This window comes from Tympanuchus pallidicinctus, unplaced genomic scaffold (genome assembly GCF_026119805.1).
Source record: "Tympanuchus pallidicinctus isolate F22 unplaced genomic scaffold, pur_lepc_1.0 scaffold16, whole genome shotgun sequence".
Classification (NCBI taxonomy): Eukaryota; Metazoa; Chordata; class Aves; order Galliformes; family Phasianidae; genus Tympanuchus; species Tympanuchus pallidicinctus.
This window is the reverse complement of record NW_026294679.1, coordinates 14,903,011-15,019,764: the sequence shown is the minus strand read 5'-3', so window position 1 is coordinate 15,019,764 and position 116,754 is coordinate 14,903,011. Positions and strand designations below refer to the sequence as shown.

Here is a 116,754-nt window from a genome sequence, read left to right as displayed (position 1 = left end):
AAGGTGGAGGCAACTGGCTCTCCTGCTGTGAGAAGATGGGGTGGTTTTCCTTCCCTTTGTCCTCGCCACATATGTGCACACCCCTACCCCCACAGTGAGAGCTCTGCCTTTTGAGTTAGGTCAGAACAGAGCCGCTTTTGATCCTAGAGATGCTTGGCTAAAGATAAGGGTCAAAGACCACTGGAGCCCATGGATGTTATGCAAGGGGCTATTGTGAATGGGGCCCAGACTGCAGCCTTCATCAACCTGCCTCCCTGCTCCCCCTCCAACGCTGGCTTTGTTCCTCAGGGGGTTGCGAAAGCCTCAGGACTACATAAAGCATTCCCTGTCCGAACGTCCTGGCCACTGCCACCAAGACAGAGCTCTCCTGAGGCTTCAGGTAGGGGTGCTGTCTGTAAGGGATCTGCTGGAGTGGGCTGGGGGCAACTGGGGACCTTTCCTGCAGGTGCATCAGGAAAGCTGCACAATGTCCTGGGGACTTGTTGGGGCAGCTCTCCTCTCTTCCCTGAGAGTTGATGGAGGCCATTTCTGATTGTTTGGTTGTTTGCCTCTTTGCTGTTGCTGCAGGGACAGAATGGCCTACACAAGGAGATCTCTGCTGCTGCTGGCGCTGGCCTTCCTGGGCAGCAGCATGGCAGAGAGGGACTGCCGTGTGAGCAACTTCAAAGTCAAGGAGAACTTTGACAAGAACAGGGTAAATCTTTCTCTTCAGAGTCTTTGATATCTTGCCTAGTAGTCCTTCCTGGGCTACGAAATCTGGCATCATGTGTTTATGTTTTCACTCTGACTGCAATCTCTAAAAGAGTGGAAGTGCGTATTGATGCCTGTACCTTCACAGTACTGGATCCTGATACAACTGATACAGGAATACTGCAAAAACTGAGGTTAGCAGACTGCTCTCAACTTTTGTGATGTAAATAGAAAAGGAGTGGAGTAACTCAATTTTTTTTCTGCAAAAAATGCATGATATTTTCAGAATGATTATAAAGGAAGACATATTTATATGTAGATCTGTCAAGATCTGCCAGTAGCTATCCTCTTTCCATCAATTTTTTTCTCAGTACAAGAAAACTACAAACAGAAAAAAGATGCCAGAAAACAGTCAGTTCTTTCTTCTGTTTGCCCTAGGACATACTGGTGGTCTTACGCTGTTGGTACAACTAGATTTATTTTACAGATAAACTTCAAGGCACGGTGTCAAAGATCTATGTTTCATCCCCTCTGTCATCCTACCCCAGTTTGCAGTGTCTGTTTCTAGTATTTTCCATGCTTGTAGGTCTAACTGCAGGCTTTTTCTTTTCCTTGCAGTACAGTGGCACCTGGTACGCCATGGCAAAAAAAGATCCTGAGGGGCTGTTTCTGCAGGACAATGTGGTTGCCCAGTTCACTGTAGATGAGAATGGACAGATGAGTGCCACTGCAAAGGGCAGAGTCAGACTCTTCAAGTAAGCTATTTGCAATCATTCTATTGCAAATAGAATATTCTATTTCACTACCCTTCTGCTTTGCTTGATCTTAATCAAATCCAGCCTGCTCTCCTTGTGCTAGTCACAGTCTCACGAAGTCTGCTGTCAGGTTTTAACATGATATTTTCTTTCTCCCTGACTGCAGTAACTGGGATGTCTGTGCTGATATGATTGGCTCTTTCACTGACACAGAGGATCCTGCCAAGTTCAAGATGAAGTACTGGGGTGTCGCCTCTTTTCTGCAGAAAGGAAGTGAGTAATTAACTCTAGAAAATGTGGAGCTAATTGGGAGCCTGATTATGTTGAATATTGATGCTGGGAAAAAGTGCAGCATTGGATTTCTTGAACACTTAAACCGTGCAATGACAATAAAATAGCAAAGTCTTAATGAGAACAAGGTGATCACTATTTTTTTATGAGACATCTGGCTGGTTCTCTTTAAGCAAGAGAAGACCAGGCCTTTGTATATCTTTGTATTTATTTTGATTGCTACCCACTTATATAATCTAAAGTGACTATTCCGAAGAAATAAAAGGTAAATGTAGTATTTTTGTAGTATATTATGCCTTATTTTATTTCAGAATTCATTTACTGGATGCTCCTGCTCTCTATGAAAAGCCTAATGTCAGACTTGGTCTAGTAGGGAAGAGGATTTTACGACTATTCTTTTGCATAAGCTAATATCAGCAAATGCAGAGATTTATCTCTTTTTACAAATATCATACAGTAAATATATATTCATATTTTCCTGTCATCTTTCACACTCTATGCAAAATTAGTTTCTTGATGAAGTAGACATTCAGTTACTTGCAGCTCAAGACATTTATATGGATTGTTTCCAAGAGCAGCAGATGGAATTTGGAAGTGATTGAAGCTCCATTCTCTCCAAAAACTCAGTTAAAAAGAATGCTTTTGTTGCCAATTGCTCTTGAATTGTTGCTGAATTACCTCAAAGTGTGCTGATGAATCGTATTTTCATGGATACTTCAGATTGCTGACTGACCTTGGACTCTATCTTCTTAAAAACTGTGGTCCCCACCCACAGGAGAAATGGGAAAAAGAACTACATTCAAATGGCAATTGTATTAATCTTTCACCTTAAATATATAACTTAAGTTGTATATTTATATAGGAGGGAATATTTATGACTATTTTGAAGCACAACTAGTATAACAAAGAGCACTTTTTTCTTCTTTTTATTAACTATTTTGATCATACCTTTTTTTGGGGGGGGGGATAAGGGGGTTAAAATAACTTTAATATTCATGGTAGTTCATACATGGTTCTGTTTTTTTGTGTTTGGTGCCTTATTTTATAATAATTTTCAGGCATAGATTTACAGGATGTTTACTACCTTTTTCTCGTGCCACTCTTGTTGTGTACCAATGTTAGAGGAGAAGCAGTAGTGCCAATCCTTCCTTCTCCCCTTCATCATAGCCCCTAACATATGCTTATTTTTAAGATGAACAAACAAACTTTCTCTCCGAACATAGAATCAAATACTGGACATAGATATAAACTAACAGCTAATTTGCTATCATTCATACCAGTACTCATTGAAATTTCTTTTGTTATTGTATTAAAGTTATGGAATTATGACAGCGATCTACATTTTATTTGTGTCTCTGTAACGCCCATGCTTTGCTATGATTTCTTCCAGATGATGATCACTGGGTAGTGGACACAGATTACGATACATATGCTCTTCATTATTCCTGCCGTGAGCTAAATGAAGATGGCACTTGCGCTGATAGCTATTCCTTTGTGTTCTCCCGGGACCCCAAGGGATTGCCTCCAGAGGCACAGAAAATTGTTAGACAAAGGCAGATAGACCTCTGCTTGGACAGAAAATACAGAGTTATCGTTCATAATGGTAAGAATTATTTTTTTTTAATAATTTTATTTCAGAACTTAGTATTGGGAATCCCTTTGAATAGCAAATGCATTAAGTTTTATACTTAGTGGCTTTAATATTGTCATTTGAAAACTGGAGCTTTTAATAAGTGCATTTCAACTTTTACTTCCCTTATCAGAAGGAGAGCCAAAGTGTATAGCTTTTTATGTGGCATGTCATATCAGCTGAAGCAATAATTAAAGGAAGCTGTAAAACAATTAAATCAGTGTAGTATGATTAAACATAGTAACTTCTTAGTTGCTGTAAAAACAAATTTTATCTCTTTAATCAGAACTTTTACCTTCCTTGAAAGTAGTTGATGGAGGAAATACAATAGTGAAGAATGAAGAAAAAAGATCAGAGTATTTAGGGCAAAGAAAATAGCATTGTTCCTCCATTCCTACCTTTGCATTCTGGAAGACAGGGTATCTTCAGAAGATTTACTGGTGAGTCAGCTGGATTCCCAACATAGTGCCATGGACAAAAGAGTTAATGGGATTCTTGAATGCATAAGTCATGGATGTTTACAGACTCATATGAGGCATAGATACTTGGCATGGGTCTGCTTGATATGTCATGTTTAATGATGTTGATAACTAGGAAGGATATGAGAATGAATTAGAAATTTCAAAGAAGAGCAAAGAAAGTGGTTGAAAGTTTGTTAAATGTGTCCAGCAGTGAGTGTTTGAAAGAGCTTCATCTTTTTCTCATCAGAGTTTAAAGACTGACCTGAGCAGTCTGTCCTTACCCACACAAGCAATAAGAACCAACTAGTAAAGGGCTTGCAAGCACAGGAATAATAAAATAAAATGGATGGAACTTTAAACTGGATACATTTAGGGCAGAAATAAATAGCTATTTGTTTAACTCCAAAGTTCATTAACCTTTGGAACTGTTTACCAAGAGGCACTGTATGGTCATCACCACTGAAATCTGAAAATCAAGATAAAAGGCTTGTCTAAATAATGTGTTGGAATAAACTGAGATTGACTGAAGGAACTTTTGTGTATTAGGAAGAAAGTCAGAACAGGTGAACACAGTCAAGTCTTGTCTCTGTTACCTGCTCATCTGATCTACAAACAGTAATATATCGCCATGTAGTAAAGTGTCCTGATAAAAAGGTGCATGAAAGATCTACTGAGCTTGGTGGTGTTCAGTATCCTCATTAGTGACCCAGAAAAATCATAGAATCATAGAACATTTTGGGTTGGAAGAGACCTTTAAAATTATGTAGTTCCAACCCCTCTGCTATAGGCAGGGACAAGGACACCTCCCACCAGAAAAGTGCCTGACAACAAGAAAAATGAAATTTTTGTCTTGATGAGAATTTGGAAGCAACATAAAAGTATTTAAGACTGTCAGATTTAAGAGAAATCAAAGATGCAGATTAAACAAGATTTTGATACCTACTTGATAATGAAGCTTCACAGGAAAAATATAACCACTCAGATGCTCTTGAATTCTGACCTGTATGTTCAGGAAAGACGTCTGTATGATGCATCAGACAACATAATTAAAATGCTGCTACATTTGCTGCAGCAACCAGAAAGCTAATGATGTGTTTTATTGTATAAAGTGTAGGATACTTTCTTGTTTTTTCTGTGCCCTGCAAATGACACGTGTCAAGAGCTAAAATTTCTGAAGATTAAAAAAAAAAAAAAAAAAAAAACTAATGAGATTCTTAGGGGTGTAAAGGATGTTTTTGCATTAATCAAAAATAAAGTGTACCTATTCAGCTGCTATGCTGTGACTTTGAAAGATGTGTGTTACAGAGGCTCCTTGCATATCTGTCAAACTCAAAAAAGTGCTACTCCACTGTAAAGTCAGTATGTTAGGCTAGTCCGAGTACTGGTCTGGTTGAGGATTGTTTGATGGAAATTTGTGTTTTGCCTAATGTGGATGAAAAACAATTCATTCTATTTTATTTATTTATTTTTGTGTGTGTGTTTCAGGATTTTGCTCTTAAGGACATCCATAAGTATGGAAGGAAACCATGTAATAGCACCATGGATGTAGAGTTAATACATTGATCAGGTGCTCTTTTAAAAAGATTTTTGATGGCTTCATTTAGATTTAAAATATATTTATCTGAACTGCATAGCTCATTTTGTTAATAAACCAATAAAACATTTCAATAAACTTGGATTACAGGGGATGCAAATTGTCTGTATGCACATCTGTACATATTTAGGCATTGGTTTTATTAATAAATTGTTGCTATAATGCACTATTTTAAATTGCTGACAGTTGACAATAAATTAAGAATTTATTCTTTTTTGTTACTGGGTTCAATTTCTAACTAACAGTGTTTTAATTAAAAATCAAAATATTTGTATTTGCTTCTAAAACTTTTACTTTCTTTTGAAGTAGAATGCCTTTTTTCTTTTCCCCAGTAAATACTGAAAATCTTTCCCAATTGCATTTTAGAAGTGAGAAAAGAATTACAATAACAGTATATATCACTGCTTACTTTTTTGACTACAGAAGTCATAAAAAATGCATCTTTTTAAAATAACTATTTTTCACATGACAAGTAAACATTTATTTATTCTTTATTTATAAATTAGTAGGCATTATATCTACTTAATTCAAGGTGGAACTAAAACAATAATTCACATGCTGATAATAAAGCTTTATAATCTCATCTGCTGAAACCCTTTTGTATGTAGACAGTTATCTAACTATAAAATCAGGGGCTTTTTTTTTTCTTGTAGTCTGCAAGAGCAGAAAACTTCTGAAGATGTACATTTTCACTGTAAAGTTGTCTCAGTAAAAACAAAGAGTAAAGACAGTACAGATCTGCTCTTGATATAGATTCACTATGACTTTATTAAAATTAACAACATTTTTGCCAACTGGAAATGTACTCCCATAAAATTTAATTCTACTAAGTACTTACTTTGACTATTTTACATTCACCAAGTTTGCTGCCATATTTCATTTTCTTCCAGTACAAGCAAAGAGTTCAATCCATTGGATTAAATTGTGCAGATCTTACTGAGGCAAAGCAGTGAGGTCAAGATGATTTGACTTTCTGGAATGCTTTTTTTTTTTTTTTTCTTTTGGCCTCCTCTGGCATATAACGCTATAGCATGCTAACCTAGTCAAACTGGGATAGTATAGACACTGATATCCAAAACGAGTCACTGTTCAGACTTCAAATAATTATCTGGTAATGACAGATAAATGAGATTTTTCACGTTTACTTCTTGCAGAGGTTTCCGAACCAGCCCTAGTACTTACAGGGTTCCCTGTACAACAGAGGAGAATTTCCTGACATTTATGTCTGAAATGGGCAACATTATATAAAACTGGGTTGACAGCAGAGTTGGCAAATGTGAATAGGACTATCCAGAAGAAAACTGATGGCAAAATATTTAAATCTTGTTTGCAGTTCTGGACTAAAATAAAAAAAATAATTACGATAATTGGGCTCCACATGATGAAGAAGGAGATCATCAAAACAATGAGGGCTCGAAATAGTTTGTAGTCTTGCTGGGAAACACGAATCTGATGGTTTTCTGAGTAGGCCAATCCAGCATTTAAACTTCTTCTTGATGCTTTTGTAATCTGCAGTAAAACAGAAGAAAGTAACATTTACTGACACCTATAGAAAAATTCTTAATACATTTTACAGGTGCCAAAATAGATCTTGGTACATGATGTTTCTATTTTTAAAAGTGACCACAAAAAAGGCATTGCAGAATTCCATGTTTACTTTTGTTAATGGTTCCATTTCAACATTTTTACTTTACTAGCAAGGTTTTCTTCCTCACAGCTGTGAATTCACATCAGTATTATTGAAGCCGGGAGTTCTCTGCCTGGCTCTTCACAAGCCATAAAATTTCAGCATAAAATAGAGCCTTAATTACTCATGAAATCCCATTAACTTCAATTTATGACTTCATTTGCTCTATCTAAATAAATCCATTGATCTTTCCATAAATGCAAACTGGAACATAGCTAGCAATCCTGTTGATGCACAAGAACGGACAAAATCTAATTGTATGATTGCTATGCTGGTATTATAAGGTAGGTATTAGAAGCAGCATGAATCATAAATCGTAGTATATTTTAAATTTGAATGGGATTTTAAGTTTTGTCAAAACTCTTAGTTTTTCAGTCATTAATCAGAATTGCATTCTGTGAATTACTCTGAATTCCTACAGCTTCTTTCATCACTATGAAAGTCTCTCTGTGTCTTGTAAACTTATTGACTGATGTAATAGACCAGCGTATGGCTAGTTTGGGGACTATACTATTCATGGGTGCATCTCATCTGTCATTAGAATGTTGAATCTTGAGGGCTTGCAGAAAACTTTAAATCCAGAACTCCGATCTCAGTGTCTTCACTGATGTTTGCACAGCAGATTTAAAGTCTGATGGATCTGTGTATCTGTTGCAAACTAAATAAAATTGAAATATTTTGAAAAATATACTAAATAACTGAGGTGCCCTTTTACATTCTGCATGGGTAAAGAAGGGGTGTTTTCAAAAAGTTGGATTAATTTGGTGTTTAAGTAGGAATTCAAAAGCACGAGAACCTTGTTTCTGATTGTATGTGTGATATATGCCATTACCAGTAACTTAAATGCTAATACTAACACTTAATAGTTTCCTTGTTTAGTTAAAGATGATAATGGACTTTGAGAAAACTGTTAGTCTTACTGCAGTTTTCTGACATTCTCACAGAGATTGATGGCCTACAATAAGTATTTAAGATTCTAGACTTCTGGCAAAATTATCAACAGAATGTAGGTGTATAGATCAAAACGTGTGATAGAAAAATGGGCTTCTCAGTAGTTGTTAGTCCTGAGAAGGAGAGGTCTCATGAGGTACTCCTGTAGGCAGAGGATTCTGATGTTTTAAATATGTAAAACTATTGCAGCTTGATCATATCCTGCAGTATCTACTTGAAATCCAGAAATCAGGCTAGCTCTGAAGGATTCAGTACAAGACTTATGAGCAAACACTGTCTGCCTTCGTAAGGACATGCTTTGTGTAAAATACTACTAACTGATACTCACTTTGACTATAAGAGTGCAGACTTTTAGACATTTATCCAAAAAGTGGAAAGAAACAAGTTGAATGCCCTCCTTGACTTCCAGTTTTCAAAACAACTAAAGAATCTCTTCAACCAGCAGGCCTTGTATCTGTCCTATGAAAATATCCCTCGTATTTCCTGATGGAGCTGCACAGGCTAGAACTAAGAATGCAAGAATGACTAGGACTGCATTTTAATGAAATGTTCAATTGAAGTGGGGTGATAGTGATAAGTTTTGGATCCCTCTCTGGTGTGCTTAGCATAATGAATCTTGATAACTACAGTGGGCACCTGGACCATGCTCTGAAGACCAGAAACTTAAAGGTCATGTATATACAAATAATGTCCTCCCAGCACTAATTTCTTTATTGGTTCTTGCCTCTTCTCTAAATCCACATGGGTTGAGTCTTGCCTGAGAGAGGAAACACTGCAAAAACAATTCAGTTAACAAATTGTGCCTTCTAATCTGTCATTTGTGGAAGTATTGCAAAAAATTAATGTTCAGATTCCGATTAACTTTAGGTACCTTTGGAGAGTACATTTCTCATCAAATTAGAGGTCTTATCTTTGTAGTCAATCATCATCATTGGTGCTGTCTTATCTGAATACAAAAATGCTTTGAAGTGCTTGCAGTAACTCAGCATCATACTGTGTGTAGTTATCATAGAGTGTTCTCACAAAGTTAGAGTGAATCTGTTCTTGGGAATGACTCAGGGATTAAGATATTCTCCAGCTGAGTTCTGGTTGCTTCCTGAATAGCTGTGTGAGAGAGAAGATCCAATTATAACATATGGGAACCTGCTATAGGCCTCATTCCTTTTTCAGTTCAGGAGGAATGGTAACACAATTTAGCATCTGTGTTATCAAGTTGGAAAAGAAGTGCAAGCATAGCAGCATGGGACTGATTTGTAATCCAGTATCTGGATTTCTAAATCTACCAGCTTAATCTGAAGTCTGCAAGAACACCGTTCTTGTCCTGGTCTCTGACCAGGGACTGTGGCATTTCATGGTATGCAGGTTTTTTTGCAATTCTTTCAACAGACTCAGAATCTCCACTGAGTTACTGTATGCTCTTCCCCTACAGCTAGCATGAGGTTACACAAGGCAAGTACTTTGCTTCATTAGAATATGTTTGCCTGATGCATTTACCTCAAGATTGTTATGAGGTCAGAGCATAGGGAAACGAAGAGATTATGATTTTGACTATGAGCCCGATCAATAACAATACATGCAGAGCCTGGAGCGTAGGTCATAGGTTCATGGTAACATCTACATCTAGCTCTGCCTCGTTTACTCACAGCCCCTGGTGCTCACCATTTCACCAATTAATTCCTTGCTCAATAATCTATGTATTCTACAGTTTCTTTCAAAAACCTAAAATGTTCCTTATAAATAATACGTTTAGTTGCATAATAGAGGAACCAGTAATATTGTTGTTACTAAAAAAAAAACAGGCATTCCAGCACTTAGTTTCAAGTTTTCTAATTCTTTTCCCACTTAGCTATTTGAAGAGGAAGGGGTATGAAAAACGTTTTTTTTTAAGGAATTTGGGTATCTAGAATATACACTGTGATGCCTGGTGTCTTGGCCTTATCTTTCAACACCTACTCAGAAAGAGCATGGAAGCAGAGTACTTAGTTTACAGTCTTCGTCTGCAAAGTCAGAAGCTGTGGAGATGTAAGAGTACTCTAATAAAACCTGTGAGCTACAGACATATGCAGAAAGCAGAAAATCAGTAGATCTAAAATGGGAAGAATTTTTATTTCTAGTCCTGCTTTTCTTTGCTTTCCTACAACTCTCTTGTGAGTCCCTATGGTTTAAGCTTAAGGAATGCAAGATCCATTTTTATATTATTTCTGACACTAAAGTCTTTTAGCATTTAAAAGTTTGACAGTCTTTAAATATGAATAACACATAAATGGATACGAGTATTAAATACTATATATAAATGAAGGACAAACTTTATATTGGTCTTCTGGTAATGTGATTTTCAAGTATGTGCCTAGTTGAAAAGTACAGACTGTTACTTACAGGTTGAAATGCCTTTTTTTTAATCACATGCTCTTCTACTTGAGCAAATAATGCACATACTCTTTAGGTGTATTTATATACAGTGATGATACATTGATGCCTAATGAATTACTATTTGTTCCATAGCAAAATTTAAAAAATACCTGTAAGATTTTGGAATAACTGATGATAATGATTAATCCTGGTATTAAAAAAACAACAACAGCATAGGTCACATCCCAGACTATTTCTCCTGCATGGCTGGGCCAATCCAAGGTACAAATATGAATCTCCTGTTTGCAAAGGAAAAAGAAGAAAATGAACATTCTACAGTTGTTTTTCCTATTATGTTCTATTTATCTCTCTGTGTGACCAAGGAAAAATTGACTGCAACCTAAATAGAACCTGTGAAAACTTCCCGTTCAAGCAAAGCTGTCGATTACTGTATTACTTTATATTTTTAAAAGCCCACATGTGTACAGATAGATAAGTTAGATGAATTGTCCACAATCTTACTACTACCGTAAATTCCATATCATATGCTAACAGCAACTTTAAGATAGAAACATATGGACTTAATAATGTATTTGAGTGTCACGTTGGATATACTTTTACATGCATTTCAAAATACCAGAATGAAAAACCTATGCATGGCCACTTTGTACAGAGGCAAGCACGTGTGCTGGATGGCCGTCCAGCTTTCACCCTTACCTCACCAGTGACACTGGGCAGCTGCACCACAGTGAAGAAGCAGCAGAGCGGCAGTGTGACAATAGCGGCAAAGCCCCAGATGAAGAGGGTAGCAGCCAGCAGCTTGCGGCGGCGGAAGGCAGTGTGGTGCAGCCGAGCAATGCTGATGACCCTCTCCAGGCTGACGGCTGAGAGAGAGACAATGACAACAGTGCCACTGAGGGTCATCGCATAGAAGAGCATGTGGCAGATGACATCGCCCAGCACCCAGGTCTCGGTCCAGCGCACGATGCCAATGAACGGGATGGCGGAGATGAAGAGCAGGTCGGCACAGAAGAGGTTGAGGACGAGGTAATTGGCAGCACACAGCCGTTGCTGCCGCCACACCAGCAGGCAGATGCCCCAGATGTTGCCCACTAAGGCCAGCAGGAAGACGGAGCCCAGCGCAACCGACTCGCCGACACGCAGGGCCGTCACGTTGCCACCCCTGAAGTCTGAGAAGAATGGGAAGTAAGTCTTGTTCTCCCCTGGTGTGCACTCAGCCCCGACCATGAGGGTGGCTGGGGAGCATCAGAGTGCTGCTGCAGGCAGCGGCACCATCCCTTGGGGAAAGGCTGCACTGCCAACCAACACGGTGGCACGTGGGGTGCTCTGACACAGGGCCGAGGGGCTGGCTGCCATCCCCCTCCTCTTCTTCCTTCTATCTCTGCTGCTGAGGGCTCGGCTGTGCCAGCCGTACAGTTTATGGCCCTCATAGTGCAGTGCGACAAGGAAGTGGGAGGGTAAACACAGCACAACTCACACAAAGGTGAGGCTGCGTGCATGAGGAGGCAGTGACGGGCTGGGTGTGAGTGGGGCCTCCTGACACCTCCCCAGGGAGGGCATGGGGCTGAGCGGTGGCACCTCCATGTCAAAGGAACCTGGGCCTGACCACTTTCCTCATGACAGCTCTGCTTTCAGACAGGCCCTTTAGGTGCCAAGTGGGCTGGGGAGGCCTTGCAGGCTGCTCCAAGATGCTCCCTTCTGCTAAAAGACATGCACAAAAACACAGGGTGAAACAGAAGCCCCGGGAGGGGCTTTCAAGGAGGAATGGCTGTGCAAGCTTGTCTTGGGAGGCAGGAAAACAAGCTCTGTCCTAAGGTAAAAGAAGAGGGATCTATTGATTTCCTCATGTCTTGGCAGGGACCTTTGAAATGTGGTCTTGTGTACTGCTTGTATAAACTGTAGTCCCACGTGGAGGGGAGATGTCACCATAGTGGTTTTTGGAATTCTTACACTAGGTTGACTAGAGTCCTACCTGTTCTCCATGTTATGAGTTCTGGCAAAGAAACCTTGTTAATCTAGACATAAGTAGAAAATACAATCTTTTCTCGGGATATTAACTTCTGAGAGCAGTTGCTCAAATGCTAGAGGTGGCCTTCCTGCTTACACTCTGGGCTGGGACTGAAGCATATAAATGGTCAAAATCAAGCAGATAATGCCTCGTAAAAGAAGATAAAATGTTTTAAGGAACTGTGTAAACAGTTGTATAACTTCAGACAGCTCTAGATGAGTGTTTTATTCACTGCCAATGTAAGTGCTTAATGTGTCTGTTACAGGCTTTGGCATATGGAGCTATACCTTTTGATTTTCCTATCAACTGTTATTCTAAGTGAAAGTTGTTCCAAGCCGATGTATCAGCACAGCTCTGTAAGGAGACATTGCTTTTGCAGTGTTCTGGATGTGATCTCTGCAATGAACCCGTTACTTAATGGCATTAGTGGGGATTCCAGAACCCTGGCCACAATTTATATTGGTTCTGCCATGGGCTGATCCTGTAAAATATGTAGCAAATCTTTAAAAACAGCAGATACCTTCCTGGTGTCCTACCAGGCCTGGGGCTTTATACAAGCTGACAAGCTAGTCCCAAAATTGTGGGTGAATAGCAATAGCAGTGATGTGGCCAGTTCTGAATAGGAGCTGGGATGCAGGAAAGAGCCATTGTTTAGAAGCTTGTGCCTGTGCAAAAACTTGGAAGGCATTAAAGGAATATGTAGTGAGCAGCTGACAAATAGTAGCACAGATTAATGAAAATCATGAGTAAAATCTTCAGCCCCTTTGGTATCAATGAAAAATTAAATCAGAACCTGATCTTATCAATTCAGGGTAAAGTGAACACATTTGAAACAGAATGGGGGAAAGAAAATAGGGAGCAAAACATCCAAAGCAGCATTATTGAAGAAGTTAAGATGTACTCCATCAGAAAGGAAAAGAATGCAATAAATGAACCAAACGTTTGAAAATGGATGATACTGAGAATTATCAGGACATATCCTTGATCTTTAGCAAGGGTTACCTTTAGCTTTGGTCCTTAGATGTGAACAAGAGCTCTCTTTGGTATAAACCAGTTGTTACTCAGGAGTACCAAAGCAAAATGTTACTTTCAGAATGCCATCAGTGAATGAGTTTCACACTGCTGTCTGCAGAAAATACTGTACAAGGTACAAGGGGACTGCAGAGGTGTTTAAAAAAAACCCAGCATATTATAATGGGATGTTATCAAATGAATTGGAGTTCCTTGTACAAAAAAAAAAAAAAAAAAGATTGATTATTTGATTATTCATGTCTAATGGATCCATTTACCTAAAATAATACGTTTCCCTCCATGAATTACAAAAGCTATGTTTGCAATTGAATAGCTACAATCATAGCAACCATCACAACGTGAAATCTGAGGAAGGGAGGAATTGTAACCTCAATATACCTACTCTTGCAGTACTGTAATAGGTGGGTGCTGTGTGCAGTATATAGTCCATGCATGCTTATGAACAGGAAGTGATTAGCAAAATGCTTGGAAACCTGTTACCATGTATCATTTTTTCAACTTAATTTACATTCAGAAGCAATGAAACACAGAGACAACTCCAATCTCACAGTTCTAGACTGAATGAAAGTAGTTGGGATCTCTGAGGAGCTAGTTAGCTAGCCTCAGGAGTTAAATCTCATGTTTCTTTTTTTTAATTTATTGTTCTGGTCCTGATTAACAGCTCTAGTCTTTCCTTCTCTGTGGCAAGTAAGTGCTATGTTACCTGATATCATAAGCCAAGCTCGGTTTTTCAGATTGTTCCCCTGACAACCATGAACTGTCATGACAGATGGGGGTAGTTCAGCTTATTTATTTCTTGTGCATAAGAAATACTCCCATGGAGAGGGACATTCTGAGCTAGGCAATGTTGGAGATGGGGTTTTTTTTTTTCATTTGGACGTGACCATGGAAAGATTTTTGCCTTAATAATTTCTTAATAATCTCTCGCATGTAAATTGTTGTTTAGGTCTTTGGGCAGTATTTCCATGCACCCATGTCACAAGTAAATAACATTCACTTTTGTAATGGGTGTGTTGTATATTTACTGTTTGCTGAGTGATATAAGTTTGTTGCGTTAGAAATATTGACTCTTTGTCTTCACAACAGAAGTTTCAAGCTGGCAGGTGACTCAAGCTATGTCTATATAATAAGAGTTTCAGCGTTAGGTTTCAACGCAGATTAGCTTTCTATTTTCAATTTTTTCTTTCATATACGGTTCTTGTAGCTCTTCTGCTTGTAGACTTGAGTTGTTCTGTTTCTGTGCTTGGAAGAAGCTATGCCACTGTAGTATTTGTTTCAGATACAAACCTGCTTTTAGCTATTCTGCTTTTTAGAGAGTTTTCTAGCTGCTCACTCACAGTATGCTTTCACATCAGTGAGCTGAAGCATTTACACCAGTGTCCAAGTGACTATTCTAAATTTGTAGTGCAAATATGAACGCCTGTGTTTGTATTCATGTAGTAGAAAGCTCACCCACTCCAGAGTTCATGGGAAATAGCAGATGTTTTACGAATCTGTGTGACTGTATCAAATACTGACTCTTTAGTTTCTTTTGGGAAGCCTTATTTTCCTGTGGTCACTGTCCCTCAGAAAAAGGCTGGGAGCTGGATCAGGTTTTTTGTCAACAGCACCACCAGAAATTTTTGTCAAGTTATCTTATGGCATGTAGTAAAGGAGGCATTTCTCTGTAAGCTAAGTGCGTATGTAAGTATGGAATCCACATAAGGGTGAGTTCTTCACACAGTCGTAATCTCTGTTATGCTACACTCTACGCAGAGCTTCACAAGGGTGACTCAGCTCCAGCTGGGCTCTCCTGACTAAATGTAGTTTCCTGTAAGTTTAAGATACTGTATTACATTTACACATCTTGAACCTGGATTTCAGGAGTTCCTTGCCCTTACCAAGGAACTGAGACCAGAGCTAGATGTATATAGAGTACTGTAGTCTGATATTGAAGCGCCACTGAACTTAGCAGCACTGCTCTTCTCCTGCCAGCCCTGCCCCAGCTCTCTGATATTAATTTTCAGTTATGCTTAAAGTTACTTACATTCCTGCTGATGAGATTTAATGGAGATCCACCAAAGAATAGACTATATTGTTCCTCTAGAGAACTTATAAACAAAAATTGTCATCAACCTGTCTTCTTCATGAGATGTATTCAGATCTTCTTTGAATACATCTGTGCACTGGATTGCATACAATCATGTCATAATTTTCTCTCATATTCCATAGACAGTAACTAGAGAATGCTCTTATTTACAGACTGGCTTGCTTTCTTTCCATTATATCTTAGAAATGACTTGATAAGCAGAGATTCTTCAGGTCATAATCAGGATAAAAGCTTTCATTTCTGAAATTTCTGGCATTTCTGAAATAATAGGCTACAGAGTAACTCCCGGCAACCAAAAAGTGCTGTCTTTCTTGAAGAGGTTTGTGCTCAGCTAGCACAGATGAGAGAAACAGAAAAGCCATTCTTGCACCACCAGTGAGAGAAAGTACAGATAACTCCTTTAAGTCATGATGTAAAACCCACTGACTTCCCAAGTGTAATGCTAAATCATATTAATTATTTCCCCCACTGCTCTCATGTTTTTTGTTATCTGTGGCTGGTTGGGGTCTGATTACATTAGAATTTAAAATGAGATAATTAAAGAGAAGCAGCATACAGCCTCTCGTAAGCCATGTCCAGACACATGGACACTTAAATTAGGCTGTATAGTTTTCCATCTAATTGAATGAGATAATACTGACCAGATCATACTTGTTACGTTAATAAAACTTGAACTTTCGCTAATGCAGTGTGCTTGCTCACTACTTTGGAGAAGATCAGAGAAATTAAACCTGGCTGCACTTCTGTCAGGAAGCAAGCTGGTACTACTGATAAAGTCCCAGACTTCTTTATTTGAAGGATGTTCTGAGGCACTTCGTCTCGCTCTCTCATTTTGAGACTTCTCACTCAGCTTGAAATACTTAGGCTACCATTTGGCTAGAAGGGCAGCAGAAATGAACTCAGGTCTTTGGAATGGATGGATGGATTAGACAGTTTTATGTCACTGTCCCTGTGGAGATTTTACAGCCTCAGTGAGTAGTGTTTCACTGCTTATGTATCCCAACCACCAGAACGATTTTCCTTATGTCAGTTTCTTGAAGTACAGTACTTGAAATTAGATGTGGTATTCCAGCTAAAACACTCATCATTATCACGTAGAAATATGTGTGATACATATAACAGTCTGTTTATTCATTATGTAAAACTGTACAATCTTGCAAGTAGGATAATGTATCACACTCCATTTCTGCAACTTTCCTGAGAATTTGATAAACTGTCATACCACTGATTTTGCTTTTAGATAGTTGATTATTTGTACTTGTAATAGCTACTGTATTCATCCTGTTTCAGCTCATTAGTCTTGAGAAACTGAAAATTAATGATGTTCTCTGAAGAGCTCTTAGTTCCTACCTTGGATTATCTCAGACTTCCTGCATACAGTGCTGCAGCATTATGCGCTTCATTTTTGAAAATCCATAGTTTTGGAATCAAGTAGATTAGCCTGGAATTGCCTAATACATCCCTTATTTAATCATTTCATGTTTTCACAGGAGTTCAAGGGAAACCTAGGAGAGAAATCCAGAGAGCTACAAACATATGGGAACTGTGTCTGGCTCTTAAAGCCTGAGATTTTCAGGTCTCAGAGATGAGATACATCACCTATCCTTATACTCAACATCCACTTGATGCTGTTTGCCAGAGATACTGTAAGTTCCAATCATGTAAGTTAGAGCAGAGATCCACCTTTAGCTGCATTTATGTTCTAGTAGCTATGAATTATTGATACTTAAATATTATAGCTTTTCAACTACTTGTGCTACCTGTGGTATAGGCTAGAGGAAATAATTACATTTCCCTGCATTAAGAAACTAGCATTTGAGACTAAAGTTCACATTAGCATTTTTTTTTCTCCTCTCCACAATAAGGAGAACTGCAAGTATATGGTATGACTCCAAGTGTCAGCTCTTGATGGTCTTTTTTTTCTTTTTCCAGGAATTGTAGTTAGGTTGATTTTCTCTAAATTCATATGGCTTTTCTTCTTCCTCGTTAGGTATCATGCTTTTCTTTCATTTCCTCTGAGTCTTAAAATCCCACCTACCTTCCATAGGCCTCAAACATCATAGCATGTGGATGATCTCGGGGAAGTCCTCCACTGTTCTCGTCTGGTAGATTCATAACTGCTCAACCTTGTGTTGTCTTGAAAATAGCCCAAATGGACTTCATCTGTGACAGTGGTTCTTTTGAATACCTGGAGACTTTCAACAAGATCATTCCTTACTGCAGGGAACAGATCAACTGGGCTACCAAATTGTCATGTTTTTCAAATTAGAGGAAAGAAAAGATTTAGAACTGCTACAAGCAGTGTTGTATGCGCTGTAGTTTGTATAATAAGACAGTGTATCTTTCTTGTATAATTTTTATCATCTTTACACTGAAACCAACTGCTACTGTAATCTTAACTGTTCAAGCACATAGAAGATGTGGAAACTAATAGGTTGAGTGGCAGTTTAAAATAGAACTGCTATATTTTCATTACTTGTAATCTCTCTCCTTCATCTGCTTTGTCACAGAGATATCACGAGGGTGGCACTATTCCCCATAATCTTGTTTTGAGGACACCATGCCATTCATGGTAACATTAGCTGCCAGACAGAGGCATCCAGTTCTCTAAATATTTGTGGGGCTCAGCATGATTCTTTTACAGCATAAAAGGCACTATGCCTTCCTGCCATAATACATTTGCGTGGTTAAAGTGGTTTATAATATAGCTCGCCTAAATATCTGTAAAACAGCTGTTGGCACAGCAAATAACTGCACAAGATTACCAAGATCAGGACTGAGAAATAAAATTGCATGAGCAAATAAGCGATGAAGAGTTGACTGAATGGTTCATTGGATACAATCTCATATTAAGTTGAGTAAGAGCTATCTTTCAGTTGCTGTTACTTCATTAGGAGTTGTCCTTGCATTAAAAAAAAGAAAAAGACATTTGCTAGGCTCAGTATAGCTTTCATTCCAATCACACTTATCACATCGAAAGCACTTAATTCAGTTTCTATGTACAAAGAACCATATATGTGAAAGCCAGGATTTATTAATATTCTGTATTAATCCATAAGCTTTCCTAGACTGACATCTTCATATATGCAGATTTCAGAGTTTTTTCAATGTTGAAATACAGTTGTGTTAAAATTCAGTTACTTGAAATAGACATAGGAATAGACTGCTGAAATACCAAAAGTGTTTGAGATACCAGCACTTTTTTTTTTTCTTTTTTGAATTCTTGCCTTAATTATTAAACTTACAGCTAAGTCCTAGCATTAAGACAAGCATTAGGTAGAAACCCACCTTTTGTAGATATAAAAAGAGAGAAAAGCAGCAGAACTTTTACAGGACCTGTTTACATTCAGGAAAAAAAAACCTTCAGTCTTTGAATTTTTCTTCACTTCCAGTGACCACAGGAGAGAGACAGTGATATGACCTGCATGCTTTATGAAAGAGCAAGAGTGCCCTTCTATGGTTGGTAGTAATAACAAATTGGTGATTGTGCATTCAAAGTAAGACTTCCCACACTCAAGAATTTCATTTTGCTACTTTTCAAACAACATCAATGCTGTACAAATGTATCATTACATTCTCTTATGTTGCACCAACGTAAGTGCAACATAAGATAGGTTATTATATATAGACCTAAGCATGTTAAAATCCAGAGGAGGTGTTGGAATAACAAAGCACTTTAAAAAAAATATCAGGCTATCAACTTTATTGGAATCCCCTCTATTTAGTATTAAATAACTGAGCAGCTAATGAGCTGCAGTCTTTCAGTCCTCCTTGGTAGCATCAGCTTTAATGAAAAAGCATTTTAAGCTAATTTAAGAAAGTCTAAATTATTGCAGAGAAGACCTGCAGCAGGCAAACTTATTTCATCTATAATACATAAAAGATCAGAATTTATTGCAGAAACCATGCTGAATATACAGCTGGGAATGGAGTACTAGCTGATTAATGTTATTAAAAGACACCTAACCTAAAATTCTAAAATAGTTCAATAAGTGATTAAGGTCATTAGGTTGAAATGAAAAGCATGGTTATCCCAAATTTAAAAGATGTGAAGTGAAGAGAATTTCCATCATGACAAAAACTTTAGGGTTCTGAAGCACAGTTTGCTTGCCAAATTGTCAGAGACAAAGATTAGCCTGACGGTCAGTGAAATTGAGAAGTGGTGACATAATTGTTGTCTTTCTTTAAGTATTAGCTTTTAACAACATATGATGCAATATTGCAATAGTAACTGGAAACAACTTTGAAAATACCCCTATATTTAAAAATAATGCTTAACCATTCAAGAATAGGGAGAACTTTATGGGTCAGATGCACAGAGTAACACTGGCTAGCAATTCAGAACAGTACACCAGGGACAGATTTATCTTACAGTTTGTGTGCAGGTAATTTGCTGGTCTCAGCAAACCATAGAATTGTAGGAGAAGTTCATTTTTTTAGTTTTTGCCTTCCAAGTAGTCCTTAATTTAATCATTCTCATGATAACAATGACTTAGACTTCACTACAGGTAAAATGAGGAAAATACTCACAACAAACCCAGGTCTACAGTAGATTGAGAGAATTGTGCTGTAATCACAAAACAATAACGCTCCATTTTCTGTCAGTTTCAAAACTGGATATGTCAAGTATTAATCCAACACAGCAGTGCATTTTTTACTGCTCTCATTTTTAATAGTGCAAAAAAAAAAAATAATAAATCAGTAGTTTGCTCTATGAAAATAGCCCTAATTCTACAGATATTTCCATTTGCAAGCAAAAATACGGTGACTATTTCCACAAGAGTCAAGTGGAAAATTTGATGCCAAATAAATTACTGTTTTCACTGAACAGAAATAGAAAGTCCTTCATTTAGCCTTCAAAGAAAAGTTTTACAAAAATATTTTGCCTTTTTAAACAGTATACTGGCAGTGCATAAAGAGCAAATAAGTCCATTTGGAGCTTAAGCTGTACAGAAATCAATATGCGCTAGTAATTCTCTGTGCTTGCTTGTTGGATACTGCGCTTTACATCTGGGACACTCAAGGAAACTTTCATCAAGGAGATTTGAATGTTTCTGCGAAGGACTACTATCATATGCTGCAATCTTCTCTTCAAATGCAGCTTGCAAATCTTCTTGTGGTTCCATACGTCCAGACTCCTGGAGCTTCTGAAAAAGGAAAAGGTTTAGTGAAGAACTGGGGCATGCTTGAATGAGGTTCTGATCATATAGATGTAGGAAAAAAAGATTTGGTGGCACAAATTACATGTTACATACAGCACTAAGGACATAATTTTGAAGATGGCTAAATGCAGTTATGCTATTGCATTAATAGCAAGAGGCAGTATGGGCCTGTTGAATAATTTTCATATGATATTTGAATTAGATTGCAGGTAGCTTTTCTGCAGGCTACTTAACACAGGCTTTCTACAACATCTCATGAAGTACAAACAGATAAGATAGAGCACATCAATTACATTATAGCAGTATTTAATGTATATTCTTAGTTTGAAGTAGCTCTTCTCCTTCATGAACCACTGAAGGAAAACATGAGTCCTGTCACTTTAAACACTGTGCAGCAGCTATCAGAGTATTTCATAAGGTAACAAAAAAGCCATGGCGGAAGCTATGACAGCAAGCTTCAAACTCACACATTATCATTGCTGATCTGCAGCTACTTGGCCATCTTACAACTTTCATACACATTCTAATTAAAAAGCCAAATTTCTGCACCCTAAATACTGAACAATGGAACATGACTTGCAGAAGTGTTAGTACTGCACACAGATCTTAATGCATTTTTGTCTACCTATGTAGGGGTTGGAGGGTTGTGTATTGTTGTGTATTCTTGAGGGGGAAGAAGCCTGACAGAAGGGAAGAATGAAGGAAATAAAAAATAGAAACTGACTGAAGCTTTCTTACAGCAGGACCACAAGCCTCATGAAAATCAAACATTGAAGACTGTATTTATTTTAGAAATTCCTTTGAAAGTTCTAAAAACATGCCATATATGCATTAGGGAATTCAACATGATTTACAATTACACCTACACTTAGGAAATTTCTCCTTTTTGCAAAGAATTCTTATCCAACAATCTTTCTAGCCATTCATAAAGTATCCCCCCCTTAATCAAATGCACCAATCCACACTACGCAGGATGCTGCCTCTGCCTAATTTCCTTCCTAAACTCCTTTATTTTCCCTTCTCCACCTGACGCTATGAACTACAGTCTCTATGCATGAAGCTTTCCCTTTATGGACAACAGGACCCAACAGCTATCCATCCAAATTCTCAGCACAGGGAAACTGAACACTGCAGCCCTGCAGAAGCTCCCGCAGCTGGATTTTCTAGTGGCCTCTGCTGGCAGTAGCAGCAACTATGAGACAGAATTCCTCTGATCTGCAACTTGTTAGTGGCTGTAGGATTTATCTTTTCTGGAAGCAGCAAGGCAGCCTCAAACCTGATCTAATGAAGGATACAGGCATGTAATTTTTTCCTTCTGAACCTCACTTAAGTCCAGAACTGCAGACTCCACAATTCTATTCAGCTATCACAATTTTGCAAGACCCTTAACAGAGTTCAGGAACACCAACAGTCAAAATACATTTATGCTGAAGACTGAGGCAGTTCTGGATACAACAGAGCAAACAGATTGCTTGATGTTTAATCTTTCCTTTTGAATTTCTGTTGAAACCAGTGGTCGAATCTAGGTGGCTTTCTTTGGGATTATATAAGTAGCAAGCAGAACATGGCCCGCAGACAATACTAACATCCTACTAACATCCCTTTTTATCTTAGGAGTTAAACAGATCTTTCTGAAAATGGATGAATATTGTAATCCATCCATTCCATGTAAGAGATACAGGATAGAGTGTGGGGAGAGGGATTCAGCTGTAAGGGTTGTGCCTTGTTGACTAGCAGCAAGTTTAAGTAGAAGCATACTACACTCCTGTTTCTGTACAACAGACAAAACTAGAGATACATTGTGACAAAACAATTATGTTCTCTATTGAGGAACCTGACTATTCTGCACCTCCTTCTGCAGTATCACTTCTCTGTAACAGAATTTGTATTTAACTAGCTAATGTAGGGTTCTGCATCATTGGACTGCATAGTTAATGGATGTAAGCAACTACAGTGAATGCCTGATGACATGAACAGAAGACTCACTACATCCTGGGTGAGAAGTTGTTCATTTATGCAAAATTCCTGCAAGTTACTCAGTACATACCAGAGGTTCAAGACGAGTTATTTGCTCCCTAGCCTTGAACAATTCCTTAAAGATTTTGTTTAACTGATGCTTCAAGTTCTGGCGGTCAAGCTTCTCATTCTCCAAGTCTGCAGTGCATATTTGAATCTTGCAACCCCACAAAGGGAAAAGATGTAAAAGTAGAATTATCAAGAATGCGGTGGAAGGAGGGCGATTTTCCCTCTTTATGTATTTAAAACAAGCTTTACTTATAATCATGTCCTAAAATACATTAAAATCATCTGTTGCTTTCATTTCAGTGGAATATGCTCAATTAATAATTAGAGGTAGAGTTAAAAGTTATTTTGATTGGAGGATATTTCATCTGTCTCACACTCCTAAACTGAAGATTTTCTGGAAAAGCATATAGTGGAAGTTTACCCCCAGAAAGGCCAGTTTCTACTCCATGATCTTTGTTGTAGCAATCTGAAAGGAAACTATGGGCAACACTATACCACAGCTTAGCAAACATATAACATTTTGTCCCAAGGATTTAAGTGAGATCTCTTAAAACTTCCTTGAAAAAACAGAGAGCAGATGGCAATGCAGTTATTTGCACATTACAAGTTTCAATGAGCTGATTGGTTTTAGGATGTTTCCCAGACCTAATTTGAGGCTGTGCAGTATTTATTTGAAATAATGATTGTGCAGAAAGTAGCATTAGTTGCAGCCTCTTACAGATTTCCTCCAGAAAACACAAGAATTTTTAGAAGCACAGAGGGATCACCCAGAGATGCATATTAGTATCTATTATTACTTTAATATACTACTTATTCTTAAGTTTGAAGTATAATATGCACATAGACTTTCTAAAACAATTTAAGTATCAAATTCTTGAAAAAAAATCAACTCACATCCAAACATGTAACTGCATACCTGTTGTTCCAACAAAGCTATCCTAGTGTGTTCCTCCTGCTGCTTGAGCAATGATTTACGAAGAAGTTGTACCTACAAGGCAGAAAAACAAGCAATTTCCATGCACAGTAAGTTTAAGAAAAAATTCCCAAGGAGGAAAGGAACTAAACTTTTGTATTCCAGTGCCAGCAGAAAACACATGCCTATTTTACAGCAGCCAAACAGGATTCAAATACCTCTCTTTCCCTGGGGAAAACCCCAGGAAAATGTTATTACGGTACAGAGTAGGGAAGAATGTAGATTGATGTTTTACTGAATAAAAAAAATAAAGAGGAATAAAAACCAACTGAACTTTCCCAGGTGATTGGCTGAACAGAAAAATACATGTATAAAAAAGCCTATGTAACACGACATACTATTGTTTTTAATAAGCAGTTTAGCTTACTTTAAATAGAACTGAAAAGTATAAGGCATTAACTAAATGCATTTATAAGATATCCTCCATTTACAGGGCATACCAAACTTTTAAAATGAATGCTTTTGTTCTGTTGAAAAATTACAAAGTAACAGTTTACTATTAACCATCAATAACCACTATCTTGCATCTAGAGAGCTAGTCTGATATTCTAGTTTTAGCCTAGATCAATGCCTATTGATTTACATCTTACTTCAAATTTCGGCTCAATTGACCACCAAGTACAAAGTGTATCTTATTTGGATGACCTGAGTATAGTCCATAAAGAAGAACTTGCCAGGTTCTCTTCATCTAAGAGATGGCCACTATCTCATGTCCAGAAGAAAGTTCTATTTAGCACCACAATGCTGACAGGAATACTTTAATTTACCCACTGTAGTTGTCCACACAGGGAGTCCTTGTGACAACTCCAAACAAAAGGTAAGCACTGAATTATTTTTAACATTAACATACAGCATAAGCTGTTTTCCCAACTCTGCTCAGCCAGATAGGTAGTGAAAAGTAATTGGGCTAAAGAAAAAGGAGGAGTCAAGAACTTCACATAGTGGCTTAAATAACATTGTTCATAAGTTACTCTCTGGGAAACAGGCAAGCCCTGCAAACAGTTAGAAAATGATAGAAAAGCAGCAGGTGAGGCAGCAGCACAAGCCATGCATAACAAACAGCTTGCCTCACAGGCAACTTCCTGGGCTCCGTAATGAGTTACAGAACTCTTGTCATTGGTTTCTAATATAGTTGTCTCCAAGACAGCAATAGTTGAAGTTCCATTGCATCCCTTATCTACACATTGCTTTTCAGTAGCAAGATGCATTTGATAATGTTTTATCCCGGGCATAATACAGAAAACTGAGGATGGGATCTGAGTGGGGAAAAAAAGGAAAAAAAAAAACTGGTGTAGGCTGCAGCAGTCAGTTGGAGACACTATCCAGGAAGATGTGTCTGTTTATCCAGTAAATGTTAGACTACAGCTAATAGTAAATACCAGTTACGTTCCACTTTGGACCACAAAATAGAACAACATATTAAACTTGATTTTTTACCTTTTTTGTTCTCATTCACCAATAATCTTGAGGATGAAGCTTAATTAAAACCTATGATCCATTCTCCTGCTCCATTTTGTGCACCCACAGTACTACTGAAATAAACAAACTCATGCTTAAATGAGGAAGTTTCACAAAACCAGATCACTGAACCAGTATGAAAGGATTCAGTTTTAACCACAAGGAGGATATGAGTATAGGTGAACACAAATAGCGATTATCAGACCAAGTGACAGTCTGTTCTGATGAAGTATGGCTTTCCAGCTGCCTTGATTCTTTGCTAATGATCTTCAGTTTTTAATTTGCTTACCTGAGATGAGAGATCTTCAGACTTTTTCTTTTCCTCTCGTAGCTGTAATTTAATACTTTCATTTTCTTGTTTTAGTATCTGTATTTTCTCTCCTTTAATTTTGTTTTCGTTTTCTTGATCCTTCATTTCAACAACAGGTTGTGACTGCAGTAAGGCATTTAAGCTCATTATTTCTTGTCGTCTTTCTTCGTACTTCTTTTTGAACTCATTAAGTTCACATTTCAACTGGGTTACAGTGCATCTTTCAGCTTCAAGATCACTCTTTGCATTTTCTAAGAGCTGATCATAATGTTTTTGCTTTTCTTGTAGATGTCCTTAATGAGATAAGGAGAGAATACACAATAACACCTCAGAAGCAGAGCACCAAACTCCTGATAGCATTTTGAAGCACACTGATGACATTTTAGCATATTACACAGGCTAGATCATCACCAAACTAAATTAAAACAGCTTTATAAACGTCAAAGCAGTAACTATCCTTCTTTAAGGTGCTTAAAGTGCTACAGCCACTTCCTTCACTAACTGTTATAGCAACATTACAGCATTTGTCCTGACTACATGAGCTGTATGGTCCCACTAATAGTTCTCATGCAGCATCATGCATTATACTGAAACATCAGAACAGAGATCAAAAGACATTAGAATCTCATGTTTCAATTTACATTCCTTAGTCAAGGTTCCATTATTACTTTCTCCCTAGAGACATCCTGGGGGGGGGGGGGGGTCTTTATAAGTTCTGCTCTATCACCACACAGAAATGGAATATCTGTTGTCTTCAAGTTGTACGTGATCACTTCTACATTGCTTTTAAAGGAAAAAGAAGTAGGTTTTTTGATGAAGAATGTCTGTTTCTTAGCTAACGACCTTTGCTTAAATCACTGTTCAAATAGTTCACGCTTCTCGACCCAAGAAAAAACTAACTAGGAAAAAGTGCTCCATAGAAATTCATAATATAAAGTACATCTAGAAGCAGAATAAAGAATGCTGTCATTCACAGTCCCTTATGATTTCTGGTACTCAAGTTCTTGTCTTGTGTACTTCTCCTGTTGAAGATTTCCCTCATGTTCTTCAAAATGAAACTTACTAGGGAAAGTTTCTTCCTTGAATGCTCAACACTCCCCACCTGATGCTAAGCCTTAAATTTATTAGCAATACTGCTTTACAGGGCAATGAGCTCTTCAGAGAGATGTCAACATTTTCCTTGGAAAAAAAAAAACATTTTCAATTCATATAGCTAGCTTTTTAATCTTTGATTTCTACTGCTCTCTATTTGCTTGAAGAGGAACATTTACTCTGTGTTTCTTGGCTGCTTTCATGACAAAGCTTTGACCATAGTAACTCTGATTACTTCATCTGGTGAGCTACTACAGGCTGCCCTCCCTCCAATACACTGTTCATAGACTCTTAAAGATTTAAAAAGTAACATTTCACAGTTTTCTGTAAGGTTACCAGCAGCAACATAGAAACAAAGCCACTGCATATTAATTACAAAGTGGTAATTACCCATAGAACTATCCTCACCTGGAGTAATAACATGCCTATTTCATATATTTACCTTGCAGATCAGCTGCAGTATGAAACTGATAATTTGATGTGAAAAGGAAGCCAACTCCTTCTGGCTCTTCTGTTCAAAATTAATTTTATCCTACAAGCTGGTCAAGCATGACTCAAGTCAATCTGAATACATGCTACAGAGAAGGTGCTTAATGAGGAACTCCACAACATGGAAGTAAGCTAGAGGTAACCAGACCCATTATTGCAAAACATTTTGGACAAGTGTCAAAACCTATCACAGATGCCAAATGTTCTTTATTCATCTGAACAGATCATGTCAGGCTTGAGTCATTTTTATAATATTTATTTTGAAAGAAACAGACTGATACACACCTAGCCAGTAAATTCTTAATGCTTTCTTTATGGAGGCTGTGTACTTTGAAGGATGGGAGATATGCATATATTTACCTCAACACTTTTAGCAAGCAGAAAGGTGGCCAATAAACTGTCAAAGCTTTTACAAAAAAATGTTTAGTGAAGTAAATAGGAAAAAGAGGAAATGATCAGGTAACACAACTAAAAAACAGGAAACAAAGAAATTCAGAAGTTTCACAAATAAAGCAAAATATTATGAAGAAAGTCAATGATCACTGCTTTTATAGGAAATGTATTTTACAGATAATTATGGTTTGGGTCATTCATGGAAAAAAAAAAATCAATACCTTCTGCATTAGATTCTTTGGGTTGTTGCTGACTAACAGTTTCCAATCTCTGTTCAAGTTCCAAGATCCTTCCCAGCAGTCCCCTGACATATGCTTCACGTTGCTGGTCATACAGTAACCACTGCTGGTTTTTCTCAAGAGCCTTTGTGGAAAAAAAAATAAAAAAGCCTCTAGTACTTCACCAGATTTGTAAGTATTATTCACCTTGTTTCTTAACGAAAGAGGAAAAACTACATGTTTTACATTTGTTTAAAGAAAAGCTACTTAGTTTTCCTGCAAACTGCATTAATCTTTTCTGCATAATTAATAAAACTTTTCTTGGTGTTATTGAGCATAAGTTAAAAAAAGCAGCAATATTAAATTCTGATTGGCTTGTTTACTGGAAAAGGGAAATCACTGAAAAATTTAATGAATTAACCTTTCGTTTGGTCAAATACAGTGGAATAAGCTAACACTACAGCTTACAGTCTGATGGCAGATATCTTCTTATCAGCTTTATCTGATAGTATCCTCTACCATACCCCCTGAGGTCCCATTCTAACAAAAAATATATATGGTGATCATTTACATTCTTATACATTATAATACATTATTTTACATATAATGTTGTATAGGAGAACTTACATCTTTTAGCTGTTTTTCAACTTCACTAAGATTAGTTGGAGATCCAGGGCAGTTTATTACTGTTTCCTACAGACAAAGAGCAATCAATTAGCATTCTTTAAAATAGAAGAGCATATCTAGTTCTGTATAACTATTAATCCCAGGGTTAGCATAATAGTAGTTTAAAACTTAAGATGCATTTATCTGACACTTGAATTAAAAAAGAAAATCTATGTTCTATTTTAAGAAGGAACTAGATTACATGGCAAAACATTACATAGATTTTTTTTTTAAAGTCTCCTGGAAAATATAAGACATACCTCAATTTAGTTCACTGAATAACAGTTACATTAAAACATTTCATAAAAACACCACTTTTGGTTGAACTCCTGTCTTGAGAGATCTGAAGGGTACAGGAAAGCTTCTGCAGAACTCAAATATCTACAGGTTTTACTTAAAAAACAAAATGTAATTTTTTTCTGTTTTCATATCATCATTATAGCAGTTTGACAATAAAACAGACCTATGGGAGTTCTTGGGGGAAGCCAGAGAACTTAACCATCTTTGAGATAGCCATAGGATTATAAATGCTTGGAAAAGGATGTCTGCTCAGAACCATAAGGACATATGAGTTTCCCAAGGCCCGATCCACAGCAGAGCACTTAAAGTATGAGTTTCACAGTTCTTCAGCCTCATGTAGAACTGAGAATCTGTTAAACATTTAAACTTCTTCATAATATGTTGTTTATTCACTGTACAACAGAAAGCTTTTCAAAGTTGTGTAGATAAGCCAGAGGGAACTTGTAAGGACACAAATGGAGATTAGAAAAATGTAGTTGGATTTAGCTAAAGTATTCTTGGTTTTGCAGAATATGATTTAGAACAAGTTTCATGACTGAAAAATACAAGGGATTTTAAAGCCGGACACAATTATTAAAGCTCAGTTCTTTCTAATAGGATTTAGATTCACCGCAACTGTTCAGATTCTTATTTCTGTAAATATTAGAACTTGTGCACCAGTGAAAACTGCACCACTTCAAGTTCTCATACAACTGTTCTTTCCACTTCAGAGTACACCTGCTGCTTGTGCATCACCTATCAGTTTTAAGAAACACTACTCAATTTGCTCTCAACTTTCCCAAAACATTCAAAAGAAAGTCTAAGAACATTTTTGTCCTCTACTAATATATCTAATCTGGCAATCAGAATCCAATTTATAACAGTGCAAAATGCCTTCCCTCAGGCTTTTTATGACCAGTTGCAAACAAGTTATTTTAAAATAAGAGTGTAATTTTCTAGCATTAGAAAAAAGCCTGCTGAACACTTACCTCACTGCCGAGGTAAGTAGTAATTACTCTTTAATTCTCCTATTCTGTACCTCAGATTGAAAGATACACTTCCTGCTTAAAACTCCTTAACTAAGAACTGAAGACTCAGTACAGAAAGGAAGTGGTCATCCTTCAAAATCAAGCTACAGGATTCTTTACTTTTTTTTTTTAATGACCTATTATCTTGGTATGCCACTAAACCTTTCTGCAGAGTCAGAATATTATGTGTATTAGAATATTATGTGCTCTGCCACTGAACTGTAACTTTGTGCTGCCTGTAGGATACTATGCTAGATGCAATAAGGAAAGTCCACACAAAGCAACTTACTGTACAGAGTTGCAGTCCTGCTATTGCTGTGCTAAAAATCCATGCGGTGATTACTAGACAAATAAATCCATTGACAGGGACAGCATAAAAGCCATGCTGAATGAATGCAAGTTTAAAATTTTCTCTGAAACTCTTCAGTGCTTTGGAATTAGGCATAATACCGCTAGATGTAATGTGTTTATTTCCCAAAATACATATTTGTATTCCACTGAATAGTGTAGTATTATAATTGAAAATGAACAGATTAAATAAACCACCAACTTAACGTATTTGTTAAAAGCTGAATTTCTAGAAGTTGCTCAACTCCATTATATAGCTTGGAGAGCTAGCACCATCTACAGGTTGCAAGCTGAAAGAGACTTGAAAGAAGCTGCCTTCAAGTACTGAATCCCATGTGCCCCCTACTGAGACAATACTGAATTTTCTATAGAGCATTGTAATAGGTGAAAAAACAACCAGAGCAAACAAAATGCATTCGTAAAAGTAACAAAGTGCCGGACACCACAGCTATTAACGAGTTTAAATGAAAAATTACTCTATCTTCTGTTACACTGAAGTATTTTTCATGCATTATGCCATGTTAACCAAGAATAAATGAAGATTTATAAGAGTAGAAAGGAGAAAGATATTCTCTCCATTTACCCTTAGTTAAGCAGGTGCGGAGTTCAGCATTCCTTTAAGGCCCCATGCCTATTCCTGCTGCCTTCCCACTCTGATTACTCATTGAGCACACAAATCCATGAAGGCTACACTGTCTGCTAAAGCAATAGCAGGTGAATCCATACCATACCACCAGTCACACCTGCCTACGCAAGAGCAGGAAAAGAGGTCATGGCAGCACAGAATTCTTCCCAGCTGTGCTACCAGAAGATGTACTTCCTGACTGTTTGTTTAGTGTTCAGTCTGGATGCCACCTGCTGTGTTGTATGCTGAAATCTTATATGAAGACTTGTAAGATTAAAAATTGCATTTTATAACAAATAAAGGTGCTCAATGGGTTAAAATTGCAAGTCTAACCTGTAAACAATTACTATATTTCTTTAATGCTTACCTGAGATGCCTGCGAACTACCAGTTCTGTTTTCAATCTCAGAACATTTCACAGTAATAGTGGATAAGTTACATTTTAATTGGTTCATTTCTTCTGACAGAGAACTAAGTAACAGTTCTCTCCTTTCTGCTTCCTTCATTTTTTCTTCTAGTTGACTGTGTAATAAGGAGACTTCACTGTTCTTGTTTTTGGACTGAAGTCTGTCTCTTAGGTTTTGGATTTCTTTGTCCTTCTCTCCAAGAAGATGGTTGTATTTTTCTTTTTCTTTTTCAAGACAAAGAATTTTCTGAATGAAACAAAGAATTGACATAGAGGAGTAAACATCTGCATATATAGCAATAACATTAGCAAATGCACAGCAGTTTAAGATATTCACTTTGAAACATTCTCCTCACCTTTAGTTACCTGAGAATATTACTATTTTAGTAAAACAGACAATGCTACAGCAACCACCTGAAATATTTCAAGTGATTGTAAGTCTCTAGCAGGTGAATCAAGAAAATGCAGAGAACTACATTTCACAGACTTGGTAAGCAGCTTTGCTTACGAATACAAATCACTATGGTGTATGAGCCTTAGAGAATAAATACTGTAAGCACTCTAGAGCATTTCCAATTCAAAAAGAGAAGTTAATACTTCTCTTAACATCAGTAAGATATTTAGCAGTTTTTGAGGAGCAATTGAACTTTTTATATAAGTTAAGGCAACAATTACTTGACCTACAAGAGCCTAATAGAGCTTTCAGGAGAAAAATTCTATTTTTTTTTTTCATAAGTTACCTAGCATTTTAGTTTAAAGATCTAGTAAAGAACATTTTGCTTCCCCCCTCTCCCCCCCCCCCCAACACTGACTTTTAGGTAGGCTTCTAGCACAGTAAATTCTTGAATAGCATTAGAATTTTGAGATACCTCAGAGCTAAACTTCACAGAATCACAGAACTTGTAACAATAGCAAGTAATTCCCCACAAGAAATACTGAAGATGAAATCCTACAAGTGGCTATCAAGTCATTACAAGGTGGCAGAGAAACTTGAAGCATTCATGTTTTATAAGACCTCAGTTAGGGAGTGGTTTATGGCCACAGTGACCACACCCAACACTCACTGAAGCTAGAACATGGATGCCTAATGGTATACTTAAGTATACCTATAATTGTCCACGTGTAAACTAGTAGCTAGCTATGAAGTAACCAACATTCAGCAAACAGCATACTCCACCACACACAAGAAATACACAATAGGAATTTGCCATGGCAATGAGCCATAGCTTGTATTTAAACTAGCATCAGAACTGACACTACAGCACAGACACAGCAAAACCATTATGAAGAAGTAGCCCAGAAATACTGTGCCTGGCCTGTTAATTATATTCCTTGAGAGTCCACTTAAAGTTTCTCAGTGTTTTTGGAAAGCCTGACAGCACCACACATCAAGCATAACTTCTTTCTCTGCAGTCACAGGTTTACCTTTAATGGACTACAAGGCATGGAAGTAGCAGTGTTTTAGTTTTTGCTCTGAAATGAGCATAGAATAACAACATGAGGAATTAGTTACAGTTTTATTTACTCATGGATGAGAAGGTGCTTGGCAGCCTCGTTCATGCAAAGGACCCGATGCATTCAGGTCAGCTGGACACACCAGGGCAGGACCAAACAGACTCAGTAGTGCTCCGGCCTCGAGCCTTTATATTTAACAATATAAAAGACTCAGTCAATCTGCTTATATCTGCTCAGTCATCACGGGGAAATAATTGATGACAGAAGCGTCACAGCGCATCCCTCACCTCCAGCAGCCGGCTCCGCTCCGGCTCCTCTGCTCGGCCCTTGCCTTTAGCGATTTCCTCCAGGGATTTTCTTAGGGCTGCATTCTCCTGCTTGTACTTCTCGAGATCGCTCTCTAGCCTGGAGCTACCGGACTTTAAGCCCCATTTGCCAATAATGACGCCCTTGGCCGTCTTGGAATTCATTTTCCAGCGCCTACGCAGACCGTTTCCCCTAGCAGGACCTCTTCCGCAGCTCTGAGGGAGCTCGGACGACACAGGGCTCTCAGCTCCCGCAGAGCCCCACACCCGCAGCACGGTTCCCCTGCGGCTGAACCAGGCGGCCCACGGCAGCAGCCGCCCCACTCAGTCCCTACTTCGCTTCCGGGAGTTTGAATGCCGCGGCTGCACCATCGTCACTTCCGCCCACACCGCCTCACAAGTGAAGCGAGAGCTACGGCGTCCCCCAAGGATTAAAATAGATCGGCGGCGGGGATTGACGAGCGCTTCTGCGGGGGCGGGGCGAAGGGGCGGGGCGAAGGGGCGGGGCTGAGGCGCACGTGCTGCCCTGGGCCAGGTGGCCGTTAATGGCCGGTCATGCGCTGCTGCGGGCTTGAGAGGAGGCTCCCCATTGGCTGCCGCGGCAGTGGCAGAGCTGCCTGGCCAATACGGTGGGGCCTTCTGCTCACCCCGTGTTGCCCCAGCTCTTGCACTCACACCTGGCCGCAGTGAGGCGAGGCTTCATTTGGCTGTACCAGCACACCTGGAGCTGTGCTGAGTAGGGTATGCTGCTGGTTGTTTCTCTTGTATAAAGTCATAATAAATTTTTTGCTTAACGGGATTTTTTAGTTTGCAATGAGAAGGTGGTTTTACAATGTGGGCTGGTGACAGGCGTGCACTCCACGTGTTGCTTGTTAAGCGTGGCTGTCCTGCTCTGTGTGAGGCACTCAGACAGGAAGGTAAGTGGCAGCTAGGAGGGCTAAAAGGCTTAGAGTAGTGCTTATCCGAGTTCTTTGAGTCCAGTTAGGGCTACAGTCCTTCTGTTCTCATCACCTTTCCTGAATGTGCCATGTTGCATTGCTTCTTTTCTCTTGGATTCCTCACCGCTACCTGAAATCTAGCCACCTTCTCTCTGTAACTGCCTGAAAAGAAGCTGCGGTGGAGGCAGGATGGGTTGGTGTCTTCTTCCAGGTAGCAGCAATAGGAGGGGAGGTAATAGCTTTACGTTGCACCAAGGGAGGTTCAGGTTGGATGTTAAAGACACATTTCTCCTCAGAAATGGTGGCGATGCACTGGAATGCAATGCTTAGGGAGGTGGTGGGGTCACCCTCCATGGAGGTGTTCAAGAAACGTGTTGCTGTGGCACTGACAGACATGGTCAGCGGGGGGAGGGTGGGGGCTGATGTTGGACTTGGTGATCTTAGAGGTCTTTTCCAACCTTAGCAATGCTGTGATTCATCTGAAAAAGGAAGCAAGTTTCATACCAGCTTCAAAAATAATAAGTTACAGGTAGTTCCTGTGGGTCCCCGCATAAAAACTTGGTTGACCTTTGTGGAGGACTCATTCTGTGCTGTTTTGTTGGCTGCCCTCATCTCCGCTTAAAAAACAGATTTTGCAGAAGTAGCATGAACCACTTCTTTTTTTACATCTGGCTCATAGCTGAGAAAAACCATGATAAAACTGAGGATGGGGTAACTTGGAGCAAAGAGTTCTTGTTCTTGCCAAGCAAGTTTTAGCAAGATTTTTTTTAGTGGAGTTTACTGCATGTGTTTGTGTTTAAAATACAGGCCTCCAATACACAGGGTCTCATTGCCTTGGTTGTTTACTGCGCATATTTGCTTAATTCTTGTGCAGTTTTACTTATGACTTCTGGTCACGCCTTTTCGAGACATCTACTAAATACATTGCATTAAATGCAGCGAAGGCAGTAGTTTGGCACATCCTTCTCGGCAAAGTTCAGGAATCGCCTGCACAACGCACGGTGAGATTTTGGGTGGCCGTGTGTGGAGGCAGCAGGTGCGCTGCGTGCTGCTGGTGGGTCCGTTCCAAGCGCAGCTGTTGTGCGGCCGATCCTCGTTGGGCGCGCGGAGATCCCGCAGCTGGCAGCAGGGGGCGCGCGAGGCCGCGGGGCCGTGCGGTCGGACTGCGAAGTTCTGAAAAGGAAGGGAGAAAAAGCTGCCATGGAATGCAGTGCCTTGGCGTAGAGACAGATGCGATGCATCCTGACTGCTGGAGTTGCCTTGAATACGTTGCTCATGCTTGCCTTCGTTACTGATGCGCACCGAAAAATCTGCCCTTTCTGTCGCTGGATCTCACCAGTCAGATCTCCTTTTGTGCAAAAAACGCGGCGCTTGGTGTCAATTTACAGGCATTGAATTTGTCATAGCCTTCGGGAGCAGTTCGTCATAGACCCACCCCGAGCTCCGGCCGTGCCGTGCCATTCCCTGCCGCCTCTTCCTGCTCGCGCTGCCGCCCTGAGCTGCGCCTGGGAGCCCGCAGCTTCCTTACGTGGCTCTGCGTTCAGTGACGGCTCGGAGCGATGCTCCGGGTGATCGTAGAATCTGCGTCCAATATCCCCAAAACCAAGTTTGGGAAGCCAGATCCGATCGTTTCCATTGTTTTTAAAGGTAAGGAAAGCTGTCATACGCAACCTCCCTTCTGAACGTTTAAGGATAGCGTCCTGTGTAAGAGTTAGAAAATCTGTAAAAACAAATTTGCATGAAGTTAATTCTGATGTACTGTTAGGAAAAACTTTAATTAGAGAACCTGAAGTTACCTGCGTGGGTTGGACTTGGGTGGAGTGCACTGCTTTTTTCCTGCACTTCTGTCATGGGATGCAGATTGCGGGCTTTTGCAGAAGATGAGCCCTTTGCTTTAAAACCCAGCCACACTGCAGAGATTGATTTTTAATTTTGATATCTAAAAGTACCCTCTGATCACTCACTCCTTTATTTTGCAGAGCTGTTGTCCACTAGCAGTGCCACTGTTGCAGCACTGTATCTTTAGTTGTTGACTTGTTTATTGCCATATTACCAGTATGTAAAAGAGCAGTACGATTACTGAAGATGCTAGGGTAATTTTTTTAACAAGATGATTCGCACTTAAAATGTTTCAATTTTGAGACTTTAATTTAAAGATGAAGAACGGATACCACATTTTGCATTTTTAATGGCTAGATGCAGGGAGAAAACTGGTATAATTAGCATTTACATGTAATATATGAAAACTGTATGGTTTAACTATTGCCATCACTTGTAATATGTAAAGTTTACTGTGTTTTATTATTTGTTTTGCCATGTGTTTTATCTATTGCTATCATTTCCTCTCTTGTCTTGACTAAAGGAACTTGATTGCAAATATTGATTTATCTTAAAGGTATAGAAACCCTGTAGAAACAAACTATTTTGGATTTTTAGATGAAACTGTGGCAAAGTTATCTGGTTTTCTAACTGCCCTGAAATGAGAATGGTATTTCTTAAAGCATGAAGTCATTGATCATTGAAAGGGCTTACTGCCTTCAGAAACCAAGTATGAAATCATGACATTTTGCTGGAGACTGGTATAGAAAGAGACAGTGGGTACTCAGTATCTTAACTTCCAAAATAAAAAGTTTGCAGAGTCTTTAGCACTAAAAAGACATGATATCATTCCATTTCCTTTTTTTTGTTCCGTGTTCTCAAGTTTGTCTTGGATTTTCAATGTGTTAGGACTGAGCCTGTCAAAGAGGCTATTCATATTTTCAGCTTCTTTTTCTTCTCTTTGCTTTCTTGTGTCAATTTTGCCTTTCTGTGTTACTTCTGTTCCTGTAGTTCCATACTACAGAACTACCTTGTTCCTTCTCTTCTTTTGTACCTCAAGTGTCTGTTTAAATCCTGCCAGTGATCTGCTGTTCTTACTGCATTGTCTAATGCAATTCAGTTATACTTAGTAAATATAATTTTCAGAATTCGCTTATTTACTTATTTTGGTATTGATGTTAGTACCCTAACACAAGAATTTTGTGACAAATATTAAAGGAACGAGTTTACTTTTATACTTTATGTTCTATAGTTGGCATTATTGATATTCACAAACATGGTCAATTATTGTCTTCAATTTAACCTCACAATTTTGGCATTTAATTTATCCTTATGCCTGCCACTTCTCTTTTATGTCATTGCGTTACCTAGCAGAGGTCAGCATTTTGGCTTTCTGAGCAAAGCTGCGTTAAGGTGAGCAGTGTCAGGCTTGTGTGGGCTGTTGAGTTCTGCTTTAGTTTGCAGCTGAAGTAGCTGGTTGCTGAATGCGAAGGAGTAGGGATCACATCTGAAATACCTTGAACTTCTGGCTCTTTATTGAGGTGTTTTATGCACAGCCAGTTCCCCCACACCGGTTTCAAGTTCATGTCATTAAAATGTTGCTTTTTCCTTAGCCTTTTCAGACTTCAGCTTTCCATAGCCTTTGCTGGTGTCAAGGTTCAGTGATTTTCAGATGATTTCTCAGTATCTTTCAGGGTTAGATCTTCACAGCTGTTATTGAGAAGAAAAGGCCATGGCCCTACAGCTACTACTATGGAAGTAACTGAGAACGCTTGGTGTTAACCTGCATACATTACTGTAGTTTTATCTGCTATTCAATGGACTTCATCAGTACTTGTGTATCTAAGCTAGTTACAGACTGTCTAGTGCCAGCGCAATTAATAAAGTGATGCCAAGTACATATAAAGAGGAAATAAGCATCTGTTTTCATGGGACGCTTTATTTACAACAAAGACTTTCTGTGTAAGCATTTGACATTTTTTTGCACATTTCTATTCAGTCCAGCGGGTTGGAACATTTCATTTATTTACCTTACGATCAGCTCATTGTTCAAAGAGAGCTACGCCCCGAGAGTAAACCAGTACGGCCATCTGGAACTGGCTGCTGTTGCTGCGGAATTCTGAGTTTGTTGTTATTTCATGCAAGATAAATGATTTGTCAAACTAATGAGAAAGTGTTGTCGTTTGCTGAAGTGGCAGGAAGTGATAATGATTATGTCAGTATTATTTTTTTTTTTCTTGTTAAATATGTTGAGTTGGAAAAAAAATATCTAAGATTCGTCTTTGGAAGCAAAAATTGATGTAATTGCTCATATGTGCAGTCAGGTCTAGAACATTTAATGCATTGTTCCCTCCTTTTGACTGTCATTTATCTTTATTCATTAAAAACCGCCATGAAACAGTATTCAGTTTAACTGGGCCTGTCTGAATATGTCATCTTCCACTTGTGGTTAATCTAAGAGCTTTCCAGCAGATCTGCAGCCATTTATTGGTTCGTGTTTCAGTGTGTGAAAAAAAGGTCTATTATAATGTAATTATTCACAAAATGTATACCTTCTGTTTTGCAGAGATTAAATAACATCCATTTTGTGGCTTTTGGAGGTCTGTCTGCTTGACTGGCTCTGTTTCTACTACTGTGCAATCTTAATTCTTCATTAACAACAGTTCTGTGGAAAATGCAGTGTAGTGGATTGTGATGCTCTTTTAAATCTCAGGATTAGGATTGTTTTAGCAGATAATGTTTGCTTCTGCTATTCCCTACGCGCTGAAGTTGTTAAAAACACCAGTTGTTGTAGGAGTTGTAAACGCAAGATTTATGCATTGGTGTTTTGTAGTATTGTGATTGTCTTTCTAATGATGGAACAGTTGTTGTTTAAACAGCTCATCTTTGAATGAATCTTCTGAATGCTATCATCTCATTGACTTATCACAAAGTTCTTTTTGCACTTAAATGTTTTCAGTGAAGAATGAACAACCTGCAGTAGCATAGTGCCTTTTTCCAGATAAATCAAAGAAAGATTTCTTCTGTGGTATCTGGAATGCCATAGTTACTTTTTAAGGAAACAAACAGGTGGAGTGTCACATTCATATCCATTATCATTTCTTACTCTTATTTCTTGATAGGACCAAGCTAAAAATGATGACAGGCCCCATCTTAGAACATACTGTGAGTTGCATTATAATGTTGGCTGCTGTAAGTGGGTTTATTACCAGTAGAAGAGGACAGACTGAGAACTTTTAACTGGGCTGTCCATCCTATCCTGCTTGGCAATAATGTGTTTAGCAAGGTAACTTTGGTGGGAAGAAGGTGTTTTTCTTACAGTCTAAAGAGAAACAAACAAACAAACAAAAAAAAAAAAGCAGTACATTATAAGAATGGTAATAAATAGAAAGTTTGCAAAAAAGAAGAAAGTGGAGAAAATATGTGACTAAGAAATATAAATGCTACGCTCAGACTGACTAAAATTACAGCAGAACACCAATGTATGCACTGCTTCCCAGTGTTTTTCATCCAACTTTCATGTAAATGCACAACACAAGATGTTTTCTCTTAGAACAGTCTAGGATATGCATACAGGTAGTGGAGAATTGCAAATCTCACTTTCTTGTTTTTATGAAAAATGATAGTCCAGAGTGGGAATACTTCACTCCCTGTCAGTAATTGCCTTGCCTGATGTTAGAGGCAAGGCATTCCTCACATTACAGAGTTGCATTTGAGCTTAGGCAGGGATCATAGGACTTTTATTTGTTAGTTCTCTCAGGATCTGTGATTCAGCGTCTCCTTTGCAAACAGCTGCAACTGTTCCTTTTTCCACTGGCACTGAGAACATCTTTTCCCTGACTCCTGGCTCCAATTCGTAGGAGGTCTTCAAGTATCAATTCCAAGCCACAGGCATTTTAGGATATCCAGATTTCAAAATGCTTTGTCTTTTATTAGATAACGTTTTTATATTAAGTGGATTTCCCTTATTAGCATGGTATTTAGTTCCTTGTTCTGAGTCTGAAGCATAGTAGGTTATGAATGCTCTTTCCTTGGTGGTGTGATGTGAGTCAATATCCTGTATGAATTGTGGACAATTCCTGTTGCATAAATGCAAGTCAGTTCTCGCAATTTACATTACGGGATGACTTTTTTTTCCAGTACAGTACACTCATCCAACAGAAGCAGTCACTGCAGGCTTCTGCTTGTATAGTGTGTATATGAATCTGCCCATATGGCATATCTTTGCTCTTGCTTCCCAGACCTTTACAGAGTTTTCCTGGGAAAGTACAGACATAACATGCAAGTAGTAAGTGTCACCACCTTTACTGTACTTCTTTAACTCAAAGTCTGTCTGAAATGTAGGCTTCTTGAGATGGCTGAGCATCTGACGGATCAGCAGCTAGGATACTGACTTTGCTGAGATGCACATGTATGTTAACACTATTATATGGCATTTCTCTTTAGAGATCTGCTTGATTGCTGGCATTCTTCTGTACTTACAAGTGCTATGTCAAGACTTCTTTTCCAGCAGAGCTGTATGCCTGCTAAAACTTTAACTATTACTTGCTTTGAACCTTCTGTAACAACAGAATTGTATTTCCCTTTCTTAGGGGTGAGGGGCCTGCAGAGGGCCTCTGCAGCAGTTAGTTGTAGTATTCCTGGCAAGAGAAGGAACTTGAAACACCACAGTCTAAGAAACTGACAATTCCTCTGTCAATTGTAGGTTAAGCAAGTGCAAATTTTACTATGAAGTTTTTGTTAAGAAAGTCATACATGTAACCTCTGAAAACACTTGATCTCTGGAAACCTCTTTTTTTTTTTTTTTTTTTCTGGAAGGACTGTTTCCTCTTAAATGCAGATTTACTTCTGCTAATACTTGCTCATTTAAAGCAGAAAATGCTGACAGTTTAATACCTTAAGATTTTTTTTTCAAGTGATGCTATTTCAGAATTAGACTATTGTGTAATACAGATTTGCTGTGTGTGCAACCTGTTGCCTTTACTAGTAAAGTTCCTTCCCTTGAGGTCACCACATAGGTGTCTCCAGGCTTTTTAGTCTGTGTTATTCCATCAGTCTGAACTTGTAGTCAAAAGTCACAAAAGATTGAAGTACCTAAACAATAATTTTGCTTTATGGGAATAGGTCTAGCCATGCTTAAACAAAACAAAATAAAAAGCCTCAGCATCCTCTGAAATTGCCCAGGAACATTGTTTTTTTGACTGAAAGATGTGCAGGTATTGGAAGGGGGCAGAAAGAATTGAAAAGTTTGGTTTAACGCTCAAGTTTTGTTTTGAGAAATCAAAGGAAAAATTTTGGTACCAGTAATGCCGTAGTGAAATCAAATGATCATTCTTTATTTGTCTTTGCAGATGAAAAAAAGAAAACAAAGAAAATTGACAGTGAACTCAATCCTGTTTGGAATGAGGTAATTTTTATTTGATTTTTTTATGATTCAAAATGCTTATAAAATTTGAAAGTCAGTTTCTACAGTTGTGAATATTAGAGGCTGGAGCTAATGAATGTATGTTCTTAAACGGTGTTAGTAAATACAAGTGAATGGGTTCATCCTGTGCCACATACTATAATACAGTAAATAGTGATTTTAGGTAATGTAAATGAGTATCTGGTGAGTTTGTGGCACGTGGTTGGTATTCTTTTCCTCCTTACTTAGGACCAAATGATATTCAGCCCTTCAGTACTGTATACGAGTGTGTAATTGGATCCTTTATGATATACTAAGGAAAAAAAAAAAACAGAATGAATTGTAAACTGAAGTTCCTTGTGGTTTATGCTATGGTTGCTATTTTGCATCTTCAGTAATATTTTTCTTAGGGAAAATATTTTCTTTTTTTCTTTCTTTCTTTTTTTTTTTTTTTAAACAGAAATTAAAGCTAAAGGTTGTTCTTTGAATTTATAACATGTAAGAAAGGGAAGCTTCAAATATCTGTGTAAATTCAACAGCAACTGACTTCCTCCAGATTTGGAAGGGAATTGTATCTGATCTTATGAATAATTAAACTACTTAATATGGCAAAGTGGAACTGCAAAAGACGGTATCTAAAAATTAAAGAATTGAGTTATTTCTCTGCATTGTTAATAGAAAGCAGCAACTCAGTGTTTTCTGAGCATGTTCCAAGATTTCAAATTCTGCTTTTGCAAATGCCAGTTCATACTTGTATATCTCTAACTAAATGCAGAATTTATTTCTGACTAATTTTACTGTGTATACTGCTCTGCTGTTAATTACCTTAGATATAACTTGTAATATGATTTAGTTTTATTACTACTTTTTTTTCCCCCTCAGATTCTTGAATTTGACTTGAAAGGAATCCCTCTGGATAATTCATCTTCCCTGGCAGCTATTGTGAAGGATTTTGAAACCATTGGACAAAACAAGTATGTACTTTTTTGCAGCATTAAACACAACTTTTAACGTAGAAGTCTAGGAAGCAATTAAAACTGATAATTGCTGCAGAGAAATGATGTGTGCAATTCAATGTTTTCTGATGTAATAACTACTTTTAGCCTGTAAGGCAGCATGTTTCCCATCCCTCACCCATTGGATTGTTACTGTGAAAAAAGTGCCAGCTTAATTTTAGAAATTCTGAAGCTAAGTCAAAGGTGTTTACAGCAGAATTTTGTTAAAATTCAGACCCCTGTGGCTGTTACTGCCATTTGAAAAGCACAGATACCGTGATTCAGTCAATACTTCCTTGTAGTTAAGGTTCTTGTAAGTAGACTTCTGTCACTTCAGATACCTGGAGCAGGTCATTATCTTGCAGAAGTGTGCAGTGCAGTACCCGAAACTACTATACTTAATACATTTCCAAAAATTAGCCCTGAAGAAACTGTAATGCTGTTAAAAGCTCTTTATTTAAAATCTCTGTAAGATACTGTATTTTACATCACTTATCAAAGTGTTGTCTAAGAAAGGAAGCAGAAGTTGTTCAATTTCCTACCTTGTCTGAAGGGATTCATCTCCTGGGAGAGTAACTTAATCATCAGGATAAATATGTTGAATAAAATTGTCTTGGGAATGAAATCCAGGTTCCTTTTCCTTTGAGTATCCTAGTAAATGGAATCTCTGAAAAGTCAGGTTCCTTACTCTTCCTGACTCAATAATTTTAAGCTCTCTGTGCAGTTAATAAAAGACTTGAAAACATGAGTAACTTCCCCAAGGTCAACTTGTAAATCTCTTTTTAGTGGAGGTATATTCCCTTACACTGAGCAGAGAAACTAAATCTTAGCTCAGCCTGTTGGTTGAATGTTATAAACCTAACACTCGTGACATACACTGAAGATTGACAACACTGTTGCTACCTTCTCTTCTGATTTTATTATAAAAAGATTTTAAAAGCAGTGAGGATTTTTGTTTTATTGGTGGCTTTGTTGTGTTTTGTGTTTTTTATTTTTAAGAAAATATGCAGTTTGATATTACGGGAGTCTTCTGGGAAAAATAAATCAAATAACATTAGTGGAAGGAGTTGCATATCTGGCTTTCCATTTGTTAGGGGAACTAGGGTTATAAAAATGGGAAATGGGGAAGGCACTGAGAATTACCTTTTCCATTGTTCATTTATCTGAAAGGAAAGCAGAGATTCCTGGTATCAGTAAAGGATTCTGCACACAGACATATCCATTTTCTTTATGTTGATCATGTGCAGGAATTTAAGGCTTTATCCTTCCTGCTCCATTTCTCTTCTGGTTTGTACTGTTAGCGTATGCAGAGAGGCCTGTGAATCCTGCTCTAAAAATCTGAACTTTCCTAATATAATATGTAGAGCATCTATACAGTTAACATCATCCTAAGTATTTTTCAGGCATCTAAAAATCAAATATCATGGGATCTGAGGCTGCAGATTTTCTTTCTTTTTTTTTTTTTCTTTTTTTTTTTTTTTTTTCCATTGTGAGAGGCTGAACGAGAGTTTCATCCATGCAGTTTTGTCAGGCTTTTGAGGAAGTCCTCGCTGCTCAGACAAAAATTTTTCATGCAGTACTAAGAAGCTTGGTTTAAGTGTTTACTAAATCAGGCTTCATTATCAACATTAGAGAACTAAAGATAAACAAATGGTACCAATATCTACTCATGTCTGGAAGGATATAAAATGTGAATGGATTTCCTTCAATTAAACAAAGAAAAATTTGTCCAGGCTTTCTAGACATGCTGTGATTACAGCAGAAAAGTCTTGTCAGTGATGAACAGGAAGTTGCATGCCATACTCATAAAAAACTTCCATCAGCAGAGACAAGCCACTGTAGCTCTTACCACTGCTGAAGTGTACCCCCCACTGCCTCACTGTGCTTACATTCTCTGTTTGGTCTCCATAAACATTCAGCAAGCATCAATGAATGTCAGTGATGACATTTTTTCCGCATGTAGAAATTCAGTTCCACACCTTTGGCACGTACACACATCCATGTCAGACACCATTTTGTCAGACTTCCTCTCAGCTGCCATCTGTCATGTGGCAACAACATGTAATGGAATACTCGTGGGAAGGTTGAGCATCTGCTACCATAATACCACCATCTACCTCTGTTGTGGGAAAACAGATTCATATAGGAGGCATTACTTTTGGAGCTGCCCTCATAAAATATATAATAATGTATAAGAGTAACAAAACATTTTTAATGTTTTTTATTAAAACATAACAAAGAAGAGCAACAAAATCATAAAACTAGTGGGGTATGTGGCCCTGTTTTTGTGAACATAATGCATCAGTGTTGTTTAGTGGAAGTGGTTGCCATTCCTAGTGAGCTCTCCAGGTGTCAGAGATTTATGATGAATTTTTTCCTGGTTTTCATCCTTGAAAACAGTTGTTTGCAAACGTATGTACTGCCAAAAAGTGATGGCATGAATAAGGTGTGACTGTGAAGCGAGGGATATTTCTCTGTGTGATGGATTATAAAAGCTAGTAGAGAGAGACAATTGCATTTTTTTTACTTGAATATTTGATTGCAATGCTGTACAATTCATTTGAAAATTTGCAGGTCATGTATTTATGTTGACTGAAAATGGAGTCGCAAATATAGCAAAGCAAGTGATAAAGAAATTGAGTTGGCACTGAGTGATGGGGATGCCTGGGGCCGGATGGGGCCACTCAGTGGGGCAGAGCCACTGCCATGCTGGTGCAGGGCAGGGGGCATTGCAAGCTGTGCTGGGCCACATGTGGCCAGCGACTTGGATGTGCTTGTTTTAGGCAATCCACAGCAGGGATAGAATGTATTATTTTGTGTCCAAACATGATTGTACTAAAAGCTCTGGCAAAGCCTAGGATTTCTTTCTTAGTGCTCCTATCAAGATAAAGATTTTAGTCTGTTTAAGCTCCCACAGTGGTTAGGATCTTCAGCTAATCTGCTTTTTGCTGAAAAGGTAAATAGGTATATTTTGCCAAGTATCCACTCTTGAAATCAGAGAGGAATTTTTAAAATGTGACCAGGAAAAAAAAAACAGCACAACCCTTATCCAAAATGAGATGTCAGTTCCCTACTACTTTGTATGAAGTTCCAAGATGTTTAAACGGATCTGTTCCTTTCCTGGTCAGCCCCTTCCTCTCCATGAATGCCAAGTAGGGCTAATGCTGTTTTGAAAGGCAGTGATGATGAATTTGCGTATTTTATGGCACTATTTGCACCTATTGATAGCAGTCTACTTCCATTGTAGATTTTCTTTGAGCCTTTCTACCTCCTCCCAACAGTTAAACTGCATTTCGTATTTTTATAGTGCTTCATCAGGTCTGCCTTTAAAACTCGCTATGTGAGCAGATGCCCTTAGATCCCTGAGATTTCTTTAGGTCAGTAAAGCAGTAAAGCATGCCTCTGACTTTAGGAAAATCCCAGAAACCACTTAATGGAGGAAAGCTTGCCAGGAATCCGAATGTTGTAATGGAATTTGTAGATTGTTACCAAAAAAGGGAAGGTACTTAACTTGAGCCCTTAAAATACTTCATTCTGTACAGGGGTTCAAACTGTAGCAAGCATGTTTTTCAAACTCTTTTGTAACTATCATCTGGGCCTGGGACTTGGGCTTGTAGAGCCTAGCCACAGTTAATACAAATGCCATGCTTATGTAGCGTGTCCACTCACCTATTCTGTGTACAAATTTAAAAAAAAAAAAAAAAAAAAAAAAAACAAAAACCTGGGAAAAAAAGAGTAAAATTCTTTGGGAAAGTGATTTTCATGCCCAGAGCTGTGCAAGAATACATATAGTCCATACTGAAGATGGAGCAGTGCCTGCAAAGTTGTTATCTTTGAAAATAAATCCTGAACCCTCCCCCACATATTTGCAGTATGTGATGTATTTGGCAAGGAAACAGGATAAGCAGAGTTAGAAGTAGGAATAGATGAGTAGGCATCCTGACTCCAATGTGATAATAGGAAATGTCATCTCAAAATTTCTTTTCAATACAGAAAGCACTGTAACAGCAGAAGAGGCTTTATGTTAATGAATATCTAGTGACAGGAGTATATAAAAGAGGGAGAGGAAGTTTGGGAATGAGTTTCCCACATAATACTTGCATGCACGTGTAACCTGTATTTCTGTAGAGTTACTGATCCTACTTAGTATCATTGAGTTGGGGAAGGTTTTAGTTCTGCCATGTTATTGTTTTACATTGCTTACGCTCTTCAGAATAGTCTGATAGTTGTTTTTATCAAGGTGGTCTCAATCACAGTTTGAGTCTCTAAAAACTAATGAGACTAAAACTTACTTGAATTAAGAATACTTTAAAAATTTTCTTCTTTTTAATACAAAAATCTTGTCTTTAAAGACAAGATCTTCTCGTCAGTCAAACACAGTGGTATATTTATTTAATCAGTGCATAAATAACCTGGAAATAAACTTAATTTCTATTATATTATCCTTGTTCATTTGTAATCATAGAATAGTTTGAGTTGGAAGAGACCTTTAGGGGTCATCTAGTCCAGCACCCCTGCAATGAACAGGAACAACTGCAGCTAGGTAAAGAAGAATGTAGGTTTTTAGTTCCTAGAATAATTCAAATTTTGGTTCCCAAATGCAACCTTTTTCATGACATCTAGCTCAACTTCTGCTGACTTCCAAGAAATGAGCACTTTACATTTATAATTAGGGAACTATTGAAGTCCGCAAAAGCTTGTGAAAGTCTTGTACTGCAAGGAAGTCAATTACACAATTCTGTTTTCTTTGCATATATCTGAGAAGATTTTTGTTGAAAAGTCCTCCAGTTAATTTTTCTATGAATCTGTTGCTGTGTGAGCCAAAGGAAGCGCAAATTGTCTTGCATGTATCTCAGGGCAGTGTATCTCTATGTTCAGGACTGTATTATGTATCTCTAGTTCAGGACTGGAAAGGTTGAGTTCAGTGTCTGCCTATGGTCCTTACAGCTTTCATTATAAATGGCAGTAATGTTAAACAAAGCAACAAATATAAGGCAGGACAGGAAAGTGAGTGCTGTAGTGTATTGTATTAATTTTTAGATGCAATATTGATGTTGCTAACTGAACTCAAGCTTTTCAGACATAAAGGCTCATTATTTCAGAAAGACAGTGTTTGTCATGGACTTTTGACATTATTTGTGAGCTTTGGAATTATGTCTTGTACTTGTGTAATGGGATTTGACTCTAAGGCAAATAAATAGTTCATTACTGTGATCTTTTCTGTAGAGATTCATTATTTTTTTATGTTATTTTCCATTGAATTCTAGATTGAACTGGGATTTAGCTATTGATTGTAACAGGTTAGTGCAGGGGTCTGTGTTTGCTGAGAGAGCAATGAGAAGAAACTACACCATGTGTTTAGCTTTATTTTCTTTGTTCTAGAGGAACATTCTTATGGTGGTGCAGGATGAGGAGTGCGGTGCATGACTCATTGCTTTGGCATGTTTCTGTAAAAACAAGCTTGAAAGAGCACTTGAATGTTTTCCCTTTCTCTTTTCCTGGAGATAGAATTTACTGTTCTATTTACAAGATCACTAAACTTTTGCAGATAGATTAAATAAGTACTGTTCGTGGTAAAAAGACACAGTCATTCAAAAAGAGAAATGAAGCAAACCACACTTACATGTATGTAGAAAGATCATCATAAGAATAAACCAGAAAGCACTCATGATCTGTGTTGAGCTAGATTTTCCAATGTAAAGTTGTCTGAAAAAAGAACACATCTGCTTTCTATTATGTCTAGAAATGTTAGTTGAAAGATTTCAAACTCTCTGAACAAATCCTTATGCAGTTGGGGGAAAAAAAAACCTAAAAAAATTGCATCAGTCATCCCTGAGAAGTTTAAAAGAAATACTACTAAGTTACAATCTTGTTTGGATGAAGTGTTTTAATTTGATGTGAAGGCAAGAGCTGGGATTACATGTTTCTCTGAGTTCTTTGCGTAGTTAGCAACATAGCAACACAGAGGAGAAACAGATTGGGCACACCCTTACTGTGCAGCAAATAATTTAATCATGTTTAAGTATTTTCCATAGGTAAACAATTACTGGATTGTTTGAATCTTCCTGCAGTTGGATCCTGTAGTGTGAATTCTTCTCTACGTCAGAGTGGCTGTGCATGAGTTGGCTTTTCTTTGCACACATTGCATACAAGATCTAGGCTGGTTAAGATTCAATTTGGGAGCTTTCTGCTTTGCACAAAATAATATCTGTGTATTGTTTCTTAAATTTTGTTCGTGGAACAACTATTATCTAATAACTAAAGAAGATAAAAGTAGTTGGCTTGAAAGTGTTTATTAAGAGCAAAGACAAGATAATTAACAGAGGGTCTTGTAACACAAAATCTATAATGCAGCATACATACTTAAAGAGTGAGTGTAGAAATTATAACTCTTATGTTCAAGTTTGCTGATGAGAACAATCAGTATATGCTCTGCCAAAGTAAATCCACAAAAATAAGGCAGAAGAATTCAGAGGCTTGAACGTCAGCTGATTTAAGGTCACTTGGAACTTAGTACAAGTAGTATTTAAGCAGATGGAGTACTTGATATGCCAAAGGATTCAGTACAGGTTGTGACCTCCGAACAGGGATAGAATAATAAAACGATTGGTACTGTGAGTTAGCATATCCTGATCCAGGAATGGGTGTGAAGTTTCACTTCTCTTGGGTATTTATTTGGGCAGCTAACAGGAAGTGCTAACCACAGCACTAACAGATTAATTAGCATTAGCACAAATACAACACTATTTCTAATAGTTGGGCATCAGCAGCTTAGTGACTTCATGCTGATAAACTTAAGTATTTCCATTGATTATGGACAGGAAAGTATCACAGGCTGAGTATGGTAAATTATACTTCAAGTGGTTAAAAATGTGCTTCTGAATGTGGAAGTTACATTTCTCTTTTGAGGTCTTATTCTGTGATATACCAGAACTGCTTGTGGCAGGCCAAGTTCTTTTGTTTTTTCTGGCAAAGCCAGAAAAGTTTGAGACCTGCCTGACAGAGCAGATTGCGTGTACCAGTCTTGGGGATGACTGGATAGGTATGTATGCAGAGTTAAGAAGCAACGCTTGGTTGCTAAAAGACTCCCTGTCATCTTTGAAGTCATAAAGACAAGACTCAGCGATGACCCTGAAGTAGTCCTTGTTACTTTGGAAAAACAAGACTTCAGCCATTGAGCAGCCACATGATCAGAACCAGACTGGACTGGCAACCTGTTGTAGCTGACTCGAAGCGGAGTTTGAACAGCTTTAGAGCAGTTCTGTCATTCTTACAGGGGAGCACTTTGAGGAATGCAAACGACTGACTTCCTAAAGTTTCTCTAAAGCTTAGAATAAGTCTAAGATACATATCAGCTATTTATTAGATTTCTTGGTCTCGCTGGAGTGGAAAAGATAGGAGACTGTTGTCCAATCTGTTAGAGGAGGGTAAAATAAAGGACTTCAGAGGCAACTAGAAGCAGACAGGTGGTCTGTCGTACTCAGTCTGCCTGAGGTGATCAGTGTGTTAGAAAATATTACAATGTATTTAAATGCGTGCACTGTTTTTATTTGCTTGGGACAGAAGAGAATTCAGAAGTACAAACTTAGGCTGCAAAATCTCAGAAGCACTACCACTGATTTCTTCAGTTAACATCACCAGATAAGAGAGTATGGTTGCTGAACGTACCAGTCAGATGAGGCTCTTTTCAAAGTTAATATAAGTTATTCCAGCTCGTATCAAAACATAATAGCAAGCATGCAGGTTTTTTCTGCTTATGTACATGGGAAAAGATTTTATTTGCCTTTCTCTAGAATCAGGTATGGCTAGTTGGTTTTGAATAGTCTTGGTTTTGCTTCTGGTTTTTTTTTTCCCTTTTGTGATACTTCAAGATACGTAAATTTATGTCTGTTATTCTCAAATAAAAAAGCATAGTCATAGTTGAAGGATGCTAGGAAAATCTGAAATAGAATTTTTTTTATTGATTAATTTTGCATTGAAGGAAGAATAGTGAAGAGAAATTGATTTCTTTCAGTATGTAGCTGCATAAAGCATTCAAGCATTTGTACCTTTCGTTTATAGGAGTTGTTTCCCATTTGTTCATATACTTGCTTTCAATGATATTTACATCTTAGAAGCCTAAAGATAAAAAGTCATTAAGCTACACAGGATTTTCCTGGCTTAACCACTTTGAGCTTTACAGTCACATGGAATGAACTTCTTTGACTTCTCTTTGACAGCTGAATAGTATAACTGCCTGCAGGCTGTTTGCCCTTAGTGTGGTAAAATTTGGTCAAATGCAGAGGAAGACATCTCTCTGGTGTATAATGTCAGATTTATGTGACTTCTATGGATCATCAATTTGGGGAATGTTAAGACATGGTGGGGAGAAGCCTTTATCTGTTTGAGAAAGGCCATCTGTTGTTTCTTGTATCAGTATATATTACTGCCTGGTAAGATTTGCTGAATGAAATCATTGCTGAAGGCAATGTCAAGTAATACTGCAGTTGGAGGTATAAATAGGAGCACTGTGGTAATGCACATCAGATGTTTGCAATCTAAGTTTTTCTTGTGAACTGAATGCAATTATTACATAACAGGGGAAAATGATTCTTATGCTCCCTGAAGTTGAGAAATACATGGAGTCAGAGTGTCAGCTTGTATAATCAACAAACATACAGAGTGATGTGCTTAGGCTGGTATCTACAGATTGCATAGCTAGAAAGATTATCACGGTGGAAAGGGATAACCGCAAATAAATGAAAATGCTCACCCGTGTCCTAGGCTCACAGGAAAACTCCCAAGGGAGCATTCTGCAGGAAGAGATCCTTCCTCAGTGGCAGTCAACCCTTAAATGAAGTCTAAAAGAGGTGCAGCCAGGCTCCACCCGTTCTGGTCACACAGCTGAATTGCCTTCACCTGTGCTCCCATGGCTGACTAGGTGCTTGTCTCAGGTGATCAATCAGAGGTTCAGGCCATGATTCAACAGTTCCCATATACAGCTAATTTCAGCTCTGTACAGCAGTTTGTAAAAAGTGAAAATGTATCTAGGACTGATTAAATGCCCACTGAAAATAACCTGTATTCCTATGGCTTTTAAAGAATGCTGGATCGAGACTACACTACTGAATTGAGGTGTCTGTTTAATAAAGGGAAAAAAAGCAAGTGTCAGAAATGGAATTGGAGTTTCAATTGTGATAATTTTAAAGGTTAGAACAGCTTCACCTGTTCTGCATGGCCTGTGATTTAGCTTAGAAGACACTGAAACCTTTTAGTGAAGGAGAGGAGGCTGGACTGGAGAGGTTCTGAGAGCTGGAGTATCCCCCATGAAAAGTAACTAAAGTGTTCAGTGAAGTGGCAGATAAAACAAAATGGCAATAGTATGAATGCAAACACAGCAGAATGTTTTTTCTTAAGATGAGACGGAGAAGGAGAAAGATTAAGACAAGGGAAGGAACGGTAGATTGGGATACAGAATGTCTAGAGGGTTACAAGTTCAATGAGAAATGTCAGCAGGGAACTGGAGACAAGTTCTGCATCTGGCATGCAGAGTTGTATAAATGGAAAGATGGAGGGGCTGAACTGCATAGACCCAGCAGAATCCTGAAAAATTGTCAGAATTATTAATCCTGGTATTGATCACAAGATCAATTTATCTCAATATATATCAGGAACAAAAATGGAGACAGGAGTGAAAGGTTAGAAGAATGAGTGAAAACAATCAAAAAGAGAACTGGGATTGGAGGTGTGAAGTGAACTGGGAAAGCAGAGTTGCTTTACAAGGTGGTTCAAATGGGTTATTCTAGCAGGAAGCATAGGGCTTTGTGCACAGCTAAACAAAAGCTGTAGTATGTATTACCTGAAATCAGTATTTGCAGGAAAGTAGTGTTTTATACCTATCCTAATGTACTTAGCAACTTATGTTCTTGTGACACAGCACCTGAAAAGGCTACGATAATGTTCTTGCTTCATGTCACAAATGCCTTTGGATCTTTACCCTCTGCATTAAAAAGCACCATACTCTAAAAAGCAATGTAAAGGGGCTGCACTTAGATCTCTTTTTTTGCCATGTCAGCAGCAAAATTGGTGTCTTGTTGGAAAAAGTTCTCTTACAGTATTTACAGGATGAAATTATTCCAGGGGTTTCTCACTGGCAAAAATCTCACTTATTCCAGTAATCCACTTTATAGGTGTTAACTATTACTACATATTTTGGTAACTAAATCCAGTGCCAGACATTGTGATAGTGATTCTACACAGATAGAAACTCAGCCTAAAAGAAATTTCTCAGTTTAAAAATGAATGTAATTTTCACTTTTTAATGAAGATGAGGATTAGAAAGGCAGTTTCAAGAAGGCAGAAGCAGCTCAAGAGAGTCTGACTTGTAACTCCTGGGCATCTTCTTTTGGTAGGTATCTCTAGAGGCATATATAAGCATTAGAAAACCAAGAGGAAAGCATGATAAACCTATTTGAAAATGTGGAGTATGGTAAAAAGATTATTTGTGAACAATGTAGAAAGAACATTGATTGCATTTGTTCTGTTTCACTGTTTTTATTACAGAGGTGTGTGTGTGTGTCTTTTTGTGCATGTTTTTGGGTGTTAAGATGTAACATCTGTATGCAGTACTTTTCATCTGAGAGTTTGCAAAATTACATAGGAAAAGATTTGATTGCCAGTGAGAACTGTAAGTGAAACAATTAACATGACTGATGATGGCTATACAGAATGTAATAATCAGAAATGTATATATTATTTTAACTTGTTTAAAAGTGTTTCTTCTGTGAAGAAAATGAGTACCTATACGCTCAGTGAAAAAGAAAATGTGAATTAGCACTACTCAGTCATTAGATGACATCTGCAATGATCTTTTAGGTTTTCAAGTTACAGCTGGAATCGTTTGGTTGACAGACACAAGCTATGGATGAAAAGGAACTTGTGCTTAACAAATACTTGCATTCTAATAATGATATTTACTTCATTTCAGGTTAATTGGCAGTGCATCCATAGCACTTAAGGATCTTGTTGGTAACCAAAGCAGATCATGCCCTTTCAAACTCATACCTCTGCTAAATGAAAGGGGACAAGAAACTGGCGTGAGTGGCTTGCATTTCCTGCTTTTATTGTAGTCTTGATCAAAAATGGTCCAGCAGCAAGAAGCAAATATATTTCAAAGTTATTTTTACTGTATAGATTAAGTGCTTTGCAGTTCTGTAGTAAGAGCTTTAGACAAATATAATTTGTAGCAAGATATAATTATTCCTGAATAGACAGCCTGATTGATATCAGAGAGATTCCTCTAGGTTAGTTAAATTATTTTCTGTGCTTGTATTACATATCTGTACATGTGTTATAGATACAATGAGCCACAGGGTGTATTTAATACTAGGCTGATTTTCACATACATATATTCTTTTCCCAGGAAACAAGTTGACTTCACTTTTTGTATTCTTTCTAATGTCCACCTGTGTCATAGCAGTGATTCTAGGAAGCACATAATCATGTGAATGTTTACTTCCAGCTCAGTTCTGAAAATTACACAAGAACTTGCTCAACTTAGTTTAGCATGAGTTTAAATTTAACAGAGTGATTAACCAGCGTCTGATAAAAGTAATGTCTGGAACAAAACTTGCTGTTTGTGCAGACTGGCTGCTAAGGCACTTCATATTACATTCCAGCTCATGTAATAAGAGGCCTTAAAGGGTAATTTCAGTATTTCATCAGCTAAAGTTTAATATCATGGTTGGTTGGTCATGGAGTCTGTTTCTTTTTTCCTGACTCCTCATGTTACTGAGGAAACTAGGAATAATAATGTTTTATTCAATCATCCAAAACCACAGAGAAACACAAAAATGCAATTCTGCAATTAGAATGGAAAATAAAACGTGTTTTTACTTCCAGGATGGACATATGAACTGGCAATTTAAAGAGCCAGATAGGAAATGCTGCTTGTTTTTCAGACTTACGTTGCTGGTCAGATAGTGTTATTTGTCTCTTTGTTTTCTTAATTTTAAATGTAGGATGTTACCTAATCTTCATCAGTATCATGAAACTAAATAAATTAGTATTTGTTGAATGCGTTATGTACTTGTATTGGAACTGATTTTTCTAAATATAAAAAATATATATCACTTTGTAAAATAAAATTGTAGAGCAATAGTCTGAAATTTTATTATAAAATTACCTGTGAACATATGTAGTTGTTCTAATACTGTACATGAATAATAACTCACTGCTTTAAATGAGTTGTTGTGAACATAGAAAACCATGTATTTTTCTGTAGGCAACAATAGATTTGGTAGTAGGATATGAGCCACCAGCTGGACCTGCAAATCCAAATGACCCAGGAGGGACCAATTCACAAGAAGGTATTTCAATCTTTTTTCAGAAAATTACTGTTTGCTGTCTTATGTGTCATTTTAACCAGTCTTTTGCTGAGAATGTTTTTGAGATCCTCCATTTTTTCCAACTCATCAGAGAACTGTGAAGGAACAACTGTTTTCAGTTGACAGATAAATAGTTACACTAATAGTCAGACCATGCTTGTGCAGAAATAATTAAATGTAATAACTGTTATATGCTTGAGAAGAAATCAGTTTCGCTTTTTTCTACTGATATTAAGTAACATAAGATGAGAAAAAAATGAAGTTAAGAGTCTCCCGGGGTGAAGCTTTGATTCCACTGAGAGATGTGCTTGGGGAGTGGAAGGATAGGTAATGCAGACACAAAAGTTGTGTGTTAAATTACTAAAATTCAGAATAGTTACGTGGAAAAGTGGACTTGAAGGCTAAAAATGTTAATCAATTTGTATGAGATTATTTTGATAGTTTTTAAAAGATATTCTATGATGGAATACAGATAAAATACAGATTTTTAGATAGTATCCAGCAACTGAAAATTATTTCAGTGCTAGTTAGTAAACACCTCTTAGTGCATTATTGTAAATGTCTATTTCCTGTTAAATGAGTTGTGATTACTGCACTTCTGAATCAGAAGTTAAAAATGAAGTATTAAGTCAGTTGCATGTTTCAACCAGGGCAGAAGAATTCTTAAAGTTGTTAGGGAGATGGAGACTTCCAGTCACAAAATGTATGTCAATCATGATTTTAGGCATCTCTTCCAAGGATCACTGAGGAATTCATTATGCAAAGTGATCAACATCCTGTGTTGGTAAATTTACTCATGAATTTAACAAGCATTCTGTTAATGCTAACTACCATACACAGCACATTCTTCCTGTATGTTTTACCATATTCATCGTCCTTCATTTAATAAAGGAAGCTAAATACACAAGGGAATTACACTTCTGTGGTCTAGATATTTATAGGTCCTGTTTCATAATACTGGAATTTCACTGTATGATTCAGTACTGTAGTGTCATGGGGTTGTAGAACTGTATTCCACTAAGATAACTGTGATTTCAGAACCCTCTTTAAAGAGGAGTTTTAACAAACTTCCCCTTATTCTGCAGATGCATGCTGTGGAGGTGGATTCAATGTTTTATTTTAAATGGCAGTATTTCCCTTCACAAACTCATAAATGGTTTCATATTTTCAAGATACTGAAGTAAAAACCAATGCTGTGCAACAGTCTAGTCTTGCTGCTAGGAGAAATAGCTTCAGCTCATGGATGGCAAGCTGAACGTGAACCAGCATTCTGCATTTGCGGCCCAGAAAGCCAACTGTATCCTAGGCTGCATCAAAAGAAGTAGGGTCAGCAGGGTGGGGGAGGTGATCCTGCCCCTCTGCTCTGCACTTCTGAGACCTCACAAAGAGTAATGCACATACATGTAGAGTCATCAGTACAGGAGAGACATGGACCTGCTGGAGTGCATATAGAGGAGGGCCACAAAAATGATTCAAGAGATGGAACGCCTCCTCTACAAGGACAGGCTGAAATAATTGGTGGTGTTCAGCCTGGAGAAGAGAAGGCTCTGGGGAGACCTGAGAGTGGCCTTCCAGTATCTAAAAGCAGACTCTTTAATGGGGTCTGTTGTGATAAGGCAAGGGGAAGTAGTTTCAAACTAAGAGAGAAATTTAGATTGGATGTAAGGAAGAAGTTTTTGGGTTTTTTTACACTAAGGGTGGTGAGACACTGGTGCAGGTTGCCTGCGGGAGTGATAGTTGCCTTGCCCCTTGGAGACATTCAAGGTCAGGCTGGACAGGGCTCTGGGCAACCTAATCTATCTGTAGATGTCCCTGTTCATTGCAGGGGAGTTGGACCAGATGACTTTTAAGGGTCCCTTTCAACTCAAATGATTGTATAATTCTAATTGTCTTAGATAATCTGTACCCCAGATAAGGACAGATCTACGGCTAGTTGGGCTAGGATGTAAATGAGATAATATAATTTCAATACTATTCATGTGTGTCAGATTCTTATTACCGAAACTTCAACAACAGTACATCAAGATGTTTATCATCTGCGCTGTTTTTTAACTGTAGCAGATGGAGAAGATGATGGAGATTGTGAAGATGTTGTGGATGGTGCTGTTGCTGGCATCACACCAACAGTTCCAAGTGGCACAAGGGAATCGCAGCTAGCTAGACGCATCACCAAGGGAAAGAAAACACGGAGAATCCTTTCTAACAAACCACAAGATTTTCAGGTAACCAATTTATTAAATACCGCATGTTGCCTTTTTCTGACATCACTCCTTTCACATTATATTGAGTATTTTTAATGTCAGATCATTCAAAGCTAATGCACTGTGAAGAAAATCAACCTCTAAATTTAAAAACCTTTAAATAATGAAAAATTCTAAATTCTAAATTTTCATATTGTTACGGAGATGTCCAGCTTTGAAGAGCTGACTGAAATATATGTGAATCTTATTTGCTATATAGTTGGAAGATACCAAGTTACAGTATCAGCTTTAAAAATAAGTAGTGAAAGCAAGTAAAAAAAGAAACTGTATTGAAAAACTTATCTCCAGTTTGTCCTGTAAAATTCAGGTAAAGTTATATTTGCTGTCATAATTAATTTTGCTGGAGTCTGTCCATATCTACCAGCTACTTGAGGTTCGGTTAACTTTTTTTGATGGTGTATTCAGAAACTGCTGGGCAATAGAAACCTTAGGGAACGAGCTAATACAAATGTTTGATTATTTATGTCTTTTTTTGTTTACTCAGATTCGCGTTAGAGTCATCGAAGGCCGTCAGTTACCTGGAAATAACATAAAACCAGTCGTCAAAGTTCATGTTTGTGGTCAGACACACCGAACGAGAATCAAAAGAGGAAACAACCCTTATTTTGATGAAGTGGGTGTTGTAAGAGTCATGTGGAACCTGTTCCTTGATGCTATTGCCCATGTGATATAATAAGGGCTTTGAATAGTTGTGTGCAGGCTATAAAATCACTGAGAAAAAAAAAAAAGAAATTACTGTAGACCTCTATGGTGTCTGCAACTGAGCTTTCAGTGCAGTGCTTTAGTTTATTAAGACTGCCACACAGAATCTGGAAATGTCACTGCCTCACTATATATAATTTGTGAATGCACAGCTAGATTTATCTCCAGATAGAGACTTGTACCTGAAACATACGAAAATGGCAGAATAGAATTCATAGCAGTTTAAAGGGCACAAAAGTGATTGTGTATCTGGAACGGTAAACGTACTGTTTATGATGTTACACTCATACTGGCCAAAAAAAAAAAAAAAAAAGAATTAAAAAAGAGAGTGAGAAAATAACTTGCACCTTAATTTAATCAATTTTTCGTCAACATGTAAAGGAGGGACCATATTTATGTACCCTTATTTCTTGTTGAATAGAGTATGAACTGAAGTATGGCTGAGCTCAAACACCAAACCTGGTAAAGCACATACTATAAGTAGAACAAGTAAGCTAGTGTATTTATCCTCACGCTGTCCAACTCAGATTTTTACTGTAGCACTGAAATTCAAAGATGCAAATCATTAAAATCATTATCATTATAAACACTACACAAAACCTTCTTGACAGCTATTGCAGAGGTGACTAAATTAGGATTGAATGTCCTAGAGAACAAAACTTTTACAATTGCAGAAAATTCCCCAAGGAGAACATGAAGTGCAGAGCAAAGGCAGTGCTCAAAGTTTCCGACACAACTATACCTACTACATTCTTTTCAGTGGAAGTCTTGACTGTCTTCTGTTTTGTACTACGTTTATTTACCATGTTCAGTTTTTAATTCTGTAGTAAATAATTATATAATGTTTTCAATACAGAAGCAGACTGAAAATATGATAACGGGTTAAGCTTCGTAAGTCTCCTAAGGTCATGTTTTCAGATTTTCTTCTCAAAGGATTATATGTTTGCCATTTTGAGACAAGTTTTTTTGTTTGTTTGTTTTTACCTTAACAGATATTCTTCTACAATGTCCACATGACTCCTTTAGAGCTGCTTGATGAAACAATTAGTATTCGGGTAAGGAAGGCAGTGCATATGGGGTTCTCTGTCATAATTAGTTAGGAGTATTCCTGATTCGTGTCTGTCTTTATAGGTGTATGATTCTTACTCCCTTCGAGCAGACTGTCTAATGGGTGAATTTAAGGTGGGTATGAAAGACCTTCAGTATCTTGACCAAATTTAAAATAAACAAGAGAAATTATTGAAGTCTCTGTTTTAAGCATTTAAATTTATAGTGCTTTGTCATGAGGCCAGAGAATTACCTGATGCCTTGATAGTTATGCTAGAGACTATTTGCTCTAACCACTAGTAATTGCTTTTCTTATTTGAGTAGATTAAAAGAAAAAAAAGAATTAAATTAGAAGAAAACTGTACCTGCTTTATATACCAAGTTCTCTCACTTGTAATCCAAGTGAAAAAACCTATTTTCCAAAAGGTAGTTGTTACACTCAAAAAGTAACAGGCTGATTATTTGGCATGACAGCATAAAGATGCAGGTTCTGAAATGGTGCGGAAAAGTGTAAATTTGATCAGAAGCTTAAGTAAAAGAGATCACAGAAAAACCTTTTAAAGTAACTTCTCATGAGAATAGTGTGATTGGTTTTATTGGTATGTGTTACAGTCAATATTGGGAGGTAAATATCTGCCCTATTAAGGGTATTTCTAAAGCAGTACAAACAAAGCGTTCACATGCTAATTATAATGCTTGCTCAAATTCTCCATTATAACATTTGCTGTATCATTGTTAATTGTCTTACATTTGCTTATTTTGTAATGAAAAAATTCAGTACATCTCTAGACCAGATACGTATGGAAGAATGCTCTTTATATGAAGGTTATGACACAAATCTGGCAGCTTTTGCTCCTTGCTGTTTAGTTCCTCTATAATTTCTAGTGATTCCAACAGTGAATGTTGCTGTGTTCCAACAGTGAAGTGTTGCTCTGATTGTTCATTCACTAAGAAAAATAAGCAGATGACAGCTTGTACTTCAAATGCTTTCTGTTCCTGCACAAATTTCAGGAGTAACCCCCGCAGGAGAAATTCACTCTAGAAAAAATGACTGTTTTCAGACCTGCGAGGAATACTGGCTCCAGTTGCCATGAGCAGACATACTTAACCTTCCTGAACATGTTTGAAATCTGATACAATTAATACAGTAGTGGTGTATGTGCAATCTTGTCCAGGTTTTGCCTAGTGGAAGAAATATTGCTTATCTCTTATAAAAGAAAAATGATTCATTAGAAAAAGGAGTTTAATTTCTGCAACTGAAGGATTAGATTTTCAGCAGGAGATAGGCTTTTCAGAACTGTTTTCTTGCTTTATGAATGTAAAATTAAGGGAAAATCCGGAAATTCAAGAAAGCAATAAGCTAACTCCATCTTCTGTCTCTGATAAATGGAAAAACCAGAGATCCAAAGAAAGAAGGAATTAACTATCTCTGTTAGACTGTATACATCTTTTATGATGTTTTTTCTTGGATGCTATATCTGTTCAAAATTCCTCATTTGTCAAGGTAGGGCATTTTCTCTTTTTCTTCCCAAGAATATACTGTGTAAACTTTTATCCTGTTTGTCCCAAGCTTGTGGAAAAACTTCAAAGGAGTTTTCCCAGCCATTTTGCTTCTATCTATCTTCAGATGTGAAGTTTTTGTTCTTTATTGCAGATTGACATTGGCTATATCTATGATGAACCTGGTAAGTAACAGCTACTTCATAACTTCTTTCCTAGTTTGAAACTTGAAATCAAAACATTTTCATTACAATTTCTTAAGTAAATTGAGACTTCTGCTTAAAGTATTAAAAAAAAAAAAAAAAAAAAAAAGAAAAACCAGTCTGTAATTCCTTTCAGTGCTTTCAAGATGAAGAACAAGCACTAAAATTTGTATATTAGTTTTGATATCAGAGACATTTTTAGAAGTACTTAAAGCACTACAAAACTGTTTGTTCATTGTGTCACTGTACTAGTATGCCATTTAAATTTTTAGCAGTACTAGATGTCTCATCTGAATGTAGATACTGAGACCTAAGACAGGATAATTTTTTTTAAATAGTTAGCTTTGAAGCTATGAAATTTGCCTTTTGTGAAATGGGTTTTGTTAGGTGAGTTTTGCCTGTTTAATTTTAGGCCATGCAGTGATGAGAAAATGGCTTTTGCTGAGTGATCCTGAGGATGCAAGTTCAGGAGCTAAAGGCTATATGAAAGTCAGCATGTTTGTCCTGGGAACTGGAGATGAGCCACCAGTAAGTTTGACTGATACGCTTTTTTGCTTTTCTTCTATTTTCTCCACCTCATTCATGGATATGTATTCATGTTTCTCCTCACACTTCATGGATTCTGTGTAAGTCCTTCTGTGAGCAGTGTGTAAAAGTAAGGAAATACTTAGGAATTGTTTCAGGGGCATCCAGTACTAAGTGACTCTCAAAGTGTTACCCTCTCCAATTAAGCAACCTTTGGACAAACTTTGTATATGCTGATCAACCATTTGTAGGTATTTCTTCATGTCCTGGAAGAAGCACAAATGTGCTATCTTGGTGCTGCATGTGAGCTAATATGTACTTCTTCTTAACACTGGTAATCAGGCTGAGCAGGATATTGGTATCAGTTGAAAGACTAACTCAGGAATGTCTCAGTTATTGCATAATGTAGATGAGCATGCAGAGAAACCTCCGTACCAGAAAGCTCCAAATACTTAACTGGTGAAAATCAGGCCCATCAATAGTTTCTGGTTAGTTAATTTGATGTATAGGAAAGAATGATTGTTTAAAGTAACTACTGCTACTAAAAATTCAGTCCTTAACAGTTTGCTGTCTTGTCAAGGTAAAAATAGACCCTCTTCCTGTGTCACCTTTTTTTTTTTTTTTTTTTTTTTTTTTTTTACCCTTGAATGTTTTCTGTAGCTTCAATTCTGCTATTACTCCTGCCTGAGACTTCTACATTCTGCTCTTCCTTAATTAAACGTGTTAAATGTGGTCCCTAGAATCATGGAGTATCTCCTTGTTGTTCCGTGTTATAGAACCATGGAATAATTTGGGTTGGAAAGGATCTTTAAAGTTCGTGCTGTCTTAATGATTCTTGATATAACAGTGATGCTTGCAGTTTTTTATGGTGAAGTTTTTGATCTCTTTATTTTTAAAACAGTAAGTTCTGGTAAATTATATCAGAATTGTACATGTTAGCTAGTTGTAATATGATGCCTTACCACAATATTAATCTCAAGATGAGTATGAAAATTGCATGAAGTTGGCATTTTGTGTGAGTATACTAATGATCATCAGATGATAATGGTTTTAAAAGTGTGATTGTGATAAGTTGGATAGAGGTGAAAACTAAATGAAATAGTTTAAATGAAATTAATTTTTTTTGATTGATAATACAACAAAATTTCATTCTTTATAATGGAACTGATAACAGTCTTCTTCCTGAAGTGGACTGCAGGCACCAGTTTAAATAATTGCCTTAAACCTGTATGTTAAATTCTCTTTCTTAGATACTACCTGCTGTGTACCATTGTATCTCCCAACAGGTTGAAAAAAGGGAAAGAGATAATGAAAGCGATGATGTGGAGAGCAATCTGTTACTTCCAGCTGGAATTGCACTTCGATGGGTCACTTTCCTTCTCAAAATCTACAGAGCTGAGGACATTCCACAAAGTATGCAGATTCTAACTATGTGCCTATTGGTGTATTTGATTGCACATTAGAAAAATTAACATGATAGAACTACCTACGCTAGCTGCTCAGACACAGCTAACTATGTTAGCTGTGCATGAACATAAAACATTGCTGCTTGAGCCAATAATTCTGTGATGGCTTAAGTAGCCTATTTCAGCCCTTTGGTAGTTCTCAGTATATCTTCTTAATTCTTACAGTGGATAATTTAATGATATCCACTAGATTAGTGATGTTCATCTGTTGATGAGTGGGATTCAAGACGTGGTTCATTAGCCTTCATCCAATCACAGAAGTTAGATGCACATAATTAACATTCAAGCACAGTTGGTCTGCAGGTATGCTGAATGTTCTATGATTGGTTTTGAGTATGCAGTGCATGTGCCAATTTTATCCCTTTATAGCATGATTTCTCCCCTCTATCTGTGATAGATGGCCATATCTACAGGTACTTGAGTAAAATATTTCAAATATACAACTGTGATTGTCAACTCAGGAGCACACCAGCATTCTTTATAGTCTTTCAGGAATTTGTATTCTTGAAATTACACCAGAGCCTAAGTTCTCCCCTTTCACTAGTAAATGTGTGCTCTTCATAACTTTGTTCATCAGATTAGACTTCACTCTACCTTGATCTATTTATTGGTTGATTTTAGTGTGAATGTTATGGCAAGTTTAAAATTAGAGAAAAATGTACAGACTTTAATGTCTGTTATGAATATTCTCTCCAGTGGATGATGCTTTTGCACAGACTGTCAAGGAAATATTTGGAGGAGAAGCAGACAAGAAAAATCTGGTAGATCCCTTTGTGGAAGTTTCTTTTGCTGGAAAAAAGGTAATTAAATAAGTATCTGAGTCACTGCATTTTAATCATGGTTGTGAGGGAGAATTTATATTCCAATATATGTTTTAAGCTTACCAAAATTATGGAAATGTAAAAGCATTGGTGCTAAAATTGACCTAATAAAACGAGGACAGTCTACAAGGTACAGCAGAATGGGTGTAAAGCTGATGACTAATAAAAAGAATGTATGACTAAAGGCTAAGAACTGATGCATGCCAGATTGCTTATCTACTGGTTCCTGATTGCTTTTATGTAACTGGTTGTGCGGATTTTTCTGGACAGATTAACAGCATTTGTACATTTTATGACTAATATATTCCTCAGAATACCAAATTTGAGCTGAAGCTCAATTGCACAGCCTACACTCATAGCTATCCAGTCTTAAAGAGGAAAAATGTCAGTCTTCTATTATGCTATATAATCAAATTACCATCCTCAGTAAGCCAGATCTCAGAGGAGGCTTTCAGTAGACATTGCCAACAAATAATACAGGCTTCCCCAAAAAGTATATTTTTCATCAAAGTCTGCATAAAGTGAGCTTAAATTAGGTCCTCCCTTTGCCTTGTTTCTTTGCAGTGGTAAGGGATCATTATTAGTTTACAAGCACCTTCATTATAGCTAGTGGAAACAAGAAGCTTTTTTTCCCCTTAGGGTAATTCCAGTGTCAGGTTTAAATGCTATTTCAAAATTTTCCCTCCAATAGTTGTTAAGGATGCCTATGCAGGTCAGTGTAGTAATATTTATGAATTGAAAACAACTGGTTTATTGCAGCATAAGAACCTCAGTATTCATCATTAATCACTACCCCTTATCTCTCTGAGTAGAATATGATTGACCCCCAGTCATAGCTAGAATATGCTGTTTTTGGTCCATTTAATCTTTGTCCTTTTTTAATTTTATGTTTTTTCAGGTTTGCACAAACATAATTGAGAAAAATGCTAATCCAGAATGGAACCAAATTATTTATCTTCAAGTCAAGGTCAGTTTTTTTTTCTTGTTTATTTAGAAGACCGACATTCTTTTGGTACCCAAATTATTAAGATTAGAGAGTTGAAACAATTAATGGGTTATTTTATTATCATTGCTTTGTTTTTTTCAGTTTCCCTCAATGTGTGAGAAAATAAAGCTTGCAATTGTTGACTGGTGAGTTATGACTTAAAGCACTGGACAACATAAATTATATTATGTGAAGTCTAGTTCTTTATTTGTCAGATATTGTTGGTCTCAATCTATAAGAGTATTTAAGAAGATGCATAGGTATCCTTAATACGGTTTCTTTACAAGAAGCCTGATTAGCATAGTGTTAGTTTTGTGCAGTGAGCAATACACACTATTGTTACTTAGGTGATAGTGAAGAGTAGTATTTGTAATACTCGTGTTTGTCTCTTCCCTAGTTTTGTGCCCACTAACTAGTATGTTTGTATTTTTAAAAATGCTTGAATTCCACTACATTTTCAGATAAAACTTGAATGACTGATTCTGTAAATATTTGTCTTGCACGTATCAATATTGTCTTACCTATTAATTAATGGATTGTTGAATATTAAGCACACTTAACGTTTAGGTTTAGGTGGTTCAAATCTTTGTATGCTAGAGTTGCTGTTCTATCTGTATGCCTGTTTACTCTTACTAAGCATAGTTCTGGAGAGAAGGCAGAAAATCTCACAGGGATCTGGTTTGCAAATTTCTCACTACTACAAATTTCTGACTGTATCCTTAGGTATATAAATGATTATTTTCAGCAGGGCTTCTAAGTTGGTTACTAAAATTCTACTATTTTTGAAGGAGTTTTTCAGTTTTTATGACTTCCTCATGATAAAAACCATTTTTGTAACTAGTCATTACCTTCTGCTAATAATAAAAAACATTCTAGATGATACAAATGTGAGCACACTGTCTTGGAGTGCATTTTAGCCACCTGTACTTGCTTCTGTGTAGGATAGCCAATATAAAGTTTAATTAAAACCTTTCCTTTTTCTTTTTCAGGGATCGTCTTACCAAAAATGATGTAGTAGGAACAACATATTTAAGTCTCTCAAAAATTGCTTCTTCTGGAGGGGAAGTTGAAGGTAAATAATTCAGCAGTATGTAACATACTTTCTTCTCTTTGAAGGAACAGTAAGCATCAGTGCTGTATGCTAAGAAAGCATGCTTTCATATAGCTCCTCAGTTCTGTGGCAACAGGATTATCTGTTTCCAGAGATTTCAAAACAACGCTTACAGAAAACATACAGTGGAACTTTTCAGAGTATTAATGTTATACCACATCACATCAAAATAGCAGTAACTCAGAAGTCAGTGTTGTATTTTTAATAAATAATATTTAATAAATATAATGATAAATATGTACATACAGTTAATGAGTCAATTAAATTTGTAATTTCCCAAATTCAGAAAACCACGTGATCTCACAGTGTACCATTAGTGAGATAAGTAAATTTGCTAAGGTATTTAAAAACAATTCAGAGGCAGTGTTTCATAATCATTACTTTATTGGGTATTAGCAGACAAGATTTCTTTTGCGACCTTGTAAGTCAATCTCTTTTCTTCTTGGGAAAAGAATGTAAAAAAATAAAAACTGGAATATTCCTGAGTAGTTAGCCTGCAGGAGTGATCTAGAACCACCATACTGCTTTCAGATGCTGAGAGGAATTTTGATCAGTCACTGCTTTAATCAGCAGCTTTGTAACTCATTGCTTAAGAACTCCATATGACTGTCATTTAGCAACCCTTATGTTAATAGTTTCACTAGGAACTATGATTGCGCATCGTTAATTTGCATGCCAGTCAGTTTACATTGCTGGATTTGCAACTTCATAAAAATTGAAAGGTAAAACTCACTAACTGCAAGAAATCAGATTTTGTTAGGCAGGATGTGAGGCTTGTAACATACTGTAGAACCTCCTGTGTTCCAGCTTGCACCCACTGCCCCTTGTCCTATCACCGGAATCACAGAATGTCAGGAATTGGAAGGGACCTTAAAAGACCATCTAGTCCAATCCCCCTGCAAGAGCAAGAACACCTAGATTAGGTCACATAGGAATGTGTCCAGGAGGATTTTGAATGTCTCCAGTGGAGACCTTATGACCTCTCTGGGCAGCCTGTTCTAGTGTTCTGTTACCTTACTGTGAAGAAGCTATTTCTCATATTTATGTGGAACCTTCTGTGTTCCAGCTTATTGTCTCCATTAGAAAATAAGATAAGTATTTTTGTGCAGAGATTTTGGAGAATACTAAGTAATGCAGTTTCTATTATCTTTCTGTTCCAATATAATACTGAGAATGTTTTACAAATAATATCTTTGGTATCTATAATATCATCTTTTCCTAAGAGGTTTTCATACAATTGAGCCAGCTCCATGACAATGATTCTATGTTACTTTACCTGAAAAAATATTTTGTCTTTTTCATGAACATAGTGTGGCATATTGGGTGTCCATACGTAATTTTAAAGCTCATGGTTAAACACGCTTGACATTTATTAATATGTTGTTCATTAATTTGTAGGATACTGACTCAAAACCATTTCCACAATAAGAACCTAAATCACTGATTTTTATTTCTTTTTCTCTTGTTCACAAAGCCTATTAGATGTGTACTTATTGTCAGAAAGCAGTCCAGTTTGTCTTTCAGCAAATAACTATATCAGGAGTTTATAAACAAAATGCGTGGCTCCAACTCTGCATGATGTGAGCAGATATTGAAATATGAGATAGAATTGTATTGCCAGCCACATAACATCAAGCTTAGGGTCTGGTTCCCTTAAAAGTACTGCTTTTGAAAGTACAGCTTTACATTCATATATGCCACATGCAACCGGAGCCAAAAGCGAAGGTTAGGAAGGCAATGAGAAACCCAAGAGAGAAAGGCTGGGCTGTTGGGGAAATTCCAGCTCTGAAACAATCGCTTGTACTACCAACACAAGTATGTAACTTGAACTGCTGCTGAGTCAGAGCTCACTTACGAGCCAGGAGTGCGTCATTTAGGTGCTGGGTAACATTTTACTTGGATTCTCTCTCTACTGAAGTACTGACATTGGAATAAACCATTTCTGTGTAAAATCACAGATTATATTCCCAGGAGCTTCAGGGATTGAAGCCTGTTCCAGTTTCTAAATGACTGAGAAGCTCCTTTTCCTTTTGAAGTCGTATAAGAAAAGTAACACCTTTGTATTATAAGTGAAATTCTAGCCCATGTGAACTTTTGTTTTTTTTTCTCAGGCCTTCAACTATATTTTTAAAGCAGCTTGCTTTTTTTTTTTTTTTTTTTTTTTTTTTTTAATGCTGTTGTCTCCTGTCTTGTAACATCTTCAACATCTTCTCTTTTTGTAATATAGAACTTTCATCTTCGGGAACTGGGTCTTCATCATATGAAGGTTTATATATCTTGGTCTGTTACTGATTTTACTCCATTGCCCAAACTGCCTAAGAAAACCCGTCATTTCTAATGTATAAACATATTTTATCATCAACATCAAAGATTTCACCATTGTAATTACAGACTATCAAACACAGCTTACTGTATAAAACAGTTTTGGCATTGGAACTGGTTGCTTCTGGTTGGCTGATGCTTCAAGCTGTGTTTTAGAGTTCAGCATGCGCTCGCTTCAATTATGAAGTGCTCTAACAGTGGATTGCAATTTTTAACTTACTCATGAGGTCAAAACTATGTTTGCAGCTGCTTAGCCCTGCAGTAGTAAATAACTGCAAAAAACAATCAGCACATGCTTTGCTTATAGTTAGCCATGTGTATAAAGTTTGAAAAATGAAATCTGATTCTGTGACTAGCTGGAGATATGGCTCTTTTTCACCACTTTGGAAGATTTCATATAAATATTTATGTAATGAAAAATAAATATAGTTGGAGTGCAGCTCAAAGGTAACGACACATTCCTGCACCCAAATACTTTTTACTATTTTTCTTAAAGTAATACTAAATTAAAGGCCAAAATAGCTTTTTGGAATTGCCTTCTGTAGTATGTGATCATCAGCCTTCTAAATGTTAGTCTTTGCTTTACCATGAAGTACAATCACAGAGAAGTTACACCACAATTAAAACAGTGAGATTAATTCTGCTAAATTCTAGATTTCTGTGGTATGGTGTGCATCTTTATTGTGGCTGTTCAGCTAGAGAAGTGATGACCTCTGCATTTAAATGAATGCAAATGTTGTGTTTCATTTCTGTGTGGAAAAGATGTTTTTCTATTAACATGTGAGTGTATTCACATTCATGAAAATCTAGTATTTGGAGTGGGGCAGAAGTTCTGTTTATTTTGTGCTTTTTTTACTGCACACAGAAGTATACAGTAAATATATACAATGAAAGAGGAGTTTAGGAACAAATAGTCAACAAATAATAAATATAGTTACTTTAAATTCATATTATATACTCAGATAATAAAGTGTTCTTAATTTACTAATAACTGATACCTAACTAATATCTAACATTTGTTCTGTTGAGTTTGAAAGTAATGATGACTTTTTTCTGTCTCTGAATGATAACTAACAAAGATATAATGGTGATGTTTGCTTATTAGTCAACACTGGAGAAACAGAAGTTGGCTTTTTACCAACATTTGGCCCCTGTTACTTAAATTTCTACGGAAGTCCAAGAGAATACACAGGATTCCCAGATCCATATGACGAATTAAACTTTGGAAAGGTCAGTTTCTTTATTGATTTATTTTTATTTTTTTTTTTTTTTAAATAAAAGGATTAAACTCGGGTGAAATCAATTTATTAACTCACTTTAAATTTTGTTTTTTCCATATTATACTCCCTTTGGTTTTTCTTTCTGATGGTAGCTTCTTATATTTTTTTAAAAATCATATTTTTGAAGGAGCAACAGAGGCTTTTAGTGCACTTGTATTTCTTACCTCTTTGTTTTCCTAAGTATGCAATATTTTTCACTTCTATATTTGTAATTAATTCTGCTTTTTTTTTTCGTTTGTTCAAATATGTATATGCATGCCTATGCAGAAGTTTTAAAAACACTTCAGTGATGCCATAAGCATGTACAGGCAAAGAAAGATTGTTACTTCAAGAGAAAAATGTAAAACTGGATTAAATCTGTCATTCTGTTCTAGGGAGAGGGAGTTGCATATAGAGGAAGAATTCTGGTTGAACTATCTACAGTGCTTGAAAGCAAACCTGTTAATAAAAAGTTAGATATGATTCCTAATGATGACATACTGGTTGTTGAAGTAAGTTCTTGTTTTATTGTCACTGCTGGTAATGGAGGTCTGCCTTGTATGCTTATTTCTGGAGTGTGATCTAATGTACTAAAATTGAAACTGTTGAGTTGAATCTTAGAATCAAGAGATGCTTATTTATAACACAGCTACAGAAATATCAGACCCAGGTGTATGTCCACCCTGCTATTGATGCTGAGTTGGGACCCTTCATGAGGGGTCTGGAGCAGAGTCCATCAGGGTTGGAGCCTTTGGCTGGAGCAGGGGATACTACACCCTGCCCTGCACCCCCCAGCTGGGAGCTGACTCATCCAGCCCATGCCCTGCAGGCTTCTGGGCTTTATTGGTGACATAAATGATGGGATCAAGTGCACCCTCCTCAAGTTTGCTGATGACGCCAAGCAAAGTGATACAAATACAGTTGATACAATAGAAGGAAGGGCTGCCAATCTAATAGTGATAGAACAAGGGGGAGATATAGGGTAGATATTAGCTGGAAATTCTTTACTTAGAGAGTGGTGAGGCGCTGGAACAGGTTGCTGAGAAAATCCATGGATGTGTCCCATCCCGGGAGGTGTTCATGGCCAGGTTGGATGGAGCCCTGGGTAGCAACCCTGTCCAGGGGCAGTAGAGTGCAATAATTTTTACGGTCCCTTCCAACATTAGCCTTTCTATGATATTGTATCATTTTTATACTCTCAAATGCAGTAACTTATGACACACATCAGTTGTTTTGGTACATCCCAGAAATAAGCAAAAAATATTAAAATTATTGTTTCCATTGAGCAAATACTACTATTTTTTTTAATTGTGGTTCATATCTTACAAGTATTTAAACAGAACTAAAAATGTTCTTGTTGTAGAAATACCAGCGCAGACGAAAGTTTTGCTTGGCTGCTGTGTTTCATTCTGCTACCATGCTGCAAGACACTGGTGAGCCTATCCAGTTTGAAGTTAGCATCGGTAACTATGGCAATAAGTTTGATACCACCTGTAAACCTTTGGCATCGACAACTCAGTACAGTCGTGCTGTTTTTGATGGTAAGGTTGCTGCTGATCTTGGGATAAGATCATGTGAAATTGTGCTTTGAAGGTGCAGGGTATTTATAGCTTTGGAATGACAGTTCTTACTCCACTAAAAATTACTGGAAAATGGACAGAAAATAATGCATGGTTCTTCATGGTCTTTGAAGAGTAGACCGAAAAGGCTGCAAAGGCTTGTAAAGAAATTTTTGTAGAATTCAGTTTGGTCTCTGACTATATGCTAGGAAAACTAGTAGGAAAAATAAGTCACGGTGTTCTACAGGTATCTAAAAGCTAGGGATTAAGAAGGGAAAACACCGTCAGAACATTCTGCTTTCAAAGGTAGCAGAAACTTTTTTTTAACTGAGGGTCTGGCGGCCTGAAAGAAAAGCTAGTAACCAATTTCACAGAAAAATGTGTTTTGGCTATAAAATTAGTTTACTAAATGCAAACAGTAGGAGTTATTTTCTCTGTATATTAAAAGATCACAGAAAATTATTCTTTGAATAATTTATTTCAGAGAAATGCATTAATTCTCACAATGTTTTACATTATTAAATAATTGGTTAAAATAATGAATGTTAATGGGTTATTTATTGAAAAAAATCCACTTGATTATGGTACAGTTTGAAGTCAAGTTCTACCATCCAACCGATGCTACAGACACCGAAAAATATAAATCCTTTGATAAGTTGGACTAGCTTGCATGTTCTTACTAAATGATAGTTTATAAATGATGTGAATAGAACAACTTGTACAGTGTACAGTATGTATCCCTGCCATGAGTTCTACATCTAACGTGTAGATGTCTCACACCAGGTAATTATTATTACTATCTGCCATGGGCAAACACAAAGCCAGTGGTAACACTGACTTCTTTTTGGGAGGACATAAGTCATAGATTAGATCCTGTGAATGTAATCCTGAACATGGTTGAAAGACTGGTAAGTTACTCAAGAGCTTTCTTTTTTGCTGGTCTGTCTGTTTTCTTGAATGTGTAATGAAAAGAAATACATTTTGAGCAAATGACAGAACATAATTTTTCTCCTTTCCTGTTCAAAGTTAAATGTTGAACAGTGTGAGAAATGGCACTGATAATCAATGTGAAGTAATGTGAAGTAATAAATACAGTATGAAAGAACATAAAAAGTCATGTTACATTGGAATCAAGATTGAATATCTTAGTCTTTTTTTGATTTGGGCTTTAAAATAAGATCAAAATAAAGTCTTGAAATTATATTGACTACAGTACTGCAATTTAAGTTTCTAAGTGCAAATCCTTTTCTTTTAAATTCCTCAGCAATCCAACTTAACCAACTTAAAATCAGGAATGCAGGCTAAAATTTCTGAAAACAGATTAGCTGAGATGTGGTTGAAACTGATTGACGAACTTACAGATGATATAAGGTAAAATAATGTTTTTATCTCTTGCCTTATCATTCTAGGTCTGCTTTTAATCTTCTTTGTTGCTTTTACTGGGTCAGAGAACAAATTCTAAAGACTATAAAACTCATTGCCTGTATGAACTGACTTGAAAACTGGAATTCCACAAGTTTCTGAAAGTAGTAAAACATCACAGATATTGCCAGTCAGCCATCTAGGTGTATTATTCTCTGTTATGTCAATGGTAATGAAGCAGCATCTCTTTGGGGAGGGGGGGAATCTAAGGCAGAACTGCCTTGCAGATGTGAATGTTGTGAATCTCTGATGTCTTTCTACTACTTTATCTTCTTAAAGCTTTTTAAGATGTTTAGAGCTTAAGGGCTGTAAAGATAAGATTTTTGAGTGATCCTTTAGTCAACATATCTGTAATGTAGTCAGAAAATGCAGTGGGAGTCATCACTTAAGGTCTAGAAGGAAAACAAATTCTTAATAGCATGGAAAGAATTGTATGAGAAAGAGGAATTAACAGAAGGGGATAAGGAAGGGAAATGAAAGATGAGAGTAATTATTATTTGTTAGAGTACATAACAGAAGAAGTTCTTATAGAAGAACTAATTTATCAAGCTCTAGAACCAAAGTAGAAGTGAACAGAGGAAAAAGCAAACATGGTGAAGATCATTTTACATTAGCAAATAATTGTATGTTATATAACTTATCTCAAAATACAAACCTCCTATTGGACAGAAGGAAGCAGAGAAAGAACTGATGTGCTTTAGGAAAGCAAAACGTTAAGGGCAAGCTGTTATCACCATGGAGCCATCTGGAGAGTATAGAAACTTTAAGCTTTGTGTTGGTGATTACAATCTATCATCTGACACAGCTGCACAGCTATTCAAACTTGTTTTGTTTAATGACAGTAGCACCTAGACATACCAACCACATTAGCTTTCTGTTGTTTATAGGATACAGAGCCCTCTGAAGTTTATTTTCAGGAAACTCACAAAAACTTTGTCAAAAGCAAATAAATGCTTTGGACTGAATTCATAGAACAATTTTCTTTGCAGTGATAAAGTTTTAATGAATAGGAGTTTTCAGTGCACCATTTATAACTAAAATGTGATGACTTTGTGAAGTTTGGATATGGTACACTTGGACCAAGTGTAAGTACTTGTACCTGGACAGGCAGCATTTGCAATGAGATTAGTAGAAATAACTCTAGTGATAGGTGCAATAGTCAGTGGTAAGGTTTTGCAGAGTCAAAGTCCTTAGAAATGCATGGCTTATTATTAAAGCTAGGTCAGAGAAGGGTCATTCTTTCCAAACTTTGCCGTGCATCTGAAATTTTCTGTAAGTATCACATTAAAAAACTTCTAATGAACTCTAGGAATTTAATTGTGGATACCCACACCTCAGAAAAGCTTTCCTGGGCTTTATTGCAGTGCTGAAGTATTGCTTACTTCCATTAAATAGTTACTCTGCCCTCTGGTGTCACAAAAGTTCTGTGCAACAGATTTCCTTTAGAGATTTTTTCATGTATTGTTGCCAGAGTTAGATAGCTCTCATAGTCACAGACATGAGCTGTATTTATATATTGAATTTCTGAGAATTTATGGCTTCGGTGAACCTAAACTTGGTCTGAAGGTGCCAGTTTAATCTTTGAGGTATACATTCTGAGACAATAATTTTCTGATCTGCATATTTTAGAGAATAGATTCTGCTTGATTTGGTAAGCAGTAATTACATGATAGCTCATGCCTCAAACTATTCTACATTGGTGCTTCTTACATAAGCACAGCATTTCTTCAACTTACTGTAAACACTTGGTCAGCTGGAAACGTCTGCAGAAATGAATGCTGTAGAACTATTCTGGTGATTTTCATTTACAGAAAGCGATAGCATTCAGTTTTTTGCAACTTTATGATTGTACTCCTTTAGTGTATGGCTAAATAAAATTCACCTAGGTTATTAACCATGATAATAATTCTGTTTTTCAGTAAACCATTTCCCCTCATAGAAGGCAAATCTAATATTACAGTCCTTGACACTCAGATAGAAAAGCTGCGCTTAAGGTCTCTCAAACAGATTGGAGAAGCAGCAACAAGGATGAGGAATGAAGCTACTGATGTGAAAACCACTTTGACAGAAATTGAGGATTGGTTGGATAAATTAATGCAACTGAGTGAAGAGGTTAGTACCACACAATATCAATGATTCAGTAAGTTTAAAAGTAGCTGTCTCACCCAAATTGGTATAATGTTCACTGCTGATCAAGCAATATCTGCTCTATTTAGAAAGGTAGTCTTAGATGCCATGAAAGTAAAACATGCCTCTCTGTAATTAGGATTTACTTAAATATATTATTCCAGTTTGTTACCCAATTTCGCTGAGAATGTATTGTTGGAACATAACCTTGTAGAATTACAGCAGGCTCTTTACCTCATCCAAGTGGCTGTGTTTTTTCCTTTATTTTATTCCAGATCAGCAAATCACACTGCAGATTCAAGGACTACAGGGTGTATGTAGTACTTCTGCAGGTCATAAGCCATAGTAATTAACTCCTTGTGGAGATTTTTGAATTCTCAACAATGTCTTGAGTTTTTATCTGGATTATGCTCTTTCATAATTGGTTTTCATGACACTGTAGAAGTGTTTGTTTTCTCTTTGTCACTTCTACTTTGAAATGTTTTAAAAAACATCACTTAATTTGGAAGACTTCAGCAGAAGTCTGGAAAAGCTGAAAAGAAAAAAAAAAGTGGGAGGCTGTTTTTGTCTTCTGCTAAGTCTTATGAGGATTTACTCTTAATGTGCAAGCATTGCAAGCATTTCAGTGTGTATTTGTCAATCCAAAGCTATAGTAACTGAGATCTGTCACTGTACAGTAAACGAATTGGGATACAGTGCATTTCTAGATAAAATTGCAAAAGATATAGGAACAAAATCTTTTTAACAACACATTATTTTCCAGCAATCTTTATTATATTTTTAATGATTATTTCACCACCATATACTTCATTACTTGTGAGGTGAATCAATTTCCTCTCTTTACCATAAATTCAAGGTTATTATTGATTCTTAACTGAAAACACAAATTAGATTTATGTTGCTGTTGCCTAAGCATTGGGTCAATTTATGGTTCTGTTATCTAAGCATTAGATTCATTTGACCTTCTATTAATTACCAACTTCAACTTTCTTTGCCCTGCAAATAATCCACAGCCACAAAACAGTATGCCTGATGTAATCATATGGATGATCCGAGGGGAGAAAAGACTGGCTTATGCTCGTGTTCCTGCACACCAAGTGCTGTATTCCACCACAAGCCCTGAATCATCTGGTAAATACTGTGGAAAAACACAAACAATCTTCTTAAAGGTATTTTTTTTCCTCAAAATCCTTAAACTTTAAATCCTTAAACTTTCTTTTATGTGCATGACTCTCCTGACAAGAAACACTAACGTCCACGTGAGCTCTAAATTATTGTCATAATTAAGAACACATTACTGGATTAAACTTGAGAGAGGATATACAGGAGCAGGGATTATACAAATGTTCTCTGTGTTTGGTTTTTACATGCCTAGGGCAGGCACCATATAAAGAATGTCTCCTTCCTGAACTATTTTATTAGCTCTTTCTGAGGAAATGCCATGCAGGAAGAGATAAATCGTGTATTATTGCTCATTTAATTATGTTATTGTTTAGATAGTACTGAAAGCTAAAACACCTATATAACATAACAAAGAATAACCTTATTTATGTGTGTGTCAGTACCCACAGGACAAGACGAAAGATGTCAAAATGCCTGTGGAGTTGCGAGTTAACATTTGGCTTGGGCTCAGTGCAGTTGAAAAGAAGTTCAATAGCTTTGCAGAGGGAACGTTCAGTGTTTTTGCAGAAATGGTATGTCCATCATCGCTTTCTTACATTAAACTTGGATGTGAACCTTATGAATTCTATGCAGTTTGAGCTCTTCTGTAATTGTTTTGCATGCCTGGCAGAAAAGGAGAGTATTATTTATTATACTGAAATAAGTGCTGAAACAAGTAGACCACATTGAAGGCAATTTAATAATCAATTCCATTGTGCCTACCAGATGAACTTCAGCAAAACAGAATCTGAACTGGCTAATCAGATGAAAATCTGGATTATTCCAGTGATTTCAAGACACTTGTTTTAGATTTTTATCATTGTAATTAAGATTGAGTTCTAGAACATAATGTTTTGGTATACTAATATATATTTTAATTGGTTCTTCACTTCTTTACAAATGATGCATGGATACAAGTGGTTTTTGCTTAATAATGGCTCTTTTGTAGGAGCAGAAAAATTGCCAAAAACTAACTGCTACAGGAAAAACTGGCCAAAACCATTAGATTTCATTGACAAAGGACTATATTGTAAAAACAAAAAAAAATGTGAAAGAAAAATACTTCTAGTAGTCCCATAGCATATAATAGAGATTCTTCATGATAATGATAAGCTGTAAGCATCTTATCTCTGCCTAATTTGCATGCCTAAAGGTGCGTGTAATCCACTATATCAGTTGAGGAAATGGCATTTTTACAGAGGCTAGTGTCATCATTGCACCTATGCCTGAAATACTAAATGTAGTGCTATACTAAGTAGCTTAAAATAGGCGGTGGATTTTTCAAAGCTATTATTTGTTTAGCGTAGAAGTTTATGAGGATATGGAATATCTGTTGCTCTTCATAAAGCAATCCAACAATTTTATAGCAGTAAGAACAGAACATTATAAACTAGGATAATCCCATTAAAAGCAAGGGAAATACAGTATATAATCTGTGCTGACATCAGAATTGTTTCCTGATTAGCTTCCGTAAGACTAATTATTTTCAGTTTTATGTGTTACAAAATAAAAGTATAAATAGGAGATGGAAAATGGAAATGAGAGGATTGTGCATTTAGGGAATGGAAGAAACTCTTGTTCAAACGATGCAAAGGTATTTTATTTAACAAACCTTTAACTTGGTGGGAGCTTGGCTGTAGAATAAAGTGTCAATTAATAGCAGAATCATTGCTTACATTTACAAGACAGCACAGAAGAAAAAGAAATTAATGATAGTAGTGGAAGGCATGGGAAGGAGGTATTTAATTTCAAATAAAGTGACTAGTAGAATGCTTCAATTATAACTATTAAATAAAGCTTTTTTTTTTTCCTCCTGAAATCTTTTCCTTGTTCCTGAAGTACTGTTTTATTCTTTCTTCTCAAACAGTATGAAAATCAGGCTCTTCTTTTTGGAAAGTGGGGTACCTCAGGTCTTGTTGGTCGCCACAAGTTTTCTGATGTCACAGGAAAAATCAAACTGAAGAGAGAGTATTTTCTACCCCCAAAAGGCTGGGAGTGGGAAGGAGAATGGATGGTTGACCCTGAAAGAAGGTAAGATACTTCTAATTTTATTCAAGCAGGAATAAAGGAATTTATAATTATTATTCTTCTGAGCGTGGAGGAAGATATCCTGTCTCTGTTTTCTTTGCTGAGAATAGTCAGAGCTTTTTAATAACTCTAAAAATACTATTGCCTTTTGTTGTTCACATACACTGGATTATTATTTTTTGTTTATTTTCACTGTATGTTGAGAAGGTCTGTGGACCCTCATGAAACAACTGTTACATGTTATTTGTCAGAGTGACTCAAGGCAGGGGATATTATCAGAGGCTAGGGCTGTGCTGTCATATGATTCTTCTTCCCTTGACAGCTCCAGTTCATGAGGTCTCCATCTTTCCCCAGCTCCACCAGCTTCAGTCTTGCTGTGTCAGAGGCTGTCAATTCCTAAGCTGTCCCAGCTCAGCCATTTGTGTTGTCACACTTAAAATGGGACTGGGTAAATGAACTGCTCAAAAAACAAAAACCAGCATAAAAATAAAAAGGTGTGGGGTGTGTGTGTGTGTTTTATGGTGTGTTGTTTTTGTTGTTTTGGTGTTTTTTTTGTTTTTTTTTTAATGAAAGATTCACTCAATCTTTAATTCTTTTGTTCGTGTGAGAAATACACAGGATGTTCCTATAGAATCACTGCAGGATAACATGTGCTATTTGATCCATTTTGAAGTCATGCATGTTTGTAGGTATAAATGGATGGATTTATTTCCATATTATTTCAATGAATAGTTTGAGATGAAGAAAAGCAGTAACATGGAGATGCTTTCTCAGATAACAGGAGAGAAATCTCCAGTTAAAATGCGTATTTGTTTATGCCTCATACCTGATCATATTGGAAAATAGTCTTGTGGCTCTACTTGACCAGCAGGTGGCACTTAAGAACATATTTCAGTGCTTTCTGACTCACAATAACAAATGGAAATAGAAGCTATTTTCTCTAATTTGATGTTCTTTTATTTATTTTGCTTTCGAGTTAGAAACTTATCAAATGGTTACTCAGTTTGTAAATAACAGAACAGGGATAAAATCAACAATATTCTCAAATTTTAGTGTATAGCTAGTTATATAAAAGTTAGAAATACATACAGCTATCACATGGTCTGTTTTTTCTCTCTGTTTAGATGTATGATGTGTTTTTTTTTCCAAGAGAAGTTCTCAAAGCAGCTGAATAATAATGGCAGTTGAAACAACTCCTGCTAGTCACACATGAGTAATTTAGCACTTATTTCTACTTCTAGAGGAGGTGCTGCAATGTTAGGAAGATGTTCTAGGAGAATAAAGTTCTTGTACTTGTGAGCTGTGTTGAAAATTGAACTTTACAGAGACCAGTAATCCAGACTACAGCATGTACATTGCTTCTATGTATTCTCTGGGGCCTACTTAAGTAATTTTGGCTTAATACTGTGTTTGCTTTGGATTTGCAGTTTGTTGACTGAAGCTGATGCTGGTCATACCGAGTTTACCGATGAAGTGTATGAGAATGAGAGCCGCTATCCTGGGGGAGAATGGAAAGCTGCTGAAGAGAGTTTCACAGATGTGGTGAGATGTATTAATCAGTACTTTTCACTGTAAAAAGATGAGAGTTTAAGAGAAAAAGTTCCAAGATTTGCTACACAGTGTATTTTATCTACTAATACATGGAACTGCTCTGTTTTCCCTATATAAAAGAATGGAGAAAAAGCTCCACCGCCACGTGAGTTCACATGTCCTGTTGGATGGATGTGGGAAGATGATGCTTGGAAGTCAGACTTAAATCGAGCAGTAGATGAGCATGGTAAGATTTACTGTTTATATGCTACCTAATAAATGTATCTGAGTCTACCAGAGAACAAATCATAGAATCCAAGAAGCTGTGTGTTGGTCTCGAGTGCTGCAGGTATTTTTGAGCCAAAAGCTTTAAAAAATTAAGAAAATAAGAAGTGTCACGTGAACAATAATATGCTAACATGAAAGGTTCCACATACAACCCACATAAAGCTGGGTTGTATGAACAGTATGCTTAGAAATAGAACCTGTCCTTGTTGAAATACATTTCCAAAACTTTTTTCCTACATCCAGTGTTAGTGAAATCCAATGATTAGGATTTGGCCTGTAAGATGTAGATCAGTACTGTCAATTGTTTTAAAGAAGACGGAAGCTTAGGTTGAGACATCAAGCACCTATAATTCTACCTTAGATTATGTGGCAAAGCCAGGGTCGAGTTTGTCTGGTATTTCAGGTGGAAGCCTTCAGCCAGGGAAAGAGTAAACAAGCAAAACTCGAAAAATGAGCTGGCAATGTGCACTTGCAGCCAAGAAGGCCAACTATATCCTGGGCTGCATCAAGAAAAGCTCCACCAGCAGATTGAGGCAGAATCTCTGCTCTTGTGAGACCCTACCTGAAGTACTGTGTCCAGTTCTGGAGCCTCCCCATACAAGAAAGACATCGAGCTGTCAGACTGGGTCTAGAGAAGGGCCACAGAGATTATCAGAGGGCTGGAACACCTCCTTTTCAAGGACAGGATGAGAGAGTTGGGGCTCTTCAGCTCAGAGGAGAGAAGGCTCTGAGGGGGACCTTGTAGCATCCTTCCAGTAACTAAAGGGGGCCTATAGGAACACTGGGGAGGGACTCTTTGTAAGGGCAGTGACAAGACAAGGGGAAATGGCTTTAAATTGAAAGAGAGTAGATTTAGCCTAGCTATAAGGAAGAAATTACTTACTGTGAGGGTGGTGAGGCACTGGAACAGGTTGCCCAGAGAGGTTGTGGATGCCCTCACTGGTGTTCAAGGCCAGGCTAGATGGAGCTTTGAGCAAGCTGGTTTAGAGGGAGGTGTCCCTTCCTATAGCAGGAGTTGAAACTAGATGATCTTAAAGCTCCCTTCCAACTGCTCTGTGATTCTCTGAAGGCTAAGAGGTGAAACAGGAGGTCTGGGAATCAAGCAAGGGAAGGAGTCTGTTTGTCCTAGTAGGAGATGACACAAGGGTGTGAAGAATTTCTATATTGTTGAAAACAAAATGATTGCTTTCATATTCATATGAATATGTGCAGGTGGTGTGCAAAACTGATCAGAATGTAAACACTACGAAACAAATTAGTTACTAGCCAGTTCCAAAATGAAGATGATTTCAGGGTCTTTCTGTGACAAATGTAGCACTGCTGAACAGAATGTTTTCAAGTACTACAAATCAGGAAAATCCTAACCAAGCAGAGCCATTGTTTATAGTTGCTAGAACTCTAACGTGCTTATCACTTTTACAAAATGAAAATCACTACCATCTTGGAACTTGTGATGAAAACAACCACATAAACCAATAAATTGGATTCTACAGAAATAAGAAAAAGCAGTCAGTCCTTCATAGCAAAGTATCTAAGGGGTATTTAATAGTATGGAAAGCAAATAGGTAATAAAAGCAAAAGGGAAGCCTGTAGAAGACTGAAGTCAAGAAGATTTGCTAAGTGGTCATGAATTTCAATTCATTTTAAAACAGTTAAAAATTCTCAAACAGTTACTGCTTTAAACATAAGTTAAATAAATAGTGATTTTTAACAGGAAAAAGGAGATCTTATTTATTGTAGAGTACCCATAAGTGTCTTAACTGGAACGTCTGCTAGGATTCTGCAGTAACATTTTATTAGGAGTTCAATCTAGGTAAAAAACAGAGTCCTAAATACCTGACAACTGAATTCTAACATGTAGATCCAAAATACAGAAACTTCTTCCTGTGCATCAGCACCTTGTAGTAATGAATTTCATCCTAATGTCTAATATAAGCCTACCTCCTTTTAGTTGAAAATCATTACCCCTTATCCTCCCACTGCACTCCCTGGTAGCCCCCCTTCAAGTAATGGAAGGCCACTTTAAAGTCTCTCTGCAGAACAACTTCAGTTCTCTCATCCTGTCTTCATAGGACATATCAAATAGTTTCATGTGACTAAATCTTCATTCTTTGTAGTCACAATAAAAAAATAAATTCTCATGTTATTCTTATTTGTGTCTTGCATGTGTTTCTAGAAATATGCCAACTATTCAATTCTGTTTTAGGATGGGAATATGGAATTACTATTCCTCCAGACACTAAACCAAAGTCATGGGTTGCTGCAGAGAAAATGTATCATACACACCGACGAAGAAGACTGGTGCGGAAGCGTAGGAGGGATTCAGCTCAGGCAGTAACAACGGGAAGGGTGAGCAGAAGAGGGCTGTAATTACAGACTGTACTTGCACATCACAACAGTGCCTACAAAAGCAATTGCAGATTTTTTTTTCATGACATTTATACAATATTGTGGATAACAGATTACGTCTCCTAGGGAATGTCATCGTATGAAGATCAAGAAGGATGGGAATATGCTTCCTTGATTGGTTGGAAATTTCACTGGAAACAACGCAGTTCTGACACTTTCCGTCGAAGACGATGGAGACGAAAGATGGCTCCCTCAGAGACACATGGTGCTGCAGCTATCTTTAAACTTGAAGGTGCTTTGGTAAGGGACACAGTATCAAAAAAAAAGTCCTTGGAGGTGAATCTATTAATTTTTAGTCTCTGAATCATTAAATTGATGTGTAACTGAGGAACTAATACAGTTTATATTGTTTAGTCTGAAGGGGACCATTGAAGTAAGTACCTAAGTTCTTAAATAACATGCTTGTTGATTCTTCAAATTATTATTGTATAATAATCTAGATCAAAAGTCAAAATTACTTTTGTAAGTCATCTTTTCACTTTACTTACAGAAGGCTTATCTGCAATAAAGTGGAAAGATGACTTACAAAAGATTTTAATGTGCATAATTTAGATGTGTCAGCATCGGTACCAGAAGCAAAAGAAACTGAAATAGCTACCCTTGATGAGTATTTATTTGCAATATATAACCAAGCATGAGAAAAAAAAGAAAATAGCTAAGTATCTGAAAGGTCAGAATATTGTAGGTCACAGTTTATCAAAATTTAATTACTTGTCAAGTTTTCAGGTTTAACACAGCTTCATAGGTAAGCTCTGTTTATCAAGATACAAATTTGAGCCCATAATAGTAACACACAGTCTTGTAAAGAAACTACTTTGTTTTTCTAAGCTGATTATTCAGAGTATAGCATTAATGTTTCTTTTTTTTTTCTTTCTCTGTTTCCTTCCCCCCCTCTCCTCCCCTCCCCTCCCCCACCAAATATCAGTCCATGATTCACCATTTGATTTGATGCCACAGAGTTGAAAACTGACTTTCTCATTTGACTGTATTTCCTGCACTATAGCTAAAATAAATCCTTAGAGCATTTCTCTGCAATAGGGCAATGCAGAAGAACTCTGCTGCACTAAGAGCTGAGGTAGCTAATGTATCTCCAGCAGTAAGACATTCTGGCAATGAGATGAAATGACTGGATTGATTTCTGCACACCTTCAGTGGCAAGATGACATGAGCTTTGTATGAACTAAACATCTTTTAATATCCATTTACTTAAGAAATCAAGTTATACTTTTTCCTGGAAATGAGGCTGAAACCTGTATGTTCCTGCATATGGTATACTTTCATCAGATTGTTTCTGCAGTTGTAACTATGCAGTGATGTTTTTTCTTCACAAAATTTTAGGGAGCAGACACTAGTACCGATGATGGAGAAGGGAAGGGTTCAGACAAAACCAAGGACTCAGCCACAAAGGTGTTTGGTGCCAATACACCACTTGTTTCCTGCTACTTTGACAGTAGGTTCCTAGCAATTCCTTTCTTACAAATTGTCTGTTTCTCTTTGGTAGCAAACAGAATTGTAATTCTTTGTGTTTTACATGTAGACTTACAAACCTCCTATGATAATTATCCATCTGATTCTTGATTGAAGCCTATTTATCCTACTAAGTGAAAAATACTGTTGATCATTTCAATATTATAGTCTACAGTTCATATTAGTTTATATTCTAATATTTTAAAAAGAATGAAGTAATTTAATATGGATAAAGTAATCTCATTTTGTTTGATATCAGACATTTGTAAAATGGACAAAGTTCCTAAGCTATTTTTTACAAAAGCAGAATTCTAGGCCTTATTGAAAGGCATCTTTAGCATTAAGGTCCATTCACGAGAATGCAGGAAGCTAAACCAGCAGAGATTATGTACAGTTAATTTTCTGCTGGTTTGGTTCACTTAACCAACTCACTGCTAGGTCAGACAAATGCCTGACCCAGTATAAGCAGTAAGACCATACAGGTGAGTTGAGAACTATTACTTTGCCAGCCTTGACTGAATTAAAATGCCTTGAAGTTATCATTGTGGGATTCACAAAGATGGGAACACTGAGGTGTGAGTGCTAAAAGGAATAGAGCCCAATTCAGTGCCCCTCTTAAGACTCAGTATCCTTCTTGAAGATCTGTGACTGGAAAATTTGCCTTTATTTGAAACCTACGTAACTCCTATCTCCCTTCTGGGAATAAGTGCCCCAATCTTTCAGAAGCTGAGGAAGTAATCTTGCTGTTTCTTTCAAGTAATGACCACAATAGGAGGAAAATAGCTCCTTTTCCTGCCAGAGTTCAGAGGTTTCAACTCATTGTGGTTATGAGTGGCTTTTTTTTTTTTTTTTTTTTTTTAAACAAGGTCTGGAAGTGATAGAGCTGACATCTTCAAAGAAAATGTGTAGTAACTTAGCCATATGTTTCCCTGGGTCAGGGTTTCCATCACATCCTACTTTTCAGCTACTCCATCATGTTTCCGCAGATTCTTTTTTTTTTTTTTTTTTTTTTTTAATATATTTTAGCCACAGAAAAGAGGATGCAATTGAAATTGTTATGTAGAGGTAGTTGAAAGGTCTCTCCTAGGCCTTTACAAGTTCCATAGTGAATAATTTAAGTTTTAGAATACCCAGTTATTGGTTCTGTTTGGAAGAGCTAGATTATCACACTGTTTTAAAAAATAATAGTAATAGAAGGATTTTTAGATGATAATGCACTGAAGAAGCCCAAATAGAATTAACATTCTTTTTTATTTTCATTTCTACTTTAAGTTAATTTGTCCTTGTGTTGGAACAAATTTTTGCAGGTTCTACTGCAAGCATGCAGAAAAGTTAATATAGTGCTTGTGCTTTTCTCAAGAAAATGTTTTAAGCATCCGTATAGACTGAAAACAGCTTCATTGTAGGAAAGATGTTTGTGCAATCCATTTGAACTTTTTTTCCCCTTTTGATACAGGGGTGTATACTTACCACCTTCGCTGTTATGTATACCAGGCAAGAAATCTCATGGCTTTAGACAAAGACAGCTTTTCAGGTATGGAAAAATCCTACTTGTAGTGTGGAAAAGTAGGCTTACAATGAACTAGGAATCTGAATTACCTACAGAGGATCTTAAATCTGTAAGTTCTGTGTGTAGGTCCCAGTCACTGAAACTATGCCAGGAAGGAAGCCTCGGCTTCATTGTGTATGATCCAGGTTTTGTTAGTATAGCTAAAAAATAAGTGCTCTGAACATGCACTTTCTGCTATCAATGGAATTCTCAGTGGGGAATGGGAATTGGTCTGGTCAGGTCACTTTCCTATGACCGGTTGTTTCCCTATGCCTTAGCTTCTCTTAACCATACATGCGTACTAATAATAATAACAATACATGCAGTTCTTAAGATGTCTTACAGAAAACCTGCATAAAAGTGGGGATGAGGAAAGCTGGATGGTTGTTATGTGAGCAACTTCCTGCCAGTGTTCAATATTTTATATTAATTAATTTCTGGGATATGAACTTGTAGAAAGCTACACTAAATTTTACTAAGAGGCAGAGATTTTGTTTGCTTTTACAAGAATAACTTCAGCACTGTTATTTCCAGCTCTTACAATGTTTTCCACCTGTGCTGTATCTAGTTAGCATCTCTGTCGACAGACTAATTCAATGTTCAGGTTATTAAGTATTTAGTTATTGTTAACTACAATGAAAATTCCACTGACAAATCAGAGAGTAAATTGAAATTGGATTCTATTAGAATGACTTTACACTTTATGTAAATTCAAAGAAAGATGAAAGGGGCAGTTTAGAATACATTTTTATCAGAACTGTCATTCATTGGTATTCTTTTTTCCCCTTTTTAGTTAAGTCAATTGCACCTCTTATATTGTTAAATAAACAGCTGTAGATATTTTACTGCAGTTTCTTGAGAGGAAGCTGTTGGGCTTTTTTTGTACTGCTGTCTGTCTTGTGTTTTGTCTTAAATCAATATGTAGCATTTAAAAACAATATTAAGAGACAATAAAAAATACTTCTGATTTATATACGTGGAATTTAAGAGGGGTACCTCAGACACAGTCACACGTAAACCAAAACACCTTTATTTTATTTTCTTCTGAAACTAGTTTGTAGTTATACAAATGTTGTACAGTTCTGATCAGGTACTAAAAGCTGTTGAAACTGACCTAAAAATAACCTTTAAAACAGCCTCAAGTCTTTAGCAATTGCAATTTGTACAGGAAATGTTAATGACCATAATCAGATACCTTCTGTAGAGCTCTTGATTTAAAGACCTGACAAACAGAGGGCTGCTTTAATCATACAGTTGTTTCACAAGAAGAGGTTGTTATAAATAAGATGTCTGAAATCGAAGCTTCATCTGAGTAATATAGCCTGTGAAAACTTATTTGGCACAAGCTAGTTAGAATGAACTCCTTTCTATTATTTATGGATCCATATAATTATGTATCAGTGGAGATAGTGAAAAAAGCTTCTACAGATCATATTTAAGAGGAGTGTAGTACAGCCAAGGTTTTATTTTAGTTTTCAAGTTTAGTTTGTGATTTTCAAGATACTGTAATCATTTTCATTTATTACTACGTTATTAAAGAGTGGTATAAAGGATGCTATTTAGTAATCAAGAGAAATTTTCTCTATTAAATGTAAGTGATATGTATGGTGTGTTGTTTTGTTTTGGTTTTTTTCCTGTAGAACAGACTGTAGAAATAGTAATGACAGAAAAGAAGAGCAATGTACTGTTTGATAAAAATTGTGCTTGTGTGCCTTATGGTTTCAGGCTTTTCAATCTTTGCATAATATTTCAGATCCGTACGCTCATGTTTCTTTCCTCCATCAAAGCAAAACAACTGAGATCATTCATTCAACTCTAAATCCTACATGGGACCAAACTCTAATATTTAATGAAATTGAGATCTATGGGGACCCACAGACAGTAGCCCAAAATCCACCTAATGTTGTTATTGAACTGTTTGACAGTGACCAAGTGGTATGTGAAAGCTTTTTACCTTGATTCTTGTTTTATCATTATTTTTTTTATTGTTGTTATTTGACAATAACATTAACAACTATGATTTTCACTTTTTATTACAGGGTAAAGATGAATTCCTTGGAAGAAGTGTTTGTGCCCCCATGGTCAAGTTAATCCCAGAAGAAGACATCACACCAAAACTGCTCTGGTATCCTGTAACAAATAATGGCAAAGCTAGCGGAGACATTCTTTTTGCTGCAGAACTTATTTTAAGGGACAAGGCATGTATTTATTATATTGTGTGTGTGTATATGTTTATGTGTGTACGTATATATGTGTGAGTGTGTGTGTCATATCATATATATTCTTTCATAGAAAGTCATAATGTAACGAATTATTTTAATGCTTGCAAAGTATTTCATTTAAGTAAGAGGAGAGAAATCAGTATTTGTGTGTGTCTCTTAACAGAGTGGCTCCAACCTTCCAATTCTTCCATCACAAAGAGCGCCAAAGCTTTACATGGTACCTCAAGGAATCAGACCAGTCGTTCAACTCACTGCTGTTGAGGTACTGTTTATTTTTAAGTTAACTAAAAATAAATGCAGCAATCTCCTATTCCAGGTAGCAAGATTGTTACTTTGCTTTGAGGAGAAAAATAGTGAGAAATATCTGGGATTTTTTAATAAGCGTTTTTGGGTTTCACTTTTTCTCTCATCATTCAAACAACCTTAATGTCTTGCCAGTCATGTTATGTTTTTGGTTTTTTTTAATTGAAAAGACTCTTCTTTCCTTCTTTTTGAATATCATGCTAAGCATGCTGATCCTTGACCTTTCTCTGTCTTTCGCTTCTATTGGATTTTATTTCACAGATTCTGGCTTGGGGGTTGCGGAACATGAAAAATTACCAGCTGGCACCTGTTACATCACCGAGTCTCATAGTGGAATGTGGGGGTGAAATGGTGGAATCTGTGGTGATCAAAAACCTCAAAAAGACGCCAAATTTTCCATCTTCTGTTCTCTTCATGAAAGTTGTACGTTGCTAAAACCTATTTACTGTATAAACTATCAGTTGCAAAATGAGTTGCCACATACTTTTTAAGGTTTGTTATGTAAGAATGAAAAGAAAAACCTGTGCATCCTTTTTTGACTTAACATAAGCAAGTTACTGAGCATGAAAATTCTAGTGAAGATTGTGTAATCATGTCTGTGTGTACATTGAAAAAGTATAGTCTGATATGCTCCAGTACAGTGGATAGATGTATGTATTTGAGAAGACATCATTTTACATATAGAAGTGTGATTACTTTCCTATTGCTAGGATGGGGGCTGTGTAAGATTCAAGAATACTGAAGATTTAGGGCAACTAAAAGTATTCGTAATGACTTCTATTGAATCATTCATGTAGTCAGAAATTTCATTCACCATATACTCATAAAATGTAGTAGATCAATACTAAATCGAGTAACAGCTCTAATTTGGGGGGGAAATCTTTATTATTCATTTTCCTTTTGCCTGCATTATAATCAAACTCTAACATTTTGCTTTTAGCTTTTGCCAAAAGAGGAGTTGTACGCCCCATCTCTTGTTATTAAAGTAATAGACCACAGACCATTTGGACGGAAGCCCATTGTGGGACAGTGTACTATTGATTTACTGGAAAGCTTTCGCTGTGACCCCTACGCTACAAAAGAAGACATTGCTCCACAACTGAAAGGTAAAAAGCTGGAAAAAGACAAGTTATGCTTTCCTGTGAAATGCTAGAATAACCAACCTTTGATGTTTACTGTGCATGCTGTACTGATGAACAACCTTCTTGTGTTGCATACTTATTTGGAGATATGACCTGAAGGAAAAAAATTAAATAGTGCAGTAGTTTGTGGGATATTAAAAGTGCAAAGGAAAGTCTAGTGTCGGAATGGGCATGCTGCTTCACTGAAGTTCTTCTTTAGAATTAACTTGAATTTTAACTACCTGCATGTTACCACTGTTCTCATTAACAAAGATACAATACAGTAATGTAGCAAAAAATGGTCTGACTGCAAAGCTGATATCCTCAACTGTATTTTTTTTCCAATTTTTTTCTTTTTAATTCTCTTCTTTTTTTTTTTCACAAATATTTGTGTATAGTGCACAGAAACATGATGCATATCTATTCTTAATTCATCGCCATGTTTTGCTTTCTCTGGAGGATCAAGCTTATAGTCAGTGAATTAATTTACATCTTCTGTAACTGTTTGGATTTCAAATCCCATGGAAAGTTTTAGTATGGTATTTTTGCAACGTGGTATTGTCTTATTAAAATCTTTGGCTTACAGTTAGTCTACTCTCTGCTGCACCTCGCCGGGATACAGTAATAGAAATGGAGGACACGCAACCACTGCTAGCAGCTCAGGTAGTGTCTGAAATTTGATGCTTGACTTTCTTCTTTTTCTTCAGGGCTGTGATTTCTGATTAGCTAAGCAGCAAAACCATCAGTAATGTAGCCGCCTGAAAAGTCAGATGGAGCAAACTTCCTTTGAATACAGGAAAGCAAAGGAAATGCGATAATTATTTTATCCTGTATTCATATAGTAAACATCAAACTGTAAATGTAAGTTACAGTTTACCCAGTAGCTTAGGAATTCAGTCATTCAATGGAAAGAATATGATAGCATGATCGAATATTACCCAGTCACCTACTGGTAATTTTAGAGTGGCCTGGTCTCACACAGCAGTTTCAAATAAAGCAAGCAGATGCTGTATGCTTTGGTGATGACAGAATCAAAACTGCTGTAGCACAGACTTACAGCTGTTCATTTTTTTTTCCCCCATAGGTGTGGTTTTGCCTTTCTTACTGTACAGTCATCCAAAACTGCTAACACAAACATTTTCTATACTAACACCTCTTTTCTTTCCTGTTCTCTTGTGCCTTCTGACTTTCCCTACACTACTGCTCTGATTCTTTCAGGACTTCCACAGTGCAGTCTGACATTACAGGTAAAAATAATTCAGCTTGCAGAATTGTATTCCTGGCTTAGAACCTCAGAGAAGGCAAATTCCAAACATCTTTTCAAAGAAAAATTATCCATAATTTTAGAACTTAATCTAGAAGATATTTTCACAAATTGTTGATAGAGCTTTCTTGACAAAAATAGGCTAAGTATGCTTTAGTATGTTAATTTTGTAGGCTTTTAATCCATAACTTCGATTTTTTCAAAAATAAGTATTTTTTCATTGTTACAGAGGTCCCAAAGTAAATACTATTTGTTATTTTAATGTCACTGATTGTATTATTCTTCCTTTATTTCTTCTTTAGCATTCTCATGTCGTAAAACTTTACAACTGAGTTGTTTCATAGATTTTCTTATATTTATTTCCTTCATACAAGTAAAGTGTCCTAAATATTTAATTTATAACAGTAGAAAAATGTCCTTTCTTTAATCTGAATTAAGCCTTGTTATGTTCTAATGTTTTCTAGATGGCACAGATAGCATTTCTAAAGGTAGTAAAAATTAAGAAAAAAAACTTTAAAAAGATCCAAACCCACTGGGAAAACTGATGTGAATAGTTTTAGCTGATTTTGTTTATGATAGGAAATATTTTAAATGCTAGATGAGGTGAAACAATTTCTTTTGGAGTTTGACATCACCCAAACAAAACATAGTACAAACCTGTGTACAGTTATTGCATCCATATGAGAGAAGGAATAATATTCAAAGCAATTCAGTCTGAAATAACTAAGTACAACTGTGGAAGGCATAAGGGATATGCAGGCAATATCATAAGGACACAAAAGGCAGAAATTTCATCAATTACATTCCAATTTCCAGTGTTTAAGCAGTATGTCAACAGCACTCAGCAAAATGGCTTCTCCAACCACAGTGCATGTATGTATGTATGGAAATACTGCATGGAGATGACCAGAATGGTGGCACAATATTAATGGGATGTGGTCTTGTGGCTGAGCTTATTTTAGCAATAATTCCATACAGAGATCTTGGAGGAAATGATTCTTATAAGTGAATCTAATAAGATTAATTACAAATATTAAGGTAATAAAAAACTTTCTTTGGAGACTTATAAATATCCCACTATGTCTGTGTATTAACTACTGTTATAATATTTAAATATTACTATATCATTATTTATTATTTAAAATCTTTGTACTAAAAGCACCAAAATTAACAAAAATGATTCAATGACACTATTGGTGTATGAAATTTGTTCAAAAGTCTGTTTTCCAGACACTAAAATAAATGTGCAGTAAATAAAATTCTAACCCTAACTTTTGGTAGGGATCCATTCTCTTTTTTCCTATAATTTTAAGGTATTCAAAAGCTAATAGCTCAGTGTAGACATACCTTATGTATAACAATCCACAGTGAAATCAATGGACAGATTTAAAAAGAAAAAAAAAAAAAAGGCAGTAACTGCTAAATGGTCTTTACCAAGTGAATATTTCACTCCAAAATCTCAAATTTATCATATGGCATTTTACCCTGTTTCCTTGGTATTCTATGAGTGCATCCTGCTTACCACTTTTAGCAATAGCATCCAAAGCCAGAGGACTCATTATTTGTTTTGATAATTTTGAAAGAAAGCCCGAAGATTTGGATTTACTTTTTCCATAACCATTTCTTCTCAATGCAAAGAAGTACATTACTTGAAGGGACACCTGAAGGTATATAAAAAATATATAAATCAGTATTATGCTGCAATTATATTTTGTGAATAGTCTCCAAATTTGGAGTTTCGGCAATTGTTACACAGTTGTAAGCTACCCTTCATGTTGTAAACCAGTGTTTAAACAAAGTCAATTTTAAATATGGCAATTAATTCAATGTTGCCTATAAATTTTGTGAATTAGCAATATAGTTTCTAAGAATAAATAACTTGAGTTACCTTTAAAGCAGAAATAGACAATATTTTGCAGATTTATGGGGCACTTTGTTTTGCAGTTAGACAAGACTACTAAAACATAGCAGGCCTGAAAATCCCTGAAAGATAATTATGTTCAGAATATAAATAGAGTTAAAAGAATATGATATATCAGAATGGCGTCCTGACCTATTGATGCATTTGGCTTGTACTCATAAAATGCTTTGCACATCTCTTTTGCTTTTCACCAAAATGTATGGATTATGCCTTTAAATTAAGCCACAATAGACACAACATGAACATGAACAAATTGCGCTAGATAATCCTGGCTTCCAAATGGAATGCATGATGCTTGCTCTTAATGGAACATCTGATCTTGTTTGCAGTATCTCTTATTCAACAGGTGAAGCGTTTTGGATTGTGCAGATTGTTATTGCACAGATAAATCTGTAGGCACACATCCTGATTGTTAGTGCATTTTATAATTCACATTTTTTTCCAGTTTCTGAAATTCTGTAGCCTGTAAACAAATGAAAAAATGGTAGTAGAAAGGGAAAATGCTACTGATTTTTAGCAAATTGTTTTTGTAAAGAAGTTGATATCTAAAATATGAAAAAAAAAAAAAAAAAAGCAAAAAAACAAAACCAAAACACTTCAATTCTATATATGCAAAACTTTTTTGGGAAAGAATCTCTTGAATAAATTCACTTGCGCAAGTGCTCTTATTTCATATGAAATATGTTTAAATCAGATCTGGTGTACTGTGCAAGTGGAAAAGCAGGGAATGCTCCAAGTACTGTGGAAATGAATAAATAGAAGCCAGAGTTGAATGCTGCAGTGAAAGGTTTTGCTTTTTTATGTGAAGAAGGACAGGAAGCACAGGACTGTAGTGCCTCACACCCCTATAAACATACAGCTTGGGATTTTTTTTGATAGTTTGTTTTTCATTTATATATATTTTCAATCAAGTTTAACATCAAGGTCATACTGACAGCAGCAAAAAAGTTATATGCATGCAGTCTGAATATTCTTTACAAGTTTTAAGGTATTGGTTACTTCACATGCAATACTATACAAAAACAAAATACAAGAAAGCAAAGCTCTAAAAACTTACTTAAGTCTATTAAATTCTACAAAGCATATCCTCATAATTGTTTCTATTATTTCTTTTTAATGGATTGATCCTCCTGAGCAGCTTACAGAAAAGGTAACGTATACTATTCTTCAAAATCTATACATTGCTTTCTCACAAATGAAATCCCCAATTGAAAATATACAGTGGAAAAGTGCTACTTCTGATGTATGTTTTCGAGTATGTTTTCAGGAGAGAGTAGTTATGTTATGTTAATAGGTGGGGAAAAATATGGAAAATAGTACTCTGCGGGGGGGGGGGGGGGGAAATCTGTTATCAGTGTTAAATAACTAAAAAAAAAAAAAAAAAAAAAATCAAAACTACAGTTACTTGAATGTACAAACTGTTAGCATGTAGCAGTTGCATGAGAGTTGCTGAAGTATTGTGTTTAAGAGTTCATTGCTCATTTTTTTTTCCTGCAACTGCATTTGAAACCTACAGGATTGTGACACGGTGGTACAGATGATTTCCACCGCGTTTAATGGAGTGATGTATGTTTAGATTTGCAGATCTGTAATTATAACTGATGTAATTATACAGCAACAATTTGAAAAGAAAAGGGAATGCCAAAAGCAAATTAGCACATTTTCCCCTCAGGATAAATACCTTAAAAAATTACATAACAGATTTACTATAGTTTTTAGAGGAATGCAATTCCTGCAGTGGACCCCAGGTATGATAGACTTAAGGAAAAACACTAAGTAACTGAATGCTCCATCTAAGCGTACATTCACTTCCTCTGACTTAAGCAGTCTAGGACATAGGAAGCTATAGAAGGCTGTGCTGCACTACTGGAAGATGGAGGAGAGAAATAAGTACGGCTCCAGAAATGAAACCTTTAAAATGGTTATCTAGACACAGCTAATTAATAATTGTTTTCTTGGACATGGCTCTCTGACTACTAAATGTAGTTGCATTATAGACGTCTAACACTGGGTAAGAGAAATTCCACCTATTTCAGCCTTAATTATATTCTAAATTCTGTCTTTCATATAAAACTCTGATATTTTTTAACTGCTAACAAGTTTTGGAGAATACATTCTTATATGGTTAACTGTTGTTTTGGCTGCACAGCATGGAATGAGAGGCTCTACCTCCCTGTAAAAAGTCTTGTCTTTTTTTTTTTTTTTTTTTTTTTTTTTTTTTTTTTAAAGGAGGAAGAAATTGTTGATTGGTGGAGCAAGTTTTATGCTTCAATAGGAGAACATGAGAAATGTGGACAGTATATTACAAAAGGATATGATACATTAAAGGTATTGCTCTAGAAAAAAGAAGTGAATATTTGTCAACTTTAAAAGCCCCAAACCTGGTCAAAGCTGTACCCTTTGTTTTTTAAAACCTCAAAATTTAGCTGTAATGATTTCATGTAAAGGTCTGTTATTAATTCTTGTGGTAAAAGTTTAAGAAATCTGCTTCTTTACTGTATGACTCCCCTTACTGAGACATGTATTAAGAGTTTAGGAATAATATTCCTTTTCAATGTTAGACTAAACATCCAGACTGAGAAAGTATGAACAGACAGGGGGCAGTATCAGTTAGCATTCCTTCATTAGAAGTTGAAACCGTACCACTTCCACACTTTTCTAAATGCACTCAATGAAGAAGGTAAAGATTAGGTGGTGAAATGCTATTTATTGTTTTTAATGACGCTTAAATGAAGCCTGATAGCAATTCAAATATTCCATTGCTTCCATTTAGATGTAAAAATAAAAATAGCTCTGAATTCTTAACTTCTATAAGATATTCTAACCAATGTACAATATGCTTTCCCAACAGTGCCAACTGTTGTAGCTGATACATACAATTTCTGAACTGTGCTTTTATCCTTTCTTTTTTCTTTAAAGGTATATGACTGTGAATTGGAAAAGGTACCAGAATTTAATAATCTAACAGATTTCTGTGATACGTTTAAGCTATACAGAGGCAAAGCTGAGGACAGTGATGATCCATCAGTTGTTGGGGAATTTAAGGTAAATTTCAGGTAATGGGCAAAAAACAGAGTACAAGAGACTGCATCCAGCATTTAAGTATTTATCATTTTAGTAAATCTAAATGCAAGCATTTCAGCAGTTAAATACAGAGGCGTGTTAGTAGGGGCAGCAGATGCTCTTAACTGCTTAGGTATGATCCTTTTTATTTTTCACAGAAGGAACAGCTGCACATGGTTTACACTGTATGTGATAATAGTTAATTCAAAAGAACTAATTAATATTAATGCATTCTTCCCTGTGGAAGAGAACCTTCCCAGGATGTAATTTTACTTTTATGGTCTTACCCAAGTCAAATGACTTCTGAGTTATAACTTTTAAGTTGAATTAAACTGATTTTCTTGTTTCTATGTAAAATTGTCTATATGCATAGGATAAATAGGACTGACTTTTCTACATTTATCTTGACTGATTCTCTGTGTTACTTTTTAGGGATCCTTTAAAATCTATGCATTACCTGATGATCCCACTACTCCAGCTCCTCCCCGCCAGTTCTGTGAGCTACCAGACAGTGGGCCTCAGGAGTGTATTGTGCGAATTTATATCGTTAGAGCTTTGCAGCTTCAACCCCAGGATAATAATGGGCTGGTAAGACTTGTTGGCTTTGGAATGTCTGTGATGTAACCCTGCTGTACTAGAGATTAAATACAATTAAGCTTATAATAATTTCTTAACAGTGTTTCTTCTTATTTTGAATAGTGTGATCCTTATATAAAAATAACCCTAAGCAAAAAAGTAATTGAAGACAGAGATAATTATGTGCCTAATACTCTCAACCCCATTTTTGGCAGGTAACAAACTTCTTTGTATTTTTAATCTTATGTATTTTAGAATGTTTTCATGCTTTCTGATAATGTGGTACAATTAACTGTTATTATAGAGATCCAGTGTAGTATTCACAGTTATAGATGGACAATTACAAATTAAGTTCCAAAAGGCATTTCACTTTGAAATCAATGGGCAGCAAAGGTGTTTGGCTAGTCTATAAGTGTTCTGAATTACATGCGTAAACAGTACAAACACAACATGCATCTTAAAATTGCCCTAATGCCAGAATAAAGAACTATAAAAAAGAAGGAAACATTTTTACATTTGGGAAATTTGAAAACATTTAAAACATTTATAGAAGCTCCAGCTGTGTTTGTATTGTGATTTTAAAAAAAAATAGATTAAGTTCTAATCATACAAAAGCTATGGATTAAACAAGCATTTTTTATACCGTGGTTAATAAAGCCACGCTATCAGTATCACATTGTGCAAAAAGGAATGTTGCAGTATCTGTAAGACTATAAAATGTAATTCTTAATGAGTACAAATACCAAGGAGTGTATCAGTAGTAACTGCTGCTAGAATTATCAACACCAAAAGCATCTGTTTAATATCTTATAAAGGTCATTCCTCAAAAATAAACTTTTTGAGCAATAGTGATAACTGGACATTTTTATATTTAGAATGTATGAACTCAGCTGCTTCTTACCTCAAGAAAAAGACCTGAAAATTTCAGTCTATGACTATGACACATTGACTCGTGATGAAAAAGTAGGTGAAACCATAATTGATCTTGAGAACAGATTTCTGTCCCGTTACGGATCTCACTGTGGCATCCCACAGCAGTACTGCACGTAAGTCATGCTGTCCATTCAAAAGTTGTATCTGGTAGATCTAGTCCTCACTCTGTAACAAATAAAACAAACTGGCAGTTTAAAATATATAATTAAAATGAAGAAAAACAAGAGTGTGGCTTCTGTTGCTTGGTTGTTAAGCTCACTGTATCATCTTTAAAGTAAAGCTGCAAAATCTTCAGAAGAGCCTTAACTGAAAAAAGAGAAGTCAAAGTTCAGTATTCTTTTCCTGTAGTAAAATGTATGTTTTCTATGCAGAGAACACACAACACAATTTTCTGACTTATTCATGGGAATTAATATGAAACCATTGTTAAAGCGTTGTTTTGATATGCAAAGAAAAATGCACTCTCTCTCAAAAGGTAATTGTGTCATTATCAAGATCACTCAGATAGTCCAGGCAGCTGCAATTCTGCCCTTTCTGGATTGGTTTAAAGCTAGTAAATACATTTTACACAATCTGCAAATACCTGGAACGGTGATTAATTTTAGGACACACTTTGTTGCTTTCCTAAAAGTTCAGGTGTGAATACCTGGCGTGATCAGCTGAAACCAACCCAGATATTGCAAAACATAGCCAGGTTTAAAGGCTACGCTCCTCCTGTCTTCTCTGAAAATGGTAGAAGGATTACCTACGGGGGACGAGATTATACTTTGGAGGAATTTGGTGAGCTTGTTCAGCTACTCTACATTTCTCTCTTAAATTCACATTGGTACAGATATAAAACTTCTCCACTATTTATGGAAGATGAGGGGGGAAAAATCTGACTCTAGTGTGCACAGATTTGTGCTAAATTCTACTTTTTAAGTTTCAAATGCAGATTCTGGATCATAAGCCCTTGCTCTATTTCCTTTTTCTATTTCAGAAGCCAATAAAGTACTACATCAGCACCTAGGTCCAGGTGAAGAGCGGCTTGCCCTTCATATTCTCAGAACTCAGGGTTTGGTACCTGAGCATGTGGAGACAAGGACCTTATATAGCACCTTCCAGCCGAACATCCCTCAGGTACTGTGAAATGGTTTTATTTCAGTTTCTTGAATGCAGAAATATTGCATTCCCATAGCAATCAGAGAAGTTGAAGTTAAATAAATAGATGAGCCTGTATTTCAAATAAAGTACGAAATCTGCAGTGATTGCCTTGCTTAAGTCTAGTGTAGGGGGCAGCTCCTCTACAGCACGAAGGCCACCAGCCACAAATAATCAGACACAAATGATGCTGCACTTAATAAAATAAAGGAGAACAAAAAATTGTAACTACAGAATGAGAACTACTTAGGCACCCAACTGCGCTGAATTCCCTAGGAATTCATGTCCCTACCACCTTCTGAATTTTTGGCATTGTTTATTTGAGGAAGTATAACATGAGGGATTGTGCTTACCCCTAGCTGGAACCTGAGAAGTTCTGACAATCTTAACATCGAGTTTGCTCTGTGGCTAGAAGATGCTACTAAGCAAGTCAGTAGGCATTTCCAGGGAATTATCATGGCCAACATGAACGTGTACATAGCACTCCCTCATTCGTCTTCTCTACCACTGCAGGGAAAGCTTCAGATGTGGGTTGATGTTTTCCCCAAAAGCTTAGGACCTCCAGGCCCTCCATTCAACATCACTCCCCGAAAAGCTAAAAAGTAAGTATTTGTATTTGCACACCATCTGTCAGCCCTGACAAAGCTAACTCAATTATTTTTGTCTGAACATCTTTTCTCTTAGATATGTCTTACGAGTGATTGTCTGGAACACCAAAGATGTCCTTCTGGATGAAAAAAGCATCACAGGGGAAGAAATGAGCGACATTTATGTGAAGGGGTAGGAGCATCCTATTCTGTAACACTTGCAGGTGAACGATGTTCAGGATATCCTGGCCCAGAGAATGAATTTCAAAAATGATCTGGTTCAGCCAAATCAGTGTACCCTGTACCCTCTGAAATAGTACTCAGCTCAGAAGTACTGTAAGATACAGCATGACCAGTTACTGTTTTATAAAAAAATCCCAGAAGTGCAGCCTTTTAAGGCTAAACCTAAAAACCTAGAGATGAGAAGTAACAGATAAGTAGGGAGTTAGCTTTGGTGCTACGTATCCTGAAATCTTCTAAGTTTCCTAATCTTAATGTAAAAAAATTCAACAGAAACCAAAAGACTATAAAATATTTATCTAACAACTCCTAAAAAAAAAAAAAAAAAAAAAGAGTAACAGACCAATTCACCACAGAGAGAGCAATAGTCTTGGCAGATCAAAAGCTTGTTTTGAGTGTTCATGTTTGCAGCACTGAACTGAAAGAGTGTGAAAGCCTCCATGCCTCTGTGAGCAACTTCTCTGGCTTGTTTGCAGCTACTCAGTAACATGGCTGTAGTACAAGCTACTGTGTGGTTCCACTGCAGCCACCAAAGATGTCCATCTGTGCTTACAGATGGATGCCTGGTAATGAGGAAAATAAGCAGAAAACAGATGTTCACTACCGATCACTGGATGGAGAAGGAAACTTCAACTGGAGATTTGTTTTTCCTTTTGACTATCTCCCAGCAGAGCAACTCTGCATAGTTTCCAAAAAGGTAGGTATTTTTGAAAATTTCTATACTTAAAACATGGATTTTAACTAGTCTGATAATTTTTTTCACTGTATACATAGAGGCAGCTTGGCTCAGTTTGTCATAGTTTTCTCAATACAAATATTAAATTTAAACATTAGATTCCTTTTAGCCAGGAACAATGTTGGCCACAAGTGGCAGGCTTCTCTTTTTCTCTTTCCTTTTTTTTTTTTTTTTCCCTCCCCTTTTTTTCTTAAATATTTAGGAACATTTTTGGAGCCTTGACAAGACAGAATTCAGAATCCCACCCAAACTGATCATCCAGATATGGGATAATGACAAATTCTCCCTGGATGACTATCTTGGTAAGAAAGCAAAACAATTTTAAACTATTATATAAGGGCTGTATGTTGAAAGTATTGTTGGCTAAATAATACATTTAACTATCACAAATTACTTGAGCATTATATTTCTATACTTTGTTATATTCTTTTTAAGTACCTAGGGAAAAAAAATATTAAAGATCAAGTTATCTTTCATTTAAAAAAAAAAAAGGGTTGGTACTGCAGCTTGCTAAGTACATTTTATCAATACTGATGCATTCAACATCAAAAAGATAAGTGTAAACACAGCCTACTGCGTCAAACTTGCCCCTCACAACATGCTTAAACAAAGAAGAACGTTACATGTATTTGATCACTTTTTTTTTTCCTGGAACATGTTTGGATACGGGAAAGGTTTATATTGAACCGCTTTGCTTTTTGTTGGTTACATTATGCAGTGTCTGTGTTTTACTCTGTTTGTCTGCTAGGTTTTGTGGAACTTGATTTACATAAAACAATAATTCCAGCAAAAGTTCCTGAGAAGTGCAATATAGACATGATTCCAGAATACAAAGCAGACAGTTCTCAGAAGGCTTCCATGACTGCCTCTCTCTTTGAACAGAAATCCATGAAGGGGTGGTGGCCATGTTGTGTTGAAAAGGATGGCTCTCGCATTTTAGCGGTATGGTTATTACTTTCCTTCTCTTCAAAATTGCAGTCTTTTAATTGCAAAGGATCTACCTGGGAAAAAATTCTAATTAACCGCTGCTATGTTTGAACTCTCGTAATTAAAGATATTCAAGCATATGATTAGACCTTGGACTCAAAATGTGTGAAGAATTAAACAAAATACATATTTATCATTTGCTAGAGTGTTAAGCCTTTTCAATATATGCTCTATTTTCTTCCAGTGCTTTTGCTTTTAAAACTTGATAAACGAAGGGAAAAAAGTCCAAAACATTTGTCAGCAACAGCAACAAAAAAAACCAAGATGCTTAGTCATTAGGCAAAGATGCAGTCATTGAGTTGTTCTTGAAAGAAAAGCAGAATTGTTTTTGTTTTATTAAATTGGAAAAAGCAATATGGAGCTTAATATGCAACTACTAATGAATCAGCAAAAACATGTGCTGTTTTTGTTGATCTTTTTTCCTATTTATCATTCTCAGACACCACTGTAGTACAGAACTTTCAGATGGAAATGGAACACCAACCCCCAGACACACACAAAATGAGCTTGTCCATGACTACTGTGTTTAGGTACCAAACAAGTATCTTCTTGCTCTTTCACTAAGATACTATGTCATATGTTTTCTGAAGGGTAAAGTTGAAATGACATTGGAAGTTGTCAATGAAAAAGAAGCTGAGGAGAGGCCAGCTGGTAAAGGAAGAGATGAACCCAACATGAACCCCAAACTAGATCTACCAAAGTAAGATATCTTTCTCTTACTAGCTTGAGGAACGTATTTCTAGCTATGATGTTCCTGACCAAAATCTTCATTTACAATGAGCTATTACAGATTAGCTATATCTGTCCTTTAAAGAACTGCTTCTAAAAGCCATCTGTGCTTCCTTCCACAAGCATAAGGATAAAATGCAAGGTTGTTTCAGTGTAATGGCACAATATTTGAGTGACACTGATTAAAAAAAAAAAAAAAAACTCCTTCAGCTCTAAACTCAGAGCTTTAGATCAGAGCATTTTAAATAATTTATGCTATCACACTTAAGTATTGTCTGTATTTAAACTATGATTAATATTTTGTTTGTTTTTTCAAAATATAGCCGACCTGATACTTCCTTCCTTTGGTTTACAAACCCCTGCAAGACAATGAAATTTATTGTGTGGCGCAGGTTTAAATGGCTCTTCATAGGCCTTATCTTCCTGTTGATTATACTCTTGTTTGTGGCAGTACTCCTCTATTCATTGCCGGTAAGAATGTTTAAGTGTTACTTTACTCCCTACATTCTACTTTACTCTGAAATATTTTATTTTCTTTAACTGAAATTAGCACATCCTGAATGCATTCTGACGCAGCTAGAATCATAACATCCCTTTGAAAAATACACTGAGTATTTCATATACATCATTTCACCTCGTTTCTTCCTCTCTCGCTTCCACAGAACTACTTGTCAATGAAGATGGTGAAACCAATTTGAAGAAGAGTTTTTTTCCACCTCATCTTTTTAAATAGTACTGAGGTTTTGCCTCAGACTACGGACCAAATTGAGCAAGGTTTTCCATGTATTTTGTTGGCTAGTATTTTGAACTGGAAAATAGATTACAAGAATTTAACCAAGGTTATCCAAGACTCAAGGGGTCATGACTGGTATTTTAGAAAGCAAACAAAAGACCCACGTGTATATTTCTTGAATACAGTAATATCTACCCCAGTAAGGTTCCGACTTCCCTTGCTTTTATACCAACTAGATTTTTCATGAAAATCACTCAGGAAACTGCCAGTTCTTGCTATTTCTGTTTTTCAACTGATACATCTTTTGATAATTCCTCTCCATTGGTGCACCTTGCATTTTAAATTAATGAAAAACTACACCACTATTATTACATGTACCAAGGAAATGTTACAGTGTATTAAAGATAGGTCAGATTTCATAAAATGATTCAGCATCATTCTGCGTAGGATACAACGTTATCAAATCTACATTGCAGTAACTATGTACGTATCAGAACTGCATATATGTAGAAACAACTATATTAATATACTATTTACTTATTGTAACTTAAAAATGGTTAAATAAACTTATCCACAAGTAAAATGCAAGTTTCCAGATTCATCCATTGCAAAAGTTCAGTTGCACTAAAATCAGGTTTTAGTCTGAGATTCACCTTCATTGTATGGATGGTCAAAGCAGTAGCCTCTCTATGAACATTTTCCAGTTCTTTAAACATAGGAAGTCTGCAGTAGGATCTGCACTTTGTGTGATAGTGACATACGTAACTGCATTGAGACTCCTCGTGCCTTAAAGAAAGATGGCAGTCAAAATTGCAAGAATTAAAGTCTGTATTTAGCAGCACACAGATTTCTTTTTTTAAGCAGTACTGTGAAAACTGTGCACATGTCAGGCAAAATAAATGCTACTGCCTTAATTCTGTTGAACAAGTTAGAGTAAAGGCATCACATAACTGTGATGCCCTGTTGTTTAAAGTGGAGGCACAACCAACAGTCATCCTGTCAAAAAGATACATCCTTATTTTTTGGTGAAAAAACGCTCAAGCATCTTGATCTGTGAATGAGAGCAAAGAGCTAGAACTAATCTCTACCCCGATGGATGGACTGTCCCTACAATAATAATGAAATACACTCCAGAAATAATTGACAGTAGCATCAGCTAGTGTTTGCTCATCCACCAATAAAGCCTATCTCAGTCAATGCCATAGGTATGACAGAGAAAAAAAAAAAATCCCAGCAGCTTGCTTCTCATCATAGGTCAAAAAAACCTGTTGCTTGTAATGGCTATCACAAGACAAGCATTTAGCTTTAAGGAGGTATTTAGGAACAGCATTCCTCAGAACACAGTTATAAAATGGAGCAGAAATCCAAGCAAGACTCCTCCCTTAGCACCTAGTTTGGTACTCTCTTCCAGCTGCCTCTGTGCAAACAAACCTAGGCTTGATGGTTTTGCTATAATTATGCAAATGTTACAGTTTTAAGTAACTAAAAAGCTGGAAAATCCATCCTAGTTCCCAGCTGACTTCAGAAACAAAGAAAGCATATGTTTACAAGCAAGTAAATGTGAGCATTGTCATTTACATACAATGCTAGTCACATCTGTAATCCTTGACAGAACTGTTAGGCTTGACTCCAAAATACAGCAGCTTAAAAATACTGTAGCAAAGATTTAGCTCTGTCTGGGTAACAACATTATGCTGTTTCTTGCCATGCCAGCCAAGATGGTTTGTATTGCTCTAATTGACAGCAACTGAGGGTAACACCCTTTACATCCGCAGAAGGAAAAAAAAAAAAAAAAAAAAAAAAAAAAAAGGAAAAAAAAAACACCAGAAAAACACCAGTCCTTGTGATAGGAAATGGGGAATGAATTAACCCTAGAAATTCCTCATGGGAGGAGGAATTTCTGTAAGCTTGCTTTGCTTCAAATAGTAACTTGTTAAATACACACAGTTATGACTTTACATAAAAATCTTGTTTATAGAGTAATTGTCCTCTGTACCGCAACTAAGCATATTCCTATAGTAGATCTGTGTTTTGGCACATGAGGTTGCACACTTTCCTAATGAAAATTTCCTTCAAGGCCTGGAGCAGATCTGTGTCACATTTTCCACAAGCTGCACCCTTCAAGTTTGCAATTTGTTAATGCAGCTTGGGAAGTACATCCACCCAATCAAAAAAATAAATCCAGCCTTCAACCAGGAAGTGAAGATCAGATCAGAAAAATAGAAATAAACTTAGTCTTTCACTTCAGCAATTACACATCCAAAATACTGTAGTGACATGTTCAGTTCAGGGACACTCCTGTCACAAGACCTTAGTACACATATAGACTCTTTGTTCCAAATAAATGATTACCTGGGTTCAAAATAATTTCTCTGTTTTGGAAAAATGAATTCTATTTGATGAGGCTACTTTGCTACACCTGAGTGTCCTTAAGACATGAAATACAAGCTAGCTGAAAGCCTAGGAAAGGCTAAAGCTGGACAGAGAGCACTTAAAAAAGGCTAAATAAAATCGGTATATCATCACTTGCTATCAATACACCAAAATTGCAGCACTGAAGTCACATATATTCCAAAAGCAGCAGCTGCAATGATGCACTCAGCCTTCCAAGAAGTGTACAGTTTCCTATCGGATGCTCTTCAAATGGTGGTAAATGCACTCTGTAGTTTCCCAGGACCAGACTACTGGCTGTGAGAAAATTAAGAGCTTCTGTAATTTACTTTACAACTCGATGGATTATATGAGGAAAAAAAAAAAATTATGATGTAGCTCAAGAAGAAATGTTTGCTCCCAAACCAGCTCAGGGTAAAATAAAGGAGTAAACTCAGCAACAGCCACACGCTGTTCATGCATTTCTTCAAACAACCACAAGATGACATCCCAAGTCTCATTTGTTTGCAAAGTCCAGTGCTTATGCTTCATCCCTGCCTTAAACACAGTTCACATATGAACAATAACATTATTTAATAGTTAGGGGAAAATGCAGTCTCACCGAAGCCCATTCCTTCACAAAGTGTATTTGGTAAGCACAGTTGTCAACGCCTTTGGAACATACCTCATCTACAAACACATACAGAAAGTGATTCAAAGTGACAGCCTGGTTCACACCGAGTCTAGTGCTGCAGTTGTGTAAGTTTCCATTCCATGCTGAAGTGATGCCTAAGTGTCTACTGGCAACTTGAATGCAGTACCAGATAACAAGAATGCAGCATTCAGTGCTGAATCTAACTTATTATCTTAGCTAGTAAATAACACAGGTATTTTACACAACTGCTCGCTGCTGGGTATGAATGAACTGTCATGCAGTGTATCGGAAAGTAATTCTCTAAAAAAAAAAAAAAAAAAAAAGAAAAAAAAAGAAAATTGAAAAATTCTGTAAAAATACACAACCAAAAAAACCCAAAAACAAACAACCAAAAAAACTCTGCTGAGCCCAAAAGTGCTCTAACCACAAAGCTACTCTTCAGAAAAGTTTCTTTTGTTGCATTTACTGTGGCTGACAGATAAATTCCAGTGACAAATATAGGATGAAGAATACCGCAGGGAAAATGCTTCCTTTCCTAAAGCCACCAAAAAGCTCTGAATACACTATAATTGCTTAGGAAAGACTCCAAGGCAGTTCTGCTCCTCTCCTAGCTCTAACAGTTGCCAGAAATAGCAGCAAAAAGCACCAAAGCACCAGGGCATTCAGAACACCACAGGAGGTGAACAGACCTGAACAGCAGTGGTACCATCAGCCACCTCAAAGGGAAGCACAAGTGGCAGCACAGAGGAGAGAGGCATTCACTGACTTCCTTCAGGGGAGCTACTTGTCACCAGTACCGGACAAGGATCCTCTAGCATTGTACACGACACAGCTGAGGGCTGCAGCAAGTTGCCAGCAACTATTTGGGATCCACAGACCAAAACTTTTTTCTCCATCCTTTTCCTGCAGTAGTGCTGCTACCATAGTAACAGTGCTGGAGGAAGTTCCCACCAACATCACATCTGTAAGGGCACACACAGTGAGGTAGCAAATTTGAGTTGAATCTTTTCAGACAGAGGAATGAACTGAATATGCACAGACTTCCTCTCAGTACTTCAGAAACACTGAATTTTTGGCCACAACAAAGCTGAGGTGCCAAGCTGTAAGAAGACACAGACATCCCTATAAATAAAGAGATGCAGAATAGCAGAGTAGGGAATTCATACCTTAAGTGCAACTGGTGCTAGGCAGTAATGGAACTATTAATTTGCACCCAAGCACCTGAACTCCCACTGAACAGGTATGTCCTCTATGGGACAGCTCTGTGTGACACAGCAATGAAGAAAAAAAATGCAGCCATCATCCAGCGGGGCACAGTGAATAAACCAATGTCACAATGTTCTATCAATCATAATCAGCTTATGTTCAAATCTCCTGTTTGATTTTGACATAGGTCTCAAAAGAGGCCCGTAATAAATGAATAAAAGATTCAAATGTGAACAATGAAAGCAATCAGTAAGGCTTCCTGTAGAAGAAAAGATGAAGAGGTCAGCACTAGCCTGAGAAGTGACAGAGTAATAATATTACTTCTAATGGAAGCCACAGGGAAGTAGAGATCATATAAATTAGATGCTTCTCTTCAGGGAGAATATTAAAACCACCCATATGCACACATGAAGACTTACTCTCTCCCTCAGAATCTTGAGCATAAAATGCAAAAAACCTGCTAAATGGTAACAGACATTTTTGTTCATATTTTAGCTTACTGTTGAAACACCAGAGAATATAACTCCATAGGAACAAAGAAAAGACACAATACCTCCCTGCATTTACATAATAAGAAAATACTGCAAAATAAACAAGCTCCCATATTTCACTGCATCCTGTGCCCATGGCAGGAACCCCTAAGAAAGCACTCAGCTCTGCACTGTGCAGCTGGGAACAGCAATGTATACTCACAGCTGAGAGACTCTTGTTGCACAGTTGCCAAGCTTTCTTGACTTGTGTGTATACTCCTCCTTACCACTCAGGTTATCAGATCAAATATAATGAAGAAGAAATTAAACTCTCTTAAGATCATGAATCAGCTATAGAGTCCCTGCTCCACTGGGGCTACAGCCCCACAATACACTGGCAATGATGCTACTAGTAGCTTCAGATATTTATTCCTGTCCACTGCCCCATCCTCAGCCAACAAAATCAGACTTAGAACAAAAAAAAGCAACACCAATTTCTTACTACACCCTGTCTTGTTTTGTTTTTGTTCTTGTTTTGTTTTTGTTTTTTTTTTTTTGTTTTTTTTTTGTTGTTGTTTTTTTTTTTCCTCCAGTGTGAAACTATTATTTACTTCAAACCATAGCGCTACAGTGTGCTGACATAAATAACAGAGGGTATATCCTACAGGGTAATCTCTTAAGACACCAAACAAAATATTCTGAAATCAAGCCCTCTGTTAGCAAGCCCCAGTGCACCAAAACCACTTTCAAGACAGTTGCCAGACTCAAAGGATGAGATCATGTCAACCGTGTACGAAGAACCTTCAGAATATTCTCCACTCCCCCACCTCCCCAAGAATAAATACCGTAAGAGGAGAAAGAAAAAAAGAAAAACAAACACCAACTAAGAAGTATTTGGCCACCAGTCCACATGTATACTGTACATGGAGACAGACCTTGCAAGTATGGCAACTAAGCAGTTAAGAGAATCCCTTCAGACGCTTGACACTTATTTAAATGTAAAAGTAGTTAGGAGCAAAGCCTTACAAATCGCTAACTGAGGAGAAGTGTATCAGCAACACAATTCCAGACTTCCCAATGCTACTTTTCCTGATTTCAAGGGGAGAAATGCTGCAGAAATATTCCGTACATGCATCTGCTCTCCTGGATACACCAAGTCTTTATTTTAATTAACAAAGCTGACAAATATTTTCCTTTAGACAACGACTGAGAACTAACAGTTAATCAGCGCCTTTGCTTCAGCCTTATGCCCTTACTTCTAGCGAGCAAAGACACCAGACACGGCACCTCCGGCAGCTCCAGCCATCAGCTCCTGCTCCACATTTCTGACACTCCGAGCTGGCACAAAGTTACCTTGAGCTTCCTTTTTTTCCCCCCACAGCGAAGGATTTCCCTTTCAGAGCAGGAGACAAACAACGAAACTCCTACAATTAATCCTGCCCTCATCAAGTCCCCTAGCCCAAAACACGGGCGCTCTACCACATAACCTGCGAGCCTTCCCGCAAAATCCTGCGCAGTGTAAATGCTACTGTTAGAAAATTAAGAGAGAAAAAAGACCGAGACAAGTATTTACTCAATAAGAGAACTGGAACACCTGGTCAGAAATTCATCCCGGTGTTCTCATTCACAGGCTTTGTTATGGGGGATCTGTTTTGGCTTTTGGCTCTCTTTGTTGCCTTAGAAAATTCTGACAGAACGGTGATGGTCCCACTGTGCTGAGAGTTTAAACATACGCATACAAAAAAAAGTAGACCGGTAAAAGCTATCGACTCTGAGAAAAGATTTAATTGATTTACTTCAACTGCAGAAGTATACGTGCTGCGTGTGTTTTTAATTAGAAATCAGATGCCTCCACTCATCCAGCTCCGATCCATGCTGTGCCAACTTAAACCCTGCCAATGAATCTGAATAGTCAAACAAACCTCTGTCCCTCCTCAAACATCCACCATTCACATTAAATAAAGCACATAACAATAGAAGGAAAATAGACCTGAAAAGAGCTTATTTCCAAATGTAAAGATCTAACCTGAAGTTAGCTATTTTCATGTAAATCTGAATTCTTCTTGTCCATATACATAGACCAATAATTATCTGTTCACTTAACACTCTGAGCTTCTCTTATGCGATTAACAGGGAGGAGCAAATTAAAGGAAAATGGAATGGAAATCCCCCAAAGCAATGAAAAGAGAAATGTACCTCCCCTGCTCGCAAACTAGCAGAAGGGCCTGAAAGCAAACTTCTGCATTCAGGGCAACGAGAAGAAAAAATGCGTGGAAACCCCAAATTCATTTTGCACAGCAAAAGCCAGACAACCTGGCAAAGCCTGTGAGGGTTCCGCACTTAGCGTCAGTTTTGGCTACTTATCTGCTCTGAGTCCGTTTTGGAACAGATGGGGAAACGTCTCTAATTCAGCCAGCCTTACCTTTGCAAAGATCACACGGTAGAGATGCTGACTCAGGGTCTATGTGAGAAAGTCGTGTCTAAAATACCTTCCCACAGCAATTGTTCAGCATCTGGATGCGTGCTCCGTAAAACCTCAGCGATCTTGTATACATCCACTGCTGCACCTCACTACTGCCTCAAAAACTGAAATACCCAAATTTCACCTCTGGAATATTTTGATCTGGATATAAAGAAAATACAATCTTATTAACTGCTGAGAAAATTTGGTGTGAAAATTTAAAAAGAAAAAAAAAAAAATTGATTGCTGATCTGTAAAAATAACATACACATCAGTTTTATCATGAATACAAGTTTCAGTTAAAACCTGCAGAAAGTTACCAGTATTGCTTCCAGTATGTAGTGTTGGAACTACACAAGCTCTTAGGATCACAGGTCAGGCTGTAATAGTAACTTGCCCCACTATCTGCAAAAGATCAGCACACACTGAAAGTTTGGTGAACTTGCTTCATTAGTCATAATCCTTCTAAAATGAAGTGACTACTTTGACTCTGCTTAGCTGATTCAGAAATGGTCTGTCTACTGTTGGCTTCAACCAAGTAAGCTACTTCCAGTTTTGGACTAAGTAGAAACTCCTGTTAATCCATACAGGCAAGGCCTGATCACAGCAACCTACCAGCATAAGTGCTAGTCCTATTACTATTGTTTTTAACCAGTTCATGATCATGTCCAGGATAATGGCAGTACAAATTTTCAGGAGTATGGATATAAAAAGAATCCAAACCACGCTATCACATATAATCTAGAAGGGTTTAAATAGTCACTGTAATTTTTAGCAGGAAAAAAAAAAACAAACCCCACCACCAGAACCTTAGGAGAATGAGTTGAAATACTGGCCAGAACACTCTGAACTTGTCAACCCCAACACTTGCCATACTACTCCAGCCATAAGAGAAAACTGAAAGAACTTACGGATTAGCTGGCAGAAACAACAGAATGAATTCTGATGTGGAAGCCAAGTGCTAACATGAAGACAACAGCTCCAGAGATCCTGGTGAACTGTAGTCTTACTGGGGTTGCATTTTTCAGATGACCCATTTATAAATTTTTTTCATCTTTGTCTCCATGAGATAAGGAAAAGAATGAATAACACGGACAAAATCAAAAGAAGACACATACTAGCAGTGAATTGAATTATGCCATAAAAGCTATTGCCTTGTAAAAATGTGGATTGATGCTTTACAGAATTTTCATAATTTATGTTGCTACTAAGAAAGTACTTGAGGAAAAAGGCCAATGAGTTACATTCCTAGGAGGAAAAAAAAAAAAAACTACTAGACAATAGTGATCTGGTAAGAACAACATTTATCAGGGAACAAGACTACTTCTGTGAGCTATCTCCTTTTCCAAAACTCTGCATCACTCACCTAAGACTGTAAAATAAGACAGAATGCCAAGTTTCCCATGAAACTACCACCACCTCAGCAGGGTTACAACCAAGAAGTAACCTATCTGCTCTTTGCATGCAGCACATTTCTCATTGCAGAGCAGGCTTGCCTGCACAGATGTCAGTGCATCTTCTCAGTTATTGCTTTTGTAGTGGATAATCAGCTATTAACAATTCCCAACAGTCAGAAATCAACCCGCAAACCTGAAGTTTCACTTATGTTACTTAGTTCTTTAAGATAAGTACATCTCTCTGGAAGATTTGTGTGACTTAAAAGTATTTTCGACAAATTCCAGAGCAAAATGGTGTCTCAAAGGAAACTTAGTTCTGAGCTCATTTTTACTCACATCTACAGAGTGACTGTCCCAGTGTCAAGCATTCAATTATCTCCTATTCAAACGTTTTAACACTTCGCTCCCAGGGCTCCACCCAGGAACACGCAGTAAATCTCCATTGCGCTCAGCCTGCCTACGGTAAAGAAGGTCTGAACTCTAGCCCAGAAAGCAGCGTGATACTTACTACTATTTATTATGGCACTTAAGCAAGTATTTCTCTCAGGATATAGATCATTCAGGCTGCAAATTCATAAGTTCCTACCTCCACGCACATAACTTGGCTGCAGCCTCAGCCCTTGAGCATGTCACGCAGATTGCATACTTTGCTAAGCTTGGAGGAACCTGGGAAACCCCTATGAACATTTGTCTACAGCGAGCAATGGTTCATCTGCTAATTTTGTTCTTTCAACACAAACGTTATCTATGATTTCTGCTATTCTCACAGTATCCTTCCTGCACTGGTCCAGATGTTAGACAGCTAAAGCAAAAGCTAAAGCATTTCACCATGAGGGGAAGGAAGCATCATTATTAGACTGTCTGCTCTGTTGTAAGGTAGCAGTAGGCTTGATCTAGCTGTCAGTGGAAATGGCTAAGATGCTCCTAGACAGCACTGATAAATGCTTCAGTGTGTTTGTTTTAAAATAGTATATCCAGTCTATGAAAATAGATTATCAAATGAAACAAATCCCACTTAAAACTTCCATTATATGCATTTTAAGAGCAAGAAACTTCAATACAGTAAATATACTCCTGTTTCTGAGGTAAAAACGTTTTGTTCTTGGTTCTTTCAGCAACTGCAAACAAATAATTAGCCCTTCTGAACTCAGGAATCTTGTAGCCTGCAGTTAATGTGGATGTTACTAATGCATTTATAAACACCAGGCTCCAAAGCCAACACTGAGATATTCCATCACTATTTAGATCTCTCATTAACTTAACCACCCTGACCAACATGCTGTCACTGGCAGAGTGTTTGACAGTTTACATTACCTGCAGACATGCGTTCGTGTCAATTCAATTAAGAAAGATTAATTCCAGAACTGACAATGCATAAATATTTTTAAATTACACCTGGCCTTGTTGGCAGTGCTTATTCCAAAGACTGACTTCAGAAGAGAGAACATGTCCTTAGCCTCCTGGGTAGAAAGACAAACTAGGAGGAAGGTAAAAGAAAGAATTTATTATGAGTTTAGTACTCCATTATTGAGTCCAAGTCTAGCCTTGTTTTAATCCTTTCCCTCGCCACCAAAATAATTAAACAAGCTTATCTCTCTGCCTGTTACAGAATCAGCGGAAACAGCATAGATTTGATCCGCACAGACACTGCCAGAAAATTGTCAGAGGCATCTTTACAACCATCTTTTGCTAACTGGTTTAAGTATGAATTTGTGAGTGCTATGACTTCGGCCGCACTCAGGTACTGTGACGATAAAAAACATATGAGAATTTGGATTGATAACATTTGACATTTATCTTCATGAACAAAGATCCGGGTAACTCCCCACTGATCACACTCGTGATGAGTACAGATTAATGTCACATCAGACTAAAACAGCTCATATTGTAGAGCAACACTCTTACTCCTGGCTCTGGCATGTAATAGTGATATCTCCCTACAGTGCGTATGAACATGCCTTATTAGTTAAGTATTGAGCTTTGCCCACTGTCGTCAACAGGTCAGAAACCAGAGGAGTCAGTTTTCTAAAATTCTGGTCCAAGGTTTAATCCACCAGAACAAACCTCCATGGTTTCAGCGTAACAATTATAGAGTCATTGCCTAAACAGAGCATTAAAAAATAATAGTAACTCATCTGCTACAGCCAAAATCAGTGCCATACCCAAACAATCAAATTCTCTGAGGAAGAAGTGCAGCCCCACAGTAGTATTGGTAATATCCTGCTTTTGGGACCTGAGCCATATCTTTGTGCCAAATTATGCTGAACTATGCGGATGCATCAACTTCAATGATCCTAACCTTGGCTGATGCTAAATGAGGCTGACATATCCTCCACGCAATAGGAGTGGGAATCTCTACTAAGACATAACTGGAAACACAAGAGGGAGCAATGCCAAAGCCAGGGGAGACAACACATTCCCAACATTTTTAAGATGGTGGCTGGTCCTGTGAACTATTTCCTCCATCCTACTGAGTGAGTGAGTTTGGTATTATGGTTAGACTTGAAAAAAGGAACTGTGGAATCCACAATCACCTGCTACAAACATTCAAAGTTATGATGTTCAGACAAAGCTTCTCTTTTTTTTCATGCACTCATCAATAGAAAAGATTGATTAAGTGGCTTGCATGATACCTTAAACACATTGAAGGTGAATATTTCTGTTACTTGAGCTAGCCAATATGAGGCAGCATGAAAGGAAAAAAAAAAAAAAAAAAAAAAAAAAAAGACCATGGTCTGTGAGGCTTAGCTTTCTCTCCACATGCCTGAATCTTCTCCTGGGTGGACATGGTGTGACACTAACACTGATGCTCAGCTCACTTACAGCCTTTAAGGATCATTAGTCATTTCATCTAATTATTATCTTTTGTAAAGGTGGTGCTCTCTGAATTTGTCTGTTTTTAACTATTATTTTATTTTTAAATCCTGGATTATACTTGCAAAAGCCTTAACTGTTCATCATAAAGGTATCTGAAAAATATTTCCAGACTCTCTTAACAGCTTTCAGTTCTGATTAGAATTTTTTTTTAAAGGCTGATTATTTGTAAGGCATGCTAGGAAAAACAAAATGCTTCAAAGACTAAAGATATTTCAAAGTCACACTGGGATTTAAGTCCAAAGGGACACACACACACACACACACACACACACAAACACACACAAAAACCATTTAAACCTTTGCATGTATTCAGGAACTCCCTCATTTCATTCCCCAAAACAACAAACACTGGAGAGAAAAAACCAATATATATATATAAAAATAAATAAAATACTAGTCCACATGGGACCACCACAGAAGTGGACCTTTGACTAAGCCCAAGATGCTTAGCATGTCTTTGAAAACTATTCACTGGCATATCACAGCTCTCTCACTCCCCAAACCAGCCTTTACCATAACATACCACATCTGATCTAATCTAATCACCCCATATGTCAATGCTATTTTCACCAAACTCTGTTATCCTGCCTGAAAACGGCACCCACTTGTGGGCTTGCTGCTCATGATGAACACAAACTTGACCTCGTGAAAACCAAACTTCATTAATCTAAATTCAGCAAAGTGGAGAGAACTTCTGCCAAATTAAAAAAAAAAAAAAAAATGAGGCAATTTATTTTGAGGTTCTTTATTTGAGCATCTATAGTCTTAATCCCATAAATGTACTACTAACAAAAAAAAACCACCTGGATTTCCTGAAATTTTATGAAGAAAAGTTTGAAAAGAAGAGCACTTACACCAATAAATAATGCTAAGTCATTATAAATATGCAGATACCCAAATTAGAAATACCCATGAAAAAGACATTTATATGTACAGTGGCAAAAGACAGCACCAAACTGCGCTGAAGCCATATAGGATAACGCTCCGGCTGCACAAATGTTACTAGTCCAGGAAGGCACAGGACAAGAAAGCAGGAGATCTTTCTCTGAAAGATGTTTCAGTTCAATTACTTATTACAGAAGTTTGCGTTCTTTCATTTAATCTTCTGGTTGAAAAAAAATGATTAAATTACATCCAGCATTAAGTGATATTTAATTTTAAATGTCTCTAACCAATCTGCAAACTAGCCAACACTGTTCTCTCCTGTCTCAGCTCTGAAGAGGTGTTTCAGATAAAATCAGTTTTAAAAGACACCCACCGATTAAATCTTTTTGCTTAATTTTTAGTTTTCTTTAATATAGAACTTTTTGTTATGCCAAGTTTTCCTCAAGCCAGTTTCTTCTGGTGGGGACATAGTAAACTTGGGATAAATGGGAAACATATTCAAGCTATTATTAGAGAGAAGTCAGAATAAGTCAATGTAAAAACCTGTAGCAAAGCAACTCTTATTTTTATATAAAAGACACTCTCTATTTTCACTCTTTTTTCCTTTCTAGTTCAGCTACTTTCAGACAGTTAACCGGCTTAGCTATACTACCTTCCTCTGGAACAGTGCCTTAGCTGGAAGAAAGCCAGCATTCTTTAAGTCTCAAGAGGGTGAAGGGAACTTGGACTACAATTTCTGTCAAGGATCAACAACAAAGCCAAAACTTGCAACTTCAGGTAGCTTTGGGACAGAAGTCCTCACTCACACCAAATTTGTCCTACTGCTGTGAAGTAAAATAACTGACAAATTTCTTCTTTGATTTAAAAGCTTAAGAACTCCTTTTTAAGGACTTCCAAGACCCAAACCTTTTCCCACACAATTTCCACTTGCTCTCCACACTACACAGCTTACTTTTCCATACAGAAAGTGATTATAGGGGGAAAAAGAAAAAAGAAAAAAAAAAAAAGCAGTGTAAGTGCAGTAGCGTAAAACCACGTCAAAGCTTTTGCATTTAAGCCACTTAACTGATCTCAAATTTAGAGCTGAAACATGGCTTTGCCAACCAAACTCTTTGGTTCATTTAGAATTGTTCTGTAAGTACTAATATTCATTTCATTAACCAGTTTGACAGTTTACAGAGTAGTGTGATTTTCTTGAAGTGAGGACAGCAACGAGAAAATGAAAGGCAAATCAATACAGTTACGAGATAAGCCAGGAGTAGCACTAAAAAAAACAAAACAAAACAAAACAAAAACTATGGAGGTTGTAAGTTTTGGGTCTAGCTATCAGCACCTCCTGATAGACTGTCTTGTTCTGAAAAATCAAATTAGAGACAAACAGTAACTAACATAAAAGAAACAATTTAATATCCATTTAATCTGCAAATAATCTGCCTCATAAGATATCTGAACTGCAAAATCAAGTGCCTGCATTCTTCTCTAGCTTTTCTATAACCACAGAGGATATCAAAGTCCATTGTTCTTCTATGCCTAGGGACACAAACACCCCCAAGATGGGATGAATCGTCTGTTTGGCACTTGTATGCAGATCACACAGTTAACATTCTTGCAAGCAAGTAAAAGACGTTCCAGGCTGCAGCAACCCGGGACCAGCAAGCACAGAGTAGACCATAAGCAATAAGCACAGTGCAGGTTTCATTTTTGCTGTAGGTATATCTTTCATGTGCATGTATATCTTTCTGACATAGTAAGATAATTGGCAGACTAACAAGCACTTTCCACAAAAACCAACATGTTAGGAGCAATTCCCAAAAAGGTCTGGGGCAACCAACCAGTTTGAAGCAGAACATTACATTTTTACAGCTGAAATAAATGCTTTACACAAGTTTGAAAATTGAAGAAATCTAAGATGAAACAGAAAAACTCATAAGAGTTGTACAATAGATTAAGAAAGGGTTATACAAGACAAGGCACATATGTGCAATTAAATACCCAGTAACAGAACGCTGCGAGTAAACAGATATAAAGCAGCAGATGGAGAAAACAAAATAACAAAGGCAAGTAGAAATAAATAGAAGTGTCCACTCTCCCCTTACATCGCACTTGCTTAGCTTTAGCTTCAGTAAGTCTTTAGTCGTGCTGTTACCTTCTTAAATGTTTCTAACACGTATGAAAGCAAAAACTTTCAGATATACAAAATAAACAAATACTTCAATACAAAGGCGGCACCGGAAAGTTGATACATTTCAGATACTGTATATTTTGGTTTTAGTCATGGAGGGGTTGTCTTGTTCTGGCTCTTCTTGAAAATAAGTACAATCTACATCACTACAAGAGCAGCAACAGGCACCAGAAGTCCTCTCCAGGATGTTTAGACCCCTCTACATTTTCCTGAGTGAATCCAAGATGAAAACAGGGAAAACTAGCTACCTCGAAACAGGGACCATGAACGACAAACAGTACAGCCTGCATAGGCTTTATCCTAATATCAATTTTGATACAGGCATTTATCTGTTTTGTTCTTACAAAGAATGAATAGCAGTGGATATCTTTTTTCTGTTAACCCATTTTTGAAGCCTGAAAAAAATTACAAAGTCTCTTAAATGAAAACCATCCCTCGCATTTTAAACCATTTTCTCCTCCACATGGTCTGTACCTATGCAGCATCTTCCAAGAACATACGGCCTTCATCATTTTATTTTTTTTAAGTCTGCTCTAGGTTGCTTTAGGATAACCAGTTTTTGTTACTTTCTAGCTATATAGAGAAAAACAAGTCTACTACTTTGCTCTTTATGCTCTTCAATTTTGCAATGCATCATTTGCTTTTTGAATTGCAGATATTTTGCATGTTTCTAAAACATGCCTAAGCAAGAGTCACTTGTCAACAGCTGCATTAAAATATCACACTGATTAAAACAAGCAAAAAGACCTGGGTTAAAATGAAATAGACAGGAAATTAAAAATTACATCTGACACTTCATTTTTAACTCAAACCACTGCAAAGGAGAAGAAAGGTTAAAACTACAAATATTTTTATCTAAAAAATTCATCAGAGATAGGAGAGGGAGGCAGAAAGCGGTAGCCTGTCTGCAATTTGTACCCATCACACTGCCATCTAAATAGTTTACCATCAGCCTGGTAAAGCCTGGGCAGACAAGAACAGACACAAGACAATTCAGAATGTTCTAAGCAGGAGAAACAGCAGTTCAATAGGTGACACTATTGCTATCAGGCAAGGAGAACAGGCTCCTTTGGCTTTAGTTCAGAACTTAGAGCAACTGCTATGACAGGCACAAAAATATTCCTGATCACTTAGATCTTTAATTATTTCAGGCCATCTTTAGGGGTGAGCATACTGATTTCTCTGGACAGTCCTGTTCATTCTTCTAGAGCACATTATCCTCGGTTCCCTTTCTTGGAAGCGGTTTCATTTTAGGAGTGGGTGAAACAACTTTGAGTAACTTGAGAAGCTTTGTTCTAATCCATCTCTTCAGTAATCTCTCAGTCTGATATATTTGATGTACCTGTTGAAAAGTACCTTTAAAATCTGTTGCAAAGTTTCAACTGTGCTTAGAAAATACAAGTGTAACTGACCTAAGATTTGCTCTGCCTCAAAAGGTCCTGAAATTAGCTGAAGCTGTCTAAAACACCACAAAGTTGTTTTAGAAATAAAGCAGGTCACAATGACCAATGAGCCTGTGCACTTCAAATATCAAAAAGATCAGTACCAAGACAGATACTCGCTTATCAAAAGAAGGTAATTGGACTTCCAGTCTTAACAGTAATACTGCTTTAATTCCTCTAACAGGACAGATGCCTATAGAGGA

At 36.9% G+C, this 116,754-nt stretch overlaps 4 protein-coding genes and 1 long non-coding RNA gene across 11 annotated transcripts; 3 read left to right on the top strand and 2 right to left on the bottom strand.

Moving 5' to 3' along the window:
- Positions 1-270: 270 nt before the first annotated feature.
- RBP4 (retinol binding protein 4) lies at positions 271-5,597 on the top strand. Its single transcript, XM_052677206.1, has 6 exons — positions 271-379; positions 568-694; positions 1,309-1,445; positions 1,612-1,718; positions 3,127-3,339; positions 5,313-5,597. Exons 2-6 carry the CDS (start codon positions 575-577, stop codon positions 5,324-5,326), a joined length of 591 nt encoding a protein of 196 aa, XP_052533166.1. The 5' UTR covers positions 271-379; positions 568-574; the 3' UTR covers positions 5,327-5,597.
- Positions 5,598-6,278: 681 nt separating this feature from the next.
- FFAR4 (free fatty acid receptor 4) lies at positions 6,279-11,671 on the bottom strand. The gene is made up of 3 exons (XM_052677207.1): positions 11,126-11,671; positions 10,579-10,707; positions 6,279-6,930 (listed from the first exon to the last, which is right to left on the bottom strand). Exons 1-3 carry the CDS (start codon positions 11,654-11,656, stop codon positions 6,526-6,528), a joined length of 1,065 nt encoding a protein of 354 aa, XP_052533167.1. The 5' UTR covers positions 11,657-11,671; the 3' UTR covers positions 6,279-6,525.
- Positions 11,271-27,606, top strand: LOC128077705 (uncharacterized). The gene is made up of 3 exons (XR_008205136.1): positions 11,271-11,614; positions 17,049-17,204; positions 27,028-27,606. It is a non-coding gene; the product is annotated as an uncharacterized LOC128077705 (long non-coding RNA).
- CEP55 (centrosomal protein 55) lies at positions 18,573-33,188 on the bottom strand. 2 transcript variants are annotated; one of them, XM_052677204.1, is made up of 8 exons: positions 32,772-33,188; positions 30,992-31,276; positions 28,306-28,371; positions 27,682-27,823; positions 25,466-25,779; positions 23,662-23,733; positions 22,768-22,893; positions 18,573-20,705 (listed from the first exon to the last, which is right to left on the bottom strand). In XM_052677204.1, exons 1-8 carry the CDS (start codon positions 32,952-32,954, stop codon positions 20,499-20,501), a joined length of 1,395 nt encoding a protein of 464 aa, XP_052533164.1. In that variant the 5' UTR covers positions 32,955-33,188; the 3' UTR covers positions 18,573-20,498. The 2 variants fall into 2 exon arrangements, with proteins under 2 accessions (XP_052533164.1, XP_052533165.1); XM_052677205.1 differs by having other exon boundaries at positions 18,573-20,702.
- Positions 33,189-33,606: 418 nt separating this feature from the next.
- MYOF (myoferlin) lies at positions 33,607-101,189 on the top strand. 6 transcript variants are annotated; one of them, XM_052677223.1, is made up of 54 exons: positions 33,607-33,706; positions 40,897-40,952; positions 41,832-41,923; positions 52,911-53,019; positions 54,207-54,291; positions 56,368-56,531; positions 57,055-57,183; positions 58,265-58,327; positions 58,404-58,454; positions 59,974-60,004; positions 60,435-60,550; positions 61,834-61,960; positions 62,710-62,813; positions 63,733-63,801; positions 63,922-63,965; positions 64,809-64,891; positions 67,158-67,196; positions 68,358-68,482; positions 68,907-69,023; positions 69,875-70,052; positions 70,854-70,978; positions 71,335-71,441; positions 73,412-73,604; positions 74,633-74,788; positions 75,182-75,313; positions 76,648-76,811; positions 78,236-78,350; positions 78,480-78,585; positions 80,833-80,975; positions 81,102-81,275; positions 82,374-82,485; positions 83,959-84,036; positions 85,805-85,986; positions 86,091-86,249; positions 86,437-86,535; positions 86,838-86,999; positions 87,517-87,682; positions 88,284-88,360; positions 92,021-92,032; positions 93,112-93,210; positions 93,802-93,927; positions 94,378-94,533; positions 94,645-94,736; positions 95,397-95,567; positions 96,086-96,234; positions 96,434-96,573; positions 97,108-97,196; positions 97,279-97,374; positions 97,977-98,118; positions 98,360-98,459; positions 98,906-99,099; positions 99,735-99,844; positions 100,197-100,344; positions 100,536-101,189. In XM_052677223.1, the coding sequence occupies exons 1-54, from the start codon at positions 33,622-33,624 to the stop codon at positions 100,569-100,571; spliced, it is 6,177 nt and encodes a 2,058-aa protein (XP_052533183.1). In that variant the 5' UTR covers positions 33,607-33,621; the 3' UTR covers positions 100,572-101,189. The 6 variants fall into 6 exon arrangements, with proteins under 6 accessions (XP_052533183.1, XP_052533187.1, XP_052533182.1 ...); XM_052677222.1 differs by lacking the exon at positions 33,607-33,706 and adding an exon at positions 34,975-35,374; XM_052677225.1 differs by lacking the exons at positions 33,607-33,706; positions 67,158-67,196 and adding an exon at positions 34,975-35,374.
- The last annotated feature ends 15,565 nt before the right edge of the window (positions 101,190-116,754 follow it).

Coding starts and splice junctions, on each gene's coding strand:
- RBP4 (XM_052677206.1), top strand. CDS start 575: ATGGCCTACACAAGGAGATCTCTGCTGCTGCTGGCGCTGGCCTTCCTG. Junction 1,446..1,611: donor GGCAGAGTCAGACTCTTCAA/GTAAGCTATTTG, acceptor CCCTGACTGCAG/TAACTGGGATGTCTGTGCTG. Junction 1,719..3,126: donor CTCTTTTCTGCAGAAAGGAA/GTGAGTAATTAA, acceptor GATTTCTTCCAG/ATGATGATCACTGGGTAGTG.
- FFAR4 (XM_052677207.1), bottom strand. CDS start 11,656: ATGGTCGGGGCTGAGTGCACACCAGGGGAGAACAAGACTTACTTCCCA. Junction 10,708..11,125: donor TGCCCAGTGTCACTGGTGAG/GTAAGGGTGAAA, acceptor CTTTGCAAACAG/GAGATTCATATTTGTACCTT. Junction 6,931..10,578: donor GTTATTCCAAAATCTTACAG/GTATTTTTTAAA, acceptor GTTTTACTGCAG/ATTACAAAAGCATCAAGAAG.
- CEP55 (XM_052677204.1), bottom strand. CDS start 32,954: ATGAATTCCAAGACGGCCAAGGGCGTCATTATTGGCAAATGGGGCTTA. Junction 25,780..27,681: donor CAAAGAATCTAATGCAGAAG/GTATTGATTTTT, acceptor TATCTCATTAAG/GACATCTACAAGAAAAGCAA. Junction 23,734..25,465: donor CTGAAGATCTCTCATCTCAG/GTAAGCAAATTA, acceptor TCTGCCTTGTAG/GTACAACTTCTTCGTAAATC.
- MYOF (XM_052677222.1), top strand. CDS start 35,287: ATGCTCCGGGTGATCGTAGAATCTGCGTCCAATATCCCCAAAACCAAG. Junction 93,211..93,801: donor AAGGATATGATACATTAAAG/GTATTGCTCTAG, acceptor TTTTCTTTAAAG/GTATATGACTGTGAATTGGA. Junction 99,100..99,734: donor ATGGCTCTCGCATTTTAGCG/GTATGGTTATTA, acceptor TGTTTTCTGAAG/GGTAAAGTTGAAATGACATT.